The sequence below is a fragment of the Xiphophorus maculatus genome, chromosome 8, assembly GCF_002775205.1.
Source record: "Xiphophorus maculatus strain JP 163 A chromosome 8, X_maculatus-5.0-male, whole genome shotgun sequence".
In the NCBI taxonomy this organism is placed as follows: Eukaryota; Metazoa; Chordata; class Actinopteri; order Cyprinodontiformes; family Poeciliidae; genus Xiphophorus; species Xiphophorus maculatus.
This window is the reverse complement of record NC_036450.1, coordinates 1890545-2034723: the sequence shown is the minus strand read 5'-3', so window position 1 is coordinate 2034723 and position 144179 is coordinate 1890545. Positions and strand designations below refer to the sequence as shown.

At 38.7% G+C, this 144179-nt stretch overlaps 2 protein-coding genes across 9 annotated transcripts in view; both read right to left on the bottom strand.

The window, feature by feature from the left end:
• tcf4 (transcription factor 4) overlaps nt 1-10770 on the bottom strand; it is a 54219-nt gene extending 43449 nt beyond the window's left edge. The window contains exon 1 of the mRNA XM_023338674.1: nt 10653-10770. Coding sequence (XP_023194442.1) covers nt 10653-10770 — 118 coding nt within the window. The remainder of the gene's footprint in view (nt 1-10652) is intronic.
• A 19473-nt stretch (nt 10771-30243) lies between these two features.
• On the bottom strand, nt 30244-135835 carry LOC111609414 (transcription factor 4-like). 8 transcript variants are annotated; one of them, XM_023337786.1, is made up of 11 exons: nt 135136-135442; nt 134908-135042; nt 134715-134774; nt 134456-134494; nt 130478-130550; nt 93003-93058; nt 92322-92397; nt 53932-53990; nt 37967-38093; nt 36630-36679; nt 30248-30804 (listed from the first exon to the last, which is right to left on the bottom strand). In XM_023337786.1, the coding sequence occupies exons 3-11, from the start codon at nt 134766-134768 to the stop codon at nt 30682-30684; spliced, it is 657 nt and encodes a 218-aa protein (XP_023193554.1). In that variant the 5' UTR covers nt 134769-134774; nt 134908-135042; nt 135136-135442; the 3' UTR covers nt 30248-30681. The 8 variants fall into 8 exon arrangements, with proteins under 8 accessions (XP_023193553.1, XP_023193551.1, XP_023193554.1 ...); XM_023337788.1 differs by having other exon boundaries at nt 134908-135065; nt 135136-135185; XM_023337784.1 differs by having other exon boundaries at nt 134908-135829.
• Nucleotides 135836-144179: the final 8344 nt, after the last annotated feature.

The window sequence follows — 144179 nt, the reverse complement described above, 5'->3', positions numbered from 1 at the left end:
TTTGAGTCCAATTCATTCTTGATCTAAAGTTTCATAAAAGCAGAATCTATGATTTCTGTGCAGGCAGGAAACTGGGCTGCCTGGATTCCATGATGGGAAACAAAATGGCTTCATGGCAGGAAACATTCAGGGTCTGGGGGAGAAAAGCCCCTCGCAGCACAAAGAGCCTCCAGAGCTCTGCAGCCGCCGCCAGAGACGATACGGACCCGCTTCCTTTCAGAGATCCACTGCTGCTGCTGATCACTGAGACCAGAGGACCCGACTGAACCCGACAGAACCAGACTGAACCCGACTGAACCCGACAGAACCCGACTGAACCCGACAGAACCAGACTGAACCCGACTGAACCCGACAGAACCCGACTGAACCCGACTGAACCAGACAGAACCCGGCAGAACCCGACTGAACCCGACAGAATCCGGAAGAACCAGACAGAACCCGACAGAACCAGACTGAACCCGACAGAACCAGACTGAACCCGACAGAATCTGGAAGAACCAGACAGAACCCGACTGAACCCGACAGAACCAGACTGAACCCGGCAGAACCAGACTGAACCCGACAGAACCCAACAGAACCAGACTGAACCCGGCAGAACCCAACAGAACCAGACTGAACCCGGCAGAACCAGACTGAACCAGACAGAACCCGTCAGAACCGCCACACAGACCAGCTTACTTCAGGCCACCTTCATAAACTCCGTCCTCTGAATCTTTAACAGATTTAATCAACATTTCCACAAAGTGCATCTTGTATTAATCAGGACTTTTCAGTAACGTTGTTATTGCTGCTGCTCTGGTTCCTCCGACGTTTTTCTCTTTCTGCTGGTGTAGAAACACATTTTAGTTTCTTCTCTTTATTCTTCCTTCTCTTCTCTATTCTTTCCCTTTAAACTTTCTATCCCACCTCTCTTCCTTTCTATTTTCTCTGATCCTTTTTTTCTGTGTCCGTAACATTTAAAATAAACCCAAAGCCATTTCTGATAAAGCTAGCTAGCTAGCTTTTTGCACACAATGCTCCTAGCATCGTCTGGATTGGCAACAGAAGTTAATCAATGGGAAGACAAACATCATTGCATTTAACTGAAGAGACAAGAAAGTTAGCTAGCTGGCTAGATTTTTGTACAAAACACATGCAACATTATCTGAGTTTCCAACAGAATAGAGATTTAAAATAAATTATGTAATTTTGGATAAAGCTAGCTAGCTAGCAGTTTGCACCGAATGCTCGTAGCACCGCATGGTTTGGCAGCAGAAGTTATGCTGCGGCTAACTGGAAATAAATTTGTGCTTAGCTCATGGTAGCTAAACCTGGATCTGAACCTAGCTAGCAACCTAGCTATTAGTAGCTAGTTAGCGATAGCCTCAACCACCTGAAGCCACAGAACACAAAGAAAGCAACTCAAACATTTTCCTGACAGAAAAGTTTTATATTAAAAAAATTATATACAACATATGAATTAGTCCTGCCATGACTAAATACATATTTATATAAATTTAAACTTTTTATCGATATGCGTACGTCCTGAAACCTGTAGAAAAGTCAAATCATCTGGATTAGCTGAACCCAGAGAAAGGTCCACTGCTGTTCTCTGCTGTTTAATCTCCATTTCTTTAACAACAACAAACATTTACTCCATGTTTCTAGAGCTGATCGCAGCAGCAGCAGTGACTCTCGGCACACACACTCAGATTAACGGCGTGTGTGTGTGTGTGTGTGTGTGTGTGTGTGTGTGTGTGTGTGTGTGTGTGTGTGTGTGTGTGTGTGTGTGTGTGTGTGTGTGTGTGTGTGTGTGTGAGCACGTAGGTTTTCCAGGCCGGAGAACAAAAACACTTCTCCACAGGTGACGGCTCTTTACGAGTTTCCTCCACGATTGTTTTTATTAGCCGCCCGTTTTTCTTTTAACTGCCAGGATTTTTTTTTTTCCTGGCGAAGCCGACATGCAAACGCTTTTTTTCCTCCTTCTTCTTCTTCTTCTTCTCTTTCTCCCCCACCGTCTCTCTTTCAGCGGCTTCCTTTGATTTAATTACTGCCACATGCTGCCGACTGCCAGCCGTCGTTAGCGAGAGGACGGCCTCGACCGACCAACGCAGGGAGAGAGAGAGAAACACTTCAGATGGTTTAAAGAATGAAACAGCAAGAAGGAAGGAAGGAGGGATGGAAAAAGGATGGATGGAAGGAGGGAGTAACGGAAAAAGGAAAGAAGAAAGGAGAGACAAAGAAAAGACAAAGGATTGGAGGAAGAAAGGAAAGAAGGAAGGAAGGAAGGAAAGAAGGCTCAAAGGGAGGAGTGATGGATGACAAAAAGAAAGACTCCTCTTCTTCCTCCTCCTCTTCCTCTCCAGTGGTGACTGGTTGTTGGTCTGCAGCCATTTGGCCGCCTGACAGCTCATTAAGTTGTTTTATAAATAATCAATGATGAAGTAATTAACAAATCTACACACACACACACACACACACACCTGCCGTCTCACAGGCAGCCCAGTTTAAACTGGTTTCCAGTTGATGTGGAACCTCATGATGGGTTCATGTGGATCATCCATCCGTCGTCTTTACAGCAAAATAAAAAATCTGATTCCATTTCCAATGTAAAGAATAAACAAATCCAGACATTTTACCCATAATTCCCTGCTCCTGGCGTTCAGAATCTGTTTTTCTGATTCTGGTCAACAAGGACTGAAGTCTCATTTTAAATAAACTAAATTAATTAAAACACCTTGAAGCACTGACAGTAACAAACATCTGGTGATTTCATGTCTATATAAACAGGAAGTCCCTCATTGAGTCAGTTTGTCACATTTTTAAAAAACTTTAGTTTTTATGTTTTTACTTAATGTTTTATTGAACTAACCTAAATGAACAAAGAAAATATATATTTTCAGTTTTAAACCCAGCAAATTCAAAACAAACAAAAAGTATCTAAATACAGACAGCCCACCCTGCCTGACAGCCAATCAGATCGCCCGCTGCATGGCGCTCAGCCAATCAGACGTCTGCTCTGTCAGGGCGAGAACGGCAGCGGTAAACAGACCAAACGTCTCCTCCTCTAAGATGGCCGCCACAGATTCCTCTGAGAAAGTTTGGGAGCGCTACAACCGTGTCGCCGGGCAACTCCGTTGCCCAGGCAACGCACCAGCTGGCATCAAAAGAACCCCGTGCCAAAAAAACTAAGATGGCCGCCGCTGCATGTTAATTATTGAAGCTCGGAGCAGACAGGCGGGCAGAGCCGAACCTCAATCCCAACGCTAAGATGGCCGACGGAGGGCGACCTGTGACCTGCTGCTTCAGGTCAGAGGTCAACCTGAACCCCAGAAAATAGAGTAAATTAGACCCTTTAGTTCATCAGGTGAATGAAACGTTACGACAATCTGTTTTAAAGTTTTCACACCGCTTAAACTTTTCCACATTTTCTCACAATAAACCACAAACATCAGGTTTCTTCATCTGGATTTCAGTCTGATAAACCAACAAACTGCATAATAAAAGGTTTCAACATTTTCCCCCCAAAATAAATCTGAAAAGTGTGGTGTGCTTCTGTTTTCAGGACACTGTCTGCACCAGCTGTGAGCATCTAGGAAATGACGTTTGAGTCTTTACAAAACAAATCAAACTCCATCAGACTAGATGAAGATCATCTGAACACAATATGAGAAAATATCGCAATATTACCGGTAAATATCGCAATATCAGCTGTGAAATCTGTCTTTTCTCTCTTCTTCTGTGTTTCCATCACTCTGTGACCTTTAACCCTTTAGGCAATGTAATTAGTGTCCAGTGTGAGCATATGCTACACTGAAATTCTGTCCAATTAGCTAAATGTTACATTAGCATGAAAAATGCTAGCTCTGTTAGCAACAGTTACTGGAATATGGATATTGACAATATATTTGCAATATATTGTTCAGAGATATCTGTGAATCAGTGTTCACGTCTTACACACAGACTCCCATTTGGATTTGATCTTAACTTTGACTAGGCCATCTGATAGTACCTCTAGCTGTACATTTGGCCTTGTTCTCCTGCTGGAAGGTGAACAGTCTCAGGTTTTCTTCCAGGATTCTCCTGGATTTAGATCTTTGGATCAAATCAGACCTGCTTCCCCTTAGCATGATGCTGCCGACACCATGTTTCAGGGTCTGTACGGTGTGTTCTGGTGCTGGTTTCCAGACATTGATGTGTTCTGGTGCTGGTTTCCAAACATTGGTGTGTTCTGGTGCTGGTTTCCAGACATTGATGTGTTCTGGTGCTGGTTTCCAAACATTGGTGTGTTCTGGTGCTGGTTTCCAGACATTGATGTGTTCTGGTGCTGGTTTCCAGACATTGGTGTGTTCTGGTGCTGGTTTCCAGACATTGGTGTGTTCTGGTGCTGGTTTCCAGACATTGGTGTGTTCTGGTACTGGTTTCCAGACGTTGGTGTGTTCTGGTACTGGTTTCCAGACGTTGGTGTGTTCTGGTGCTGGTTTCCAGACATTTGAAGGTAGTTGGTTACAAAGGAAAATGTGCTGAAGTGTGCGGCTGTGACCAAACCGTTTAAAGGGAGTGAATACTTCTGGAGTTTAAATCAAACCAATAAACCAATAAAATTGGAAATAAAATGAAAAATAAAAGATATTGTGAAAGTACTGGTGAAAATGAAAAATAAACTTTAGGTCACATTGGATAACCAAATAAGTTAAGAAAGTTACTATTTGTCACATTACTTTAACAAGACATTTATTTATTTCTGTACTTCTTAGCAATTTCGGCAGGACCAGTCCTCCATACATTCCCTCTTCAGTAGCTTTAACCTTCACATTTCCTGCTGAGTCGCCCTTTTACTCGCCACTGAAGAAGCAGAATTAAAACTTTAGAGCCTGAAAAACATTTAAAATAAAATTTCCTTTGGATATTTTTCATTTCGCTCATTTTTATGACTTTCCAGTAAAATCAGCAGCACAGCCACATAAAACCACACTTAATCCTTCGTCTCCGTCATCCTGGGTTTGTGAGGATCTTAACCTCTGACCCCCTCCTGCTGCGCAGCCATTACGCCGGCGTTACATCACCGGATGTTTTCATACTATGAAAGGTTTTGATGGAGTCAGATCCCTGGAATCGCAGCTGATTTCATTTCAAATTAACGGGTTTCCTTTGCTTTTAGATGCGTTTTAGAGAGAATATTCGCCTATTTGTCTAAAAATAGACAAGACAGACACAAAGAGACTTCCAGATGTCCTTTTATCATCCGTCCTAGAAGTTTTAACTCAGTCCAGCTCTTCACTTCTGTCTGATCCCGGTTCAAACCCAACAAGCAGGAAATTTACGTAGCGACTTTTTGGGCGAAAGCATCAGCAGTGGATGAGCGGAGGAGCCGCGCGACGTTCCTGACGGCAGATTAAATCACCTGAAACCCAACACCTGATTCCGATCGCAGCCGGTTGGTTCCCCTGGTCCACTGAGATGTTAATGAAGATTAAAAGTCTGAGTCACGGCCCCGCGGTTCTGTTTCCACCAGACTCATCCTGTTCGTCTTCATGAGAACAAACAGTAAAATCATCATCTGGACTTTCCTGCTATCATCTTTGAAGACGCTCCGCGTCGTTCTGAGTCAGAGTCTGAGGCCAGGGGAATTCCCCCCAACCAGCTTCACAGAACCCTGCAGCTTTACCTGCAGTAAATTAGCTTGTTTTTTAGAAACTATTTCACGATATGGAGGACTGGCCCTGCCAAAAATAGGCAATAAAAACAGAAATAATAAACAAGTTCATAATTTTTCACAAAGTCTTAGTTTGAGGTACAAATGTCTTGGACCGCTTGACAAACTAACTTACAAGTAAATTTTTAGCAAGAAATTGTAGCTTGTTTTAAGATAATAATTTCTTGATATTGATGGAAAAAAATAATATTTCCACTGGCAGATTATTTGGTCGCAAATCTGCTGAATACAGAGATTCATTTTAAACTAAACACTTTCATGCACAATCTTCAGAAAAAAAACTCTACTGAACTCAAGTGTTTGAGGTTTTTCAGTGTAGGTTAGTTTTATTTTGCTGTGACTTTTTGTTCGTCAGTCAAACACGTGGAGATGAAACTGTAGTTTAATCCAAAACTTTTATAATCTAAAGAGTGACATCATCAGCCTGAAGGGACATTTTGGGTGAAAATCTTTAAGAAACTCATGAAGCGTAAACTTTAATTATGTAAAAACAACAACATGAAAACAGTTCAAGTCGATTCAGATTAAATTTTCAGTTTAAAACGTCACTTTTTCTACTGTTCAGTGTAATTTAACTCCAAAAACAGTGAATTTTTCTGACTTCTTTTACCAAAATCCAAATTTATTCAATAAAAATGTCAAATTTTTGCTTTTTTCTTTAACATTTGTCGACAAAATGCAAACAAAAGTTACAATGCACTATTCCCAGTAGCTTCATGTTTTAAATGCAATTTTTCTACAACGTGGCAAAAAAAAAAAATCATAACATAAAAAAAAATATATTTAAGATAAAACATGTTGCACTTTGATGCTAATGCTTTAGCATCTACTGGTTAATTTTATGTAATTTCCAGTCAAAGTTCGTGAATATATGAAGAAAGTTAGTAGAATAAAACTTGAGTTGATTGAAAAACATAAATTTATGTTTAAAATGGTGAGAAAACACCATGAATTCACTAATAAATCAATATAGAGAGCATGAAAACTACACATGAAAATCACTGTTTACTGCAAACAAAGCAATAAAACACAAAATCAAGTTGAGTTAAAGCAAGAAGCCATACGGAGACAAACCTTGTCAACATTTAAGGGCGGCCATTTTTAGTGATGCACCGACATGAAACACAAAAAACTGATAATTCTCTTTTCCATCTGAACTCAGAGAATTTAAATTAAAGGTCAGTTTCACAAAATAAATGCCTTACAGAACCCAGCTGACGGCATGAAGTAAAGATCTGAAAAGCAAAACATCCATCCATTTTGGATTCTGGTTCTACGTAGAGACCATGAAGGTTTGGAAGAGGCCTAGTCAAAGTCTGGACCTAACTCATGATGTAGCAGCTAGAAAACCCAAAATGTAACTCAGTTAAATTGTTAAAGACTCATTACTACTAATTATTAGAAATACATGATATATCTGCACTAATATCGGTATCGGAGGATATTAATTAACAACCAATATTTAGAATAGAATAAAATAAAATAGAACAGAAGTACTTTATTCATCCCAGCAGGGAAATTACTTCGCAGTTACAGCATAGAGACAAGACACAATAACAACTACCACTGATTTATGTCCATTTTGTTTCTGTTTTTTTTCTCAAAATCAATATTATTTAAGAAAAGCGTAATATTGATAAAGGTTGGATATGGGTTTTAATATTGATATCGGCCCAAACTGTCCGTATCATGAACCCCGGTCGGCCTGCTGAAGCAACCAGCGACCAGGTTCAGGGTGTCAATACTTTCTCACATAAACTCAGGTTGGATTGGAAGATTTTTCTCCAATAAATAAAATTATTATTATTTTGTTAACTAGCATCAGCCATCGGTTGATATTTATCTACCAACACGAAGCTCTGAAAATCAGAAAGTCTTTTGCAGAATGTTGTAAACTTAGCAACTTTTCAGACAAAAATAAAAAAATCAGTATCAGCAGATCAGTCTTTTAAATGATTGGTGATCGACTGAAAACTGCAATCGGTGCACTTCTAGTCTCGTGTTTTTCTAGGATGATTTTTAACACTTTTCCTCAGCTCTTTGTTTATGCACATGCAATCTGAGCAGCAAATGAAAGCAGATAAGCGTGGAGGAATGAGCCCTGTGACCCCTGACGAAGCACCACAGAAGAAGAAGCAGCAGCGTGGAGACAGTGAGAGCCTCTAATAGCCAACATATGGACGCGCGCTGGTTGCCAGCAAAACAATCAGGACTGCATTATTTGGCCCACGCTGGAATAATAAAGGAGTCAGATCAAAGAGCTGATTACTGCAGCGCTGCAGGATCCTTCTCTGTTTGTTCTTTCTTTATGTCGTTCTTTATTTCTCTTTGTTGTCTTTGATTCTCCTCCTTCTTTCTCTCTGCGATCAGGTACAGGGCTAACGCCGACCATATGGACGCATCTATCACCGCAACATCAATGCGGCGCTGCAGGACGCGCTTCGCCCGGCCGCATGTTTTGGGTTTTCTGAGATGGGGAGATAGAGACGGACGAAAGGAGGAGAAACGGATTTCACTCTGCTCGCTTTTACTTTCGTGCTCAGGGTTTCGTCGCCTCCCAACATGGCGGCTCTGCTTCACGCTGCTCATCAAACATGGAGGTTCTGAGTTCAGATCGGATCCAAATGTTTCAGCAGCTCCAAGTCCTTCACTTTAATATTCAAAATATAATCAACATGCAAATTAGAGTAGCTACGCTCATAACTTTGACCACTAGATGTCAGCAAAGTGCTTCCATTTGGTATGTGTGGAATTTGCATCAACCAGCATTAGAGGAAATAAAACTGGTTTTAATATAAAACGTTCTACAATACAAAATATCCATGGCTCAAATAATAAATAATTATAGTTATCAATGGTTTACTATTCTTTTTTACATTTTAAATCATCTTTTGTACTTTAGTTTAACAGATTTGTGTAAATTTACTAACAGATGGAGAAATATGTTCAAGGAATAAACAGTTTTGCTCTAAATTTTATTTGAGGTGTTAAAAATAAATAAGATGGAAGGATTCAGGAGAAAATGGAGATTAGAACAAAAAGTTTCATTTCAGAATTTTCTGACTCGAATCTTGAGATTTTTTTTGACTAACCTTAAAATTCTGACTTAAACATCAAAGAATTGTGAGATTAATCTAAAAAATTAGACTTTAATCTCAGAATAATTTCAGTCATCGTCTCCATCAGCAGAGAAACGCGAGGTTTCGGCCTCAGCAGCATTAAAACCGTGTTCAGTTAAAATCTCCACCAGGTGACATTAAACACCTGAAGGCGGCGTTTTAATGGCCGCCATCATCAGAGGCCCAAAGCCCGCTGGCGGGTCAGTTCCTGGGCCGGTGCTGAGCGGCTCTGGGTTAGCAGTTTGCTTCTCTTGTTGTTTAAAGTGTGACAGCTGTCTGGTGTTTATCAGCGAGTCCATGCTGCCTCGCTAACAGCATGACTGACCCACTAAACACACACACACACACGCCCTAAACAAAACGACAACAGCCCCATTTTCCACTGCGATAATGCAGACTGGGAGGCTTGTGTGTGTGTGTGTGTGGGGGGTGTGTGTGTGTGTGTGTGTGTGTAGGAAAGTGGAGCGCTGTGAAGCGGAGTGTTTAAAATGGTGTCTTCCACACAGAAACACACACAGCTCTGCTTTCATCTCCGGCCAAAAACCTTAACTTACTTAAGCTCGTGTTTCTGCTGTGAAGCCCGAGCTCAGCACATGTGAGAACGGGCTTTAGGTCCAAAACACACACACACACACACACACACACACACACACAGAGCGGTGTTTCCAGCCAACGTGGCTAACGGGGAAACGGCAGCAGCAGAAACCAAACGCCGACCGTCTTCAGGAACCCGGAGGAAGGAAAAGCATCGGAGTGACGAGCAGCTGGGAAGGTTTTTATCAAACTGAAAGTTTTTATCAAACTGAAGGTTTTTATCAAACTGAAGGTTTTTATCAAACTGAAGCAGCAAAAAGATCCAAAATCAGCAGAAATAATCCATAATCCACAAATCTATCACCGATACAAACCATTACTATTACCATAAAACAATAAAGGTGAAAACCAACTGGTTTCATCAGCTTACGTTTTATTTTAGCACCTGAAGAGACGCACCAATCAGGTTTGTACTGGTTTTGTTTCAGCTCTGAACTGCAGATTAAGACTAAAAATCTGCAGTTCAGATTATTCTCACCCAGGCAGGTTTAGATTGACACAGTTTTCATTCAACCAGTCAGTTTGAATCTGGCAGGAAGTGAGACAAGGAGCTCAAAAACCAGAAAAAACTGTTCTTATGATAAAACAGCACATAGAAAATCATTCATAAACGCCTTGATAATCAATTGAAATTAAATATCAGATGATTATCATCTGATTGGTTTTAGGATTTGACGGTTTTGAAATTTGTGTCTGATATTGTGATGAAAACTTTTAAAATCAAACTGGTTGATATCATGATGTAAATATCAGTAATCGTACCGTGATCACGATTCCAGCTGATCGTTACTGATGTCACAGCAATCTGATCTGAATTGATCTGATCTGATCTGAATTGATCTGATCTGAACTGATCTGATCTGAATTGATCTGAACTGATCTGATCTGAACTGATCTGATCTGAACTGATCTGATCTGAATTGATCTGATCTGAACTGAATTGATCTGATCTGAACTGATCTGAATTGATTCTTCATGACTCAAAGTCTCAGAGGGTGGATGGTCTCTGCACCACCCAAGCTGCTGAAATTAAAAAATGACCTTAAATCTAAATGATTTCAATACTTTGATTTAAACAGAAAAGCAACAATTATTTTATCTGATTAACTTCAGTGAAATTTGTTGTTTTGAAACAAATCAAAGTAATAAAATATTTTCATCAGCAGAGAAACGATCGAACACGAGGCTCTGGGCATTGCTTCCTAATCCGCCCGTCGCCACGGCGATCAGCAGATCGGACTCACCGCTGCCAAGTCTGCACATTTCCAACATGGCCGCCAGAGAGGGCGTGTTCCAGGAACATCGCTCGGCGTCGGTCCGGCCGCGCGCCCGCAGTTGGACCTGCTCCTCGCAGGTCGCCATGGAGATTCCCAGCTATCCCAGGAATGCAGATGGATTCTGCGGCCCACCTTCCCATATGGGACACACACACTGTCCAGGAGTGTGTGTGCGTGTGCATGTGACGTGCATGGTCAGTGTTTTGGCAGCTGTGACCTTGCACTCTGAAGTCAAGGGCTTAAAACCGAGTAAAACGGATCGGCCTCCGTTACAAAGAGCCTCATTCAGCAGCTGGTCGCTGCAGAGCAACAAATATTCCCCAAATCTGCATTTCTGCTGCAGATTCCTGCATCAACTGAAGTCCAGATCGCTCATTCAGAGCCGATCATGCAGCACGTTTTAATATTTCCATGTGCAGCAGCTTTAGAGGCTAATTCACCGTCATCTGATTTAACTCACATTTCCCCCAAATCTCCTTTTTCTTTTCCACCGTCGTCGTTTCCTCTGCAGGAACCAAGCGACTAAATTCAGCCTGCTTCAGCCCGACCAGTCCGTCCAACTGGGAATAAACACACCAAATATGACACCGCAGCAGTGGTCTGTAGTAAAGACACTGATGGTCCGAAAAACGATTTTAACTGGGAAAACCAACAGAAAATCAAACTGTATCTGATGTTAAAGTCTTAGTGAGGAAGTAAACCAAAAACTGTCCCAGTATTCCCAGTGCTTCCAACTGGAAACCTTTGAATTATGGAACAAATAACTTCCAAATTATTCCTTTAAACTCAGATTGAATCGGTATAATCCGCGCATCATGCCTTCTTTTCATTGACGACCAAAAATTTAAAAAAAGAAATTATTTTTGATTAAAGAAAAATATTATTATTATTCACAGAAATATTTGAACAGCTGAAACGATCCTTATGAAGCAAAGCGGAGCGACAGTTCTGCCCAACGAGTCCAGGGCCTCTGTGTGTATGTGGGTCCAGCGTTGCCATGGTTACACACACACAACAGTTTCCGAGTCACGAAAACCCGAGAAACTAAAGATGAAATTGAAATTCTGTCCCGCAGTCCGGGGTTTCTGATCCGAGAACAAAACTGAAAAACATGAAAAACAAACAAAGAGCTTTGAAAACGCAGCGAGGGAACGATCCAGGGAACGATCCAGGGAACGAACCAGGGAACGATCCAGGGAACAAACCAGGGAACAAACCAGGGAACGATCCAGGGAACGAATCAGGGAACGAACCAGGGAACGATCCAGGGAACGAATCAGGGAACGAACCAGGGAACGATCCAGGGAACGAACGATTAAAGTCTGCATCACTTCCTGGCAGCAGGTTTCCACACATCGACCCGGCAGGTGTGGGTTTGGACCCGGGCCAGCGCTCGGCCTCCTCCTTCAGCCCTGACTCACCCACAGCTTTAAAACATTAAATATTATAATCTGCAGGAAAACAAGGCCTGAAGGCTTCAAAACCAGCTTTTAAAACTGAAATATTACATTTTTATGTTAGAAAATGTCAAAAGAAAAACAGAAACTTGCATAAAAATAACTAAAATAATTAAAATTTGCCCAAAATGTAAAAACTTTGACATAATCTAATAGTATTTTTTATCATCAAGGTATTTAAAGTGAATTAAATGTATATTTTAAACATGATCATTCTTCATCTTCCTTAGATTCATTAAGAACTGATTAGAAAACATTCATATTTTTCCATTTTATTTTTAAAATGCAATAAAACGTTTATTTCTGCCTCTAAATCTCTTCTAATATCAGGACAAAACAGAAACATTTCACTGCCTCTACAAACATTAAACACAAACAATAAATAACCAGAATTAAACCTGCAGTTATTTATCGACGCCCTGCAGGATCAGATTTTTTAAATCGTTTGTTTCTGTCAGGAACTGAAGGAGGAGCAGAAAATGTTTCATGTTTCTAATGTCAATAATTTTAATGGAATCTCAAATTATTCCCACTTTTAATATTCAAGGTAAAAAACAACTGGAGTCAAAAAACCAAAACATCTCATTGGTTTAAGGTTGGAGGGCCTCCCAACCATCACCCTAATCTGTGGAGTTTCTTGAGTTTTGATGATGTAACTTTGAACTGCCTTGTTCTGAAATGAAATAAACCTGATTGATTCAAACTTGATTACACACACACACACACACACACACACACACACACACACACACACACACACACACACCCGTCTATATATGGTTGTGTGTGTGTATCTGTGTTTGGTGTATCTGTGCACATCGGCGGCATCAGTGTCAGATAATCTGATGCGGTGGGATTAAGTTTAAGCCTGAATGATGTGTAAGGCTTTAACTGGACCAGACGGAGGATGACACACACACACACACACGCCCACACACACAGATGCCTTAAAGCACCCAGAGGAAACCCGATTGACCCGGACATCCACAGACTATCATTCTGACCGTTTCTGCAAACGGACCATGGTTCTGACTGTAACCAAGATACCTTCAAAATAAAAGCATGAGAGGAGTAAAACGTGTTCATGACGCCGAGGTCGACGATTTCAGACATTAGATAATAAATGAAGAAGAAAAAAAATTTAAAAATGTTTCTGAGACTGAAGCTAATGGATGCGCTCACACACACACACACACACACACACACACACACCCCTACACACACACACAATGCATCTATTTATAAAGTTTTAATTGCATAACATGCTGTGCTCCAGTTCCAGCCTCCTGGCCCACAGGATGTCCGCTCCTACTGGACCTCGCCGCCATCGACTCGGGTTTGGCCCGGAACCAGAGGAGTCGGACCAGAACCGACACTCAGAAACATTAAAGATCTGTTTATAACTGATTATCTGTTTACTCATTTATTAATGAGCAAAAGCAGATAAAAATAAAAACGAAGACAAAATAAAAATCTTTTGGGTGAAGTTTCCTACAGCAGGAAAATTAGTTCTTGTTTTCAGAATTAGGAGTAAAAAATTCTCTTTTTAAAAGCAATTTTATGAAATTATTTCATGTAAACTGAGGGATTAGAGGCTGTTTTTTCTGTGGGTCTGAGTGGAGCTGACGACCCGATCGGGTCGGCTCCAGGATTCTCCTAATTAAATCCGTCTGAATATTCAAACGCTGCGTTAGCATCACAAAGCCGCCGCCGGCCGCCTCCACGCCGGGCCTTTTGTTTTTAGCCCGGGTTCTGCTGCCTCATTAAGCCGCGGGAGATTAAGTTAGAGAGCCGACAGCCGCTGCTCGGAGCCGAGGCCTCGGCCCTCCTCTTCCTCCTCCTCCTCCTCTTCCTCCTCGCTCCACGCCGAGCCTCGCTGCTTCTCCCCCAGCTTCTCTCTTTTTAAAAAACCTGCCCCAGTTTTCCTCCTTGCTCCGCTTCCCCTGCCTTCCAACCACAACCTGCTTTTTATCCAAGACCCCCAAAAAATCAGAAAAGGTTTCAGGGACGAGGAGGAGCGGCGGGTTTTCTGGGTTTGTCCGTCTGCCAGCAGACAGCGGGCGTAAACAGGCGGAGGGGGCGAAACCTGAAAGCAGTTTGGCACCGGATCAACACCGACGGGCACGATGTGCCATCCAGCCGCCAAACAAAGCGCCGGAGCCACGCAGGCAGGGGCCCGCCGCATCGGGCCGCTCCGGCTCCGAAGCACAAAGACGGAGCGAGAAAGACGAGAAGAATCAAAGTCCGGATCGCTTCCAGAAGAGTTCACATCAGACTCAACATGTCAGCATTTTAAACAGATTAAAAGGATTTAATTTGGTTTAAAAACATGAAAAACAATTTTAAAAAATCTAAGTTTTGTTTTTAAAAATGTATTTGAATTTTGAGAACAATTTTAAAAATAGTTTTAAAGTCTTTGGCCTTGTTTTTGTTATTTCCACCCTGCAGTGGACGGATGCTTCGCTGACAGGTGGGTGTGTAGGAAACCCCAGTGCACCTATGACTTGAAGGCACCGTTGCCCCCACGTCTCTAAACAACTTCCTGGTGTTTTACAGGTGGGGGTCACCGGGAGACAGACGGGGTCACGGGAGGTCAGACGGATCATCGAACCTGCAGGACAATTTTCTCACGTCTGCTTCAAGAGCCGCGGGAAATATTTTCACTTCCCACAAATAAAAATAACTATATTTAAATTAAACATGTTTTTAAAAAATGCAAACCAAATAATCAGGTTAAATGGTGCAAATTTAATTAATCTGGATGTGATTTGGGCCTATTTGGATGGTATGAACACACACACACACACACACACACATTTATATTTAAATAAAAGCATAAACTGAATGAAATGTTTCTCCTCATTAATCTTTTTTATTTTACATTAAATTTGTTATTTCTCCTCGTTAATTTCAGTTTGTTTTATATTATATTATTAAAGGTAAAACCCACAGAATGTAATAATCAACTTATTTATATTAAAACAGAAGAAAACAAGTTAAAATTTCAATCAAATCGTTTTTGACTCATTTTGTTTCGTTTTCCGCCCGTTTGAGAAAATTAGAAACGGAAAAACGAACCTCGGACTAAAACGTGGATGTTTTCCGTTTTCCTGCATTTTACCGCAAATGAATTTAAAACCATTTTACAAAGTGAAACTGTGAAGGAGTGTGGCAGAGATTCTCCCAGCAGGTTTTTCCTCGTTATTCCCCGCTGCGTTTTTTCACATGCAGGAGGAATTAAAGCGCACTCCTCCTCCTCCTCTTCCTCACCTTCACACCTCCTCTACCTCTCCCTCCCTCCCTCCCTCCTCCTCCTCCTCCTCCAACCTTCCAGGACGGGAAAACCAGGCGGGATGACAAGGATGAGGAAGCTTTCCTTACCGCTTTGCCGTTGTAGTAGTACATGAGGGAGCTGCCTGTCATCCCCGGGATGGTGTAGGCACAGTACATGGCTCCGGTCCTCCAGCGGGAAGCGCTTTTATCTCTATTTTTATTTGGATTTTCAAATCAATATTATAATAATTTCTTCCGGTTCTCTCGGGTCCCTGCAGTCAGTCAGTCCCCCCTCCCCGGCTCGGTTCGGTTCGTCCTCTCCAACCCGTGTCGCGCCTCGTTTCTTCTTCGTCTCCGTAATTGGGAACTTTTCGGGTTTGTTGTGATCTCAAAGTGTCGCCGCTCCGCTCGCGTGCTCCTCCTGCCTGCGCGCGGTCAATTCCTTCAGTTGCATTTTCCCATATGGCCGCGCCGAGGCACGCGGAATATGCAAAGTAGTTAGAGAGAGAGAGAGAGAGAGAGAGAGGGTGAAGCAGTCCCTCCTCTTCCTCCCCGCTCCTCTCACACGTGGAAAAAAGTCCGCGCACGCTCAGACGCTCGCGGACACTCTTTCAAGTTTCCACATTAAATCTGGAGGCCATCTTTCCTTCATCATCGTCCGTGTCTCGCGCCGAGCTGCAGTTTTGCCGCGTGCCTTTGAAGCGCGAGCTCACTTTTCTTTTTTTTTTTTTGCCAGCTGAACTGTAAAGCGCAGGGGCGGAGTTCGCGTCCCGGGGGCCCAGGGCGGGACAGAAGCAGGGGCCCCATACGGTGTTTTCACCTTGAACTGAATATTTCAATTTATGCTTTTTTTCTACAACGAACTAGATTTTTTCCTGATAATTATGAGAATAAAGTCATAATATTAGCATAATCTAGACACAAAGTTACCAGAAGAAAGACATGAAGTTACAATAAAAACCTGTTTAATGAGAAAAAGCTTGGATTTAATCTGACATAACCAGCTCATTATTATGGAAAAATGATTTCCTGATACCAGAGTATAACTTCATAAGATGTTCAACATTCCTGACTGATTTTTATTTATTTTTGTTGAGGCGTTTCCTTAAAATTATTAATTCATATTTATAAAATTACTCATTTTTATAGAAAAGTATAAAGAATGGGACAAACATTATGCTGTTTTTCTTCCTTTGTCATCTCCATCCATCCATCCGTTTTTATTAATAAGTCTAACAGTTTTTACCAAATCCATTTACTGTAGAACGATCTGGATCTCCTTGGACTTCCCCAGAGTTCTGGGTCCCGTTCGGTCCAAATGGGCTTTTTTCTCCAGCAAAGAGAACCCGTCTCTATTTCCCGTCTGTCTCCAATATTTTGATCTCCTTTTAAAAATCACATCCAGATGTAGGAAAACCGTCTTACAGGAGCAGAAGGTTCTGGCCTACAGGGGGCGCCTGACTTGTTTATTTCTCTGGTAATAAAGCCGAGTAGCTGGGATTGTTCAGCTTGGCCTTTCATCCTCTCCTAAACTCGTTCAAACACGCGCTGAGAGGAGCTGCTCTCAGAATCACGTTTCACCCAGACGTGTCAGCTGGCGTCCTGGAATGAAAGGTAAACCATAAAATACCAGGATTACTCTGACTGACACGCAGGATTCACGGGAACGTTCTGGATCTGACGCTTCATAGGAGACATGGAGGAAAATTATCCTGAAAATGTTCCTGAACTTTATGACGGATCTGGACTTTTGCTTCATGTCTTTATGGAAAAGCATACAAAGCTTGTTTCTATATTTCCACATGATGTTGGCGTTCTGAGTCTGATGGCAGCTTCAGATTAAAAATAACAAACCAGCAGGTTCCTAAAGAACATGAGCCTACATCTCCCAGAATGCAATGCTTCATCAAGAGTTTCCTGCAGCAAAGCTGATCGGCAGCGAAACACGTCACAAACTTCTTCACAGCTTTGGTCTGAGAGCAAGAAAAGCACGTAAAAATAATAAAATATGACATCAATATTAGAAATTTATTATGCAACCAACCAATCATCATCCATCGTCTTGTGTACTTCCTCCCTCTATAGATCTTTGGCTCCGCCCACCAGGAAGTGTCTTCAGCTGCTGCAGGAGGAGCCATCTTGACCAAATACCACATGTGGATCCTCTGCTTGATTTGGCGGCCATTAATAGAGTCTGACCTGAGGTAACAATGTAGATCAGGTGGAGTCCAGGTGTGGATCAGGTGGAGATCAGGTGGAGTCCAGCGTAGGAGGGCGGGGCAGTGTGTGAGGCGGGTGGAGGCAGTCCTCCAGTAAACTGTGTTCAGTCTTTCATTTTGTCGTCATTCATCGTTCAGTCCTCTCTCTCTCCCCTCATCCAGCCTGTCGCTCGCCCTCGCTGCCTCATCCTCTGTCGGCTCTAATTTGATTAAAACGCGAGCTGCAGGATGGAGGCAGGGCTGATGCACATCTAATAAGTGGACCATCTGTCTGCGGCGCTGGCTGGCTCCCAGCATTGTGGCCGACCCGGCTGCAGGCGAACCGGCACCGGGGGGGCGACCCGGCAACCAGGGATTCAACCCCAATGATGGAGGAGAAGAAAAGGAGGATGAGGTGATGAACACGGAGCGCCAAAACTTTCCTTGTTGTTTGATAACAAAACAAAAACATAAAAACCTCCTCCTGAGTTATTTTAACCAATAAGTTAAAACAATCTAAAGTCAGTTTTGCAGTGAAGAGAACACTTCTTCTATTGCGCTAATGGTGAAGCTACTTTTTAGCTTAGCGCTTTTGCTAACTTTGGAATTAATTAGCTTCCTCTAGATGAATTTTTCTAAATAAATTCTAAAGCTTAACTTACTTGGTTCTTCTGTAAACATTTAGTTGAATAAAGTTTGAATAATTTAAAAATATTATTTTGAAGTTGTTTTAACGTGGTGGCAACACTTCCACCAACGCTAAGCTAATATTCCACTAACAGTGTAGCTAATGTTTCACTAATTGTAAATTCTAAAGCGCTAATTTAATTTGAATAAAGTTCAACATCTGTGTTGATGTTTTTATTATCGACTGTTAAGGATTCTTCAAGTAGTTAAGCCTTGCTTTTATTTTGAAGTTTTTTTACGCAGTAGTTTCATTTCCTCTGGAAAATGTTAAGTATACAACAAACGAATGAATGAGGTATACAGCAGAAAACATTTAAATAACTGTAGATGAACGGTGAGTGTCAGCCTGGTCCAATTTAATGTCATAGCTTTAGCTTTTGCTAGTCTAACAGAATAACATTAATGTAACACTTTGGGGTTAGTGCAGCTAACAGTTTAGTTAGCCTAGCCCAGAGCTCCAAGTTTTGCACATTTTGTTTTGTGTTTTCAGAGCCGCTGTGACACAGACTGCTACAGGAGAGCTCTCTGACACCAACCGTTAAAACGGCTCTGCTGCTCCTCAGTTTCACAGAGTCGCTTTGTTTGTGGATGAATTTCTGGTCTCTGATGAAACGTGATTCTGGCCCCTCCCCAGCTGACTAGCAAAGGTTGCCATAGCAACCAGTGACTCAGCACTTTCCGAATTTGTTTCCCAGTCGCTGCTTCCTTTCTTCTTTTTAGTTAAAATTAGCAGAATTGGCTGATTGTTTTTTTTTAATGTTTTTCACAGTTTTATGATTTTTGAGAAAAATTTAATTTGAACTTTTTTTAATGATTTGTTTTAGTTTGTGTGTCAAAACTTTTTGATTTGATTCATTGAATCAAATGAATCGTTTCTGTCTCATTTGTTGATTGTTTTATCAGTGGTTCTCAACATGGGGGTCAGGATCCATCAGAGGGTCGCGAGACACCGAAAGTTCAGGACCGCCTGTACGGAGGTCAAAAATAGTATAAAAGCTAAATGAATAATTAAAATAAGTAAATGTCAACATATTAAGCATTTAAATATCCTATTAAATAGTTAAACACATTTTGAATGATGAAATTAAATAAAACCATGTAAATTCAAAACAAACTATAAAATTGGATGAATAAAATGTATAGAAACAGAGTGAAATAATAATAATGTATTTTATTGGTGTGTATATATATATATATATATATGAATATAATTTCATATTTTTAAGCAAGTTGTCTTGTATAAATTAAACCAATGTTTCGTCCATTTTGTGGAAATAATTCACTTCCTCTGATCCTGGCAGCGTTCTGCTCCCGTAGACGAGATTTTCCTGCTGAGTTTTAAGGATATCTGGTTTTCCTTCAGTGATATTATTTGTTTTATCTCAGTTCTGCCTGGGATGAGTAATGGCTGGACGGTGGAGTTCACGTTGTTTCCAGCAGTTCAGCATGTTGGTGTCTGTTCATCACTGTCGGTCCGGTGAGCGTGCAGCGGCATCAACACCTGGAGCCGAGTGCTGATGTTGGCACCATTAAATTATGGGACACCAGTCACACTCATCCTCCTCCACGCCTTCATCCTGCTCTTCTCCCAGTAAGCCTTCGTCCTCCTTCGTCTTCCTCGTAACTTAATCTCCCACCTGATCCCTTTGTTGCACTTCGTCCTACTTCGCCTTCATCTTGAACTTTCCATTCATTTTCTGCCTTTAAACTCCGTTTCCCCTCCGGTTTTCCTTCCTTCCTCTCCGTCTTTATCTCCTCTGTCACTCTTCCCCCCCTCCGTCTTTGCTTCTGAGATGACAGTTAATCCCTGGTTGAATTATAATCTCACATTTCATCCTGATTTCACGCCGACAGGATTTTCCTTCAAATCACTACGCCCAGTTGTCAATCTTCTCTTCTCCCGCTGTCGGCTCCTTTGTGTTCCTGCGAGTCATTCTCCCCCTGCGCCCGACGTCTCTGTTAGTCTTTCGTGTCGTTTGACTTACGATGTTCTTTATTCCCCTCGACTTCTGTCACGTCAACCGGCTTCACAAAGCATCATCAGACGGACTAAAGAGGCAGAGTTTGACAATAGAAACTCAATCCGTGGTGAGAAACTCGACGACCGATGGTTCTTCTTCTTCGTCTGAACATTTCTCTGGACTATCAAAGCTCATATTTGTCTGGGAAAGTGGTGCAGAAGGTCCTAAAACCAGAACTCACTGGACTGACCATCAGTGATAACCACTGGGAAGTCCCGGGAACCCAGTGAGGATCTAAGGAGAACTGTAGATTTACACAACCTGGGAAAGTCTTGGAGCCATTTCTAAATATGTTAATATCCCAAGATCAACCCTTCAGACAGTTTTATAAAACTTATGCCGATCAGTCACCAGATAAAAGACCCAAACGGTCAACCTGATGCCAATTCTTGACCCGATGTTCTCTTTCAGGCAATCTTAAGGACAAAACAACGGCCATGACGCACCAGAAACCTCATTGGACGTTGGAGACGTCTTTGGTCGTGTCTTCCTCCTGTTCTGGCGCTCAGATCACACAATACGGCGGAGATCTTTACTGTCATGTGTCTCTGGTTTTAAATGATGGCTGGATGGAGGTGAGGAATAGAATAGAATAGAATAGAATAGAATAGAATAGAATAGAATAGAATAGACTTTACTGTTTATTTGGTTGGTTGAGAGGATGGTTGGTTGGATGATTGGTTTTTGGTTGGTGTAATTGAAGATAAACATAAGGTTAAATTAACGGATGGATGGATTCTGACAGGTTCTTTGGTCCTAAAACAAAATAAAACTTCTTATATGAATTCAACATCAGTTTAAATCTGTCGAAAGTTGTTTGAATTTAGTTTAAATTCATCAGGAAACGGGTCAAAAGCTAATGGTTCTACTGGTTAGTTAACGGTGAACGAACCAAACTGGTGGTTCCTGGTATGAACACTGAGTTCACACCAGGACAGAACATTTATCTGGATTAAACCAACACAGGAAGATGAGAAAACGTCCAACCATAAAAGGAGCAGGCTGAGGTCTGTCCTGACTGCATGTCCGTCCCGCTGCGTTCTGCCCCGACGTTACGCCGTGGTTCAGCGGATCGCCTGCTACGTCCAGCACAGTACTGACCCGAACCGTGAGGAGGAAATCCCCGGTGGCTTTTCATGCTGCAGCATAAGTGATAATAAACAGGGATCAGGTGTAGCAGCACCTGGTTCTGCGACACGGTTCCCATTACATAAACGTGACAGCCAACGCTCCCAATGAATCACTGCTGAGTGCAACTAAGCAGAAAAACAAGAAAGGAAGCGAATCTGCACAGTTTATCTTCTCTGATTGCACACAGTAAGGATATTTTTGATACCGATGAAGGTTTGGAACAAACAGGGACTTCTGGACCCGGCGGTGCAACGTTTCACTGACTCTGGATTCAAAGCATTGCTTTTTCATTATCTTGACCTTTTCAGGTAAAACAGAAATAAAATTACTTTCAAAATTTACTTTAAAACTGGGCTGGATGGATTGGATCCATGTGTAAAAATCTATGAAATTAATAAAACTAGAGGGACATTTTTGGCAGCCAGAGTTCCTTATTTCAGTTTTTATATCCGACATCTGCATTTTAATCTGAACTTTACTTTATATGGAGCAAAATGCCAACAAAAATCACTGAAATGTTACTTTTTATGACACGTTTACCTGAGTGGCTGAGCAGGACACAGAGCCACGGATCAGGTTTTATATCGATTATATGGCAGGAAATATCAGGGCGCAAAAATCACCACAAAATTTAAAAAAACACCACAAAAAAGTTTAATTTTTGTTGATTTGCATGTTCAGTCAATGCCTAATGATGCCAACATTGGTATTTAATTAACTTCTTGTCATTCTGCACTAAATCAAATCTTATCTCAGAGTTTTTAATGATTATTAGCTATATTTAACCTTCTTTAATGCAAAATAATGTATTTATTTTAGTGGGGAACACTTCTGCTAATCCTCTACTGTGGTGAGTTAATTTTTCATTTAGATTAAAATTCACATTTTTTTCTGGAGAAAATCGAAAGCACTAATTTACTTTATTTGTAAAAATAATTTTACATTTTTTCAGCTGAAAAAGGTTTGTCAGATCCTTACAGAATGTTATTGTATATGAGAGATTCTTGATTTATGAATAACTTATTCTACTTTTTGAAACTAAAAAGAGAATTTTAAAAACTTTCTCTGCATTTGAAACAAAAACAAACTAAATAAAAAACATGTTTCTAAATTTCACAGATTAGATTTTAGCCTTTTTGTTTGGGTCATTTGTATAAAATATGTGAATGAAGAGGAAAAAAGACCTTATGTTCAAATAAAATTAACTCTTGACTCTCAGTGAGTTTAATAAACTGGATAAGGAGAAAATTTGAGACAAAAATGAATAAATTAAGTAAAATTTTTACTTTTCTTGAAGACACACTGCAGTAAATCTGCTAATAACAGTTTTCCACTGAACTCCATCAGCCCTGACTTAATTTTTAATTTTTTTTACAGTTAATAAACTGTTTAAAGACCTCAAGTCAATTATTTACTTTAAAGAAAAAAGTCTTGATTTTCTGGCGTAATCAGAAATCTGACATGGCCTCGATTCTGACGGAGGAAATCAGACGCTAATTTTTCAGACTGACAGCGATGGGGTGACAGAGATCACTGCGAGTGTTTGGAGAGGTTTTGTTCGAGTGTTTCTCATGCGAGTGTCAGGAGAAGGTGTGTCTGTGTGTTTTTGTGTGTCTGGCATCCATCAGAACCGCAGCTTGCCAAAAAAATAATAAAAAACCCGGTAAGCACAGTGCAGGCATAGAGGAGAGGAGCGCTGCTGCACGCTAATTATGTATGCGTGATTTAATCTGCAACTCAATAATATGCAAATATATTCATATGTTAGTTTCTTAATTAAAAATGCAAAGCAGCCCTTATGGTGATTTTTCTGTGATTTTCTGTTCAACCTAACAAACGGAACATTTCGAGAAAGGAAACAAATTGGAGGGAAACTCTTGGCGGGGGGTTAGCAAAAAGTTTAAAAGTGCAAAAAAAAAACTTGGAGTGTGAGAGAAGAAGAGGAGGAGGTGTTACTGCTTGGTATGAAAGCAAACTTTGTTTTTGTCTGAAGTCACTGTAACGTCACCCACTGCTTGGTGAATTACACTTTAAGGCTTTAATTTCAACAGCTAGCCTTTGATAATGTCCACTTTAAATCATGACCACTTAAATTATAAAACATTTAAATCATGTTTAAGGTGACGGCGGCTACGTTCAGCAGATCTTGATGGTCTGTGTTCTAGCTAGCTAGAATGCAGAGTAGTAAGCTAACTGCTATTAATGTAAACAATTAGTTAGCTAGCTTTAACTTGTTAGCCAGATAGCTAAAACTCAGTGCAGCGTGCTAACTTCTATTAATCTCAACAATTAACTAATTAGCTTTCAATGCTTACCCTTGTAGCTAATACGTAGTGCAGTAGGCTAACTGCTATTAATGTCAACAATTAGCTACCTAGCTAGCTTTTAGGTGTTAGTCTGCTAGCTACAAGTTAGTTCAGCAAGCTAACATCTATTAACCTCAAAATAATACAAAACAGGAAAAACAATCAGGAACATGAAGTAAATTTTCTATGTTTATAAACTAAGATTATTTTTATCTTAGTTTATAAATATAGAAAAACTCTTTTGTTGTTTTAAACAGCCAGCCAAGTAAATAATTAAGGTCCAATTCCAGCACAACATTGGTTTGAAAACAGTTTTCATAAAGCATAATGGCCTTTTTGTTTAACTTTCTTGAGATTATAACAATACTACAGGTAAAATAATGATTCATGAAAACATGTTAACAGTAACCCGGTGAGACAAAATCTGAATTATCCCTTTAACTAAATCTTCTTGCTCATAAAACATCCTAGATATAAATCAAAACCTATTTTTACTCTAAATTTACAACGTCATTTAAACATCCAACTATCCACATAACACAGTTTTAGGAAAGGGTCAGTTATGAATCCATATATCCTTCCAGTTTCAATTATCCATGATTATATCATAACTTTGGCTTTTCATCTGTTGAATAAAGGAAAAACAACACTTCCCTCTGAGGAAGTGGAACTTGGCAGCAGTGGGTACAATAAAGTTTTAACAGGAGGAAAAGTCAGTCTGCCAAGTCCAGACTTTTCATCTGGTTTTAAATATAGTTAAACATATCAGCTGTAAAGTTTGTGGAAGTGTGTTACCATGTTCTTGCTCAACTAAAGATATTTTATTTAGCTTAAGCCATCCTTTGACGTTCAGCTCAGTGGATCCTAACAGCCTACCATACAAAGGTAAAAATTATCCTGGTTCTTGTCTTTAGCCAAACAGAGGACTTTGACTTTTCCCTGTATTATTTGTGGAAAGAGTTGTGGTCATTTGGCTAGAGCGTCACCTCATTGCCTGAGGGAAAAAGGAACCACAGCCAAACTGACATGTAGCGCCAAGAAGAAGAAGGACATGAATCAGCCTTTGTTCATGAACCAGCTAATAGCCTATCCATCCATCCATCCATCCATCCATCCATCCATCCATCCATCCATCCATCAATCTATCTCCTCCAACCCAAGATGGGGTCACAGGAGCAACAGATCCAAGAGGGAAAGCCATTCCTCCCTCTCCCTAGCAACACTCTCCAGCTCATTATTGGGGATACCAAATACATTCAGACCAAGAAGGAGGGACAGTCCCTGCAATGGCTCCTTGTTTTGTCCTGAAGTCTCCTCAGATTGGGATGAGCCCTAAAAACCTCCAAACCAAGGTGCCAACAAGGAACGATGATCCTCCATGTGGATGATGGGGTTCCTCACCTCAAGGTTGAGTCCAGTCACTCAACAAAGGTGACTGGACTCAACAGTCATGATATACAAGTGGCTCATTTCAGCCATTTGTATTGTTTTTCTTCTGCTATGTCCGAGAAATATTATTCAGAAATTGCTGTATAGTGGATTTATGAGGACTTCCTAAAACTTTGTTTCTTGTGAAGTATGAAAATCTCATGGCCAGAAAGAACCTTGCCTCTTAAAGACGCCAATAGATCAAGATCATCTGCAGAGGACAAAGACGAGACCTTGAGGGTTTCAAACCGGGCACCTTCCTCTCTGATACTAGACCTTGAGATCCTGCCAGGAACTCCACAAACAGGATTGGAGACAAGAGGCAGAGTACTCAATGCTTACTTTGGTTACACAAGAACCAGACAGACCATCAAAAATACCCAGGTACCAAACACTACTGCAGCAGCACCTATAGCACTCCTCAAGGTACATAGTTAGAGTCAAAGATCTTCTAAAAGTCAATCTGCTCCTCCAGGAGCTGAGTTTTCATTGGGGCGTCCTTTCCAACCCCAAGGATTACTAATTCACAGGGAGGATGAGAAGAGTGAACCCTCGATAGTAAGAACACACCCTCTGGTTCCCCTGTTCTTACCACTGGGAGCACCAACTGGGTCTACCGCTCCACTAATGTTCCAGACAATAAACCACAACAATCTACAACACCTATGGGCAGATCTCATTCACCCTGGGCGCCATGAGGTGAAGGATTCACCTTCCCCCAAGTCTTAAGACTCCCAACAGCACAGTGAGGAAATCCTTAAACTCTGCCATCCACCACCTTAGTCCAGGTACCAATATCCTTAGTCCAGGCAAGCACAGCACAGCGTGCTTTATTTTCCAAAGGACCTTCTCTGATTTCAACTACGGACTTTTCTGTCAGAAACTCTTGAACTCACCTTGTGATGGAATGGACGTCGCCAATCCATTTCAGTCTCACCAATGACTGCTGAAGACACCGACCCTACAGGGACCGAGGGTGTTAGCCAATGGACAGATTTTTAACTGTTCCCTTTTACAGCCTGCAGGAAAGTTTAAGGTGCATCCCAACCAGCTCAGTCCGCTTTAACCCGACTTGAGTCTGTTTGTCTAGAAAGTCTGGTTCGTTTGGTGAGGTGTGAGGTCACTTCACTAATCTGGAAATGAACTGGTTCGGTTCAAATCTATATGTGAAACGGAACAGAGACCGCTGCAAAAGCAGAAAGTGGACTACCGTGCAGGGCATTCTTGGTAAATATAACAAACACTAGTGTTAGCCTAGCGTTAGCCTAGCGCTAGAGAAAATAAAAATTCTCCAACGGCTAAAATCTGACGCCTCCATTTTGTTTCCATCTGGTGCAGACGGAAGTTGCCTCAGTGTCTTCAGAGGTTTTTGTGTCGTTTCCTTCAGCGGTTCTTGGTGCAGCGCCCCCACAGGCCAGGAGGGGAACAGGTTGGTTTGACTCAGAGAACCACAGCAGCTGCAGGTGGAGCAGATGGTGAAGTTTCGGTCCCAATTGAACCAAATCTACTGGACTATCAGTTTTTTGTCAGAAACTCCTATAAAACACCAAGCAGCAGAAACAAAGTCATATTTCACCCTTATGTGGTTCAAATAACAAGAAAAGCTTGAAAAATGAAGTTAATGTAACTTTTTATTCCCATGAAGACGCTAAAAATAAATCAAAAATACCCAAAAACCCGACAAGTTCGGCATTTTGGTGCAGCTGAGGACGACAACTGAGAACTTTCCAACAAAACATCAACGGCTTGAAGCAGTTTTTTATGCCATTGATTCCTGCATGGAGTGTGTGCGCGTCAGTAAAATGTGTGTCTGACAACATGTGATTTCCATCACAGCCTTGGAGCGAATCAGAGTGCCGCTCAAAGCCGCCTGTTGGCTGCGGCCAAATAGTTGGGCTCAGGAATGCATCCGGGAGCGTTCACATCTGCAGCAGGAACTGACAATGTGTGTGCAACAGAGGTCCTTGTAAACCCGACTGTCCTCACAAGGACAAGAAGGCAGCAAGAATAACTGAGGTCATTTCATTGGGAAAAGGCGCGTAAGGCGATGTAAGGTATAAACTGTAATCGTTTTTTATTATTTAGCAGTTAAGATCAGGTGTTGGGATCAAGAACTGACAGGAAAATGTGGTGATTAGGAAGGATTGCTATAGTTAAAACATGTTAAAACATGTTACAGGAACATAATTGGAGTGACTAATGATAATAAAACACAGACATATTCAATTATAAACATAAATACATCATTCGGTTAGAGCTGTTGATCCATACAAAGCAATGGTGTCTCCAACTTAGAGCCAAAGAAATAATTAAAGCTAATCCTACAAGAAGAGGCAAGGCCTCTTTGGGATTTTGTTTATTAGTCAACATGTTGATAAAATGTTATTTTTATTTATTTTAGCAGGATGAAGATGAATTAATGTTTTTATTTTTTCTTAATGGTGATTTACAACACAATAATAACTAATTTTTTATGTGTACAATTTATGATTAGAAAATTTTGAGTGTTGAATCTTCATCTAGGATTCTTGTTAGCTTAGCAGTTTAATGCTAAGGTAACATGGCGTTAGCTTAGCATCACCTAATGTGTGGCACCAAACACACAACAACCAGGCATCTAAATTAGAGATGAACTAATACCTGAAAAACAAACTAAAATGTCATTAGGAGGTTTTTCTGTAACAGTTTGAACGATTTTCAGACAAAATACAATCTATTTAATATTCACAGGCTGAAAGTAAATCCAGACTAGCTTGGGTCTTTCTGCAAACACAAAGAACGGCATGAGCTACGCTATGCTAACTGCAGTTTCAAATCGTTTTACTGAACAAAGTGCAAAAGTTAATCGTCACTTGTTAGTCCAAAACAACATTTTAGGGGTAAAATATAACATAATTCTTTGCTAAGCTAACACAGGACATTAGCTAACATGGTAAAAAAGTTAGCCTAGAATTAGCAAAGCTAGCATAATATATCCAAACCACAGAGTTAGCACAGCACTCAGATTGTACAGATAAATTTCTATCTTATCTGTAGATATTATGTAACATAATTTGGAACAGAAATAACTGTTGTTTGAAATAGTTTCAGCTAACATAGCACAAAAGCTAACAAGACGTAACCAGAACAAAATGTTAAAATTTAGCACCATTCGGGTCATAGCTAGCTGCAGTTTGGTACATTTTTGGTAACAAGTTGTAACCATGACTACCATTACAGCATCAGACCAACACAACATTTTAGAGAGAACATTACATAACTTTGCTAAGCTAACAAACAGCTCAGATTCAGCTAGCATGGCCGAAAATTTAGCCTAACATTAGCAAAGCTAACACGATAGAGCCAAAGATGAATGCCACAAGTCAGAATTAGAGCTAGAAAACAAAACTATGACATAATAGAGCAAATTTAGCAGAAACTACATAAAATTGGAGCATAGATGTCTGTAATTACAAAATAAATTAATATTCAGAATATAACTAAAGCAATATAAGATGAATTTATGTCCAGTTTTGTGCTAAAAACAACTTTTATGAAAAGAGCCTCTGCAGAGAGAGCACACATACACAAATTATTCACTCCAACACACACAAACGGATGCCTTGTAATTCAATTAGCCAGCTTCCCATCTGACACAAAATGGCGGCTGTGGCGTAGCAGTGTGGGACATTTTGGGGATGAAGCCAAGAAAACTGCTGAGCGCCTAACGCGAGCGAACGACACGTCAATCTACGGAAACGTTTCCGACATTTCTCCATTATTTCTGCTGCTTCCTTCACGTGTTAAATGACCAACATGAATTTATACGTTTAGATGAATTTCAGGAGCTTTTTTATGAGAAATGATTCAGTGAAGCATCCAGAAAACAGAGCAGAAAACACAGCTGTCCGGCTGTGTGTGTGTGCGTGTGTGTGTGTGTGTGTGTGTGAGAAGCATGAGGTCATTCCTGGCTGAACTCTCTTTGGGGCTCTTCTGTATAAACATTAACGCGGCCGCAGCTTTCACACCAAATCCAAGTTTGTCTGAAATCAGAAATCTGCTGAAAAACATTTGATTTAAAAGCTAAAGCTGCAAAGAAATCAGCAGCAGCAGAAACCAGAGGCCCTAATTCACACGTATGAGAAGTAGAGTCAATAATTAATGCTAAATATGTGCAGTAATGTTTATTCTGTAGGGAACAGTTTTTGTGCTGTTTGCAGGCGGGTCCGCTCCTCGTTTCTCATGCCATCCCGTGCCAAGGCCGGCTGCGGCGCTGCTAATTTCAGCTGCATGCTAACACACAAACATGCGTCATTTCAGCACCACTTCACTCTGGAGGAGCCGAGGTCATTCTGCAGCGGACGGAGCAGTTCAGAGAGAAATCTGGTGCTTTTTTATTTATTTCAATATTTAAACTGGAATTTAGATTTCATTAGAAAAGGAGTCAAAATTAAAACATTTTATTTGTCATGTTTTAAGTCAAAATTATTCATTCTAATGTTTTGAACTTGTAATATGTCTGTTTTGATTGTTACAGTCAGTAATATACATGATATTTTTGATCCCTTTAACTTGTCAAAATGACCAGCTTGCAGTTTTTAATTATAAGATTTTAATCAGAATTTTGAATTGTTTTTGTTTTTAAGTCATTTATAAAAATTTATAATTTTAAAAGTTAGTATTTCAGTTGGGATTTAATTTTAATAATTTATTCATAATTAACTGTATGGATTTTTACTTTTATATTGTAATAATTATTTTATTATTAATATTTTATTTAGACAATTAAATCAAATAATTAGTTTAAATTTGAATTTGAGGAATTTATCCTAAATTAATTGTAAGCATTTTACTTCTATATTGGAATTATTTTTAATAAATAAAATATTAAAGTAAATATTTTATTTAATAATTTAATGATTATAAAATGGTTATAATTTAATTTTAACAATTAATTCAAAATAAACTGTATGTATTTTTACTTTTAGATTGCAATTATTATTTTATTAAATCAAATTAAATTACTATCTTACATTATTTTACTAAAATCATGTTATATTTTTGTCTATTAGCATCTTTCCTGCCAAACTCATATTTTAATAAATGTAACTGTGTTTTATTTTAAAGTGTTTCTTTCTGCAGCAGCATCAAACTGAACTGGAATCGTTCAGACCAACGGGCAGAAATAACAGGATGCCAGATGATTCAGGCAACAATAAGCTGCTCTAAATTCCTCTTCCTGTTTCTGCACAACAATCCGGCGCGCAGTGGAAGAACGGACCTCAGATCCAACCGGCTCCGCTGGGAGTCAGGAGGAAAACCCAAACTGCAGCTCAGACTGGAAACGTCTCTTCAGACTCAGCTGCTGTCCCAGGGGCGGCCTGCGGGGGGCAGTGTGGCTCACCGAACCGCAGCTCTGCCCCCGGTCCTGATCCGCCCACGGCCCACCGGGGACCGCCGGCTCTCCTACTGCGCCTTCTGCAAGACCCGGCTTAATTTAATTAACGCTGTCAACTTTAAACAAAACCACATCTGAGGCGCGGAGGGAGGGGGCGCCGGCGAGGCAGGAAGTAGCCGCTCAGAGACGGGCGGCGGCGGATCGCCGAGGACGGCCGCTCTGGGTCAGACGGAGACGTTTCCTCCAGAACAGAAAGGAAACAGAAACAAAAAGATTACAGAGTCCACAGTACATAACCTGCTGAAATTAAAACGCTTATTTATTTTGGTACAAAAACAAACAAAAAGATTTACTTAAGAACTATTATTGGTGAGGTGTTCAAAATGAGGCGCACGGGCCATTTGTGACCCTCAGAGTGATTTTGTTTGGCCCCCAAATGCAACTCAAGTAAACTTTTCATTTTTAACCACTTTACCTGGATTAAAGTAATAACTTTAACATCAGAAAAATGATTTTACTTGCAATAGAAAACATTAATTACATCACAAAGATTTTTATAACCAAGCTTTTAGAACAAGCAGAGACTTTTACTGAAACACCGACTTTGCTCCTCCCAATTTAACTCATTAAACTAATAAATAATAAACATAGTAAGTGTTTTAATAGAAAGTGACTCAAATCTTTTTCTTATAAACAGAATAAATTTGTTCAGTGAAGCCTGAAAGATTGTGGAAACTAAATAAAATTTATTCTAATACAGAAAATCATACAAAAATCAAGTTTAACTATTTGATTTTTATTTTAATATTTCATTGTTATTATTATTTCACATTTATTTGCCTCTAAGTACTTCTGATTTGTTGATTTTGTATTAAATGACAAAAAGTTGAATTTTGTAAAATAAGTAAAAAATAGGATAAGAAAACAAATCAGACAAAAAGCATGTGAGTCTATTTTAAATGTAATTTAATTTATTTTCCTGATTTTGGACATAATGTGGAGGAGGAATTTAATTTCTCAGTTATTCATGTGGATTTTATTTTTTCTTCTTTGTGTTTCTAACTGATTAAAAATCAACAAAAAAACAGAAATGGAATTTTATGAATTATGTTTCTGTGCATGAATGTCATATTTATATAAAAACCTGCAGTGATTTGACATTATTACTGCAACAAATGAATAAAATGAAGCTGCAATTGGAGGCCACCTGATGCCGTTAATCAGTTGATCTGTTTTCTCTTTAATGGCTTCATTTTTACGGTTCATTTTCTCTGATATATTTTCTCCATCGTTCAGACGACATTAGCAAAGCTCAGAGGAAGAGCTGCAGACTTTATCAGCGCGGACAACAAATTAACCAAAACAATGATATCTAAAGGAAAAAAAACAAAACAAAGAAACTCTGCAACCTGCTAATGTTAGCAACTGATGCCTAATTTTCTTTTGATTACAAAGACGTCCCACGCTCTCCTCTCAAGTGACGTTTAATTGTTTCTCAAAGTAAATCATCAGCTCAGCAAACTAAATTTGAGAAACAACAATAACAAACTTGCAGCGCAGGGAGACGGGGAGAAAAAGAGAGACAGAAATGAATTAATTAAAGGAAAAAGAGCCATTTTGTCTGCGGTTGATGTGAAACAGAGATGAGAGAAAACAGACAAGAGTTTTCCCCTTAAATGGAGCATATGGGAGGGCAACACAACAATGAGGAAAACAACTTAAATAACACTTGTGTGTAATCATGCAAATGGAAAAGATGTGCAGAGAAAATGTCTGTTTCTATTCTCTTAATGCGCCTGAATAACAGAGGGGGAGGGTTTCAGCACAAAGGAAACGTTACCTAACCCATAAAACAATAAAAACACGAGGCTGTAAAGTTCTGCAGCCTTCAGGATGTCAAATATCACAGAGAAACCTAAAAATCAGACGACTATTATACTCCTGTCTACAGATAAATCTGGTTCAAACCCATCAAATCTTCAACAAATACCTACAAGCCAAATATAATCGTCCAAAATACGACTAAAGCTAAAAATTTGATGAAGAAATCAACTAAATATATTTAAGTTTTTCTCATGGTAACTAGAAAATAGAGGAACAGCGCTGAAGAGTCACTAAAAACATGAGGAAGAGGCTAAAAGGAAACAGAGTTGGACCTAAAACACAACAAACAACTTAAATCATCATTTAATCAGAATATAACATTTAATTTACTTCAACTCCAACAACTGCTAACAGTTAGCACAGGTGATGCTAACAGTGAGCGTACTCTGTTGCTAACGGTAACTCTACCAGATCACGACCCGCAAGTATACAATACAAAACACAGGTCATAATGTTTGTAGCTAACAGTTAGCATATTTAGAAGAAGAAGAAGAAGAAGAAGAAGAAGAATTACTTTATTCATCCCAGCAGGGAAATTATTTCGCAGTTACAGCAAGAATTTTTTATACCCAGATTAACACACACACGACGGGAGCTGCGTCTGCAGGCAGCCAGCTGAGCCGGCGCCATTTTTTGAAGGAGGACATGCGGCAAAGGTCGTCGGGACCGGGAACCCGTGACGTCCGCGGGTCTAAGGCCTCCAAATGTGGGGCGTGCTAACCCCCTGCGCCACCACAGCACACCCCAAATTTATTAGCTAATGGCAACATATTAGATTGCTAACAGGGAGATGCTATTACTGCTATCAATTAGTATAGCTGGTAGCTAACAGTAAACATATTTATACTATGTTGTTAACAGTTAGCATGGCTAATAGCTAACAGTTAGCTTACTTGGTAGCTAAAAGTAACTGCACTAGATTGCCAATATAATGTATTGCTAGCATTTAGTTTGATTGGTAGCAAAAAGTAAGCATGCTAGGTAGCTTATGGTAACTATAGTAGATTGCTAACAGTGAGTATACCATATTGCTAACAATAAGTTGCAATACTAGATAGCAGTAAGTACATTGCCAGTTAACAGTCACTATACTTGGCTGCTAATGCTAACTATAATAGACTGCAAACCGTTAGCATACATGGTGGGTGTTGATACCTACATTAAACAGCTAACATTAAGTAGCCTAGATCGCTAATGGTAACTTTACTCAATAGCTAACGGTGAGTACAGCCGGTAGCAATCAGCAGCTAAACTCGACTGCTTAAACTAAAATAAATGTAGTAAAATTTAAAGACTTTAAAATACTTCTGTATGGATTAGCACCACAACACATTAAAGATCTGCTGCTGTTGTCATAGCAACCTCCCAGACCTCCCAGCTCTTCTGGTTCTGCTCTGCATCCCCAGAACCAGAACCCAACATGGAGAAGCAGCATTCAGCTTCTATGCTTCACAAATCTGGAACAAACTTCCAGAGAACTGAGAAACCGTCTAAACACTGAGATCTGTTAAATCAAGGCTACATTTGATTAACATCACCTGGAACATCATGAACTAGTCTGTGGTTTTTAACCTCACATCGCTGATTTTAATGATTTTTGCTTGTTTGTTGTTTTATTACAAGACAAATTTTGCATCTTTTTGGCCTTCCTGGTGTTCCATACCCAAGTAGCAGGAATGTTAAAGTGGAGAACGTGTCAAATTTAGCAACACAGAGTGAAATATAGACACTTAAAACCACAAATTATTAAAACCATAAATTACACAATGAGCTTCACTGCAGGCAAAAACACAAAGACACAGAAATGCAGCTTTTGAGCAAAACCTCCACTAAACACCATGCTAATATAGCGCTTTAGCGTTAGCTTCCACTAAAAACCATGCTAATATAGCGCTCTATCATTAGCTTCCACTAAAAAAACATGCTAATATAGGGCTTTATCATTAGCTTCCACTAAATACCATGCTAATATAGGGCTTTAGCATTAACTTCCACTAAAAACCATGTTACTATAATGCTTTAGCATTAGCTTCCACTAAAAACCATGTTACTATAATGCTTTAGCATTAGCTTCCACTAAATACCATGTTATTATATCTCTATAGCGCTAGCGTCAAATAAGTACCTTCTTGATTTAGCGTTTTAGCGTTAGTAGAATTAATATTTATGATTAGAGTTAGCGTAGCTACATTTTTAGCTCGTGGTGCCAACTGCTGGTGAATATTATGGAATAATATCAAATAAATATCAGATGTTTATTCTGTCCCTCCAGTATTTCATCAGTTTTGTAAACAGAAATAATCGGCATTTTAAAGTCGAGTTTTGATGAATTTAGTCAACAGAAAGTCACAAAGTTTTTATATTTTCTGTAATTACAGACAGAAACAACAGCAGCTCCTGGAAACAAGATGTTTCTGGAAGTTTGTGTTTTAGTGGTTTGGTGTTCAGAAAGTTAGCAGCTCTTCTTCTTCAAAAAGAAATCACAGAAAACAGAGCAGTGATTATGAAACCAGAACCGGTGGCTCTACAGAACCAACTTAAACCTGCAAAGCTTCGGCTTCATTTTCTGCTCCCCTGCACAGCAAACCGGCGCCTCCTGCCAACAAACCGGCGGGAAGCCGGGCGACGGCGGCCCGGACGGATCCAGAACGCCGTCGACAACCAAACTGTTCGCTACCAGCAACATTTAGTGGAGGAAGAAGCTGCAGAACCAGGAAGAAAAAACGCAGCGTTCCTGCAAGAGGCCACAGATCGTCCAGAGAAACTGCAGTTTGCAGGTGGAAACAGCAGAAACGCTTCCATCAGGATTTACTGACGGAAAATCCGACCTCTGACCTGGACTCTTCAGATCACACTCATCTTTCTCTTCCTGTCCTCCCTCTCCTGCCGTTCGCTCTTCTCTCCTTCCTCCGCCGAAGGAAGGAAGGACAAAACGGGCTCCCGCCGACACGCTGCATATTCAGCCATCGTTAACGAGCAAAGACCCGAGCAAAGACCCGAGCAAAGACCGATACAAAAAGAAAAACCAACTTCAACACAAACGCCGAGATATTAAAGAAATGCTTCAAATCTAAAACCAAACAGCAGCAAAAGCAGCAAACATGGAACCCGAATGCCGCAGCAGCATCGATGTTAAACGCGAACAGAGTCGCTCTGCGATCCGATAAAACCGTCTGCGATCAAACATAACGCTCCCCGAAACACAACTGGAAGAAAAATAGTTAAAAAACAGAAAATACCTGAAAGAACCGAGAAAATATGGATCAACAGTGAAAAAACAAAATCAAGTTTTAACTAATTCAAGAAGTGAAATAAACTTCTAAATAATTAAAATGTAATAAAATGCAGCAATCGCTATAATTAGAAGCTATTAAAACGGTAAAATCTGTAAAAAAAAAAAAAAAGTAAAAGAACGTTAAAAACGTTAAAACAATCAAATCTATAAAAAAACTTTAAATCATGAGAAGCGCAAAAAAAAATATCAATACAAAAGTTTAGCTTTAAATTACAGGTACAAAAATTAAATATAAATAACTAAAATCTGTGAATACTTTTCAATATTGAGCATAAAAATAAAAAATTTAACTAAAACGTTTTAAAAATTAAACTCTTCAAAAACTTTAAGAAGTTTTTAAAAAGCATAAAAGCTAAACACAAATCTGTAAAAATATTTAAGCTTAAAAATTAAAGAATTACTGCTAAAGCTGTAAAACATAAAAAAAACAACGGTAACTATACAAACTATTAATACGTTCAATGTTGGCCACAAAAATGAAGAAATTAACTAAAAATAATGTAAAGAGAAACTTCTTCAATAACTTCTAAAACGGTCTCAGAAAACTCAAAAGCTAAAAAACTAAAATATTAAAGTTAGAAAACTAAATATTTTGACTGAAAAAGGAAAAATAATTTGTGTTTAACTTGTGAAACTTGAAATTAATTGCAAAAAACAAGAAACACCCTAATAAACAAAACTATAATGAAACATTTGAAACATTAATAAACATATTACAATACAATAAACATCCTCTGTTATTTATAAACAAACTGCAGGTCATAAAACCAGAGAATCATCATCATCATCACTTTGTCCATACGGAAGCCCAGCAGGGACATCCTTCAATCCCACAAATGAAAGAAAACATCAGCACTTTTTATTCACCAAAAACCAGCATCACTTACTGAGGACGGCAAGCCGGGAGGGACCTTCCGCACTTTTTTTGTGTGGACCTCTGCAAGAGAAATAAAACAGCAAAAGGTGATTTTAAGAGGCGATTCCACTTCCTGTCAACAGGAGCGCCGCTCAGAAAGACGCTTCGGAGGAAAAACAGGCAGGATAGAGAGAGCGGCACAAAAACAGGCAGAAAATAGAGAGAGCAGCACAAAACAGGCAGAAAATAGAGAGAGCAGCACAAAAAGAGGCAGCTCCTGGAATATTTATATTAGTGTTCAGAGTTTCTCTCAAGGAGACGCTACTATTAATTCAGAAGGTGAGGCTGTGATGGGAAAATTAGCTGCGTTTTCTATTAAAGTGTGTGTGTGTGTGTGTGTGTGTGTGTGGGCGTGCGTGTGTGTGTGTGTGTGTGTGTGTGTGTGTCGTCTGAAGGCTGAAAGCCCCCAAGGTTTTCGTTATGTCCTGTTTTTAAAGCGACCAAACACGGTTCGTCTCCGTTTCAGCCAGATGTTCGCTGCTCACTGATTGGTAGAAATTTAAATCAGGACGGCAAAATATTCTAACATCAATAACCAGGGTGACACATTTCAACAAAAAATATGTTTTATATTCAGCATTCAGTGTAAAAAAATAGAAGCACAATTTAAGCTGCACTTAACAGGAGAACTCTGCTTGTGTTACTATATATTTTATTAATTAGCATGTAATTAACATTTTATTCAATTACAAATTTACATTTACTACACTGCTAGCAAATGAAATAAAACTAAGCAATTTTATGTGCAATTGTTATGGCTGTATGTGGAGATTATTCATGAATTTGCAAAAAAAAGGACAATATAATATAAAATTACTTAATTTTATTAAATTATATAAAAGTAAATGCTAAATAATGAAAATAAGAACATCCTAGCAATCTGAATATTGAAATTAGTTCTGTATTTAACATTAAATAAAGCAATAAAAAGCTGTTTTTGTCATTATGAAGCTAGTTCTAATTAGTTCTATGTATTTATTTATGAAAATAAAAATGATTACAAAAGTGTTGGCCTAATAAAACCACTGCCAGGAATTTATTTAATAAATTGCTGAATTTTTAACATAATTTTGAGATTTCTGACTGAAAAACATTTTATCCATTTATCAACCTGTTGGATTTGTGTTAATGTGTCTTTAAATTTAGAATAAAAAAATAAATAAAACAAAAACATCTCATTAATCAGAAACCTCAGGTCCCACACTGGAGCTGAGAACCTCATGTTGGAAACCTCTGTGATGTTTCAAAGAAAAATAACATAAAAAATCTTTTGATGTAGAAAAAGTTTTAGAGGAACAGGAGCCTCACCCATGGCGTCCATGTGCAGCGCTCTCCTGCGCGGGTTGGACCCGTAGTGCTGGTAGTACTGACCCGCCGGCTTGGTGGGCGACGCCGCGCTGGGGCTGCCCATCGCCAGCTCGCCGCCCAGAACCGCCTGGAGGGTCAGGAGAGGCGGGCGACCGAAAACACAACAGAACCAGAGAAACAGACTGATTAGCATCATTAGGCTAATTATGTTAGCGTTATTTAGCACCAGATAATTAAAAATTATAGCATTAGCTAAATAATTATCAATAACAAAAGGAAAAAACTGCTCAAAATGAAATAGATCTGTAAGTCAAACATTTCACTAAACCTCAACACCAAGAAGTTTTAGAAGTTTTTATTCAGAACAAACAAAAACATTCTGCATCCGCCTAGTTCTGACTTATTTATCTAAAACTGAACAAAACAAAAACTAGAGCTGGAAATTTGAATTTATCATTGCAAACATTAAAATCACAACTATATCCAAACTTCCCTCCATATTTTTCAGCTAAACGTCTCTTAGCATCACCTGGACCGCTGTGAGAATCATTTTAAGTCCTTTAAATGGCCCCCGGGCCACTTTTTGGACACCATTCTTAACGTTTTCTTTGCTGTAAAGGGAAAAGTTTGGATGTTCTTCCAGACTTTGGCAAAGCTACGTTTTCATCAAACCACCACAAAGTCATGCTGTATCCCATTAATGCCTATTGATGCATATTTTACACACAGTAATAAGTTCACTGGAAGCTCTTCGCCACCATCTAGTGGTCAGAGTTACAACTAGCTCATTGGGACATTTAATATTGGCTTCTAGGCTTTTTGTGCAATCGTTAAATACGTCTCTACACAATTTTGGCAGTAAAAAGTCAAGTATTAAATTTTTTTATGAATACAAATAGATTTAAACATTAAAGAGTTAAAACAACCACAGTATGATACTACCACCACCTTGTGCAGCAGTTCCTACACTGTTTTGCCTCTCCATACAACTACTCTATGTTTTTATGATGGAAAGCATTTAGAACTGCTTTGTAGCTGAAATGAGTTATATTATATAAGATTGATTGATTGATTGATTGATTGATTGATTGATTGACTGATTGATTGATTGAAACCTCTTTTGACAAATTGAAAAACAGCTCATTCTCTTTATTTAACTGCTGAGTCTTCAGAGTCAAAACAAAATATCTGGACAGAAAAATTTTCTCACTGACTTGGAACTAATTTTCAAATTAAATGACAAATTGGTTTGCTATACATTGCAGGACGGCCAAGTAGCTTTTAAAACCTCACATTTACAACATTTATCAACATAAATAATATTATAGGACACCAGGATCAGGACTGTAAAATGTTAGTTTTCATTATTTAATAACATAAAAATAAGAATATTTGTATGTTTCTGGTACGCCTGTAAATCTGATGCACAAACTACAGCCGCTAGCAACAGAAACGTTTTCTCTGGTCCGCTGGATTTTAATTTCTGCTTCAAAAATCGATCCGACTGGACGCTAGAAAAGACTATTGTTGTGTTCAAGTTGTGCTAAAAGAAGTTAGCCTATCAGTGAAGCTACGATAGCCTAAATTAGCATCTGAATGCTAAGCAGGAAGCAGCTAACGCTAACGCCAGCGTCCACATTTGTAAAGAAGCTCCATGAATGATCAGGGCTTCCTGAAACCTTATTCAATAATTTATCAATTCTTATTTTGTAAATAAACTGCAAAAACACAAAATATGACCAAATATTTTTATTTTAGGTTCTAAAGCAAAAATCTTAATACACTTAAAATAAGAAAAATCTAACTTGTTAGTAACTTTTCAGGACGAAATTTGAGCTTCTTTTCAGTAAATAATTTCTTAAAATTGATGTAAAAAATAAAATAAAAAAAGTGTTATTTCAAGTGCTACTAAAAATACTTCATAAGATTTCCAGAGTACATAAGTTTTTCCAATTAATTTTGATTACTTAATTACAGACTCTGAAATAAACTGTATTAAATATTTTAATTGAGTAAAAAGTTATTTGAGAACTTACTGCAGGTTAAATCTCCATTCTAGCTCCGAACTCCTGCTATAATTTCAGGTGTGAATATCTGGACCGGAGCAGAAACTAACCGAAACAAACCCAGAAACGTCACAGATGTGTGTTTTTCAGGCCGATCCTACCTGGAACCAGCAGAACCAGAACCATGACGTTCACCTCCCGACTCAAACCGACTCCGACTCTGAGCCGCGGCTCTGTTTACGCCTCACAGCGCTCCCTCTCTCTCTCTCTCTCACACACACACACACACACACACACACACATTGTCCCGCTAATTAAGTTCAGTGATTTCTGCAGCAACAAGTGGCATCTGGGCCGATTCAGGCAGAGAGAGGGTTTCTTTTTTTATTCAAAGTGGCGCAGAAAGTTTGTTGGAGGTGAAAAAGAAGCCGCCTCTCCCTCCGCCCGTAAATAGACTCCTCTGACATGTTTTTTTCCCAGCTCCTCGTTAAGTAATTAGCGTGTGGTGTGTTTTAGGCGGAGGAGTGTGTTTAGACTCCGGGCGCGGAGGAGGGAGGGTGTTTTCTCTTTCTCTCTCCTCCTGATCTGAATTCTCGTCAGCGAACCTGTTCCGTCTGAAAACAAAAAAGTTAGCGCAGACTTTTCTCATGCTAAGCAGGGCCTAAGTAGGCCAATTACAGGGCCGCCCTCGGCCCTGGGGCCCAAAAACAAAAGGGCCCTTGTCTTAAATAAAGTCAGCCAGACAGAAAGGCGCACAGTCGCGCAGTGTTCCCGCCGCCCCGGTGGGGCTCGGTGCACGCCCGCCATCGGGGCTAAAAGGAGGTTCCCACTAAAACAAAAAGGGTCTCAGTGATTGTGCTCGCCTTTCTTTCTTTTCTCCTGCAGAAAAACCCGAGCGTCAAGCCAGGTCTCCACGGCAACTAGACGGGGTCGCCGAGGCAGGAGGACGCCCGTCTGGCCCGACTGCATCTCGTTACCTGGACCGTATGCTTCTCGACGAATTAAATCGGAAATAAACGTCGCAGTAGCAGTTTGAAAACGCGCCGTCCGCACGGGGAAGCACGGTGGAGGCTGCATCATGACGTGGGGAAGCCGAGTCCAGAACAATTCTGGTGGAAAATCAGTGACTCAGAGGCCATTATCACTTCTTAAAAGGTTTTAAAATGGGAAAGACAGGAAGCACACTGCAAAAACACAAAGTCTTACAGTGTATTTTCTGTCTATTTTATGGAAATAAAACAAAAGTAACTTTTCAGCAAAACATAGACGCTAGTTTTACATCAATGACACCTTAATATCGATTTTAAAAAGTATCAGTTCCTTTTATAACAAGACACTTTACCATGTTAGAAGTGACATAATCTGTCAGTTGAACTAAGATTTTAAAAATCAATTTTAAGGACATTTTGGCTAAAATAAGATTAAATCTTTGCTGAAAAGTTTTCTAGTTTTTTCCCCCCAAATGCACTAAATATTTGCACTAGAAACATCCAAGGAAAAAAATCATCATTTTCTGTCCTACCATCACAAACATAAAAAGGAGTTCTGCTACAAGCTAACGAGGTGTTCACTGCAACGCTTCATTCATGGAAATGTTTGTTTTTAAAAAGCTTTTAACTCTTTATTTACAAGGAAACAGCGTCTAAAGGTTGGGCTGAAAATGGTTCTCATTCGTTAGCATCCTGTGCTTAGCAGTTTAGTGTCAGTTTTAAATAATTTTTTTGAACATGTTAAGTAGCTTAGCACTAGTTTCTGGTAATTTTCTAAAGTGTTCAGCGATTTAGAGTTAGCTTCTGCTATTTTAAAAAATGAATTTAGCAGTTTAGCAATGTATTAGCTATGTATTTTATGTTTTCAGCACATTAGCTGAAAATATTAGCTTCTGTTCATTTTAAATAAATGTAGCACTATAGCATGAGCTTCAGTTAAGTATTTGATGTTTTGTGTTAGTTTCTGTAAATTTTTTATGCGTTTAGCGGTTTAGCATTAGCAAAGCTAATATTCTTGTTTAACAAATTAGTGTTTAGTGAACCTAACGGTTTGGTTAGCTGTGCTCACCACTGACAACAAGTACTGCTGATTTTAGTACAAACATATATTCTCCATTTCAAAAATGGCGGCCATTTTGAAAAGTGTCCAAAAGATCAAGAAAATATGTATGATTTTTAAGGTTGAAAATATGTAAGCACATTCATCCAATTGGTGACATTAAATCTTTTTTTCATGAAAAATTAAATATTGAATATTTTTGTTGTCCATTAATAATTGTAACTTTAAGGTGTTACTTGTTGTATGTTACAGTTTTACAGTGTCCAGTTCAGTAAATATCAGGACAACAAGACACTTCCCGGTGTTTACTGGAGCGACTGTTAGCTGTTAGCTAAGCTAGCGCTACACACTGTGAGCAGAATAAAAGTATTTCTCCATTTTTCACATTTTTTTCCAAAGGTTTTCTAAATTAAAATCCTTTATTGACCAGACAACCTCCACAGCTTCTTCGTCTCGGCTGGTTTTCTCCGTGCAGCAGCAGCAGCCTCCGGGTCCGACTCCCTCAGGAGTGTGTGTGTGTGCGTGCGCGGGGGTGTGTGTGTGTCAGCTGGCGTACAGGTGCGCCGCTGCCTCGCCAGCACTTCCTGGTAATTAATGACTCCTTCCTGCCTCCTGCCTCCCTCCTTCCTCGCGTCTCTCATGCTGGAAATTGATGACACGTGAGCGCCGCGCGAGGGCGGAGGAGGCGGTCGCTGCGGTAACGCTGCTTGTGTCGGATTCAGGCAGCCATCCATCATGGAGGACGGCTTCGTTCGTATCTGCATGCGTTTATTTTTGTGCGTCAAGCGATCCGGTGGTGTGTCCGTCCGATTGGTTGTGTGCGCCGTGCGTCTCCGCCTCGCTCTCTGGTGATCCGTCTTGGTTATTATGGTCTGTATGAGCAGCTGGGACCCAGTCGGCAACGGCAACGGGTTTCAGTGGCAACGGAACGACGGATGGGAAGCTCAACAAGCCGAGGCGGGTTTATTAAGATGTCCAGTTATTTGTTACTAGAAGACTGGATTTGATTGGTTCTGGCTGAGGCTGCTTGGCCAATCAGAGAGCTCGGATTCGACAAGATCACTTCCTATCGGTCCAGAAGGTCGAATACAAACAGTTCAACCAAAATCAATAATCAATAATGAACAGAGCAGCAATATTTCTTTATCTTAGCATCAAGTAAACATCCAACCGTACATCATTCAACCATCCAGTATCCAACTATGAATCCATCCATCCATCATCCATCCATCCATCCATCCATCCATCCATCCTTCTATCATCCAACCAACCATCCATCCATCCATTCATCCATCCAACCATCCATCCATCCATTATCCATCCATCCATTCATCCTTCTATCATCCATCCATCCATCCATCCATCCATCCATCCATCCATCCATCCTCGTCTCTCTGGGTAAATGAAGACGGCAACATGTTGATCAAATGTTTTAAATGTTTTGAGCTTCAGCAACTGAAAATGCAACAAATGTTGCAACTTTGACCTCCAATCTCAGGTGAGAGATTCTGTGAGGTCTCAGTTGGACTACGAAGGTTAAAAATGGCTTCTAGTGAATCCTACAGTTGCCGGACGGTGGGACTCAATGACTGGAGCTGGGAAGGAAACCTCAACAGAAAAACAGTTTCAACTGGATCTGGGTTCAGTTCTGGTCAGTCATGTCCTACAATATCTGAAAGTTTGAGTCTGTTTCCCCGTGAAACCGTCGTAGATTCATCCCATAAAGTAAACAACCAACCAAAAACGAAGCAAACGCTTCAGAGCAGGACTGACTTCAACAAGACGTCTTCCTCTGTCTTCCATCGGCTTCACACGCTAACAGCCAATCACACACAGCGAGCAGTTCAAAGCATTTCTCCTTAATTAGCGCTCAACGCTTGGCTTGACAAATAAATAGTGATCATTTAAGAACACTTAGAGAGGAATCAGACAGCACATTACACCTCGCAGTATCTGGCAGCATCCTAAATGCAATTAAAAGGATGGAAAGCATGAGGTGGGGGAATTCAAGATGAAGGGAGGAGGAAATATTAAGGACAGGAGGGAGAAAACAATTAGCCGAGTGTTTGGTGAGATGGAAAGGTAAAAAACAGAAAAATACAAACCATGATGAATGACAGGAGAGAAAGGAAAACCAACACAAGACAGAATCATGAAAAAGCAGCTAAAGAGGCGTAGAAAACCAAATATTTTCAAAAAACAGTTGAAAATCAGATGGAAGAAGCTAAAATGGATCAAGAGATAAATACATAAATGATAACTGAGCAGTTTGTTAGCAGTTCAGTGTTAGCTTCCAAACATCTTTTTTAAACTTTTAAGTGTTTTAGCATTAGCTTCCGGTAATTTCTTAATATGTTTAATGCTTTAGTGTTAGCTTCAGCTACTTTTTAAAATGCATTTAGCATTAGCTTCAGGTAAGTATTTTATGTTTTCAGCACATTAGAGTAGCTTCCAAAAATGTTTTATGTGTTGAGCAAGTTAGCATTAGCTTCTGCTTTTATGTGTTTTAAAGTTTAGCATTAGCTTCTGCTTTTATGTGTTTGGAAGTTTAGCATTAGCTTCTGCTTTTATGTGTTTTAAAGTTTAGCATTAGCTTCTGCTTTTATGTGTTTGGAAGTTTAGCATTAGCTTCTGCTTTTATGTGTTTGGAAGTTTAGCATTAGCTTCTGCTTTTATGTGTTTGGAAGTTTAGCATTAGCTTCTGCTTTTATGTGTTTGGAAGATTGGTGTTAGCTTCTGGTAATTTTTTAAATAATTGTAGCAGTTTACCATTAGCTTCAGTTAAGTATTTTATGTTTTAAGCGGTTTGGCGTTAGATTCTTTAAATTTTTTAAATGTTTTTAACAGTTTAGTGTTAGTTTCTCCTATTTTTTAAATAAAATTTAAAGTTTAGCATTAGCTTAAGCTAAGTAATTTATGATTTCAGTAAATTTGCTTTAGCTTCTGTTTTTAAATAATTGTAGCAGTTTAGCATTAGCTTCAGTTAAGTATTTTATGTTTAATGTTATAGTTTTTTATGTGTTTGGTGGTTCAGCATTAACAATTTAGGTCTGAAAGGCATGACACACTTTTCAGATTTTTATTCTTAAAAGTATTTAATTTTTTCTTCTCGACTTCAATAAATATGTTAAAAGTGAGGAAAAAGTTGAAAGGGTGTGAATACTTTTTGAAGATAACCGGAGTGAGACGTCGTCCTTTAATAATAACAATTTTAAAACGTCCCTGGGTCGTCCCTTAATCTGTCACAGATAAGAATCCGGAGGAAGAGGAAAATATCCGCTGACTCTTCGTCGTCTGATGGAGGCTGGATGTGAGGAGTGTGTGCGATCTGCCGGTGTGTGTGTCAGCTCTGCAGTGTGGATGTGACAGCTCAGCTCTGCTCGGTGTCTGTTACCAGCTGTTGGCGCGCGGTGTGTGTGTAACGTGTGACAGCGCAGCGTTTGATGTTCGACACATCAGAGAGAGGAGAGGGTTAAAGCGGCTGACAGAGGAGCTCCCCGCGTCGCCTCGTGATGCCTGACAGAAACTTCTGGAACAAACCCAGCCGCCTGGCGCACAAAGCAACCAGATCCGCTGACCTTAAACCGGTTTTACCTCAACTTCACCAGATACTGGCCTAAACAAAACCTGTCTCGCAGCAGGAAGCAGACCAGAGATCTCAAAAAGCAACTCATCGCATCAAGATCTAAAAATATTCTAGAATATATATGGATTCAATTGGTGACATAAATCACAATATTTGTTACAGTTTCAGATGACTTCTTTTTAGATTGTCATCTTTCCATCAAGCAAATATATTTTCGTTATTCCAATTTGCATAATTTCAGTGGAAAAGCCGCTAGTGTCAAAACAACCAAACCCTTTGAGCAACCTGTTCCCCTCCTGGCCTGTGGGGGCGCTGCACCAAGAACCACTGAAGGAAACAACACAAAAACCTCCGGAGACACTGAGAGCAACTTCCTTCACCAAATGGAAACGTCAAATTTTATTGGTTGGAGGATTTCTCAAGCCATTTTTTCAGCTAGCGCTAGGCTAACGCTAGAGTTTTGGTTGTATTTACCCAGAATGCCCTGCGCTGTAGTCCACTTCCTGTCTTTTTTTTGCGGTCTCTGGTCTGCTTGACGTTCACATATGCATTCAAACCAAACCTGAGTTCATTTCATCTGAATTAAGACCGGTTTTTGGAGGACCAGAGGTCAGAGGTCGATTAGCATTCACATCAACCAAACCAGACTTTCTAGGCAGACGGACAGGAGTTGGATTAAAGCGATTTGTCTATAAACCTCCATCTGGGTTGGGTTGAAGTGAACTCTGGTTTAGTTTGAATGCATATGGAAACACCAAGCGGGCCAGAGACCGCTCCGAAAGCAAGAAGTGGACTACAGCGCAGGGCATTCTGGGTAAATACAACTAAACAAACGTGTTAGCCTAGCATTAGCAGGAGAAATGGCTTGAGAAATCTTCCAATTGCTAAAATCTGACGCCTCCATTTTTACTTCGATTTGGTGCAGAAGGAAGTTGCTCTCAACGTCTTCAGAGGTTTTCATGTCATTTCCTTCAGTGGTTCTTGGTGCAGCGCCCCCACAGGCCAGGAGGGGAACAGGTTGGTTTGACTCAGAACAGAGAGAAAGAACCACAGCAGCTGGAGATGCATTTTTGTCCGAAATCAAACCATTTCTTCCAGACTATCAGATAGGGAAACCCTCACTGAGTGGAACAAGATCTTTTCTGTAGGCCAAAGTTTTCCAGACCGAGTCCATCTGTTCAGCAGATGAAGGTGGACCAAACCCAACTCTTCCATTTTGGTTTCATCGTTAATAAATAATGATTTTTATGAGATCTGTAGATATCATAAAGGGCTGTGCTTCCTTTTCACCCTGACTGTATCTCTAACAGCTTAATAATTTCACATAACATGGAAACAGTAAACAATCCTCTGGGTGGTCCGGATACCAAAACACACACACACACACCGTCAGCTGTCACAGCTCAGGCGTCGACACACACAGACCTGCGCGCGCTCGTCTGCATTAAGGTGCGTTAGTGATTGATGGCAAAAACAAAATAAAGTCGAGTCGATCTGTGCGGTCGGCAGATGAGACTAAATGACGGCTGAGAGTCTCTGGAGAGCCCGAGCAGCTGGATCTGTGTGTTGAGCGTTCGGACCTGGAGAGCAGCTGGAGAGGAAAACGCTCCGATTTATGAATCAAAACTTTGGTTTTTACTACGCAAATAATCTCCTAGTGCTGTCTAATAACATGCATAGACAACAGTAGTTATGCTGGTGCACATACTGTATTAAAACAGCAGTTATTACTTTATTAATGCAGAGATAAATATATGGAGCTAAACTGGGGCCATAAAGTTGGGGCCATAAAATATTTATGCAAATAATTACCAAAAATAATTATTTAAATCTGAAAAAAAAAAGTTCAAAATTGATTTTGAGATCAGGTTTTAGGTTTTTCTTTTCTTTCTTTTTAGTTTCAAACTGATAAAAACCAGACAACCAAAAACAGCAGCTGTATGGAGCTAAATGGGTGCCATCAAGTTTATAAACTAAAAGGAAAAAGGAACTTAAACGTCTGACCTTGCTTGGATTGGAGGCAGAGCCTCAGATAGGGGATACATATGGGGTGTTGAGTCATGACTGACAGCTCAACACAGCGACTATACGGAGCTAAATTATGGCCATAAAGGTAGTTCCAAAAACATTTTTTGAAACTGAAAATAATTTAACTGAAAAAAAGATTTGAAACTGAAAAAACTTGACATGTTTCACTGATAAAAACTGGTTTTAACAACACAACAGAAAACCTTATTGGAAAAAATATCACACGGATCATTTTGCGTAGCATTTTCAGTGTGAATCAGACACAGGATCAATATTCCGACGTGAAATCTAAATAGAAAATTGTAAAAGTCAAACTGGGTTTGGATAAAAACCATAAAACCCAACATATAGAAGCAGCATTCAGCTTCTATGCAACACAAATCTGGGACAAACTTCCAGAAAACTGCAAAACAGCCGAAACACAGAGTGCTTCAAATGATGTCTTTAGAGCCCTGCAGCTCGGCGTAAACAGGTCAAAGTTTCCGAAATCCTTTAAGTAAAATTCCTTCACTCATAAGCTGTGTTTCCATCACAAATCTCTACAAAACTGTTAATATTCCCAAATGTAATGTAATATATACATTAAATATGAAATGCAATATGTTCAGAGTTATGATCGGCCAACTGCTTCCTGTCTGTCTTCTTCGTGGTTTCTGTCAGTAGTAACATCCGGTTGTTGATCATGTGACTCGTGAAATGCCAAAAAAAAAATGTTTCCATTACAGCTTTGTGAAATAAACCGAAACCAATGCGGCCAAAAAAAAAAACCTTTTCATGAGTTTCTCAAAATTAACGTGTTTCCATTCAGCAAATTTATTTTCAAAAATTATGAAGTCAGTGGACAAACTGCTACTGTAATTAATGTTTTTGCACTTTTTTCTTCCCAATATTTGCCGATTGTCTGCCAGAAGTAAAAGCTAATTATTCTCTTTTTCCATACTTGTGTTTTATTACCAATAACAATAAGCTGAAATAACTTCTTTGCAGGTTTTCTACTCCCCTGAATTATAAGCAATTTCATAATTATAGTAATTGTTTTTAAAAAATCAGATTTTCTGCTATGAATAAACACTGCAGAGCAAACATGACAGGAAAATCAAAGTATTTAAACGTTTAAATGTGATTATACGAGTGAAAAACGGCATGTTTGGAGCTGAACTGCAGCTTTGTGGTGAAGTTCTGTTGGAGAGCCATTACTCCGCAGTCTCTCGAACCGACAGATTAGATCTGGGGTCAAAGGTCAGCATGTTTGAAGAGCCTCTGGAGTGTTTAAAGGGCCATTTCAGCTCGTGGAGGACTGAGCGAGGAAGCTGCTGCTGCACCTGCAGAGGTCTGAGCAGGTGATGAAAACTCGGCCTGCTGCAGCTTATTGACGCAGTTTGCACCCCGTAATTCAAGTCCATCTACATACATTTCCCTCATGCGTGTTCGCATAATGTCTGAGGCAGACGCATATTTATGCAAACGGCTGATTTTATGTGCCTGGATTTAAGTGCACATGTTTGCATTTCAAGATTTAAAAAAATGAAGCCTTCAGTCATTTTTAATACTTTATTTCTTGTAGCATTAGACGCAGGCTGCGGCCCAGTCAAAGTCACATGACTACGCTCCTTCAGATAGCAGCCATGGGTGGGACGTACGACCCAGGATGATGCTTCCACCGCCGCATTACGGCTCCGCATCACCTCTGAAATACGCTAACAACAAACAAACAGATGATCTCAACTCCAGCAAAGGAATTCAATAAACTCTGGACCCGAGACAAAGCAGCAGAAGATAAAGCTACAACACATTCACTAAAACACAAAGTATTACCAAGTATTTTTAATCTAGTTTCTAGCTTAATACACTTGAATTAAAACTAAGTGCTATCATTTCACAAATGTTCATCTATAAATCATTAATAACTGTTTATTGTGAGAAGGATGCTAAAAAAATGAGAATGCCAGTGTATCAGGCATCTTTGGGGGTAAAGTTCAAAACGTTGATACAAACTGCCTCCAATCAGGAATCAGAAAAGCAAACTGCTGATATAAACATGGATCAGTGAAAACCTCTCCGCCCCGCTCTACGTTTTATTTTACTCCTGCTCTCTCTCAATCTTTCACTAACAGCCAAGGATGTTGGACCTCAGCCCAGCATGTAAATTAATCCAACAATTTCCATCAGGAGCCATTCAGACTCTGGAGCAGGATAATTTGACAGCAGCCCAGTCGGAAAATGGCCAGAGACGCAGCGATGTTTGATTCATTTAATATTTCTACTCTCTTCGGGTTGATGTCGTCTCAGACAAAAGCCGCAGCTGGAAGGAAGAGGAGGCTGGAAATGGCAGATCAGGACGGAAATGTTACGACTCAGTCAGTCAAACATTTGGTTCCTTAAACGTTCAGGTTACTTCCTGTTAGGGCCGGACAATAAATCAATAACAATATCAATATCGATAGATAATACACCCGATTCAATATTCAATATATAGAACATTCACTGAAATCCAATCCAGAACCGCAAGGCATTCTGGGAAATGTAGCTTTCTAGCTAAGCTAAGATGGTGGAATCAACTAACTCATTTGTTCTTTGGTTGCCTAGCAACAACCTGCTGGGTAACAGGCAGTTTCAAGTTCCAAACAACAGTTACAAACCCTAACCCTGGGTTTGGTCGGAGTGAACTCTGGTTCAGTTCCAATACATATGTGAACACCAAGCGAACTGGAGATCACATCAAAAGCAGGAAGCGGACTACAGCGCAGGGCATTCTGGGTAAATCAAACACAAACACATTAGCCTAGCACTAGTAGGAGAAATGGCTTGAAAAATCCTCCAACCGCTAAAATCTGATGCCACTCCATTTTTGTTTCCATTTGGTGAAGGAGGAAGTTGAGCTCAGGGTCTTCAGAGGTTTCTGGGTCGTTTCATTCAGTGGTTCTTGGTGCAGCGCCCCCATAGGCCAGGAGGGGAACAGGGTTTGTTGGTTTTAAACTATTGTGAAAATAGAATAAATGTTGCAATTTCCGTCCTGAATCAAACCGAGTCTACCAGGCTATCAGGTGGGGAAACCTTTAAATGGTTCTTTTGCAAAATGTACAGGATATTAGTGGTACTAGCCATAAATCTGACCCGATTTCCTTAATTTTGGGTGAATAAATGGTGCTAATATCTTTCACATTTCTGCAGTTAACAATAATGTTGACATCTTAGCAACTATGTGTTTATATTTAGCGACTTTTCAGAGAATAAAAAAATGGTATTGAACTATAAAGTGAAGATCAGTGATCAGCCAGAAAACTACAAACTCAAATTACTCGCCAAACCTTTAGCATAAATGTCTAAAATGACTTTCCGTTCCAGAGGTTTTTCCAAGAAAATACAAACTTTTTTTGAATTTATATATCATTTTGACTGAGAGAAAACTTTATCTCACCAAACAATCCCTGTACAAGTTATTTTCTGAAAACCGGTGTCAGATGCAGCACCAAGAGGCGTCCATAAGTGTTTTACTGAGCAGATCTAATTTTCCACAATTATCCTCCAGCTTTCATCTCGTCTGAAACTCAAACCTTTTTGATCTGCAGGAGATCTGATGAATTCATTTCACTTATTCATGAATAATCCGCAGCACCTTGTAGCATAGCATTTTCGCCATGTGTGAATCATGGCACTTTGATAAGCCTTAATTATTATATGTTGGTGACAAAAATAAACAGAAATCCACAACATCAGACCGCACATTTCCAACAGCTTGCACTGGGATAAATCTTATGCATTTTCTAAATTGGCGGTCATCAAAGTAGAGCCAACAGTTGAAGACTCTTTCTGTTTAATATTCCAGCAGCAGAATCAAAACGCAACATCTGTACGTCTTAATTATCAGCAGCACTTTAGCATGAATGCATTTGCTCCACCAGAAATGAGCAGAAAACGAGAGCAGATTCAAAACAAAGCTTTCACCAAAGTCCTAATAACACCTGCTGCTATGATCTGCAAAATATCATCTTTGCATTTAAAATTAATTACAGTTAGTTTGTAAAGTTGGAAATAAGTGGCCACGTTATGAGCCTCTGTGAGAAATATAAAAATATTCCTCAAAGATGTTGTTTATGAGGGAGATGGACACATCAATCAATGCTTTTCTGTATTTTAAATTTGAATAATCGCACATAAATACATACAGAGGTCATGCAGTTAGGAGATCAAAACTTTTCTAGGAAAAATATAAATATTTTTCTTTGTTGATTCATTTTTGTCCATCTCAGACAATCGATTCTAATATCTGAACAAACTGTATGAAACGCTTTAAAATCATCTGGAGCAGTGTTGTATAGTAACGAAGTAAAAGTACTTCACTACTGTACTTAAGTATATTTTGGAGTACTTCATACTTTCCTGGAGTATGGAAATGTTTGATGACTTTCACTTTTACTTCACTATATTTCCGAACTTAATTGCGTACTTTTACTCCGATACATTTTCAATGTGTGGTTTAGTTACTCGTTACAAAAAAGCGAGAGAGAGAAACAAAGTGTTTTGATCCCACCTACTGATTAGCAAGTAGCAAGCAGGCTACCTAACAAAGTCCGTAGCCTGCTTGCCTGGGCTTGTTCATCACCACCAATAGGATACACCTGCTTCGCTTCTCCCATTGTTGGGGAAATCAGAAATCAGAACACCTTACACCGGGTGGGTGGGGGGGACGACGACGAACAGAGAAGAGTGCTGCCCGCACTGACGCGGCTCAGGGATTACGTGACACGCAGCGCCGTGCCCTATAATGCACTGTAAGCTATGTAATGTGTTTTGAGGCAATTGACCAAAATCCCGGACAATTTTTAAATTCCCCCCGGACATCTTTTTAGGTCTGAAAAGTAGGACATGTCCGGGAAAAAGAGGACGTCTGGTCACCCTAGTTCAATGGGGGACAGAAGCCATAGCGATAGCAATTTAGACTAAATTTAACGAATATAGGAAAGGCATGCAAGTTCAAAACCACAAACCATTAACATGTGCTACTCTTTAAAACTGGAACAATTTATTAGCAGGTTTCATTTTGCCTGCACTTGGTTGGGTACATTATTTTAAGTTTATTTGACAAGTTTACCAAAATATAAGAAATGTCATTCAAACTTGCCTTGTTTTACTTTTTACTTGTACTTTTCATTACATTACTTGAGTACATCCATTTTTACAGTAATTTCCATACTTAAGTACAAGAAGTTTCAGATACTTTAAGACTTTAACTCAAGTAACATTTCAGTCAGTGACTTGGACTTTTACCAAAGTCGTATTTTGGAGAGGTACTTATACTTTTACTTGACTCTGAGATTTCAGTACTTTATACAACACTGATCTGGAGGATAAAACTGGTTTTAACTGGACGGATTTGAATCAAATGTTAATAATTTAATACATTTGGACTCTTTGTAGGACTAAAACAAACTGATTACATATTATTTAATTTTCCTTTGGGATCTATACAGTGTTTTTGAATTTGAATACATTTCAATAGAATGAATTTACAGAGTAAATTCAGGAGCAGAAAACCGTTATAACAAAATATAGAACTGATTAAACCAGAACGTTTCTCAAAACAAAACATAAAACTGGTTGTAACAAGAAACTTTATCTTTATAGTGAGATAAAGTTGTTAATATAAAAAAAAACTTGTTAAAATGCGAAACTTTTATATATTATGAATAAATATAATTATTTTCCGCTTTATAAATTGAACTGGATGAAATTTTAAATTGAATTTATTTATTTGGAATCAATTGGAAATAATGAGGTTAGAATTTGATTATATGGAGCAAATATTTTTACTTTAGCAGATTCAAATAGTAATAGAAACAAGTTTATTTCAAATTAAACATAAAAATGATTTGAACGACTGTTAGAGAAATAATTTTCGTTTATTGGGAAAGGATTAACTGGAGTGAAATCCAAGTTCAAAACAAATGATCTAAAACCGAAGAACTTTTATTCTGAATTAAATCAGGATTGGAATGAATTTGGTGATAACTTCTTCACTCTAAAGTAAATTAACTTCAGTAAATGTTGATTTTTCAGCACTTTTACATTCTTTCCCACCAGGTTTTGATGAAGAAGTGGTCTTAGAAGCTGCAGGGTGATTTTGTGGTGGTTTGTTGTCATTCAGGACGTTAAAGTGATGAACACCCAGATTGCTCTTGAGTTTTTGCTCCAGTTGAGACGTTTCCACCCACAGCGAAGCAGCAACAGAGGCCAGCGTCTTGCCGGCTGCTCGCCTGCTGGGCGCCGATAAAAGACACATTTAAAGTCTCACTGACCTGATGGCAGTGTGGGTTGGACTCCCTGCCGTACGGGTAAGAACTCCTCTCCGATTTACCTACATGAGAAAAAGACAACACAGTTTGTAGTCATTCATTTCACACTTCATTTCTTCTCTCTCTCATGTGTTGAAAGAGGTGAAACTTATGTTAGAAATCATATATTTACCAATTTATTCTTCATATAACCAAACACAGAGAAAACAACATGAACATTGGTCAGGATTAGCACAAATGTTACGTGCAAATACTTGAGACGGCCTCTAAAAAGGCTGATTCCACCTAAATACCTAAATATGCTTTAATATGCGCTGTGGAAACCGTCTCAGTGGTTCAGCCAATCAGCATCAAGGAAAACAAATGGCGCTCCTGGATTGGCTGGTTTGCAAACGCTAGCTAGTAGCGTGTCAACTAGCATGTAGCCAAGTTATCTCGGCTCCCCAAACTGTACTTTCTTTTAAATATTTAAATCTATGATGAGATCTGCGAATAAATGGATTTTCTGTAAATTATTGGATGAAAATTGTACAGATTCTGAACTGCGAATAGCCGAGATTATTCTAAACTACTTCCATGACTTGTAACAAACTTCAATGACGTTACAGAGTACATTTCTATTAAATGGTACTTTCAAGGGTTTACAGTTTACATCAACGAACAAAGAAATTCCCCAAACTTTACGATTATCTTCCTGAAACCTACAGATTACTTTCCTAAAATTTACAAATTACTTTCTAGAACTTCTATATTAATTTCAGAAACTTTCTGGTTATATTATGAGGTAACCTGGAGCCGTACTTTAAAGAACAAACACAAAACTTGCTGAAACTTACAGGAAACTCTCCAGAATATAGATACTATTTCTCATAAATTAACTCTTTCTGAAACTTAAAGATTGCTAGCAGGAACTTAGGAAGTATTTTTCTCAAACTTGTGGGTTACTTTCCAAAACTTGAAGGGTGCTTTCCTGAATTATAGGTTGTATTTCAAACACTAATTTTACAGGAACCAGAAACTAAAGTTACTTTCCTTGAACTTGCTATTTTTAGAGAACGTTCAGCGTCAGGACTTTCTGGAACCACGTTAAAACTGGGCTGCATTAACCGGTGAATAAATACTTGGTATTTTTTGGAACACACAGTTTGTCTAACAAACTTTGTGGGTTAATTTCTCAAACTTTTCAAGGTCATTTTCCAGGTATACTTACAAGTGTGAAATTTACAGACTAGTTTCTAAACGTCACTTGTCCAAACGTCGAGTGTTTTATGAAGTAACTTTCCTGGTACACTTGGTACCAGGAAAGTTCAAAATATCTATAAAATGTTTAGTTTTGACTTCCAGATATTGTTTCACCAGTTATTTTACCAATTCTGTGACTTTACACCAAACCACTTGTACTACTTTCTGAAACCTCCATTTCTAAAATTTACTAAACTTTCTACCATTTTCTAGATTGTCCCAATACATTCCAGGTTCTTTTCACCAAACTTGAAGATTTTTTTTCAGAAAATAAAAAGACATTTTCCATCCTGGAACTTGAGAAACACTTTTTTTTAGAAATACTGGCCATATTTCAAGAATTTAAAGGTTTTTTCTTGGGAATCTCTGAGCCTTTGTGAAACTTAAAGGTAATTTTTCTGGAGCACACATCATCTAAACTTTCTCCTATAAAAAGGTGTAATAATGAAGCAGTGTGTGTGTTAATGGGTCTGTTTTCCCAGCGACATGAGAACAGAGTACAGTAATCCCGTTCCACCAGCTTTCAGAAGTTATTACAGTCAAAGCCGGTTCTGATCAGAGCGTTCATGTTTTCTGTTCCCTGATCTCACAGCAAAATTAAAAACACACATCTGCTCTGCCCGGAAAGCAGAGATCCACACAAAAAGCAAAGACAGTCACAAGAACCAAACGCTTCCTTTTGGGTTTGCACCAAACATTGACGCCATGTTGGACCCTCTGAACTGATCTCCTCTGGTATATCTGTTGAATAAACTGAAGACTATAAAACGCATCTTCAACTTTGAAGCCTTCTTATTTATAATGCCATTGTTCTTTCTTCTCTGAGCCTCACTGGACAAACATTTGTCTTCAGAGACTCATTAGTGCGTCTGCTAAGCAACCGTCACAAACCAAATCCAGAAAGTAGCCAACCCTCGAAGAACACGCACATCTGAGACGTGGTTCTGTTTCCTTCACTCCACTTAGGAGCTTCAGCTTTTCCACTTGAGGTTTCACATTCCTTCAAACCTCAGCTGATAAGAAGAGTTAGAGACGCAGTAACAATAAATCAAGGATGTCAAATTTATATCGAGATTATGGATGTCCTTAAAGGGCCGGCTGTGGTAAAATGTATTGATTAAAGTCATTAAAATATGAATAAATAGTCGCCTCTGCAGTCAATGAGTACTTCTTAAAGTTAATACTGAACATTATTAATTGGTAATTTGGCAGAATATATATGAAAACTATGGAAGAAGAAAACTTTTTTTTATCAAAAGTCAAAATTCTGAGAAAAAAGTCAGAATTTCAGATTTTGTTTTCTCTAATCCTCCCATTGAAAACTGCTTTCATTTGATTGATAAAATATTATTTAAGCATACGACGGTTATTTTCCAGGTTCTGTTTCCGTGTCCCTCTGGGACATCATAAAGCTTTACGGCGGGCCGGATTTGGCCCGCGGGCCTTGAGTTTGACACATGCACTACATGATCGCTGCTGGCGGCCATTTTTGGTTCAACTTCATACGTTGTGTTCTGGACCGGTTGCAGAGGTAAACGGCCCCGAAGGGAAACGCAGAGATCCCTCACACGTGACAAACGATGCAATTTAAACGGTTGATTCACGAAGGTTTTGGTCGTCTTATTTTATCCCGACCAGAACCAAATCCCAGTGGGACTGCAGAGGACTTCACTCCTGGAAAACATCGAGTCTCGTGGGTTTTTTTGTGGCTCTAATTTTTTTTAAATTATGAAATTGGGTTGGGTTTCTGTTTTAGACTTAGACTTAGACTGACTTTATTGTCATTTTGCATGCACAGGGTGTATACAGACTCTTGCCAAGTATTTTAGTGCAAATATATTGGCATACTTGAAATAAAACAAAATTAACTTAAAAGTAATTTTTAAGCAAGATGTAAGAGCTTGTTTTAATTAATATTGATTTTTAAAAAGCACTAGTCCCTGTGGTAGATGATTTCATTTATAATAAAACATTTTCCCATAAGTTTCAATCCCAGTTGGAGGATGAACAAAGTCACTGTGAGGGCAACAAATGGCCCCCGAGCCACACTTTGGAAACACTGATTTCTCTTTTCCATATTTTTCTTTTGTTGTTTTTTCCAGCATTTCAGTTTAATCCAACTCTGTCAAGTCTCTTTTACAGGGATGAAACATAAAGACATAATTACATTGAGAAATAACCTTTGCAGAAGATGCGTTACATTCAGCTGATCCCCGTTTCATCACTGCGCCGAACATCTTTGGTGTGATTAAAATCAGACGTCCAGAGCCTGTAGAAGCAGGCCAGAGCTTGATGAGCGTGTGACGAGAGGAACTTTTATTTTTAAACCCCGAACCGAACCAACGCGTCGCTGTGAAAAAGGTGTCTGATGAATTCAGAAAACGCACCGGCTGCCGTTGTGTGTAGACAACAAAGCTAATTTCCTCTGCGGCTCCTGAACAGGCTTTCCCTCCTCTCTGAGCCGCGGGACCGCTTCGATTACTATTTTTACCACGCAGACCTTCTTTTTTGGATAAAAAAAAACCTTAAATCTGCAGCCAGTCTAAATATCAAACCGCAGTTAGTGTGTAATTACGTTCTGCTGTCGGTGCGGATGAAATGGATGAAGCGTGTTGCAGGGCTGGAATCAGGCGTGTATAGACCAGCGCTGAATGCATGCCAACATGGTAGTCGATGCAGAAGAGGTTGATAATTACAGGCGTATAGAATAGGAATGTGGTCGGCCGTATGTGTGTGTGTGTGTGTGTGTGTGTGTGTGTGTGTGTGTGTGTGTGTGTGTGTGTGTGTGTGTGTGTGTGTCCAATACACAGGCCTCGGATTCAGCTACAACCGATGCCAGCTGGACCAGTTTGGCACGTACACAAAGACACCCCCACACACACAAAGTACAGGAAATTACCGCCACAGATGTGCGCTTTCCCTCTCACACACATGTAAATATGTAGAATACACTACGTATTTATATTTATACCTTACTGGAGCTCCTCCGTTCACACACACACACACACACACACACACTACATCACGCAGCAACGTTGGAGTACGTTTACCAAAAAACCCGGAGCCAACAGTCCCCCAACGGTTGTGTCCAAGAAAATTAAACAAAGCAGCAAAAATGTAAAAAATATATTTATTTAATTGAAATAGATCATGTTAGAGTGATGTATATGTAAAATATATAGATATATATTTCTCTATATATATTTTCTGTTTCATTAAAATGTACCAAAGCAGCTAAAAGTGTAAAAAAATCTATTTAATTTAAATAAATGTTAGATTGATATATATTTATATATATATATACATACAACCAAAGTTTTGGTTCATATGAACCAAAGCCATTAAAAGTGTAAAAATATCTACATTTAGTTGTAATAAATCATGTTGGATAAAAAAAAGCAATATTTCTGGTACTGAAAATTTATATTGTCATACCTTGAAAGAGATTTTATTGTAAATGTTGCAAATAAAAAAAAAATACAACAAAAAATCAAAAAATAACTTAATACCTGACTGTGAAGACAATAAAAACCGTTTAAAACGGACGTCTGAACTGGTGTTAGAGTGGAAGTGGAGGCCTGGGTCCAGCATGGAGCTGCAAGTCGCCGGGCTGTGGGGGTTCTGGCAGCAGCTTCATCCCGTCTGGCACAGCAGCCTTAAATAAAAATACCCCATCGCCAAGCAGCGAGCAGCGCTGCGTTTATGTAAAAATACCTGGAGTACACATGTGCAGGCGGCGAAAACACCCATGGGGAAACCGCATCCATAAACACATCGTCTAAAGCAGGAGATATACTGCAGAACTGATCCGTTTGGGATCCTATAAAAATATGTTCATGTTTTTTTATTGTTTTTCTTTCATTTGAGAAGATTTTTTTTGTTTTCTTTGTGGCCTGGAAGCAGAGACAGAAAGAGCCTCTTTTACACGAAGAGTCAACGTAGCGACGCTGTCAGCTCAGGGAAATCATCTCTACTTTCATTTGTTTCTGTTTGATTCTGTCATCATCAAATAAATACATCATTTTCTAAACATTTAAAAGAAATTTACATGAAAACAAAATAAAATCCTCAGTTAAAGAGAAAATCCACTAAATCTACAAAAGGAGCTTTTAAATTTTATCAAAACATTTTTAAATCAAGATCTTTGAAATAAATTCAGCCACGGCTCTTTATTTTCACCGTCCATCGTCTCCTCGGGCCGCGCACACAAACAAAAATGCTCGGTATTTTAATTTGGCTGCTGAAGAAAGAACGGCATTAAAAAGCGGAGAGGGGGCAGGAACCGAGCGGTCAGCCACAGATCCCCCGTCCTCTGGACAGGGAACATATTTCTGGAAAATATACGTGCTTTCTACCTTCAGAGAAAAATTATTACCTCAAAAATGAATTACTTCATGGAGAGAAATCAGCAAAAAATCTATACACAGCATATCTTAATTGAATGGTTTTAAAGTGGAATATTAGTTTTTAGAGAGCCATTGAAAAAATAACAGATACTGGGTAACCTTAATTATTACTCTGTAAATTAGTTTCCGTTTCTCAGGAGATCCAAATATTTCTGTCTGCGCAAATGGAAAACCAGATTTTAAAATAAGATTTAAATTAAAATGTTTTGATTCATTCTCTCTATGTACACAACGGAAGCCATGTTGACATTAATGGAGCATTTTTCTTATTTAAGTTTCAGATTTCCCAGAGCAGATACCGGGGTCAAAGGTTACCACAACAACTTCCTGTCAGAGTTTTCACAGATTAAAGAATTTCAAATTAAAGGTCACAGAAACCATAAGTGGCCTTCCTCATCCGTATCACTGCCCCTCCCCCACCTGTTGCTGGTCGCCACACTTGTTCTCCATTACAGGAAAAACTAACTGGGTGGTTTCAATTTTCTAGTCAAGCCTGTTATGTTTGTTAGATAACACTAACAGAATAATAATATATTATATTTTTAAAAATTCTCCACTATAAAAGCCTGAAAACTGAAATTATATTTAAAGTAATGTGTCTTTTATCATATTAAATTTTACACCTTAAGGTGGATTTTGTTGGTGAAAATCAGTAAATGTTACAATTTACTCAAATTAATAATTAAAATGCACGTTTTTTCAGCAGCAGCTTGAATAATCATCAGTTTAAACAAAAGCATTTTGATGATGTTGTACATTTTTGTTTTATTGAATCTCAAACTGAACCAAAGTTAAAACTAAAATGATTATTAACCTCTCAGGATTATTCAGATTGATTCAGATGAAGGAAGTGGTTTTGTTTGGTCTGGACTCAAAGTGGACTTTTCCTTTAGTGCGGTTTGCTTTCACATTGCACTTCATGTAAGTGAACTAAACCTTGTAAATAAAACCATGACAGTGACAGACCCAGAAAGAAAACAAAGTCTTTTCTAAATTAGAAGAAACTTCCAAGTTTGTTATAAATACACGTTATAATTTTGGAACAACTTCTTTTTGTCTGGACACACAACATGCTGCCATGTTGAGCAGAAAATGGCGGATCAGGTTTGATTTCAGCACAATCAGCAACACTTAAGTCAACAAGAATCTATTCTGAGGGCAGAAACGGATTTGAAACATATAGAAATCAATTCTCACAGTCTAAATTAAGCTTTCTTTAGGAAATAGAAATCATAAATATGAAGGTCACTCTGCCTGAGGAATCACCTCAAACTGGACCATAAATTTATTCAAAACTCTGACGTTGTGTCATCAACGTCTACAATCATTCTGGTCTTTAAGGATGAGTCCAACCTGCTGCGGTTACACTAATCCTGGATTTAATGCAACGTCCTTTAAAATTACAAAAAGAGTGACGTTGTTTATTTAAAATGTGTTTAAATCTTACAAGTTGTATAGAACGCTAAGCATTAAACAAATACCAAACATTGTAATCCAATGATTTCCATTAATAGAAATGACCTGGGTGACTTTGGGAATTTAAGAGAAAGCCTCAAAATCCCAAACGGAAAACATTAGACTCCATAAATTCTCAAAAGCCAAACTTTAAAGATTGGCATTTCCCCTGCTAACCCCAAATGACATTCTCCCCAGACAGGCGGCCCAAAGAGGCTCAATGACGGGTGACTAAGAGACGAAGCGGCCCAGTCGGCCAGCGAGCGGGCCGCAGATACCCAACCAGGAGGAGGGGCTTTTTCCAAGCCACTCTGCTATATAAAGCCCATAGAGAAGTCGGTGAGCCAGGAGGACCAAATCCCTGCTAATCCACAGCGCAGAGAGACAGAGGAAACACAAATCAGCTCCATTACAAGCTGAGCGCTAACAGGAAGCAGGAAGCTCAGCTGGGCTATTAGATATCATGACACCGCTTCCTAACAGACCAAATTAACTCTGGATTGGGTCAAGTTTGGATGCTTTTCCAAATTCCAGCAATATAATCTTACATTAAAACTGGAGCTGATTTATGTCAGATTGACTGGAAACATTGTGGTCATAAGAAGATCCTGCTCACAGGATGTAGGTGGAAAAACATTTCTGAGTCCAACCAGGGTTGTTACTGTTAACTAAAACTAATAAAATAACAAAAACTGAAATGGAGAAAACATTTTTAACTGAAATAAACAAAAACTGTAATTAATGGGGGAAAACTTTAACAATCTGGAACTACAGACACATTGCAATGTGAGATCCTGCCGTCAAAAAGCTGCTAGCTAACAATGACTAGCATTGGTTTTAGCAGTCAAACTGTCAATATAACGGCCTAAATCTGACATGAATGCATGAAGCTAAAAGAAAAAGGGTTGCAGTGCTTTGTCAACACGATGATGACTAGATAAAGTCAGGAAAAAGTTTTAACTATAAATATTGTGAGGGAAAGGGAAGTAGATCAGTTATGCTAGCTTGACTTTGACAATCAAATTAACCAAATTTTAAATAAACAAGCAACATAAACTACAAAGTACGCAACAAAAAACTAAGTGTAACATGCAAAACATGCAAGTAGAGAATCACAATCAGAAATGGAACAACTTCCAAACTTGTCCAACTTGTAAAGTTGCATAAAGAACATCAGTTACTTTTCTACAACGAGGTAACTGAGTTTAGCTAGCTTGGTGTTATTAGCAAGAGTTTTCTGGGCTTTATTGATGACACTGTTGGGCTTCACTGTTTGCACTGTTGTGACAGGAACAAAACCTATCAAAAAATATATACTTTGTAATATAATATCTAAGATTACAGGATTAAAAACCTCAACTTGAACTGAAGACACAGACTGGTGATTAGTTTAACAGAAGTTGTTTTTGTTATTTTTGCCTGAAATTATGCCAAGTTTAAAAGGTCAGTGAAATTATTTAACATTTCCTTTGGAGTTTTTTAATTATCTGGTTCATTGGCAGGTGCTAAACTGACAAAAGGGCAGCAGGAACACAAAGCCGAGCGAGTAGACGGTGGATTTCTGTTGATCCAACAGCAGAAACATTTAAAACCCAGCAGGTCCGCCAGCCAGCACAGAGCCTCCTTCATTCTTTTTATATGTATTGTAATAAAACAGGTACATGTGGGTTTTGATGGCTTGATCTGTTGGATTAAATTTGACCTGGGGAAAATGAACGCCCCTTATCTTTTTATTTTCCATATAAACATTGTTTTAATTTAATTTCACTGGATTGGGCCAACAGAGAGCATCTGGATTCCTTATGGAGAATCCTTACAACGTGTCACTGCTCTGCATTCAATGATGAGTTTGTTAAAAGCATACATATGTGAAGCTATAAATATCAGTAACTCTCAGGACTGCATGTGTTTTTCTATGGGTTCAAAAACCAATAACCAACACGTCTGTGGCTCTTCCAGGAACAACAGGGTTGTTTCTATTTGCCAAACTATAAATCCAAAGGTTTATCTTTTTTAATCAATTTCTTAACTTGTGCATTTGTTCCAAGTTTTGGCACTTTGATCATGTTTCATAAACTTGTAATGAAAACAAAAGCAAAGTTACTCTACTATTGTGCTTTATCCTTTAAAAATACAATTTAATTTGAAAGTTTGTGTTAAATGTTAAAAAACGGCAGAAAAAAAGTTTGATATTTCTAGCCAGTAACATCGTTCTGCATTTATTGCATTCTGTGACTGTAGGGGGCGCCGTTTCTTCAGTACACACTATTTTTTAACATGAAAAATACAGATAATTGACTTTACGTACAGTAAACGCATCTCTGACATTCTGATAAATGTTAGTTGGATGAGGATAAACTGTTGGCTGCTGTTGTGGCCTTGGCACCAAAACAAACGTCCATATATGGTCTTTCCGGTGACAAACGTAGCCAATGAAATTTTATGGCGGCTTTCAGAATATAGCAGCATGAAAACTAAAGTAGAAAAATAAAACTACAATTTCTACTCATCCAGTTTCGACAATAAAAACAGAAAAATTCACGTTTTTGTTGTATTTAAAATGGAAAATGTAATTACTTTTTTTAATTACTGGTTTTCTAAAGAAAAAATAAAGACATGCAGACAGTTGGGGCTGCTGAGCTGAATTTTTACAGATAAAAGTTCATTTAAAACACAAGTTTTCCACATTTTAGTAACAATAAACACAAACTTTCAGTCTGTAGCTTTGTTTCTGAAGTGTCTCCTGCAATGTTTTTCATTTGTTAAATTTTCATAGTAACGCAGAATGCTCTTAACGTTGACCAGCTGTATTGTTTCAGAAGTTTCTGGATTCACTTAAATTGTTTGGTTTAAATTGAATTCTGCCTTGATTTGAATGTTCTTGTGTTTTCCTGATGCAGGTGTTTTTCCAGCCAAACCTGCCATATTCTTCTGCCTTTCTCCTCTGCGGTGATTGACTGCGTCCGTCACGTTTGCCAGCGATCGGCTTCTGGATTGGTTTCAGATTTGTCAGATGCCAAAGCAAGAAAACAACAAGATTGCTGTTCGAGTAGTAAATGCCTGAGCTCCATTTTCCCCCTGAGTTTAGATGAATCATTAAGTCTTTTCTCTGTGTGAGAGGAAGCACTCGGAAGAAATGATATTCTTTGACACCCATAAAATGAGTCCATTTTAATAAAATATATGACTAATAGTTCAATTTGATGAGGATGGCAGGGATGAGAGGAGAGGAGAAGGGTTAAACTTCCTCCTGATGCAGAGTGTTGGGGGAGGGTTAGACCGAGCCGACATGAATCATTCTGAGCGATTCAAGCGTTTCCATGACACCACCGGGCACCGGTCCAGAAGTTTCCACAAAGTCTGAGAGGTAGCCACACACACACACACACACACCAACCAACACACACCAACAGCATCGACCGCATTTCAATACGGCGGCCATGTCGTCCCGCGTTCGGCGTTTTTACGGGAGATCACCGTTAATTTAACAGAAGATACTCGATGAGGAACCGTCTTCCTGGTGACATGCCCGCCGCCGCCATCACCACCCCCCACTGCAATCCCAGCAGGCACCGACTCCTTGGCACCGGAACGACTGAATACATCAAACAACAGATGAATGTATACGAGCACCGAGAACAACTTGAGACGTGGCATCCATCTCACATCTGTCGCCTTCTACCTTCAGCAAAACGTCGCGTTCAGCCGCAGATCCCTCCGCTTCCTTTACAATCATCTGCTGTAAATTCATACTTTAACATAAATATAATGTTTGGATCTGTGTTTAAGTTTTTAATGAACCAGTGATAACGGTCAAATTCTGCTCTGTTGTCTGATCTCAGTTTATTTCGTTCTGCCTTCAGGTTCAACGTTCAGCCACATTATTTAAAAATAATATATACTTTACTATACAATAAATGATTTAATCTGCTTAAGTTTATGTGTTTAATGAACCAGTGTTTGTTTGAAGGTAACTGTGTGTTTTAATAAATGATGTGAATTCTGCTCTATTGTCTTCCACCTAAAAAAACCAGGTAAGGCGTTAAACCAGGCTTTTATTTACTCATTTATTTCTGTTTCTTTCCTTCTACCTTCAGCTCCTCCAGGTTATTCATCTGAAAATAATCTGCTCTAAATTTAAACTTTAGAGTAAATGAAATGTTTTAGTCTGTGTTTAAGTTGTCTAGTTTGAGTTTAACAATAATGTGAATTATGTTCTATTGTCTGATATCTAAATAAAAACCCAATAACTGTTCTAATTAACCAGGATGCTTTATCTTTTAATACTAATTTATTTGTCTAGTTTGTAAAAATCCTTCTTAAAAAAGTTCTTGTTTTGTCAGATCTGACCTGTTTATTATCATTTTCCACGTATCCACCTTTCATCCTGGCTGCGTTTGCTTTGTTTTGTGCTTCATTGTTCATGAAGTCGATTCTGCTTTCATTTACTGGAGCATTTGATTTACATCCCTGATATAAAACCTAACTAGTAAAGCCAACAGCACTTTATATTCACTTTCTACCAGTAAAGCTGCTGGGATCTTTCACTGCGAGTTTCTGGACTTGGTTGGAAGATCCCACTTGTTTTGTGTGATTGATTATCATTCATAAATCCACTGAATTTAACTATTTTGCATATTTTAGAACAATAAAATGATCAAACTCAACTATGCACAGCATATTTAATAGCTTTAAAGTTAAAAATATGACTCATTTATGAACTTGTGAGCCCAATATGAGTAAATAAATATTCGAACAAAGTCTTTAACCCATTTTGTTGAAGCTCTAAAATACAAGATGTTCCCATTTTTTGGATCATGGCTTAAAATGTGTTTTTTCTGGAATCTGTGTTTAATATTTAGTAGAGTAGAAAACATTAAACTGCTTTATGTTCAGTGTTTAAACTTCAACTTTTTACATTTATTTCTGTTTTGTTTAATATTTTCTACATTTTCATAGTAAATTTCTGGTCTTCCTTCGTTTCAGTCGTTTGTTCAAGGATCAAAGTTTTCTGGTGTTTTTTCTGCATTAATAAATGAGTGAATTCAACATGATTGCATATTTTATAACAATATATTGGTTACAATCTTTATTTTTCACTGTTTTCATGACATTTTTCTGAGATAGATAGAAAAATAATATTTGTAAAACATCATTAAGCTAGTTGAGAAAATATCAAAACTGTTCAAATGTTTATAATTTATCACAAAACAAAACATACAAAAATGGACAGATGTGCATGTATGAGTGAATATGAATATATTGTTGCTGAGACATGAAATACAATGAATGTTATGGTTTCTGTTCCATTTGTGGCTCTTGTTTTATTAAGAATTTTACACACACACTGATTTTGGTAGTTTTACTGAACAAATTTCAACCTAAAGAACAGCAGCAAGAAAAAAAAACTAAAGTAGAAATCAAATTTCAATGTTTCAAAAGATGCGTGTGGATGGAGGTCAGAGGGAAGGAAACGCAGTAGGAACACTGACTGCTCTGCTTAAAGACACATGGACGACTTTACAATGAAAAATAAACTACCAGTACAAGTTTTACTCATTTCCATCACCAAAATGAAGCTAAACAAAAACAAAATGAAAAGTGAAATTAGATAAAAGGTTGACATGTTGGAGAACCAACCAGAGTTCTTTGTTTGGTCGGGACGCCGCGGACAGAATGAAAATTAAGCTTCTGGCACCAAAATTTGCTCCTGGTTGATGTGAATGGGGCCCCCCTCCCCGATTTACCAAATAACCTTCATTATCTAAAGCTGCCCCCCTTTACCAACCTCACCCTCCTCCACCCTGGCATCAGCCCACAAACACAAACAACAAGGAGGCGACAAACCGGGGCCGCGCCTCAGAGCCGTCCGCGCAGCAGGACCTCCACACAACGCCGCAAACGCTTCGATGCTGCGTTCGCAACGTCAGAAACACAACATTAATGTAAAATAATAACAGGAAAAGTAAGTGAGACATCTACGTGAATTTATTTATTTATTGGAATCGAGTTTAAGACGTTCCCCCTTCACGAAGCTTCTGTTCAGCGAAAGCCGGCGACTGGCGGCGAACCGTGCGTCACGGTGTGTTTCTGTGTGTGTCGGGCTCAGACTGAATGCGGCAGCCACTGCAGATTTTTGTTGGCGTGCTGACAATGCTGCGCCGGTGCCAAGCCCCGACGGCGGAAACGACTAAAAGACGCATAAGGCTGGCATTAGAGCCCAAACCTCCCTCCCTCCGTACCCTCCTCCCAGCGCATCCCTCCTTCTTCTTCTTCTTCTTCTTCTTCTTCTCTTTTCTCGCTTCGTGGCACGGCGTTTACTTTGGTCGAGGTCAGACTCGACTTGGCAAGTTCTGACACCCGTAAATTTGTCAATCTGTCTTTACTTCCATCTGATCTGAGGAGCAGAAAACAGGGCAACCAAAATAAAATAATGTTTTTAAAAACAGGGAGTTGATGTAATTTGTTTTCGCCTCGTTTCCGTCTAACATCACAGAAAATTCACGTTTTCAGGCTTCGATCTGAGGAGCAGAAAACAGGCAACGTAACAAGAAATGCTTTCAGAAATGTTTTAAAACCTGAGTTTAATCCATCCGCTCACTAAGTCTAGCGTGAGCTGATGGAAAATTCACGTTTTCAGTTTTTGATCTGATCTGAGGAACAGGACAACAAAACAATAATAATAATAAACTTTTCATAAAAATGATTTTAAATTTGTTTTTCGCCTCATTTTCAGTCTAACATCACACAAAATTCACATTTCCAGTCTTGTGAAACAGCGTAACATAAACTTAAAAACGTTTTTAGAAACGGTGACTTCATGTCATTTGTTTCTCCTTTTGTTTTCAGTCTAGCATCAGAAAATGTAGATTTTCTGTGTTCGATCTGAGTGGAGGAGCAGAAAACAGGACAATGTAACAAAGAATTATTATAAAATGTTTTTAAAAACGGAGGCTTGATGTAATCCCACCACGAAGTCTAACGTGAGCTGATGGAGTATTAACCTTTCAGTCTTGGAAGACAGGCTACTGTAATCTAAAAATAACATTTTAAAATGTTGAGTTTGTATAATTAGTGTTTTTGTCTTTTATATCCAGTTTAACATCTTTGAAAATTCACATTTCAGTACAACCTGATCTGAGGAGCAGAAATGGCACCATAAACAAAAAAGTCATAAAAAATGTTTTTAGAGCATCGATTTGATGTCGTTTGTTTTCGCCTCTCGTTTCCAGTCTAACATCTTCTGCTCTCTCCGGGTTTATAATTTTGCCACCATATCTGCCGTCTTTGTCTTGAGGATTTCGGGCAGCACTTCCTCAAATACCTTGGACAAAAAAAGCATCTGGAGTTACATCCATGAGGCACAGCGCCCATGTTCCTCCTAAAACCTAAAACAAATGAAGGAAACACCCTAATTACGCTCCAAAGACAATAAAACAAAGCAAAATGGGAGGAAAAAATCCCTGTAAAACATTCAGGATTACCTACAAGTCAAAGCCCGATTCTGTGTTTGGAGTCCATTATTGATGGAACAATGTTTAGCTGCGCGGTAAACAAAGCGCGCTCCAGTTGTAGCTGTAAATTGTGTTATTGTTCAGCAGACAGATGACGGCTGCTAATGTTGAACTGAGAGGATCTTAGAGGTGGATTTAACACGTTTCCTCTCGTTTCGGGTTGAGACGGCAGATAAAGAAAGAGGTAGCTTCCAGAGAAAAGGTGTGAAATTCGGAATTAGCAGCACAATATGGAAGTATTAAAGTGCGGCACAAAGAGCAGTGAGAGCGGCGCGGCGGCGTGCTGCTTCCCTGACTCTACGGAGGAATAAAGACGCCGCCTTTATGCTCGCAGTGTCGGGAAGGCCAAGAAACAAACCCAACATGAAAACTGAAAATAGTTCCTCTGTACGGCGCCGACACTGACACTGCCAAGCAAACTGCAGCTCCAACTGCTGGGGCGTTTATAGCATCATATAATGTGATCTAGGATATGTTTAGAGACAGAAAACATTATTTTTTATCAATATTTGACTTTTTTATACCAGAATGTATTGACTGTTTTACAATCATCTGTAAACACTTTGAAAAATCAGGATTTTCATTTATTTATTTGTTGTTTCTCCAAAACCAAAATTCTTTGGGAATCAAGATGGAGTCTTTAACATCTACAGCAAAAATCTAAATAAAGTCTAAATTGTTCTTTTATGATTTTTAAAGGTGGCAAATTTGGTTCAAATCATTGATTGTGACTAACTGAAACTGACCTGAATCAAATAGAGAATCTCTGGAAGAAGCTAAAGATTAGGGTGATGGCAAAGTGTTCTTCCAACCAAAACACAAAACCTGGAGAAAAAACAGTTTGATTATAATAATAGATATTTTCTGATGTTTATTAGAAGGATATAAGAATTTTTTACCTGAAATTTGGGTTATTTAGCCTGTGATATGAAATAAGTCATTTATAAATGTTATAGTTCTAACTAAATAGTTTAAAGCTAAATATTTTGCTTCAAGATTAACAGTTAGCTCCATTCTAAATATTCAGTTTGCTGTTAAATATTAGCTTTAAGTTAGAATAAAGTTGAACAACAAAAAGTCATAATATCACTAGAATAAAGTAATAAAACAGCATCAAAAAAGGCACAACAATAAAAAAGTTAAATCGTAATATTAGGAGAGCGAAGCAGTCGTTTTATAACTGCATCACTAAAAATAGGAAAAAACTTAACAAGCAAATATTGAGCTTTTTGTAAAGTTATAGTTTGGTGAAATTTTATGAACAGAACTTATTTAAATCATCTTTTAACACATCAGCATCATATTATCATCAGTAGCAGGACTTAGAAACGATTGTCCAAACTCAGCGTTTCAAAGAATCATAAACTAGACAGTAAGAAATTTATATTTTCATGTCATTTTACACATTTTCTGGTGATATTTCATCTTTATTCTCTTAATATTATGACTTTATTCTGATCATTTAAACGTAAACATCTCCTTGTCCCTCACACGTCGCTGTAAAACAGACCGACTGTTTCCGTTTCTCCAAAGTGAAGTTCATGTTTTCTCCGCCTCCCTGTAGATGGAGGCAGAGGAATGACCCTGCAGGGTCAGGTGCTGTCACACTGAAGAGGTCAAAGGTGAAAGGATCCTGCGGTTCAGCATCACTTTCTGATTTCTGTCACTACGCTGGCTGGTTGAGTCTCCTCCTTTATGCTTTCCTAAACCAGTTTGTTTTTTGTTCCTCATTTTTCTAAATTATTATGAGTTTAAGGGCAGCAAAAAAATACATTTGCTTGAAAATGTTTAAAAATAAGAAGTAAAATGTTATTAAAATTCCTTTGGTTCAGGTAACGTCAAACTGGAGTCGAGTTGGTTTCTAACTAGCCTTAGCATTCATGACAGGCTATGCTAGCTGTAGCATAGCAGAACCAAAAGCTTCATAAAATCAGTTCATCGCTCAGCCGACTCTGACCTGTTGACCCTTTCCACGTGACATCACGCTATTCAGACTGTAGCTCAGGCCGCCATGACAGATGCAGAGCAGAGCAGCCAAACATATTCAAGTTAAAGTAGAAATACTTCAACATATTTTCACTCAGGTAAAAGTATCTGTCCAATACAAGGAAGAGTAAAAAAGTATTTGGTAAAACGTTACTCAAGTACTGAGTAACTGATCAAATTATCAATCATTTCATATTTAAAAATTACATCATCAGACGGACCAAAATATAAAGACAAAAATGACAATAATTCATATAAGTAACAGAAATAAAATCAGGGAGAAATTTTTTTTTTCAATAAAAAACTTCTGAAACTTTAACAGAAACTGCAGGTGTGTTTCTGTGTCTGGTGAATTTTGTGTTTGTTTTTCATTCAGGGGGAAGAAAATACAGAAATTTTACTCAAGAAAATGACTCAAGTCAAAGTAAAAAGTACAGTACATTTTAATGTACTCAAGTACATTTTAAGAAAAGTTACTCAAGTAAATGTCACCAAGTAAATGTAACAATATTGTAAAAAAGAAAAACGTCTCTAATTTACGGTAAAATATTGGCAATCACTGCTTCCCGTATTTTACCGTAAATTTGCAACTTTTTTTTTTTTTACTCCAACTCTAGGCAGACGTCAAAACTTGTCAAATAAACAGACATCTGTAACGTAACATAGTTTTATTTAGTTAAAAATGGTCGCAGGATGCTGCGCGGTCGGCTGCACAGAGACAAGGAGAGAAAATACATTTATTTTACTTTATAACTTTTAACAAGTAAAGATTCGGCAGCGATGAATCGCAGCCTTCAGTGCAACCACAGATTTACAGTCAACACTTTTTACAAGTTAAGAAGACTAACGTTTATATAAACAGGGTTAGAGAGACGCACTCAAACACTGTGCTATGGAGGAGGTAACCATGGAGACGATGCCCCACCATGATGTAGCCTCGCATGCATGGAAAAAACTGGTTAGTATCCAGACTTTTGTACGTTTTGAAGGTTTCTCCAGTTTAAGGAGAAACGCTGTTTATGAGATATTGATATGAATTATGTGGCGTCATGTCAGGATCTGATCAGACCAACACAGACGGACGGTTTGGGTCGTTTCTAAGCTGTAACCTCCAACCGTTACGTTCACAGACAAATGATCTCGACTCAAACGCCTGGAATAAACTGGAAAAAAACAACTTGGGAAAACAGTTGTGGTTTTTTAGTCTGCTTCATGTTGCCAGGTCGGTTCTGTTTAAATGATTTATTTTTTAAGAGCTGGTGAAGTTAGACCAAATAATTCTAGTAAATAAATAATATAACCAATAAGAGCAGCTTTATTTTTGGTTGGTTTCACTTTAAATCAACAAAATCTTAATTTTAAAACCGTTTTCTGCATTTTTCTCCAGTTGTAAGGTTTAACTGCTTCCCCACAGCGGTGCAGAGCATCAGTTTGGTAAAACTTTAGTTGAGTTTCTCCGCGGTCTGCAGAGGAGAACGTCTCCCCGTCGGTGACAGAGCGTAATTCCCTGTATTTAGACGAAGCGCCTGAACACCTGGACGCCTTCAGTACGAGGCTAACCTATAGCTGGAGCCGAGGGGGCCGCGTCCCGCCGCCGATGTCGCCGCGCGGCTTCAGTTCAGCCACCTGGCAGCTCAGTAATGACACATCAGCTCCCACACACGGCGCCGGAGCCGGTGATCAGCGCGGCGCCGGCGCAGCGGGGCAGACCCCACCTGACATTACACGGCGAGGGCGGAAAAAGCTGGACAGAGGGACGGCTCAGAAAGGAAATAAAAAATGACTGCACCTGTAACGAACGGGTAAACAAGTTTGTTGGGAGGTAATTCTCCATGGAAACCATCAGGAGTCACAGGTTCAGGAAGCTAAACGGCTAACGAGACAAAACATGCAAAGAAACATCAACTTTTAGAAAGTTTTTATTCACTATTCAATAAATGTTACATTCATTTAGCATGACGGTGCTGGCAGATTTAAACTACCACTGGGGGACAAAAATCACTAAATTAAAACAAAAATGTTTATTATTGTTTTGCTCAACAATAAACAACATTTTTAATTTTGACATTTTTTGGGTCACCTGTTTTTGCCATTCTGGAGTCGTGGTGAGGGGCCAAACAAAATCATTTCAAGGGACACAAATGGCCCCCGGACCACACTTTGGACACCCCTGACTTAGCTTAGCATAAATGCTAACTCATACGTCTGATTTTAGCTGGCTGGGAGTTATAATAATAATAATAAGGCTTTATTACTAGAAAATACAATTTATTATAAGGAAATGTTAAATATTTCATTTTAATCACATCAAACTTTATTTTATTCCCACAGTTCTTAGGATTTTTTAGATGCCTAATTTAGTTTTTCTTGTCAAACTTTTCCATTCCCTGCCAGCTTAATGAATTTGACCGGGAGCCAACAGTTAAATAAATTATTTCAACTAAAGTTTTATAAAAAATAATCTGACTGAATAACAGAAAAATTTAAGATAAAAACTTTATGGGATGTTTTTCAAAACGGCCCTCCCGTTGAAAACACGGCTTCACTCGCATCGTAGAAACTGCAGACATTTTTTAAATCAGAAGAATCTGGTGCACCAGCAATCTGGAACAAACTTCCAGAAAACAGCAAAACAGCCAAAACGCTGAGTTCATTTTCATCTATGTTATCGGCGCCATTATTAAACCAAGCTGCTCCGATGAGGGACGAGAATGAATCGGTCACAAAAATGTTCGACTTCTATAAAATGTTTCTTAAATTACAGCTGAGAAAATTACCAATGTTTTGAGTTAGATATAAATCTATAAACAGTTTAGTTTCTGAGCAAAGTGGAGAATTGGTTTACTTTCTTTACATAACGTATGAGACTAAATTTAAGACTTTCTGAAATGTTTTACACCTTTTAATGATTGTTATAAATATCTGGACTTTTTACGAAGGGACTATGCAGTTAGTGGAGTTTTTATCGTTTATTGAACTTTCAGAAATGACACAGCAAAGTGAAAATAACACCTAAAAACAACTGGAAACAGCTCTGCTTTTTTTCCCCCTCCACAAGCGCCTCCCGTTGCCGTGGCAACCGGCTGACGGCCGCTACGCTAGCAAACAGAATTGGAACGAAGGAAAACAAAACAACATTTTTTCCCACAAAGGAACAGAACATGCAGTCCGCTCCGCTTTTATGTTTGCAGGCGGTTATGTGCTGCAACTTATTCTGCGACGGCGAAAATGACGTTTTAAAATAAACAACTAAAAACCGCGAATCAAAGATTCTGGTTAACGACGAGCGGATGGAGATTTTTATTCATTTAAAACTGGAGAAAAGAAACGACTGGAGCTGATTAGAAAACAGGATCAGCAGCAGGAGAAAACGTTTACTGTTGCTGTTTGAGTTCATTTAGTTCAAATCAAATCGTTTTTAAGTTGCACTTTACTGAAATGTTTTGTTGGGTTTTTCTTAATGCTTTTACACTTAAAATACTGAAAGTCAAATTTCTTGTTTTTGTGCATAAACTTGCACAATAAAATGTATATTTTTAAATTCCAAACAACCCAAAAAGTATAAAATATTACCATCCAGCTGGTGTGTTTAGGAAAATTAATGGAAAAATAAATAATTTTGCATTTTAATTTTGATATTTTATTGAGAATAAGCCTCTCAAACTGATCTTTTTAAACCAAGATGTGACTGTTTTTTCCTAAAAAGTAAGACTAACAATGCCCGTGTTTATCTCGGCTACAGTTGCGATCTTTCTCCTGACCTTTTCTCAGTCTGTTTGCTGCCGGTCGCCACCTTTCCCAGTCCCACCTGCTGATAACTCGTTGATTTGTTTCACACTCTGGAAACGATCCATCGCCAAGCCGCACATGCAAAACCGCTAAAAGACGAGAAAAAAGGGAAATTTGGAATAAGAAGTGATTGTATTAGGTGATGCACGGCGGCGGTATCACACCGCTTTGTTAGAGAGGCTGGGATCCGGGCCGGTTTTAGCAGCACCAGCATGTTTCTTCCAGCTCTTTTTCAGCTCCCTTCCCATTCACAGCGTGCCAGCAGGGGTCATGACCTCTGCTTTCTCCTGGCTAAGTCGTGGAAACACGAGAAAAATAAAAGAGAAGCGACTAATTTACCCTCGTCTGCTGCCATAGGAACCAACCAACAGCAGAGTTACGCAAAGAAACTAAATCTGAGAGAGAAACTGGATTTTTTCACCCTCAGCTGCTTTGGTTTGAGTTTTTCATTCCTAAATTTGGTGAAATAATTTTGTTGCTCATTAATTTCATCAGTTTTTATTGATACTATTTTACCCTGCAACTTTTTTCACACATTTAATTAAACACTTTTGGTGCTAATAAGGGGAAAAAGGCAAAAAGAGAAAATTTTGACTTTTTACTAATTTAATAAACCCCAAATAACGCTAATAAAAAAATTAAGATAAATAATTCATTCCCATCCCAAGAGAAGATTATAACTTCCGAAGTTCAACATAATTTCATCTGAAATTTACTTTTCACTGTATAATATTTGCAAACCAAATAATCACCAAAAAGTTCGTGTCCCATTTTAAATGACGTGAAATAAAGGAAACATCCTGTAGGGGGCAGTAATGCGCCAAGTTTTAATATAAAACCAGTAGAAGAAGACAGCTGCCTTGCTCTCTAACAAAATGATATGTTTGTAAAATAGCATTATTTTCAAAAAAGTTACGTCGTTTACAACTTCTGAATTAGCGTTAGCGGCTAAGCTAAGCTACAATGTCAGCAACAATCTTATGAAATGATAGAAATAAATCTGCTCCCTGAAAAACACTTATATTTTATTAACTTCAGTACATTTTGGACCCTTTGATCCAGTGAAAAAAAATGTAATATTCTGAGTTTTTTTGTGAATTTATAATAGCGACATTAGCAACTGAGCTAAGCTAGCAAGCTGATCAAAAGCTAAAAACCTTAAAGCTTAAATTATCAATTGGTATCATCAGTTTATGCATACTTGAATTAGCAAAATAACTTTTCTTTAGTGGATTGGGCACCAAAATGTTTCCAGCCCAGGGCCCCCATTCTCGTAAATCCAGCCCTGCCTATTATTTTATAATGAAAATTATAAAATTATAGTTTTTTCAGATTTTTTGGAAGGTGATATCATCATTTATTTTGGTGGGAACCACCTGAGGAATCAGTCCAGAAAAACTGAAATCAGGATCTCCTCCTGACAGCCAATCAGATTCATCTCAGCAGTGGATCAACACCAGCGAACCTCACGTTTACCACGTGTGTGTGTGTGTCAGAGTGTGTGTTAAGTGAACGTCAGCTTCATGATCACTCATCCCACAGCCGAAAGCATCATCACCCAACACACACACACACACACACACACACACACACACGCACACACAGACAGCGAGTCGGCAAGCAGCAAGCTAGCGCTTAAAGCAAAACTGGGCTTCCATGGTCATCCATTATCACTGACAAGCTAAATGTACCATGCTACGCCATATGGTACAGAGACGGAGCGAGCCAGAGAGGAGGGCGAACGAGGCTACCGTCAGGGGGAGAGAGAGAGAGCGAGGAAGAGGAGGGAGGATGTAGAGCGTTACGACTGAGGTGTGAGTTCTTAATCTACATTCTGCTTTCTGCTTTATGTAAGTAACAACCTGAAAAGGCTCAGATGTTCCTGAGGCTGCAGCAAATCCAGACTTAAAGAAACATTCCTGCAATCAGATTTATTATTATTACTGCAAAACGCTGCAAAAAAAATAAATGGTGCAAATAATAAACAATAACCTACAGGTCACAATAACTGATTTAGCTGGACGATAAATTGTCCCAGAACTTATTACAATAAACGATAATATTTTCAGACAAAATAATGAATGAACTCATTTCCAAAGATCAATAAACTTTAAATTATAATAAATATTTTATCACTGGATCTGGAAGACATTTTAAATATCCAAAATAAATACACAAAGCAACAAATAAAATTAATCAGAGTCTCTGCAAACAAAATTGTCCTTCAAAAAAAGAAGCTAGTTGAGACCAAAACATCAAACTGAAGATTTTGATCATCCAGAAAACAGAAAAACTATAAATATTGTAAATAAAAATTATTGAGCTTCTTTTAATTTATCATATGATTCATTGATTTATTGTGACAGGCCGATATAGGAGCTTGTTTTAAGTCAATCATTCCTTAATATTGGTGAAAACACATTTTTTACCAATTATTTCACTTAAAACTAGTTATTATAAATGGAATTAGTATTTTTTTCATCAACATTAGGGAATTATTGACTTAAAACAAGCTCTTATTTCTCTCTGAAAAGTTTCCTATAAGTTAGAAACAAGACAAAATGTGAAAAGGCAACACAACTGAAGAAGTTCAGATCATTTCTGCAGTCAAACACGGTGGTGGCAGAATGGTGATGTGGGGCTGTAACAGTATCAGTGAGCCACCTTGAACTCGAGCTTAATCTGATTCTGCAACAGAGTAATAACAAAAATAAATAAATCCACATGTTGATAATTAAATTAAAAGAACGGCGCTGTGCTCTAAATGAAGGGTGTTCAAAGTGCGGCTCAGGGGCCGTTTGAGGCCCATGGAGTGATTTTGTTTGCGGCCGCCTCTCCGACCACAACTCCTGGCAAAACCTGGCAAACGCTTTAAAATAAATACTGAGCCAGATTATGCTTTTATCTCTCAGAAAAGATTAAATATTTTTTCAGTTTTCTTCAATGGAGACAGAAATAATAACCAAAATAATAATTTAACAAAGAAAAACTATTTACAGTCCTGTCCTACAAAAACAAACCTGATCATTTTTAGTTAAGACAGTTTCTGCTTGGTTTGGAAAATAAAATAAAGTAAAATTGCAACATTTATGGTGATTCCAGTTTTTAATAAATGATATTCTTTAGGCCTGCTGGTATTTTTGAGCCCAAAAACTTGGAAACCCCTAATCTAATCCAGCTAGAAACCATCTCAGATTATATGAGCAGCTCATTAAATCAGACATTATTAAAAACATTATACTACTTTTGCCAATAAAAACTTAACATGGTTCATGAGTTCAACAAATGCAGGTGTTTTTGAGTTTCTGGGTGAGATTTTATCTTTAATTTCTCCACATTTTGACAGTAAATCCAGTGAAATTCCTTCAGTGTCGACTGAAAACCATGAATTTGTTCCTCAGCCAATCAGAGAAGCGAAAGCTGCAATATTTAACAAAAACACTTTCAGCTGTACAAAGCGACAGCAGTTACAATGAAACCAAAAAATGCCTTTTCCCCTCCTGCTTGGTGTCAGCGCACACACACACACACACACACACACACACACACTCAGAGATGGTGAGTCTGTTACCTAAAAGCTTACCACAGGAAACATCTGTTCACACAATATAAACATGTTCAGTTTAGACGAAACCGCAAAGAGAGCACCTCGACTCAGACTGCTGCCAACGCTTTCACCTTTATTTTATATTTTTTAATAAAAGCTTTCATGTTTTTTTTTTAAAGTAAAAGCTTTTGTATTTCTTCATGTTGTTTTTTTTTTTTTTTACAAAAGTTTTCACATCTTATTTCTTTTTGAATAAAGCTTTGATGCTTATTTTTCATGTTTATCTGATTTTACGCAGCCGGTTCTGATGCAGGTGCAGAAAAAGCAACGTTTCCTCATTATTCACCAACTATTCACTTTATGAACAAAACAAAGAGCATTTTAAACTTTCCTCCCAGGTGAAGAAGCCAACCTAATTATCACGCTGCCATGTTTAACAGAAACCTTATTTTACATCTTTTTTCTGATAATTCATGTTTATTTACTTCCTAAAAATATTTACACTTAATTTTTGATTTTGATCCAGTGAAAACTGAAAATGATTCTTGATTTAAATAAAATGTATGTATTTGTGCCATTTAAAGTTTTTATGTTTTCCCGTAGAAACATTGTTCAAATGTTAGACAGAAAGTCGTTTTAATTAATCCCAGTTTATGTTTTGTAACTTTTTAAATGTTCAGCTGAGTGCGATGCCTTTTTAATTTTTTTATTTTTAACCGTTGTCATGTTTGTATTTTTATGAGCAGTCATGATTTATGCATCAAAACGTAGATATTTCTGTGTAGATTCATGCAGTGCTGCAGGACTCAGTTCAGCTCAGAGTGAAGAGAAATTATCCCAATCCTGTTATAATCCCACTGATTTCACCTCACAAACAGAAACTGAGCTTCCTCTTTAACTCTGACATAAATTATCTATAAAATATGTAAATATGTTTCCATCAGAGGGGTAAGGATTGTTTTTGATATACTGTATAGTTTTTACTCCAGGATTATTTGTTTGAAGCATTAATTATATCTGCTGATTATTTTTAGGTTCTTTTGTCTTATTAAACTCAAAGTTTAGTCGTTCATTATTATTATTATCAGAATAGAAAGTCTAAGATTTAAACACAATATTTATCCATTTATGTACAAAAATAAAACTGGTTGAATGGTTAAAATCCTGGACCTTAAAGTTCCTGGAAAATCTGAATTTATGAAAACAAAAAACATTTTTTGTTCCTCTTGATTTCATTTGAATGAATTGATCACTGATATTCATCAGAAGTTACATTATCTGATTATAGATGATAATCAAACATTTTCCCCCACAAAATGAGATTTAATGTTTCATTTTTTTAAAAACAAATCTGCTTTTCTACAACTTTTCTTTATAAAACAAAATTAAACCACTGTTAAAATCCAGAATATTATGTTTTTTTAAATAAATGTTGGTTGTTTTTTTGATAATATGCAGAAAAGAAAACAACCCAGAAAGAGAGAGAGAGAGCGCCAGCTTCACAACAAAGACGGAGGCTGTGCCATGCTGCTGCAGAGGGGGCAGCGCCACGTTGGCAAAGCCCAGGGGGCAACCGCTATCTGCTGCCAACACTTCACACACACACACACACACACACACACACACACACACACACACACACACACACACACACACACACACACACACACACACACACACACACACACACAGAGAACAGATCTGCTTTATGTGGCCTCATGTTCACCACTCCACTAATATAAAAAGCAACATTAAAGTCGATCCAATCAGAAGCTTTGCAGGCTGTGAAACCCTGAGTCCAACAAGATAAATATTATTATCATTACAGGTTCTCCAGGTTCTGGTTCTGGCCCGTCGGGCTGCTTTCTGACCAGCCGCTGCTTCAGGGTGATGCTGCCCCCCTCTGTTCCAGACCCGTACTGGTCCGGACCGGAGAGACGGGCCGGGGAACCGCGACCCGACAGCTGAAGGATCCGGATCGCTGAGCAGGTTCTGGATGAAAACGTTTTGTTACGGCTTTATCAGATTCTCAGTCCAGGAAAATCTGGGTTTTTTCCCACCACTGCTGCTCTCTGTGGGTTTTCAGAGCGCAGTGATGTCAGCACGCACAGGGCGGCCATCTTGTCTGACAAGCGCGTTTTACCGATTCTATTTATTTGGACTTTGAATCCAGGTCAACTCTACAGCGTACAGCAGCGTAATAGGCCACTTTACATAGAAGGAAAACAAGAAAAACAGTAATTTTTTTTTCAAAACACTCAAAAATCTTTCATTTCAGAAATTTTGAGATGAAACCAAGACATTTTCTAGAACAAGGGAATTTCTAACTTGAAACTTTCCCAAATTTTCATCTTTTGGAAATCTTCCAAGTTTGAAAAGCAAACAATTTTCAACATCTGAAAATTTCCAAATTAATCTCAAAATTTTATTTTTTTATGAAAATTTTCAGATTTTCAAACTCAGAAATTTGCTATAAAATTTCTGAGTTTGAAAATCAGAAAATTTCTGAGTTTTTCTTACGAGCAAATTTTTAACTTTTCAACTCTTTGTATTTTCTAGAAAAAACTATTTTTGTATTTTTATAGAAATTGCCATCAAAAATGCCCGAGTACAAAAAAAAATAAATATCAGTTTTGGGTTTTGTTTTTTACAAAAGTTGTTTTGCAAGAATAAATCAAAACCAACGTTTGTTAGTATTAGTTTCTTCAGCACATTTCAGCAACAACGCAGTTCAAAGTGCTTAAAATCATAAAAATATCATAAAAACATTGTGAAACAAACACGTTTTATCAAACTATCAAACTCATCAATACATATCAAATACTTTGATTAATGTTCCAGTTATGAGTCAAAAGCAGCTTTAAGGTTTTCAGCCATGATGTGACGATAAAGTTGGAATAATGTAAGAATAAACTATTAATATTATTAGAATATTAAATCTGATCAAACCAATAAAATCAGGAAGTTGAACTTAATCTTATTCAGTGCATTTTATTGATATTTTTTATTATACTTGTATTATTTTATGGGATTGTGGCATTTATGAAGCACAAATCATAATAAGTCAGAAATGTTTTGAACTTAAAAAGCTTTTCATAGTTTTATTATTAAACTAAAGTGATGAGACCATAAACATATTATATCAAAATAACAATTCTTATAAAATATTAATAATTATCACTATTAATATCAACCCAGATTCAGAAATATTTTAAGGAGGAATGCACAAAAAAATTGTAAAAAAAATAAATTTTACGCTTTTTGGAAGAATTCTGTTGTTTTTTTTGCAACAATGTAACTACAATAATAACAATAATAATAATATAATTGTAGTTACATTGTTACAAACACAGTGATTTTGTAACGTTACATCACAGTGTTTTTCTTTGGTACAGTTCCTGTCTTCCTGTCTGAGCTGTAGCGTAACTTTCTGCGTCTCTCTCTCCATTTCCTCGTCTCTTTCGCTCTCTTTGCCATCTGCCTTCCTCCACCTCCATTTTCCTCGCGCCCCCTCCTCCCTGCCGCTCGTCTCACTAAAAACTTGGCAGAGATCCCCGCCGTGGTTTTTATTTTTTTCTCCTCCACTTCTCGTTTGGGGGATTGCGAATGAATGCGATCCAATCTAGACCTCAGCTAAGAGACATGAATTTTCATTAATTACAACCTTGTCAGCAAAAGCATTATGGGAGCTGAATATGAAAATGCTAATGAGGGGAGCTCATTTGCATATTTTTCTTTGTTGGAATGTCATTAATTATTACGTTTTATGATGATGAATGCAGCTGTCGATGGCTAGCCCTCCATGCCTAATTAGCAATCTGAAAATCCTCCGATCAAAAAAATGGATACAGATCCCAAAACTTTACTTTTTATCCGGTACCCCTGCCTGTCCTGGTGAACCCGTCACTGCTGATTCCACTAAAATTTACATTTTGCTTGTCCTATACTTTCAACACATCTCTTGTTTTTTACCTTAAATTATCTATAGGTTTATTTCTTATTGATCATCTAGTTGATTGTAATTTAACCCTAAACCAGTGTGTTAGGTCTGAACCAAGTTCAGGTCTGTTTCATTCAGTTAATTAAAGTTAACTATTTGCATCCCACAGAGAACTTTATGCTAGCTCATCAAACTTCATTATAACTTCATGCTGTTTATGATTTTCTCCAACAGTTTAAAAGCCATTAAACTTCGTTAGTCTCAATATTTCCACTCTAATCTTGAATTTCTGGCTCTCTGGATCTTCTGGGTTTAAAAACGATTGATTATTAAACTTGGAATTTAAAAGTTTTTGCCTGTTGTTGGTGTGGAATCACATCTTCACCGAGCAAGTTAGCTATGAGCTGTTAGCCAAGCCCAAAACTGATATTTAAACCAAATGTACTGCATGTGTTGGGCTAGCCACTTAGATGTAATGTTTTAGCTTATTCAGATGGTAATTATGTCTTAACATAGTAAGTTAGCTTTGGTCTTTTAGTCCTGCTCCTTAGCTATAGCTAATTGAACAATTTTTAAAAAGCCAGATAGCTTTAAAATATTAGCCTAGCCAGTTAAAACCAACATCAAATTTATATTTAAAACTAAACAACTTAAAGCAACTATACTGTATTTGTTGGGCTAGCAATTTAAATGTGCAGCTTTAGCTTACTCTGGTGATAGTCATGTTTTAAGTTAGCTTTTAGCCTAAAATATTATAAACTACATTAAAATACTAATAATTTCAAAAATAGATCTAGGCTGCAGTATTAGATCTGTTAGGCTAGCCAATAAGACAGTCTAATAGTCAGTTAGCTATCATGACTTAAGCTAGTAGATTAACTATTATATGTTAGCATAACCCTTTAGCCATCGTGTGCTAGCTTACCTATTGAGCTGTAACCTATAGTTATAACCCAGTTAGCTGTAATTTGTTTGACCTAGACCTTCAGCAATCATGTGTAAGTTCATTTTTTATAATCTGTTATGTTTAAAGTGTTAGCTTAGCCTGGTAAATAAAACCTGCTAGCCTAGCTGTTTAACTATTAAACAAACTGATTAAGATGATGCGTAAATAAGGAATAATTGGGAGTTTTCTTGTATTTATGGCCCTGATAATTGTATTAGAATTACTGGCAACTAAATTTCCTGAGATTTATTTAGTAGAAGTTACTTTCTGTGTGTTAGTTGGGATTTCTTAACCCAGTAAGTTAGCGATAATCTGTTAGCCTAGCCAATTAGCTACCAATCACACATCAACCCAGTTATCCGTAGTAATCAGAGAGAATGTTAGCTAATTTTAGACTAGCTAGTGAGTCGCTACATGGCAGCTTAGCCAGTTAGCTATCATCAAATTTATGAAGATGTTTTATAACTGCAGCATCAACTCTTTAATCATAAAAAACAAATGGATCACACATTTATAGGCTGCTGTATAATCAAAGATAACTGGGTGTTTTTCTAGGAAATTCAGCCATCTTGATAGTTGTACAATTAGCCATGTGTGGCTAACGCTAGTAGCAAACTCTCAACAACTTTGTTCAGCACCGTCCCTGCCAAGTCCAAACTCTGATTCTGTTGTTTCTTCCACTTCTGGTTTTCTATTGTTTGAAAAAATAAACATATCCCCCTTTCTAAAACCTGGTAGCGTACACCCCCCAATTCACACACACACACACACACACACACACACACACACACACACACACACACACACACACACACACACACACACACACACACACACACACACACACACACACACACACACACACACACACACACACGGCTTAATGAGTGCCAGGCTTAATTAGAACACCGTGATGTCAGAGGCATTAATTATCATTTGGCTTCGTTTCAAATAAACGACTCTTTTTCCCGTCTTTCGCTCCTAATCTGTCTCCCCGTCTTAGTTTCTACCAGCATGTGCTTTTCTTTCTGTCACATTTAACGCCACATTTTAACCCAGACCTGTTCATCCACCCAAAACAAAAGTTTTTTGTATTTTTTTAGAGCTTTAGAATGAGAATTATTTGGAACCAGAATAATAAAATACACCTCAAATGTCAGATTTACTAAAACCACCTAAAATATTTGAATTTTTGCATCATCATCATCATCATCATCATCACTGCTGTCTTTATTTGTGTCACTGAACCAAAACAATGAGCTGCAACTGTGAAAAGTTCAATAAAACTTCAAATAAAGTTAAATATTTTAGATTTCCACTACTGTGTACTTTTCTCCTTTTTACAAACCAACTTTTTATGCGACAATGTGCAGGTTGAGATTGTAATATAATGAGCTGGATTACAGAACATGAAGCTGTAATAACATATAATCTGCAGGCAACATTAAAGAATCTGTCAAATTAACCCTAAACGATCATTTCTATCCAGTAAACATTCAGCTGTCAGGTTAGTTTTTGTCAGTGAAAAGAACTAAATTAAATTAAAAAATTGCTCTAAATTTGGCTTAAAAATAAAAAATATACATTAATTTAAAATCAAATAATCTAAATGTAACTATTTGAATTACAATAATTTAAATATATTTAAATATGAATTTACTATTAATAAAATTATATTCTAATTTAATTATTAAGTATAATCATTTTATTTGAATTTAATTTTTCTTTAATTTGGGAACATATATTTAGAAGAAATAACGGTGATGTCATCCCTATCACGGTGATGTCATCCCTATCACGGTGATGTCATCCCTATCACGGTGATGTCATCCCTATAACGGTGATGTCATCACTATTACAGTCATCAGTATTAGTATTCCCAACATTTCCTATAACATTCAAACATTTAGACCAGGAACTGGAACTGATTCTGTTTCCTGGGGTAAAAATAAGACACAACATTCATTTTCATCAAAAGAGGAAAGACAGGAGAACATGACATCCACGTCTTCAGTAGTTAGGAAAATAATCTAAACTAACTTGTGTTTTTTTCTAATTTTTTATAGTTAAACCAAACGTCTCATATTTCAGGTCAGTTAAAATCAATAAAATTATTAATACTTGATAAAAGCCACAAAACTGGCAGAAATAATCTGTCAGATTTATTTATTAATCCAGAAGGTTTGACCAAAGTCAGACAAATCAAACAACATTTATCCCCGATAACAAAACGTGACCAAAGAACGTCAAAATAAAATCAATAAGTAATGTTCTCATTACGTCACCCGGCATTTAGCAAAGAGAAATAACTTTGGTGATTCTAGCAAACCTAAAACATGAGAAGTTTTATCTGATTTAACTTCAGAAAGCAATAAAAATATATATAGGTAAAGTTCTGGTTTATATCCCGATGCTAATATGATTCACAGAAACATTCTGATGTGATAAAACATTAATTATTTCATCATTTTAAAACCAAGAGCAAACTCTGTTTTCTATCATGTTCTCATAAATTACTACTTTATTGTCATTATTATGACTTTCTCGTACTGATACAACTCTTATTACTTATCATTACTTCATTCTCGCAGTATTGAGACTTTATTCTCATAATATGAATGATCATGATAACTTTATTCTCATATTATAATTTTATTCTTGTAATTAAAACTATTTTTTTCTCACTCTGGCCCTAACATTTTCACAACGTAAAGCTTTTATTTTGAAAATCTGATACAAAGGTGACAGTGAATCTTCTGCCGCCTGGTTCCAGGAATCCGTCTCTATATGACATGAAGATGCAACAACACAAATAAATCCATGCATTCGTCCCTATATACATCACTAAATGAACCCATGAATGGTTCTGTATAGAACCTAAATGAATCCATGAATGGTTCATCACTAATGAATCGCTGGTTCCCAGTTCTGATTCCCAGTTCGTCTCTCAGATGATAGAATCCGGTTCATCTTTGGCCTCTGGGTGTCACAGTTACAACTGAGGAGCACTTTCTCTCTCCCTCGTTCACAATAAACACACTGCTTAATGCTGCACATCTCTATCACTCTCACCTCACACACACACACCCCAATACACGCACACACACACACACACACACACACACACACACACACACACACACACACACAGTAGCGTGGCTGGCCAGATGGGACTCTTCCACATGACCAAGCCGATCAATCAACACTGAAGGGCCCAGGTGCTACTACGCACCATTTCACAGTCTGTCACATCCACACACACACACACACACGCACACACACACACACACACACACACTGCTGTACATACACATAACAGCAGAGCCGTGAAGAGATGGGAAGATAAAGGACACACACACACACACAGAGAGAGGGAAGCATGAAGAAAACACACACAGAGCAACATGAGTGACCTGAGCTCGGTCTCTGAGGGACTCATCTGGACGGATGACAGGATGGAGAGAACGGAGGGAGAACAGAGGGATGGAGGGAGAGAACGGAGGGAGAACAGAGGAACGGAGGGATGGAGGGAGAGAACGGAGGAACAGAGGGATGGAGGGAGAGAACGGAGGGAGAACAGAGGAACGGAGGGATGGAGGGAGAGAACAGAGGAACAGAGGGAGAGAACGGAGGGAGAACGGAGGGATGGAGGGAGAACGGAGGAACGGAGGGATGGAGGGAGAGAACAGAGGAACAGAGGGAGAGAACGGAGGGAGAACGGAGGGATGGAGGGAGAACGGAGGAACGGAGGGATGGAGGGAGAACGGAGGAACGGAGGGATGGAGGGAGAGAACAGAGGAACAGAGGGAGAGAACGGAGGGATGGAGGGATGGAGGGAGAGAACGGAGGGATGGAGGGATGGAGGGAGAGAACGGAGGGATGGAGGGATGGAGGGAGAGAACGGAGGAACGGAGGGAGAGAACGGAGGAACGGAGGGATGGAGGGAGAGAACGGAGGGATGGAGGGAGAGAACGCAGGAAGAGATGGATGTATATTAACTTGATATGAGAATAAAGTCGTGACATTATCGCAGTAAAGTCATAATAATATCGGAATAAAGTTGTGATAATATCAGAACAACAAGAACAAAGTAACAATATTACCAGACTTGTAATAATGAGAAAAAATCGTAATATCTCAGTATAAAGTTGTAATACGTCCAGAATAAAGTCATAACATTAGAATAAATCCTGACCTCCCGTTACAAGAAAAAAAGACACAAAAGGAAGAAAATTAGTAAAAATATAAACATAAAGCTGCAACAGCTGCTGTGAGATTAAGCCAACAGTAACATAACTGTTTTCACAAACTCATATTAGCTTAAATACAATATAAATGGGTCAGATAACCAACACTGGACAAAAACATACCATTCAAATGTCAATATAAACCATATTTCACTAATTCTCAGCAGCAGCATCAGAATTACAGATTTTCCTAATATCCTGCAAAATAAAAGGATTAATTTTTAGAATAAAAAGAGAAAATTATCACTGAATTCAAACTTTTCTCTCTAATTCCTGTTTTCTCTGCTTTTCTCTTCACAAAACCAACATTTCTATGAAATGATTGAAAGCAGGTGTAATCTGGTTAGCTACATCCAGTAAACTTGTCAGAGTAAAACTTTCTGGGAGCAGAACGTGAAACTGTTAAAGTCGTCTCTGTTTGGCGTTTCCGCCTCTCTTCTTGACGAGAGCCATTATTACCGTGTCAGATCTAATTACAGCAGATCATTTACACGTAATGCACGGCCCCTTCAAAACAATAATACGCTAAATACTCCACAGCGGCTCGCAAAGCACGCCCTGTTAATGCAGGCAAGTCAATGCAGCGCTAATCAATTTATGACATCCACTGAAAACACAGAGAACGAGACGGAGGAGACGTCAATCAGCCGAGAAGAACCGGAAAAACGTCCAGGAAGGAAAAAATCTGCCTTCTTTAAACTCAGTTCACAATGTATCTTTAAAAGAATCTCACATATAGTCACAAGTCTATGTTTTTTTATTGGAATACAATTTTTGGTATTACTGTTGTCCCATATGTTTATATATTTTTTTGTAAATAATAATAAAAGCCCATTTTATTGTCAGAAAATGGTTCAACTTTCCTTCCAGTAAGGTAAACCTGTGTTGATTTTTATGGGAAAATAGTTTCTGGTGTAAACATACCTGCTATGGAGAGCAAAGAGTGCCAAATTAATGTAAAAAAAATAACATATGATATTTCAATGCAACATTAGCTTATTAAAACTGGATATAAACAGAAAGAATGTATTAATTATTATTAATAAAGTTATTTCTGCACAGAGTCATAGCAAAATTGAAAGAAGTTAACTTGACTTCCTGTTTGAAGCAGCCAATCAGACGACAGGGTATCGTCTAATCCTGCCCACTGAGTTTAATGAGTGAAGCTGAATAGAAACACAAATTTTAAAAATATGTTTTTCAAACAAAAAAGAAGCTTTTGCGCAAGGATGAGGTGTATTAGTGTATTTCAGTAAAATTGCAATAAAATTGTGCAAATTAGAATAATAAAATGAAAATAAATCTGTTTAATGGAAATGCCAATTTAAAAAAAAAACCACATTTTGATAGGTCAAAGTTAGTATATTTTGAAAAACTGCAATGGAAACACTTCTTCCCATCACACGAGTCACATGATCAACAACTGGATGTTACTACTGGCGGAAATGACAACGAAGACAAACAGGAAGTAGTAGAAAGATGGTGTTTTTTAACAACCTATCGCATAACCAAACTTATTTTAATTGAATTTCTTATTTATTGGATACACCGCAATTGGGAAATTGTGTTATTTTGACATTAGTGGAATATCAACAAGTTTTGCGTACTTTTGTTCATGTTTTTGGTTCAGGTTATTTATTGTCTTTGTTTAAACATTCAGAGCAGAAGCAGCTGAAAGCAGCACATTGGGACAGCGTGGTGCCAAAGGGGAAAACCGAGGCACGACACCCAGCCGCGGTGATGAGCTCCTGGGGTGGAGAAGGACACCGAGAGGAGGATACGGAAATCAGAAGAGGACAGAAACACTCAACATTAACGACTCAAAAACACAAGAAATGGAGGAAATGACGACTCAGGTTGGAAATGAAGAAAACAAGATGGAAGAGAAAAACAGAAATGTTTCAGAGTGAGAGCGACGAAAAGAGAGACAGATATATGTAGCTCTAAATAAAGTGTCCAGATGTGACCTCCTCAGAGGGGGTCCGGCCTCATGGCTCAACACTCATTAATAAGGTCGCACAGAGGTCAGACAGACGGCGTTTCAGCACCAACAGCAGGAGGAGAGCCACGTCGTCAGGTACATACGCAGCTTCTCCTTTTGTTTCCTGCCTTCGCTTTCTACTTTAAAATATGAAAAAAGAGTCAGAACAAATGAGAACGTAGGTTTCAATCAGCCTGTAGCCAGCAAAAGAAACAAAGCTGGAATTACGGAACATCATTGATATCAACAATCCACAAACTATTTTATTGACCAATTTTTTCTCAACAAAAATTGATGACAAACTGTGTAACGCTCTGACTGTTGGACGAACAAATCAGATTTCTTCTGAAACCAAACAGAGTCAAACTAGCAGCTTTTCAGACTAAAGCTAACAGAAAAACTAACAAGCTTTAAGGATGACTCAAAGTCCACCTTAAATCTGAACAGTCAAGCTAGCAGCTTACTGACTCAAACTAACAATATCTGAGAGCTAAGCTAACAGCTACCATGACCTTAAACAGTAGCTCATTATGCTAAAACCCTTTGACAACTAAGCTAACATCCACTTAGAAATGGGTAACAACTACTGAGAGTTATGCTAACAATAATCGTTAGTTGTTAAAGACAGCCAACCGTTAAACACACGCTAACAGCTACTCAGAATAATTTAACAGCTAACACCTACTGGGAGCTAAGCTATAAACGATTCAGAATCATGCTAACAGCAAATCAAAATCAAGCTAATAGCTTATTAGAGTAAAAAATACAGAAAAACAAGACAAGTTGAGCAAACATTTGATATATTTAACCATTATTTTGTGAGCTGAAACCACTGAACCTCTGTTTTGTTTTGTGACAGTCAGTGTGCGTGTTGGTGTTTATATGGGGTCATGGTCATGATGCTGGCGTTAAACACCCTAAAGTATAAGAAATGTCAACCACTTCACTGAAAACTCACAGATTTAAACCACAGAGAAGTCACCGCTGACTCAATGCCCGGCGTGGCTGAACAGAAACATCACCTCACTCACACACATCCTCTCATTGCTAGATCACCGAACGTGTGTGTAGCTGCAGATTAATCTAGTGGGGTCGCTCAGATGACACTAATCCCTCCGCTGATTATCTAGAGCATAACATCACTCTAATCTGCACGGGGGGTCGGTTTAAAGACGACACACAAGGTTACAAAGGAGGGAGGGGGGCAGAAAGACAGCTTCACACTTAACATGTTCAGGTTGGGTTTATTTAACTCTGAACTGTGGCTTCCTTTTAGGGTTTACTCTGCGTATAATCCAAACAGACAACTGTCATTTACAACTAAATGAAAGGGATTATCAAAGGCAATAGCTCAAACACAGAAATAACTCCAGAGCGATGTTCACAATAGACGATAAAACTGCAAAATCCCTTGGTTTAGTTTTACCAGAGAGCTTTCAGAGCTGTGGAACAAATGATTCATTTTATCCGCCGCAAAATTCACCAAACGATAAACTGTAAATGAGGTCAGAAATGTGTGAAATTAAAAATCAAAAACACAAACATAAATTGACCCCAATGGACTTGGGGATAATTTGTTTAGCTTTCTTAGTATTTATAGCGATTTTTAGCTAGTTTACAGTAGTTCTTTACAATTAGCATGCTACAAACAACATGTCTGTTAAGCCAGGGCTCCTAATCCAGGTTATTTGGTAGCAAAACAATAACTAACTTACAGTATTTCTTTTTTTATTATTATCTTAGTGTTTATATTGACTGGCTTCTCTCTGCCTGTGACTTTCAAGTCGCTCTTCTCGTTCACGTGAGGCGCTAAAAATAAACCCAACAAGCTAGCAAAATGAGTAAAAACAAAGTTTTTCTTTACAATAGGGAAGGAGACAGAAGAGCAGCACATTTAACAGACAAAACCAGGAGGTTACCATAGCAACCAGAGAGCGTTAGAGGGCAGAGTGGACAATACTCATGTTGCATTGCTAGCATAATGCTACAGGATGATGCTAATAAGGTTGATAATCACTATGGGTTGGCATTAATGTATCGTTTTATCTTGTTGTTTTAATATTAATAAAGGAAAGTCTGTGGAAATATTGTCTCATTTTGAACCTTTACGTTGGGAATCGCTGCATTAAGCGGGCTAGCAATGAGCGCTAACATTTTCTACATAGATAGTATGTCTCCATAGCAACAGGAAGTGGTATTACCATCATTTAGTGATCTGGTTGTGTGAGCCCAAACATCCAGAGGTAGAAGGTGAAAATGTTTCTGTGTGCCGCATTTCGCTGGCTGCCTCCGTCTCTTAGCGTTAGCATCATAAAAGTAAATTTGCGGCTCCTCGGCTGCAGATGAAGAATCTGATATTTCCCTTTCTGAGTCACAAACCGTAATCACAACGCTGTCACAACACATCCAGCTCACAATGGATCACTCCTGCTGCTCCACCAGCAGCCTTTACTGGATTAGGATTAAATTTCACAAAATAAACTAAAGAAAATATCATCTACTGTTCTCTTTGTTTAGCCAATTTACTTACAAACATTTAAATATTCACCAATTTATAGTCACAAAGGCAATTATATACCAAGAAATAGGTATGAATGACCCTGAGACCAGGTTGTTTTTAACAACTACTTTAGTTTATCATGATCATGAAAGCAGATATTGGTATTTTGGCAGCGTTTGCAGGCTTCACATCTTGCTGGAGAATAAAAATAAGAATAAAACACAAAGTGGAACAACAGCAGGAGATGACATAAAGCCCTGAGTCACCTCAACCAAACTCTTCTTCCACTAAACTTTCCATTAAAGTGCTTAGATACAGCAGAACTTAACAGAAATAAGTCCTCAAAATGTGACTTCTTAGTGGATCTATATTTGGTTTCACTTTCTGTATTGAAAATAATTATTTATAGATAACACAATTAAGATCAACAATATTCATCAATTCAATAATTAATAAAATTCCAAATAAGCAGGTGAATTTTTTCCCGCAACACACTTTTTCCTTCCACTAAACTTTCCATCAGAACATGTAAAATAAAAATGTTTGTTTGTTCGGTATGAATCAAAGCAGCGAAAAGCAGAAAGGCGGCAGGTAGAGTCAGAGAGGGTCTTCCATATTTGATGCATCCAGTCAAAGGTAATTAGGCTCTGCTGTGTGTGAGGCAGATTATCTGTGTCAGTGGCCATTTGCTCACAACTGGCGCCAGAGGCAGAGAGCATCATGGGTAAACGAGCAGACGCCGGCTGGCGTTTCTCCACTCGCAGACACAAGCAGCCAAAACAAAGCAGCCGATCCGCGGCTGTCGGACGACAAACCAAGAGACGAAGGAAGTTAGCCGACCTGTTAGCCTGGAGTTTGAGTACGGAGGCGAGAGGCTGTCATGTGACGCCATGAACTGCGATCCGTCGGCGTAACTCTGCAGAAAGAACAGAAAGTTAGCTGATCGGGACATTAGCTGAACAGGAAGTTAGCTGAACAGGAAGTTAGCTGAATGGGAGTATTTAGCTCCAAGCTAATAATTTTATTAAACTACATGTTTAGTTTATGTACAAACAAAATATTTAGTTAGCAACATAAATATTTAGTTTGAAGCTAACTAATTAATAAGCCAACTAATCACCTAGCTTCAAAACTAAGTGTTTAGGTTTTAACTAAATATTTAGTTTGTTAGCTCTGAACTTGCTCCAAACTAGTTAGTTAGCCAGCTAAATAATTAGCTTCAAACTTAATATTAAGTTCGTAGCCATATTTACTACATATAACTACATATGTAGTTTCAAACTATGACATTTATAAATGTATAACACGGTCAAAATATAACACTGAAAAATGGATCCCTGATTTTTCTGTTATGAAATAAACCAAAATATTCCTGTTAATTTTTGACAGTGTAACTTTACAAACACACCCAATCATTTCTACATGAAAACAGTTGTTTTGTTATTAAAACCAAATCAAATGCTTCTGATTAAAAGTATTTCTGATTGATAATAAAACTGGAAGAAAAGCAACAAAACAAACCTTAGAGGAGCGACTTCCACTCGCCCATGAAGCTGCATTTGTTCTTTCCTCCATACCTGGACGGAAACAAGAAAAACGTTAGCTCAAAATACAGTTCAGTACAGGAAATTATTTAATTCTTACTGAATACAGAAACCATCGGGTCTGGGAAGCTGCAACTGGAACTGATCTCTGGAAAACCAGAAACTTGATGGTCCAGATGTTCCCATCCATCCAGGCTCAGTATATCTGATATTATTCATTTATCATATCTGCAAACCCTCCTATTATTCCCGGCTGCATGTGTTCAGTAACCATGGAAACGCCATGGACGCTCCCGTTTCCCCACAGACTCCAGTTTTTACGTCCAGATGTTTTATTAAACATCTGAACCTGCAGCAGAATCGACTCTCTAACATCAACCCAAACGTCTCCAGTCCGGCTGCAGAAACGTTTTCACAAAACAAAACAGAAGTTTGACAAGTTTTGAAGACATCAGGAGAGAACGAGCAGCAATTATAAAAAGCATCGCTGGGTAATAAAAAGTGAGGATTGGGGGATGGATGAGAGGAAAATGAGAGAGAAGTCCAAGTTGGAGTTAAAGGATGGGAGGAGGAAGAGAGAAGGAGGCGTCCATGTGTCCTGCACCTGATAAGGCGTCCAATTGAGGGCTATAAATTACACTAGAGACCCACAAACAGGGAGGCACAGTCCGAAAACCACACACACACACACACACACACACACTCTGCAGGTTATCTATCATCAGTTAATGAACTTAGACTGACAGACAGCCCCATGTCTCTCACAATGATCCTATTAAGATCTGCCTGACACAAAACAGACTCCTATTAATACAGTTAGCCCATGTGTGCATGTGTGGGGATCAGAGTGGACAAAAACACCAGTGTCCAAAAACTACCACTCACACACCCAGCCTGTTGTCTGAAAATCTGCATGAATCATACATTCATGTCATAAAGTAGCTTAAATTAAAGCCATGTTTTTCTATGGCGATGTTATGGAAAAATATCAACTTATAGATAAAATATTCAGTTCTAAAATAAATCAGTTCTTCTTATATTCAACAAGTCAGTTCTACACCCTGAGCTGTTTGTGTCATAAAGGTAACATCCTGTATGGAGAACTGAAGCTGCCAAAATTAGGGAATATTTACATAAACTAATCAGTTATCAGCGGTGAGCGAAGCTAACTAAAAGGTTACCTGCTAATCCTACAGCAAAAATAATAAAAAAGTTCTGCTAATGCTAAAGCAATAGACCAATATAGTATTTAGCAGAAGCTAATGCTAGAGCCCTAATCAAAAACAGCTGTGCTGGGGCATGCTGTGGTGGCGCAGGGGGTTAGCACGCCCCACGTTTGGAGGTTCGCGGGTTCGACTCCCGGTCCCGACGACCTTTGCCGCATGTCTTCCCCCTCTCCTCACCCTCCTTCCTGTCTGCCTACTGTAGAAAAAAATACGAGCCACTAGCGCCGCAAAAACTCTTCGGAGAAAAAAATGAAAAAAAAAAAAAAAACAGCTGTGCTACATTTAAGCGCTATAAAAACATGGTATTTACTGGACGCTAATGCTAAACCGCTAATCATAAACATTAGTTCCTCCATTGCTAAAGTGCTACAAAAACATGATATTCAGTGGAGGCTATTGCTAAGCTGCTTATCATTAGCAACTGAAATGCTAAATTGCTATGCTAACATAATATTTGACGAAAGCTAATGCTAAAGTGCTAATCCTAAACAGTTCTGCTAATCTTAGGCACTATACCAACACAGTATTTAGTGGAAGCTAAACCGCTAATCATTAACATTATTTCTACTAAGACCAACATGTTTACCATAATCTAAAGCGCTAAATTCAACCATGTTGATACACATATGTTCTATACCATTAGATTTATTTTTTTATTTTGTTCCTACATGTTTGTTTTAAATAAAGTTATTAGGGAAGGAGAGGAAACAGTAAACAGCCTCCACCACTTCACAATAAGAGCATGAATATAAATGGTTACCTACTTGAAGAATTACAAAAACCAAAACTTCAACAGACTGTGAACTTTGTCTAACTGAAAGTTTACACAAAACCCAAGAAAATTAGAGTTTTGCAATTTATTCAAACAAACTGAGTTAAGGGAAGTTAAATTTTCATTCCTCCGTACTTTTATAGACATATTTTCTTTAGTAACAGCCCGAAAAAAGTGATGATCACACTAAACCGTATAAAAAAAAAGAAAGTGTAAATTCAAACTGATGTTTGAATGTTTGTAAAAACAGTTTAGGCGTTAAAACCTCAAATGAACCTGAATTCTTGTAGGTCAATAATGAAACAAACCTGTTTTACTGATTTCTGTTTTATTATTTGACATATTTTTCTGGACTCATGAATCCACGATGCGTCCGTTTGACCCACTAACCCAGAGAATCAAACTTTCCAACCTGCCGGGTCCAAACGGTGTCAGTGGGTTGGAAAGCCGCAGCCGGGGAACGCGTGATGTAAACATGGTGACGTTTGTAATCAAAGGTTTCTGACAGACAGAAATGAGGCCAGCGGTGACGATGTGGGCCAGCAACGCTGCACCTGTTTGGAGCTCCGTAAGAACAATTAAACTGACACATGTCAGTTTGTTTAATTTAATCCTGAAACCTCTGAGATCATCACATCACCTCGACACAAACCAAAGAAACAAAACCCATCAGGCTTCAAAAACAGAGAAATTAAACTACAGCAAAATGCTAAATATTTTGTTTAACTAAATAATTAGTATATTTAGCTCAGTAATAGACTAGGAGCTAATAGGGAATCAACTAAATATTTACTTTATTCCCTAAATATTTATCATCTTAATTAAATATTTAAAACAAAACTGCCAATGTAAGTAAGACAAAACTCATCTTTGGTTTCCGACATAGATTTGGATGATTTTTCTCAGTAAACCTTTTCATCTATAAACAGTATTATGTTTTTATTTGTGTCGTTTTTGGCAAATATTTAAACTGGTTTGATATTCTGAAACACTGAAGTGAGACACAAAATAAAACATGTCCCGAATGTCGTGCATGAGGCTCAAAGCTCAAACTGCAGGAACTTTAAGGGGTTAATATTTTAGAGCAGAAAAATAAATAAAGAAACAGAGAAATGAGAAGAGAAGCTGATGGACGTTAAACCAGACGGAGAAACAAACATTTAATTCAGCCGTCTTATTTAAGGCGGAGGAGGAAAAGCTTCTTGTACCTTTACTGAACTACAATCATGTTTAATCCAGAACACACACACACACACGCCCACCCCACACACACACACGCCCACCCCACACGCACACACGCCCATACACACACACACACGCCCATACACACACACACGCTGAAATAAGACAGTAAGAATTAAGAATCAGATTACATCTCTATTAAAGCTGCTTAAAATGTCTAAAACCTACAATCCCTCAGTGTGAGTGGCTGAGCAAGCAGGAAGTGATGTCATCATCCAGTACAGGAAGTCCACCTCCTTTAGTTTTATTTCCTCTTTTCTCTCTTCATTTATCTTCGTTTTCGCTTATTCTTCACTTAAATTACTGCTAATTTGTTGCTAAAAGAAAAAAAAATAAAAATCAAAAATAGATTTAAAAATTAAATTTTTAACTAGTTCCACACTAAAACTATTTTTAGTTTGGAGCTAAATATTTTATTTACAAACAAAATATTAAGCCCCAAAATAAATAAAGCATTTAGCTTCAAACTAACTAGCTATCAAACTAAAAACATAGATATTTAATGTATAAACTAAAAGTTCATTTAGAAAACTAAATGTTTAACCAGGTTCAATATTTAGTTTAACTATTCACAGCATTTTTAAACTAACATTGAATGAATAATATTGTGAAAATATGACTTTGAAAAACGAACCCCCATGTTTTTCTGTTATGACAGTCTAAACAACGCAAATTATTGCTGTTAATTTTTACAATTTCACAAACCGCGCCCCACAGATTATGGGCACTAATCCTCTTCCGTACAAATTGTATCGCTCTGCTAAAGTCGCTTTTTTTAGTGTTGCTTGTGTCTTCGCCTCCAAACATTTTCTCCAAGAGACAAACTGTGATTTCAGCCAAACGGACCAGAACCACGCCCAGATTCCCGAGCCGCGCCTCTAACAGCTGGAGGAACGAAAATAGAGCGCCTCGAATGTTTTCCTCCCCCAGCCCTCCGTATCCAGCAGGACAACACCGAAAACGGAAATCCGATTTCCAGCCTTGAGGTGGAGCTCGACGGTTTCATTCATGTTTCTGTGCTGAAACACCTCGCCCGGCGTTTCCTGTCATTAAGCAGCAGAGCCGTTCTATAATTAGAACATCTGGACTCTAATAGGTTTCTGCGGCGGCATCCACAGCAAACCGCCGCGCTGCATGGCACACAGACACTAAAACCGAGCACGCTTCATGTTTCAGGCCCTTTCTCTCTGCCGTTTTGTTCATAGAGGAACATTAAAGCGGGAAAACAAACAACAGCTTGGAGAGCTAATGGCAAGCTGAATGAAGAGGGAGAATAGTTTGTGTAGACAGAGAGAGAGGGAAAACATTAGCAAGTTCAAACATGGCTTTCTTGAATGCGCCGTTTTTAAAAGCCTACAGATGCCTTTCCAAAAAGAGAGATTAATATTGATAATAAGAAGGCCGATCCTTTTTGTTTCGTGTTTTTTCGTCTTCGTCGCTGTGATGGAGGAAGAATAAGCGGAGCGGCAATTCCTTTGACAACCCCCCCCACGCCGGCCCATGTGAAGCCCAGCCAACTGTGGCTTAGATCTCTGCACACCATCACAACCAGGAGAACAAAAGCAAAAAAACACCGGCGGAAAAAAGGAAACCAAAACAAAGATCTGGGAGCAAACTGGTCACAAGCTAGAAAGTTAGCTCAACTTTTCTGAAGCGCAAACTGGGATGGAGGCAAAATTAATGACTGAAAAATGGAAATAAATCAGATTTTTGAGGCATGAAAACTGCTTCAGAAACACTTCATACATCCACCACTAAGCTAGTCTGTCAATATAACCTAAAATGAGTCAAATTTATTTAATTTTTCCATAAACCTAGCTTACCACTACAGCGCTAGTAGGGCTAGCTCAGGCTAATAGCCTCCAACTTGTTTTTTGCCCAAATATTTCAACAAACATGGGTAGTTTGTAAATATTTAAGTACTTTTTGGGATTATGTACTTTTTAAGCAATCTAAGTGCTTAAGGCAGAACTAGCTTAGCATAGCTCAAACAGGTTCAGTCATATTATTAAGCTGAATGATCTAAAACTCTGAAGTTGAATTCATAAATAAAAACATCTCAATACAGTTTTCATATGACATAATTGTTTTGAGATTGTTTTTGCTGCTAGCAGAAACTATGAAGTCAGTAAAGCTAGCTGAGACTTAAAGCGCTACTATTTATTTTTGTTGTTGTGCCAAATATTAACATAAAGCTTTGTGATGGATAATAACAGTGAACTGCAACTATCCTAACATCCATCCAAAAAGGTGTCATATTTTCTGTAATATTACCACATAGTCTATGGCCTTCATAAACCTAGCTAAGATGTAACATTAGAGCTAGCTCACCTGGGCTAATAGTTTATAGAATAGAATAGAATTACTTTATTCATCCCAGCAGGGAAATTATTTCGCAGTTACAGCATAGAGACAAGACACACAACAACCACCACTGAGTAGCAATTGTAGACAATATAAAATAAAAATAAATAAATAAAATAAAATAATATGAGCGAAATATCTGAATAAATATGGACATTTTGTAAATGTTACAATAAATGTGGGTAGTTTATAAATATTAACTAAACCACTTTTTAAATTTTTTTTTCTTGCAAACTGTGTTTAGAACAGAACTAGATATGAAGTAGTTTAGCGTAGCCTAGCTAAACAACAGGTGCAGCTATTTCATTAACCAAATAAAAAATGAAATGAAAAATAAAAAATAAAGCTGAAAGATAAACATTTAGGATTCATAAATGAAAACACGTCAACACAGCTTCATCTTCTCATTTCATTATGTTAGATTTTTTAGCAGCAAAAAACAACAAAAATCTGAAGTTACTGAAGCTACATGGGACTTCAAGCTCTAATAGTTTGTTATGCCAACGATTAACATACAAGGCTTTGTGATTAATAATTACAAGCTGCAAAAACTAATTACTTTGTATTAGTTCAACAATTTGTTCATCTATCCATCCAAAAATGTGACACAGTTCCTGTGATATCACCGGATTTATGGCACTCAGACTCAAAGCTATAATGTTAGCAGGAATACCTCGGGCTAAATGCCTCTGACTACTGTTTAAATGTCAAATATTGAAATAAATATGGACAGTTCATAAATATGCTTTTTTTTGGGTTGCTTGTAAATATTTATATAACTATGGAATGATTTTGACCGTTTATAAGCAAATTGTTTAGAACAAAACTAGGTTACGTTAGCTCCGCTTAGCCTAGGCTAACTGAGTAACAGGTTCCGCCATTTCAGTAACCTTCAAACAATTTTAAAACGCTAAAGCTGAATACTTCACATCTTAGATTCATAAATAAACACATATAAATACATCTTCATCTTAGTATTTAATCTATATGTTATTGTTTTATGCTAAAACAAAGCTAACTCTGAATTCAGTAAAGCTAGCTAGCTAGCTAGCCGGACTTACAGTTCTAGAAGTTTCCTCTGAGCGCCGCTGCGGCCTTAAGGTGAGTCAAGATCCCCGGGACTTTAAAGGTGAACTGAAATACCTGCCTGTCCGGATCGCTGCAGCCGCTCTAATCCATCCAATAACTGCTCAGTTAGAGAAAATTTGCTCACAGTGAAGCAACAACACTTATTTTAATCTGAAGTCGATAAATTACCCAAAAACTGCACTCAAGTAAAAGTAAAAAGTTGTCACGCAAAAAAATACTCAAGTAAGAAAGTACGTAATTTTTAAAAAGGCGACTGAATTACTGAGCAACTAATCAAAACATCATAAATTACATCATCAGATGGAACATTTTGGGTTTTATGAATCAAAGTAAGAATAATTCGTGCAGGCAAAAGAAAAATAATTCCAGATCAGTCTTTCAAAATAAACTTTAACCAGAATTGCAGATGTGTATCTGGTGAATTTGTGGTTAAAACATATTTGTTGTTCCTTCAATCAAGTTACTCACAGTGGGTAAAGGAGCAATTTAACCAAATAAGAGTAGTACTTACTAAAGTAAAAGTAAAAAGTACAGCGTAGTAACTAGTTCCAGTATGGAGAACTAAAATATAGATATTATCTAGAAGCATTTTGACCAGAGAAGTTTCAGAAATCAGCATTAAAAATCAAACTTCCTTCAATTTGATGTTGGCATCCAAATCTTTCAGAAACATCCGTCTTTCATCTGCTTGATTCCTTATTTCCATTAAGTGTCACCTGGATTTCCCAGACTTAATGAACAGAACCGGAGCCCAGCAGAAAGGCAGACAGGTTGGCGCACAATGAAGCAGTGAGACGCTGTGATATTGAAACAGACAAGGTTTGTTTTGGATGAGTTTTTGTCAGACCGAGTCTCTGGGTAGATCCGTGTTTGACAATTCAATTAAGCCTCCTTCCTCTCAGCGGAGGTTTTTGTGTTTGGCTTTGTAAAACTCTATCATATAGACACCTGCCAGCTTACAGCTCACGCAATCACAGATATGAGTGAGTTTAATCACACAGGAAGAGGGGAGCGGAGAGCTTTCTGAAAGCTGGAGAAAGTCCAGTGGGCTGGATGAGGAGGAGCCGCGCGGTTTCTCAACAAGTGGAAAGATGGCCGACAGTAAATCAGGAAACAGCGGTGCTGTGTTAAACATGCTCAGAGAATTGTGCCGGGACATCTGTGTTTAATTAGCAGAGAAAATAAAAAACAGCTTTCGCTTTTTCTCCATTTTCCCCTTTTTAAATCAACAGTAGCGAAGTAGTTATTCCTGCACCAGAAAGCCGCTCCGGAGCCACAAAAGCAGGTGGATAATTCAGGTTTCTTGGCTCGCGTTTTGGAAAGCCGCCTGCGGAGGAGAAACGCTTAAACTTTCAGATGTTGAGGAATATTTCTTTCAAATTTGCCCTGCTGGAAGAATACTGTGGAAAATTGAAGCTTAATTCAAGTAAATAAAGATGCAGTATGTGCGTTAGCCTAGCCTAGCTTAGCCTAACAACAACTTTACCTTCAAAAATTAAAAATATAAAATACTTTATTCTAGCATTTACAGATTATCATTTTGTATCAAACTGAGTCACAGTTTCCATAATTTTACCTGATATTAGCTTAGCGTTTTAAAGTTTGTGCAGCCATCTCAGGCTAATATCCTCCGACTTGTTTAAGTGGCAAATATTTCAATAAATATGGTCAGTTTGTAAAATGAAAACAAGTACTTTATAAATATTTTAACAACTATGAGCTATTTTGGGCCTTTTTTAATTTTTTTTTTAACAAACTAGATATGGAGTAGCTTAGCTTAGCATAACCTAGCTCATCAACTGATTCAGCCATCTAATTAAAGTGAAAAAAATCCCATAAAAATCTAATTAAAGTCTTCGATTCATAAATAAAAACATGTCAAATATTTCACCTTGTCATGATTTTGTTGTTGCCGTTGCTCACAAAACAAATTATTAACATTTTTTAGCCTAGCTTAGCTTGACCAAAGAGTTTTGGAAATTTCAAAAGTACAATAATAACGAGATTTATTTAACAAGTTTCATTAGAAATCCACTTTCAGTTCTCCACTCTGATGCTGATATGAAGAAACGAAACTATTTTAGCATATTGAAACAAGCTAGGCTAGCTGTGGCTAAACGCCTTCAAACATGTGTTAGCTAAGTAAAAATACAAGTTTGCACTTGAGTTCTTCTGTAGTATGTTTTTGTCCTTGCATACAATAAATATGTGATATTTACTTAATGTATAAATAAAATGAATAACATAGCAGCATTAGCTCCACAGAGGGCGCTACGCACTGAACCAGGTGAGTTTCTCATTCAAGTTCAAACCTTCAAATGAAGCTAACGGCTAACTCTGCTCTAAATGAGAGGCTTGGAGAAAACAAAAATCCACTGTTTGTGTTGTTTCAGCCGTTTAGGCCCAAAGAAACTCCAGCGTTGATCTGCTAGCCTCTCAGCAGAGCTGGAGTGCAGACATGAACCTCCAGGCAGGGGGTTTACCCACACAGACATGCGTCGCTGCACACCTTGCAGCGGAGCTGCAGTCAACCGTGTTGCATCATTCACCCTCTCTGTGGAGATTACTGGAAACTTGCGCTCAAGTCTGCAGTCTTTACCTCCCACTTTGAGCTATCATATGTAATGCTAACAGCCAAACACGCATCAATTACTCCAGGTTAACTCCGGTAGAAATACCAAACATTTCAGTTTTTAAAGATCCATATTCAGCCTTCATGTTTGCTCCTGTTATAAACATATAAAAACGGAGGCTAGCCTCTATTGATTAGGACAAATCTACCAATAATCACCTTATTATAGCTGCATTTCTTGACGTTTTAGTTTAGACGCCTTCATAAATCAAAATGATGTAAACTGTGATTTTCTGATTTTGTTTTTAATAAATTCCCAAATTTAAACTGTAGCATTTAGCTTAAAAAGGTCACAGCTGCAGTTTCCACCCAACATTACACCTTTATCTGACTTTCTTACCACTAGAAAGAACCTTTCCCTCCTTTTTCCTCTTCTTTCCTTTCTTCTCCTCACCCTCCTGCCTCCTCCCTTCATCTCTCCCTCCCTCTCTACTTCCTTTCTTCTTCCCTTTTATCTCGCGCCTCTCCTCGCTCTTTCATGGCGTCCTGTCGTCAAGTGTAAACATGGCTGAGCGCCAAGCCGGAGGGGTTCGAGTCCTATCAGCTCTTCCTCTGCTCGTGTCCTCCAGTCACGCTCTTCCCGCTGATTCCTGTGAGGAAGCGACCAGGTTTTCCTACAGAATCAGAACCCGGCCGCTGGGAAATGTGACAAACATCTTTATGAACCAAACTGGGGAAATGAGGAGCAAGGGAAATTTAGAGACATAAAACGGCAATTTTGAGTTTTGAAAAGAAAATCTTAGGATTCAAAATCAGCAACAAGCTGCAGGAAATGTTGCTAAAAATAATCAAAAGTCGTGGATAAATGTTGGCTAAAGTTCAGTCAGTTAGCAAGATAAATATCAGTAGTGAGCACCGCTAAAATGCTAGCTGCGCTAACCCTACAGCGCTGCTCATACACATTAGTTCTGCTAATGCTAAAGTGCTACACCAACATGGTGTTTACTGAAAGCTAATGCTAAAGCACTTATCAATATTATTTTTAGTGGGAGCTAGTGCTAAATCTAGACACTCACATGGCGTTTAGCAGAAGCTAATGCTAAGGCACTATAATAACAGAATGCTTAGCAGAAGCTAATCTTAATGCACTATACCAACAGTGTATTTAGCAGAAGCTAATGCTATTGCGGTATACCAACTTTGTATAAGCTAATGCTAAAGCACCGTACCAACACAATATTTAGCAGAAATTAATGCTAACGTGCTATAATAACAGAAGGCTTAGCAGAAGCTAATTCTATTGCACTGTACCAACATGGTGCTTAGCAGAAGTTAATACTAAAGAGCTATACAACATTATTATTAGAGTAAGCTAATGCTAAAGCTCTAAACCACCAACACAATATTTAGCTAACATTAATGCTAAGCCACTATAATAACATAGTTCTTAGCAAAAGCTAATGCTAATTCAGTATACCAACATTATTCCTAGCGATAGAGCGCTAAACCAACATGGTGTTTGGCAGAAGTTATGGCTAAAGTTCCATATTAGCTGAAAACAATCAAAAACTGCAGAGTTTCACTTTCTGGGGGTTTTTCTCTGTCAGAAACGTCAACATTTGTTGATTATAATTGATTTGCAACATCCAAAGGGTGAATAAATGTTTAAGTATCACAATAATCGTCTCATATGTTTTATAGTTCAGGTAACAGTTCTTGAAGTAAAACCATTAAATCTGTGGTATGTTTTTAATCTGAAGCTTTATGACCAGTAGATGAGAGAAACTTGATTCCTTTGCGACAGTCACATCTAAATTTATGCGTCCTGCGTCTCTGCGGTCGGAACGGCGTATAAATAAAAGCTGCAGACTCACAGGCCGACCAGCTGCACCTGCACAGGAAAAGCCCTGCACATCTCTTATGAGCGAGTCGGCTTGCAGCGCTGCTGGGGAAGTGAAAATGGGGCTCAGGTGAATTGTGCCGGCGCCGGTCCAAAGTGCTAATAATAGCTGACCACTGAAACCATTTACTGGGAAAATCAGTGGCACTCACAGAGCCGACGAAACGACCTCAAACCTCCAGCCTGACAGCGGCTGATTTTAAACGTTTTCTCCGATTCAGTTCACCAAAAATACCAGCTGAGTCAGAATATCCAGCATCAGAGTTTATTTAGTTCATATTCAGGTGAACTCAAATTTAAAATTTAATACTCAAAAGGTTTTTTAAACATAGCTAATGGTTTAAAATCACTTTCTGACTTCATTAAATGGTAAAAGTTGCAGATATGTTCAGTTTTCTAAACCAGCATAATTTTTAATTTCTTACAAGTGAATCAAATGTTAAAGTTTCCAACAAGAAAAGTAATTTTTATTTATGATTTTAAAAGAATCTAATAATTAATTTCCATTTTATGACGGCGTGTTAGGGCCACTAAGAAAATAAAATTCTGAGAATAAAATCAAAATAAATTAAGAATAAAGTTGTAGTTTTAGTAAAATTAAAACTTTATTTTTGTATTCCTTCGACTATTTTGTACGAGTTTATTCTCGTAAAATTCTCCTAATTAATCCCTTTATTTTATGTTTTATTTTTCTTAGCCCCCCATACAGAGCTCAATATTAATTTAAAATGACTAAAATATAAGTAGAGATGCTAACCTGCTAATATTTAGCAGAATAGCATGCTAATCATTAAAATACGTATTGGACCAAAAACAAGGAATAATATTACTATATAGTCATACTGAATACATTATAATATTATTGAAAGGTTGATTTATTTCAGTAATTTAATAAAACATAATATAATATCCAGATCAGTTCTACTCAGGCCGATCGTTTCATTTTTATGATTTTCTGCTTTCAAACATTTAAAACCTTTAACGTTACAATATTACATGAGACAAATCACAAAATAATTTCCAAAGCAGAAATCTTTGCTACTAATAATTTTTATAGAACATTGTTCATTGTTCAGTCGCTCCGATTTGTTTTTTTTTTATTTTTGTGTTCAGGCGTTTTATTTTTGGACATTTTTTCCCTCCGGTTCTGGATGATGAGCAGCTACATCAGTTTTAGCTCTTATTGTTTAACCTTCATGCGATTGTTATGTGTTACCGTGGCAACAAGGTGTTACTGCTGGGAGAGGATAATTAGCATCTTAAGGAAGCTCTGCTAACACCTGACAGCAGAGAGAAGGAGGAAGTTCAAACGTCTCTTCCATTCATTTCATTTAAAAAAAACACAGGAAGGAAGGCGGCAAAAGCAAAGGAAGTGGATTAGCACGGCTAGCTAGCAGCTGATGACATCATCCAGGACATTTTACTGTGAAATATCATCTCTGGTGCCCGGATACTGGGCTGTTAGCATGTTAGCATGAAACCGTCATGCTGCTACATTCTTCAGTCAGAGGCTTCTACATATTGGCTGCGATACTGACTGCTACAGGAGATCCTTCCTGCCCACAGCACCACCTTCCACAACGACTCTGAACACACTTCAGTGATTTGATATTTAAATGAAGGAAAACTTGTTTGTTTGTTTTTACCTGACAAATAAACTTCCTTAAGAGACATTCTGATTTATTAAAATGAATATTGGTGGATAATAAACCGGAAATGAGCACAGATACAGAATCTGGACCATCTAAAATAAGTAAATAGTTTTATTTTTAATGATAAAATGAGAGTTTTTCTTAATAATTGATGATGAAAGTGACAAGTGTCAGTGATCTGAGCTCAGAAAGGAAAACTTTCGGTCTGGTTAATTTACAAACGTTTCACACAGGCTGAGTGATTATAAGCGAGAGTGAAACTAATGTGTTTGTTTCTCTTTCCCAGTAATTATTTAACAGAGAGGAAGGAACCGTCACTTCGTCTGGTCTTCTCTCCTCTCAGATCCAAATCAAAGGATAATTAATGTGACGACGTTAAACATTGATTTTAACTCATAACTTTCAGTTATTGTTCTGCAGTCTGAGCATCGACATGAACAAAAACTGGAATATGAGGGAGAAAAAATACTTCAAATAAAGAGCTAAACATTTATTTAACCAACTAAAACAGCTAAAACTTTCTGAACATCAGTCAGAACCTCTGATTAAAGGCTGGAGCAAATTTTACAACAGTTTTCATTAAGATGAAGGATGCAGTACCACAGAACTCCACAGAGCATAGGGGGCGCTGTTCGCAAAGTTAGTCAAAAATAATTAGCATTATTCACAAGAGAAAAAATGTTTTCACCAAAGGAATATTTAGTTAGAATCTGAATATTTAGCTTCAAATTAAATATTTAGTTAAACTAAACTAATTTAACTAAACGTTTAGTTAGCAAGCTAATATTTATTTTGAAGCTAAATATTTAGCTTGTTAAAAAAATCTTTAGTTGTTACAAAATATAGACCTAAGTAAATATTTAGTTTGGAGCTAAATACTTAAAGAAAACTGTCTGCTAGTAAAAATAAATATTTGGCGCTAAATATTTTAGTTATCAAGCTAAATATTTAGTTCCCTTTTCTCTTCCAATCAGTTGGTTCTGGGGTTTAGTTTCCTGGTTGCTTCCAGAAAAGGATCATCAGTTAAATAGTTTCAGATAATATCACATTTAGTCACATTTGCTACAGAAATAATTTCATGTTTATGGTTTCCTCCTTATGTTTGTTATTTATATTTTTCATGTGTTTCCTAAAATTGGAACGGAGGTTTTTATGCTTTAAATAATTTGTGTATTTTTTTAAATTAAAATTTAGGAAAATACTTAAACTGCTGCAGGTTTGAATTTAAAATTAGGCCACAGAAAAACATCAATTGGAAAATGTCAACAAAGTTGTCAGAATTTAGGCCATTAGCTCGAAGCGAATCAATATTTCATAATAAAATGCGACTAAGACGGTAAGCTGTGAGAGCTATTTGTGGCCTGCAGACTCCCTGCTGTGTCTCTTTTCTCATGACGAGGTTGTTACCAACGGCGACCGTAAACGGCGACCGGGGAGAGGTGGATCGTGAGCTGCCACCTGGATGCCACCTCCCTTTCTGGAAACAAGGAGTGAGAAGCCGCTAACAAGTTAGCATGTCTGCATGGGTGCAAAGCTGCAGGGACACACACGTAGAAAACCAACACACACACACACACAGAGAGAGAGAGTGTGTGTGCAGACAGTCTCTCTTTCTCTCTTAGCACTTGTTGTCGAGTGTTTGATGAGATCAGAAGGACGATGCGTTCAGAAACTGTCCGTCTGATTCGGTTTGTGTGTTGAAAAGTAAAAATGTTGGTTTTTGTGGAGTTCAGCTGCTGGGAGCTTCAGGATTCAGGTCCTGACAGGCTAAACAAGAACCGGGGCGAGCCTCCGCCTGTTACACGCTGTTCCTAAACACACCGCCCTGCGCAGCCATCAGCCAGTCCAAAGCATTTCTGACATTTTTTCACCCATCTCTGGTTCTGAGTCCCTCCTGAAGGACTCTGTTCAGCCTGGAGACGAGACATTTTGATTAAAATGTTTGCTGAACTTTTTAAAATCACTTCTGATCTGATGCTTCAAATCAAATCATTGAGTCTTTCTTGTAATCTGTCAATTCTTCAGACTTTGAGTTTCTAAAGCTAAAGATTTTCACTTTCTTGTTTAGTAACTTATTTTTGACTCATAAATCATTCAGGAATTTAAAAAATCATCTTATCACAAGTATTATGTCTAAACACAACAAATTACTTCATATCAAGATAAAAACAAACATCAAAGCAGCAGAGGGCAAACTTCTGCTTATCCGCTAATATGCTAACAGCGGAGCTAATTCTTTGTTTAGCAGTCTTGCTAACTTAGCTTCGCTTAACTAGTTTTTACAGATCAATTCTAAAACGCTACTCTAGTTGTTCCTCCCTTGCCATCAGTGTTTGTCTCTCTCTTTAGCATAAACCTCCAAGTTTATGTTTTATGTTAGTTGAAATGTTTCCAAGTCCAATATGTCTCGTACACGACTTGGACTTGCAGCTTTTAGCTTTCCAGCTCCCAGACTGTGGCCTTTCTAACAGCTAATGTTCATCTGAAAGTCCCCTGACCTAAAAAAAGAAAAACACCATACAGTTCTCTCCAGGAATGTGGTAAATTTATCATATTTATTTAACGACCTGCTCAGCAGGTGGTCGTTATTTTCCCAAAGCGACATCTTGCAGCTTTCATTTAAAATAGGCCACATAATGGGAGAAAAAACTAAACATAAGTTATTTCTGTTGGTAAGTGAGGCTTTATTTCAGAGCAGCACGTTTAAAAGTAACCTGTGAAAAATTATATCGGCTTGGTGTTAAAAAATCTCTCTCACATTCTTCATTTGTCCTTCCAAACCTCCCACTCACCTCAACCTCCCCTCGTTCCTCGTCAAGGTCTCCCCCCCCTGAACGCCGGACCACGACGACAGAACTGGAGAAAAACCCGTCAGTAAGACCGACCTGCACGCGTTTCTGCATTACAGAGCAATTACAGCTTAATGGCTGCAAAGATTCATTATGAACATTCATCCAACCTTTAAATATTTTAGGAGAATACCACTTTAATGAGGAAGCACTTTTCATGTTTCATTCCCACCTGAAAGCCTCATAATATCTCAGTTCCTCTTTTCTCTCTGGGATCTGCCTCCCTTTTCCTTCCTCTGTTTTTAATTCCTTCACATTGATTCTCGTTTAACTTTAACAGTTTGAAATGATCATAAAGCAGAGAGAAGAAAAACTGAAAATTAGGTGAAAATGACGAAAAATGGTCCATATCTATTCACTGTGCATAGAGAGATTTTAAATAAGAACATATTTAATATTTTCATTTGTCTGTGTTAGCTTGCAAGAGTCAAGTGAAGAGCTAAATACACTGAAACTAAGAGTTTACCTACTCAAAGATAGCTTACAGCTAATCAAAGCAAATCTGAAGCTACAGCTACTCAGTGTTAGCTTGACAGCTAAACAAAGTAAAACTAACAGCTACTCAGCGTCAAACTGACAGGTAAACTAGCTTAAGTTAACAGATAATCAGATTTAACATAACGAGTCAAAGTAATGCTAACAGTTACCAAACGTTAGCTTGACAGCTAGCAGAAATCAAGCTACCATCTACACAAAGTTAGCTCAACAACTAGTGACAGCTATCCAAAGGTAAGAAGACCCAACAGCTCTGAATGGCAGGCTGGGCTACTCAAATAGCTACTGTGAGTCAGACTAAGAGCTACTCAATGCCTAGCCAACAGCTAATGTGATCCAGGCTAACTGCTATTCAGAGCTAATACAACAGCTATTCACCAGTCAACCTAAGAGATTAACTAGGTCAAACTATCCATAGTTAGATCAACAGCTATAGAGGTAACAGCTACTGTGATAAAAGGTGAAGCTAACAGCTGTACAGAGTTAGCTAAACTGCTAGCAAAATGTAAGTAAACAACTATTCAGAGCAAAAACAAACAGCAACTCAAAGCCCAGCCAGCAACTAATCATGGCTCTGTAGAACAATAACTACAGAAAGTCCAGCCACTGTTGAGAATATCAGAGTCAACCTGAGAGGTAAACTAGCTCAAGCTAACCACTGTCTGGATTTAGATCAATAACTACAGAAAGTCAAGCTAACAGCTAATCAGAGTCAAGCTAACAGCATGAAGCTAATATTCATTTAAAGCAGTGACCATAAATCTTCAACTGAATACAGTGTTGGTATAGCGCTTTAGCATTAGCTAAAGAGATTCTAACTTCCTGTAGCAGCTAGCTGTGCTCCAGTGCTAATGCTAACCTGTATTTATCTGCTTTTACTGAATTTCTAAATGTAAAATTTCAGTTTAGTTCCCCACAAACCGTATGGCAAACCTACCAACCATCCTGCATTGTTGAAATATTAGTTCATGGTGAAGTGATGCAATGTTTAGCTATTACAAAACAGAATTTATAAAACGTTGTAAACACTCTTTGGAGTTTGAGGAATGCTTGGTTAGTACAGGAAACGGCCCGATGATTTAAAGGTCGGTGTTTTTAAACAAATAATGTCACCGCGGAGCAGCAAGCAGGCTACGCTGGCTTGGTTTACAATACGTACAAGTGTATTGGCAGAGTCTGTCACACAGACAAGGAATGGTTGGTTAAATTAAACACAGACACACACACACACACGCACACACGCACACACACACACACACACAGGAGATTCAGGGACCAGATGTCAGGAGGGCAAAGTGTGACACTTGACTGAGAACAGGCCTCGCTGGAGTTTGTGTGTATCTCTGTGTGTGCAGCACTCCATAACTGCATTGATTTTCAGAGAGAACCTACTAACAGGCTAAAACACACACACACGCACACACACACACACACACACACACACACACACACACACACACACACACACACACACACACACACACACACACACACACACACACACACACACACACACACACACACACACAGTAAAGTGAAGTGAAGGTTTCCCCTTTGAAAACCACATAAGACATGTCTGGACACGCAGGCCGGAGAGCCCTGCAGCTCGCTCTAAACGCATTAAAGGACGCCCATGTGTGCGTCTGCGTTTGTGTTGGAGCCACAGCAGCAATCATCCAAACAAAAATGATTTAAGTTACAAACAGGCGGCTCGTTTTCATTAAGTTTCTCTTTTAAGTAAAAATAGTTTTATGGCCTTTCATGGTCCAAGTCAGTTCAGAAATGTCATAAATATGATCTGGACCAAGTTAGAAAATTACATAAATCAAATCACAAATGTCACAAACCATAATGTTTTTTTTCTTAAAACCCAAAAAGCTGTATGAAAAATAAGTACACCTTTGTTTCTTCCACAGGATTAAATATGGAAAAGATCAGCAAGAGGCAAGCTAAGAGTTTAACTAAGAGCTAATCAAAGTCAACAATTGGTCTTATACAAATGGATAATCAAAGACAAGCTAACAGCTAATCAGCCAAGCTAATAGCTAGTCAAAGACAGGCTAACAGCTACCAAAAGTCAAGCTAACAGCCTATTAGAACTATGCCTACAGCTAATCAGAGTCAACATAACCTAGTTAAAGTTATGCCATCACCTAACCAGTCTCGCTAAAAGCTATGAGGAGTAATGCTAACTGCTAATCATCCACACTAACAGCTCATCAGAGTTATGCTTCTACCTATCAAGTACCATAATAGCTAATCACTGAAGCTAATAGTTTATAACAGTCAAATTAGCCCATTTATAACCAGCTGCTGCTGTTCAATTGCTTTTAAATGATTCAATATAATAATAATAATAATCAGTTAATTTTAGCATATTAACTAGAAAAACAAAATTTCTGAAGAAATTTAGCCGGGGCCTGCCAAGGCGCGCCCGTCGGGCTTGGGCCCGGCGTCGTCACGCCACAAATTGGCGTCGACGCTAAAGAACGCCGCAACGTAATCAGTGGCACGCGGAGAACCACAAGAACGTTAAGCGAGGCGGACGTGCACCATTCAGTACGATTTAAAATGTTGTCAAGGCTTTTATTTTGGAAGTTTTGTTAAACTTCATTTCAAAGGGCCAAACTAATCCCATGCGTAATAGTCCTTGGGTTAAAATAGTTATATAATGCTCAAAACACAAGTAGCTGATGTAAAAATATTCAAGGCTTTTATTTTGAAATTTTCAGTATGCTCCATTTTAAAGTTCCGAACTAATCCCATGTGTAACAGTGCTTTGGATGAAAAGGTCATATACGGCCAAAAAAAGCAATTACGTCATGTAAAATATTCAAGGCTTTTATTTTGAAATTTTCAGTATGCTTAATTTTAAAGTTCCAAACTAATCCCATGTGTAACAGTGCTTTGGATGAAAAAGTCACATAAAGCCAAAAACAGCAATTACCTGATGTAAAAATATTCAAGGCTTTTATTTTGAAATTATTATTATGCTCCATTTTAAAGTTCCGAACTAATCCCATGTGTAACATTGCTTTGGATGAAAAAGTCATATACGGCCAAAAAGAGCAATTACGTCATGTAAAATATTCAAGGCTTTTATTTTGAAATTTTCAGTATGCTTAATTTTAAAGTTCCAAAATAATCCCATGTGTAACAGTTACTGAGTTAAATCAGTTATATACAGCCCATAGCAGCGGGTAGTTCTAAAGGCCAGTTCTCAGTCCTGATCTGTTTCAACTGAGGATAGATAGAACTACAGCGATGCGTATTTGTAGTCCAAATCAGCAGCCAACAGCCTCTTGAGTTCCGTTGCCATGGTAAATAATGGTCTCAGCAGGTGTGAGCTGTGAGTCATACATGCTCAAACACACAATTGTGTGTTTGAGCCAACACGGTTTACTGAAAAAAAGCATTGGAAACAAATCCTTCTTGTTCGGGAACCGTAATACATATTCGAAAAGCGTTTCGAGCGTATGAGAGGCCTATGTGTCTTCTGCGATAGTCCCGAGATTCATATCTGTACCTCACTCAGAGCATTTACAGTGATGAGAGAAAGAAATGTTGTGCCCAGATCTGAAATTCTATTCAAATACATGGGAGAGAGCCTCAGACAGCCTCAGAAAATCCTGTCGCATGACTTTGCTCTGAAGCACCGTGACAGAAAACCGTACGGTCTAGATAAATTTCGAAAACATTTTACCGGAGCAGACAGGCGTATCAATGTCAGGACCGATTGTGATACTAATCGTGCGATATTTGTGGGCGTGATGGCGATTTCAAAAATGATTTGGGCTGAAAAAGTTGTCTTCATCTCTCACTCTAAGCAGCCAGAGACGCACTCTAACTTTAGGAAAAATGAGAAACTTTGGGTCGCTTAGAGGCAAATTGTGGACAAACCGTAACTGGTATCGACGAGCCGTCTTCACTTTCGAAGAGATCACAGACGTATCTACAAAATGAAATTTGAATGGCATTTCTAGGTGAATTTGTGACGACACAGAAAATCCTCAAAAATAGGGTATTTCTAGGATTTTTCCCATTGACTTATAATGGGGTTTTTTTCGTAGTTTTTTGCGAATTATGTCGCCACGTTAAGCCCAAATCCCACCAGAAGTAATAGCTGGAATAGCGTGAATTTTCTGCAGGTTTTGATACCTCATTTGTAGGTGTGCACCAAGCGGTATGAGCCGCATTAACGGTTACGGAAGAAAAATAAAGAATAAAGAAACACTTTCTCCGACAATAGCAATAGGTTCCTGCCATTGCTTTGCATGGCAGGCCCCAATAAGATGGAAAGACATCAGACCTTAAAACAACCAACTGGGAAAGTTAAAAATCATCTGGGTTTGTCCCAATTCATTCTTAAATGTCCAGGAGGCATCAAATATTTTATCAAACGTAAATTTAGCCAATGGTAATGCTTCATTGAGCCACTAGAGGGCACTCCAGCACCTCAGGGGTAAAAAGTAGAAAATAATTAAATAAATAAAAAAGCTTAAAAAATGTCACCAGTTTTTTTGGTTTTATTCTCAATATTAGTAAATTAATTAGCAACTTTTAGGCGCTTTACAACAGAGAGTTTGTGATCCAGTGGTTTTATGCCTAAGGTGTGAGTTTGAGTGTGACCACAGAGTGTGTGTGTGTGTGTGTGTGTCTGTCGGACCTGATTACCAGACTCATTACGCCAACAGAGACCAGAACCTGCTGTTTCACATTTCACATCATTATTATTAAGAGAAAGGCCGTCTGGTGCTCACCGCCAAAACGGCAAACAGGAACCGCATTCATGCGCCGCGCTGCACCGCTGCAGCCACCGCAGAGCCTGCAGGTACATGACCTTTGACCCACACACTGATGCGAAAAATGCCCGTGACAATCCTAGCGCCAAGAGCAACTTCCTGTTTTTATCCAAGCTAATGCGGCGCGTTAATTAGAAATTAGCAAACAGAGTCAAAGCAGACCAATCCGGCGGCAGCATCCAGCGCCAACTTAAATGAAACGTTCCTATTGGACGACTTGCTGTCTGTTATGAACATATTTATGGCCAAATGTGATTTTCATTTAATGAATTTAAGACTTTTTAAGGCTGGTAACTTGACATCAAGTCAGGCTGAGGCATCAATGATGTTTAAGAAACACTGCCCCCTGCAGGTGGGAGTTAGCATCACTTAAACCAAATGGTTTTCACAATTTCAGCAGAAAATATGTACTAAACTCACAAATACGCATTATTGCACAAAAAAACATGTTAAAAACATCATCCTGCTTCCACTTCCTGTTGTCTTCTTTGCCGTTTCTGCCAGTAGCAACATCCAGTTGTCCATCACGACTTATATGATGCAAAAAAAAAAAAAAATTCCCTGTTTCCATTAAACAAATTTATTTTCATAATTCCACTTTCAACAATTTTACTGTTAATAAAAGTGCAACTAGTATTGTTAGTAACATTCGCTCAGGTTAACATTTACTAGAAAACAGAAGAATCCAACAGCTAGCTAAACTCTGAGGAAAAGCAGTCAGTGTATCAGCAGAGCAGTGGTTTAAACTCCCCATGCATCCAGTGACTGCAGTGATAACAGCAGGTCCAGTTTGTTTCTGTTTGACCCATTTATGAACAATCACACATGGATCCGTGTGAATGTGCAGGCTGCCGGCTGCAGCGAGGCGCTGGCCTGCAGAGCCGACGCCGAGCCGGGTCTGAGCGTGGGACGGATCGGAGAACAGTCACTACTTGTTTTATTGCTTCACCATGAACACCTGCAACGCCGGAGAGGGGGGCGGCGAGGTCGAGAGCAGACAAAAGGCTTACATCTGACACACACACACAGAGAGAGAGAGAGAGAGGTATTGTGGGAATGCCTGGGTGTGTGTGTGTGTGTGTGTGTGTGTGTGTGCGTGTGTGTGTGCGTGTGTGTGTGTAGGTCTCAGGTTACATTCTCACAGATCTGCTGCAGAATGAGACATTCAGGCACAACGTGAAGCGTGCATGTTCAAGAAAGATGCAGCAGATCGTTTTAGATCCATTTGGTTACATTTCATCAGAAAAACTGATCAAATAACGATTGATAGAATATTGATCCATTTTATTGGACCAGTTGCAGACTGGATGAAAAACAGGATGTTTTTCAAAAATGTCTACAAATAAAAGTCAGAAAAAGGTCAAAGCATGTTTCAGCAGGAAAGTTTTCACTGAAACAAACAGAAATCACATGTGGGGTTCCCCAAGGCTCGATCCTGGGAACCTCTTATTCTGCATCTAGATGCTCCCATCAGCTCAGGAAATAAGATCAGCTACCATAACTATGCAGATGATGCACAGCTCTATGTTATGATGTCACCAGGTGACCTTTGAACCAATCCAATCACTGAACAGATAAATATGTGGATGTGACAAAACTTTCACCATCTGATCAGAAACAAAACTGATGTTATTATCAAAGAGGAACGATCTAGAGTTATAGATCTAGAGTTGTAGATCTAAAGTCTGCAGACAGCTTCAATTATTACAGCTGGAAACTGGAGATCAGGATGAAATCTGGGTTTGGACCTTCAGAGCCACATAAAGACGGTTAAAAAATCAGCCTTCTATCAGCTGGAGAACATTAAAGATCTGCTGCTGTTGCCATAGCAACCTTACAGACCTCTCGGGTCTTCTGGTTCTGCTCTGCATCCAGAACCAGAACCAAACATGGAGAAGCAGCATTCAGCTTCTATTCACCACAGATCTGGAACAAACTTCCAGAAAACTGCACAACAGCCGAAACACTGAGTTCCTTTGAAACAAAACTAAAAGCCCAGCTGGTCAGAGCTGATTCTGATTAAAAACAACTTTAACAAATGATTCATTCTAGACTGGATTACTACTGTTTATTATTTATCCTTATTTTGCCATTTAATGTAATTTTCTTTGGTTAATTGTCGTTTTAGAATTTAAAGAAAATTTAAAAAATGCTGTACAGATAAATGTAATTTGTCATCTTCTGATTGTTTCTGGCATCCTGATGCCATCCAAACACCGACTTCCTCTCAGGTCAGTCCAAGATGTCTGCCGTGAATAAAAACCAAGTTTTTCCAGTGAAGGAAACAAAATGGCTCAAAGATCAAAAATAAATCTTTGTTGAAAAGCTGCGGTCACTATGAGTCAGGATTACATCTTAAAATCTTTAAACAAATCAATAATTAAAATCTAAAAACACCACAAAGCCTCTACCAAACTTTGGGCTACAAGGCGTTTTGCGTGTTTGTTATTTACGGCTGCTTTAGATATTAAACCCAGATAATGACGGACATTAATGCAAATGTTTTTCTGCAGACGTGGATGTCGCCCACTTCCAAACGACGGTTGTTCCCCATAAAGCTCCGGTGTCGTAAATCTTCTGCCTTCCAAGAACAGCAGCAGGGTTGGAACTTCATAAAGCTGCATTATTGGATAATTGGTTCCTCAAATGGCTTCAAGCTGTCAGAGGACGGCAATCCAACAGGCAGCAAGCCGGAAAATAAGAGAGAAGTGGAAACTCTAAACAGCCATCTAATGTCCTCTTTAACATCCTCTTAACCAAAGGCTAAAACCGCTGAGCAGAGACGGGGTTTCAGCCTCAAGTTATTGCAAACACAAACCTGTCACACAAGACAGATAACAACTAATTCAAAACAGACAAACTCAACTTTTTAAATTAACATTCTGCAGCTTGGATAGCTTTCAAAAACAGCAGCAGATGTCATTCAGAGGCGGGTTTTAACCCGGACAGAGAAGCTTCAGGGCGAGACCTTCGGTTTGGGGCTAAAGCCGTCACGGGGTGAAAGGTCAAGTTGACACCAGGTGTGTTAAACGAACCCGACCCAAAAGAACCATTCCAGAACCAACAGGCACCTCAAAGCACCTAAACCACAGTCACCCACCTGAACAGACAGTGGGAGGCACACTTATTACCTGCTAATGCGCTAATAGCATCGCTAATTAGTCATGTAGCACTTTGCTAACTTTTAAATGCTTAACGCACTTAGTTCTTCATCAAGTGATTATTCATAATACATTTAAAAGCAACATTTTACTTAGCTGTTTGGTAAACTAATTATTGGTTTCTCGTCAAGTAGCCGTTCATGTTCATGCTTTTATTTTGAAGAGAGTGAAGCAATTTAGCATTTCTGCTCCCATGAATAACTAAAATTAGTGAGACCAAGTCTGAAACACCTATAACTACTGATTTTAATATTTCAAACACTAAATATACTTTAATATGCATTAATACAAACAATGGAAACCATTTTAGCGCTACCACAGAAGCTAACATCCACGATCTTCCTCTTCTAATATCTTGATGGTTCAGCGACTCGGCGCCAAGGAAAATAAATCTGCAGTTACGTTCCAAAGAAAAACCTATGTGAAAAACACAACCTGGGGTTTCCACTGAGTTTCACAAAGGTACCAAACCAAACTGATGTGCAGCATCAAGCAGATGTTTTCAAATGTTTGTTCACAAGAAGAAACTGGAAAAGGTGATGAGATGTTTACAGACTGAGCTACAACAAGTTTCTGATTCAGTTTTAATACAAAACAGAAAAAAATTCAGATTTTTGACCAAGTGCTGCTTCCACTGTAGAGGATACACACAATTTAAATTAACTGATTAAAATTAAAAGAATCTTCTTCCATGTTTGAGGAGAAGATGAAGGAGAGAGAAAAGAGGAAAAAAAGAGTAATGGAGAGATGGAGGAAGAGAGAAATGTTTGGAGTGAGGAGCTCCTGCTTTTCAGTCCTGACAGAGTGGAATGTGAGAGAGGAGATCAATGTGGTATCACACACACACACACACACACACACACACACACACACACACACACACACACTGCCAGATGTTCATCAGCCAATGAGGAGCCAGCAGCCTGGTCTCCTCAGGTCGACCCGCATGATCCTCACATTCATGTGAATCCGCTCCGTCTCTTTAAATTCTCCTGATCTCTGCCAACCACACCGAAAACGCAGCATGCTACGCTACGTTCCTTTGGGGTCTTCAACACAGAGACATGAGATTTACTAAATCTGCAAACAAATTCCCCTCAGAAGGAAAACTTTTCCATCGTTGGAGCTCCATACGTCTGCCATTGTTTCAGTTTTTATCCACAAACAGGAAGTTTGCCTTTGAACCACATAACTTGGTCAATTTGACCATTTTTACATAATCACAGTCAAATTTTTCTAATTTATTGACGACGTTTGATCTACCAGGGCCGGCCCAAACTCTTTTAGGGCCCTGGGCTGGATCTAATTTGGTGGCACCGCTTCCTGTTTAGACCATCAGCACCAGCACAAAATTCTAAACTCAGTTACCAAAAGAAGCTTTTATTCTCTAGATTTTTCTGTAAAAGAGTTATTGCGATAAATAAATTCTGTCTCAGCAAACTCTCCACTGTGGGTCTGCGCCTTACCAGAGGCACCAAACTCGTAAAAAGTTTGAGTAATTTTCTTTTTTGCAACACTTTAAAGGTTGACTAAAACGTGCATGACGGTTGGAAACAGCTAATGTCGTCGTCCGTTTTTCACGTCACAACAGCTGTGGGCTCTCTGACTAGGCTGAGTTTTACACCAACATCACTTCCATTCACTCCCACTAGGTTTCAGCTCCGTTTCCAGTAAAAACTGAGTGAATGGTCTGATTAATGTCCCATAATCAACAATAGTATTGATACGACTTTTAGTTCGAGCTTAAAATTTCTCTTACATTTCTGTTTGCTTTGAAACAGAGTAAAGTTAGCTTGATGTTAAAGCCAGTGAGTTTAAAAAAATACAAACTTTAAAATTGTTTCTTCTGTTTCTACAACATTTTGTCCTAATAAATCTCAGAAGATTTATTTCTCATCTTGAAGTTATTTAATCCCGTCTGGTGTTTTGCTTTTAGGGAACTTTTATCCTACTTCATGTTGTCAGGCGGTAATCGATAAGTTGGTGTGGCTGGTAAAGTTGAACATAAGCTGTGATTAATCCCAATTAATTCATGATTTAACTGGAATCAACCAGTTTTTTCTCCATTATTAAACAAAATCATCGTTTGAAAACCACTTCCTGCATTTAGATTTATTCAGGTGTTTTCTGTTTGATGTTACAGTTTAACGAATCACAGCACTGCAACAACGAATCATGAAATGAATTCCTAAAACACACAAAACTAAAGAAATAATGAAAAATATGGAGGAAAACGTTCAGATTAGCACAAATTTCAGATCCTGCTAATCTGGGTGAATGTTTATGCATGGAGAGAAAACAGGAGAAAGGTGCATTAAATTTGTGTTTCTTATGTTTTTACTCATGCATGTAAAACACACACACACACACACACACCCTCATGTAGTTTGTCTGGCCCGTCACAGGACCAGATGGCATTAGGGGTGTTCCAGACAATTTACAGACTGTGTGTGTGTGGAAAAGAGGGGGTTGGTAGTGAATTAAATCCACCACACACACACACACACACACACACAGGGAGAGAGAGAAACTTGGCAGTGCCACTGAAGCTGCAAGCGCTGCCAAAAACCGAGCCTAAAACAAAAGCTGGGTTGAACCACCGTCCGCCTCGCCCCTCGCTCTGAGCCGGATGGTTCGACCCGCCAAACGAACGAACAGTTCCAACGAGGAACGACGTCTCTGCAGAACGAGTCGGAGTGAGACGAGAGGAAGAAGAACAGGAAGTGTTGGGATGACAACGGAGGAGGAAACAGGATGTTTGGGATTCAGACTGCAGGCTTACAAAAGACTTTATTCACTGACTGATGGACTGAACTGAAGCTTCATCTTCCTGATCTGGTCCAAATTAAGACGAGTGGATAAGTAAATCCAACAGCAAAGAAAACAACAGTTTTACTCAAGTTAGTCAAGTGGCTTGATTTGCATATTGTGTCTAATACAACTGATGCTTTGCGGGCCAAAACTTTCTCCAGAAACAGAAACAAAACTGAAGTTATTATCTTTGGAGGAACGATCGAGTTTCAGTTACTACAGCTGGACACCAGAGATCAGGCTGAAATCAGGGTTTGGACCTTCAGAACCACATAAAGATGGTTACAAAGTCGGCCTTCTGTCTCCTGAGGAACATTTACAGGATTTAAAAACTCTATTTTCAAAATAAGATCCATTAATTTATCTTTAGTTGCCTTGATTTCTGCAACAATGTCTGAAAAAATAAAATATAAATGAGACAGACCTATGCTCCACTGACCAGGAACCAACTGAAAATCTGAACACTTTGCTGATCAAACACAATATAGAAATGCATTAGATTTCACAATGTCAATGGAGAACAACACAAGATAAATGAAACAAGCTGAAAATAAAACCATAAAGCATTTTTCTGTTTAATAATCCATGTCTTCTCTTTTACACAGTGTACATATGAAAAAGAAAAATCTTCAGGTTCTGTAACACAGTTTGTTCCATAAAATGTGAAAATGATTAAAAGTTGTAGCTAGCTTAAAGACAAAATGTTGTCAGCATCTTTGTCGTTTCTCATGTAGAAAAGTCTTCAATAATTCCTTCAATATATATTTATATAAGAAATGTAAAAATAATGTGACAAATACAGCAGAAATGGCTGAAAAACACTTTCATTTTCAGTGTTTTGGCTAATTAGCCACGAGCTAACACTAAACGCTGCGTAGCTGAAATCAGGCATTGGGAGGATTTCAAAGGATCTAATCAATTAAAAGTAGTTTCACAAGAAGAATTTTACTTTTATTTGATTTTTGCAATCCAAACAAAAAGAAAACTTAAATTTTGAATGAAAAATATCTGAAGCATGAATGCTAACAGTTAGCATTTAGCTTTACATTCTTTCTGCCTGGACGTCCAGGTTTAAACGCAGACAGACGATGATTCGAGTTTGAAGTGTGATTTTAGTTCATTTCTGTTGTTTGGTCTTCCTGAGATCACAGAGGAGGAACCGGAACAGGAAGTGAGGAAACTCAGCAGGAAGACGCATCAAACGCTGAAGGTCAGGAGTAAAACTGGACCACAGCAGAACAACCAAACATCAGAGCAGGACAGGATGTTTGAGTAAAAATACCCCAAAGAGTCACGGCAGAAATCTCAAACCATCTGATGAAAAATCTAAATTCAGTTTCTTTGGAAAGTTGGAATAATAAAAAATAAGACAAATAAAACAGAATTTTAATCCTGAGGCATGAGGGTTCGGCCATGTTGTAACTGCTGACTTTACAGTCAAACTGCCTCCATAAGAAGAACAATCCACACAAAAATCATCAGTAAAGATGCTGCCTGCTCACAAAGTTTATTATTGGAATGTTTAGTGGAAGGAAAAAGTGTGAACACCAAAATAAATAATGTAGTTGAAATTTTTCCAAACTCCTGAGCAGATTGAAGCTGATGACCTCCATGCCACGCCGCACTGATGCAGTTATTCACACAGCTATTATCTTTTCAGTAGGTCCAGATTTCTCTTTTAAAATATATTTTATTGGTTTTATGGATAATATGTTCTCTGTAACCAGTTTACTGGGTGAATGAAGAGGTCAGGCTGTGATTTTCTGCAGTGGAGCACCTCTCCCAAACCCAAAACACACAAGTTTTGACGCTCCCAAAACAAGTTAGCATGTCACCGTCTTTCACCCACTAGCATAAACACGGGCCGCCGCCGCCTCCCAGAATAATCCTGTGCCTGTAATTGGAGTGGTGTTTGTTGCCGAGAGGTGTTGAGCGTCGCTGTAATTGCCAAGCAGGCGGGTTTGACGTTCCCTGTCTCTTTATTTTTTAAGGACCGGGTAATTAGCCGCCGGAGCCACCATCACAAGCGAACAGGTGTGGGAACCAGCAGCCGCTAACGCGCGCGCTGCGGCGCCGCCGGCACCTCGCCGACGTCACGGACCGACCGCGGCGGCGGCGAGGAGAGCCGGCGGCTTCACCAAAAGGCTGGGAGCTGAAGATCAGCGCGATGCGTGGAGGTGAGGCTGAGTGCGGCGAGGAAACGAGCAGATTGTGAGGCAGCAGCGACAGAAAAGACACCTGTGAATGCAGCTAATAGCTCAACAAGAGCCGCCGCCGCCGCCGCCGTGGAAACCGACATGTTTGCCTTCTTCTAATCAGCTCCAAACAGCAAAGTACAGGGTGATGTCATTAGGTTTTCAGGTATTTCAGATAATAAATCAGTTCTAATGAATGAACAGAAATGTGATTATGGAGCAGAAGAAGAAGAATTCAGGAAATAAGTTAATCATCTGTGTTTGTCTCCTGAAATCTGTCATGAGGTGCAAAGAGGAAAAACCTGCTTCAGAAAAAGTTTTCTAATTACAGGTAGGATGACAAAGAAAGAAAATAAGTACACCCTCACTGCAGCAACGGCGAGGCGGGAAGGCCTCAGCAGTGACCTTAGAAACTGAGGAAACTTCACTGAAACAAGGCGACAAACGCACCAAACTTCAGATTATTATTAATTATTAGAAAATAATCATCCAACTTGAAAACAAAACTGGAACGGACTCAATGTTCTGCTCTTTACGTGTTTTTTGGTGTCCATCCCTGATACACCTGAATGAGTGATTTCCACTCTGTGGGTTAGTGGGGCTGTTGTCAGTCGGTTGCTATGGCAACAGGTGTGCTTGAACAGTAAAGTCCACAAAGTGAATGAGAAAGAAAAGCAGAATACGAGTGTCTTCATCTGTTTTTCTGTTATTTTCCCCTTTGCTGTGGCGAACCACAGCCGCTTTCATTTCTTAAAGTTCAACAAACAACAAAAACTGGACCATTCATATCAATATAACATATATATAACAAATTATCGATCCTACAGCTGCAATTATGAACCTCCCTCACACATTAATAAAGTCTCATTCATTAATTCAATTATGTAAAATGAAATTGTCCAGTTTAAAGGAGAAAATGTGTTTTACATAGCAAAACATTGGCGATTCTCTAAGCTTTAATTTAAGCCATATTGTTTAGAAATCGGTTTAAGAAATAATGAAGTTACAAGCATTTTTGTGACAGACGGTCCATGACTCAGCGCCTCGCTATAGCGGCTAACAGGCTAGCCGCTAGTTAGCTGTTTGGCTAACCGTTAGCTCTAACACACAGGGCGACATTATTCACGTAAAAGTCCGACTCCACACCGATATCCGTAAACCTCTAACCTCCGTTTTCCTTGGTCTGTAACCGGAGGTTTAATTAATCCAAAAAAAAGAAAAACTTACAAAAAACAGCGTCGATGCCACCCGGAAATAAACACGCAGCCACGAACCGGAACCGGAAGTCCGTCCTGGTCCGGTATTTTTATAAACTTTATTTTCTACCAGAGAAGCGCGTGGGTTTTGGGTGATTAATTGTACAATTAATCACAATGTATGCCATAAAATAAACTTCTCATTTAGTAGTACTAATATCGCTGCTGCTTTATTTAATATATAAAAATAAATAAAACTGAAGTGATTTTATGTGGTTTTTGTTCCTCCTGCTCCCTTGTGGAAGTTAAATCGGATAAAACTTTCCCTTTTTCACGTGGAAACAGTGATTTATGAATAAATATTTAGAAACACTTTCCAGTCAGTGTTCAGTTTGTTTTGTTTTTCAATCTGAAGGTATTAAATTTAACTTGAGGATAAATATATTCCCTCTGCAGGTATCCATGCTAAAGTAGTGAATGCATAGGAATGAGAAACCTTACAAAACCCAAAAATGAAAAACAAAACAGATTTAAAATGTTAAATTTGACTTGATTTTAAATGACTGTTGAGCCTGAAGTGGGAACTAAAGTTAGGAATAGAAAAAACAGAAACATTAAATTTGACTTTATGAGTTTAGAGCCTGAAGTGGGAAGTGAGAACAACAACAAAAAAAAGATAAAAAAAACTAAAAATAGGTTTAAGATATTAAGTTTGACTTGATTTTGGAGCCTGAAGTGGGAAGCAAAGAGCACAAAGAACATAAAAAACAGTTAAAATAGATGTAAAATTTTAAATTTGGCTTGAAGTAAAACAATTTGAAAGCCTAACTAAAGCTAGAAGCCCAGAAAACAAACATAAAAACCAAGTAAAAGACATTTAAAGTGTAAAGTTTGGCTTGTTTTGAAATTATTCTCGAGCCCAAAGTGGAGCTAAAGCTAGCAGCTCAGCACCTCTGGGCCTCATCTTGGGGGAAAACATCTGGCTGCCGACTCGGCGGCGCGCCGGCCCGGCGGAGCGCCGCTCTCCTGAGCTTAAGGAAGAAAACCGTCGGCTGCGATCGGTGCTCACAGGCGCTAACCTTGAAATCACTGCCTTTATTAGTAAAGTCATTATTAGCATTAGAAAAGCAAATGGGGCTAATAATATTTGCCATTATAGCTAAAAACGCCTATTAATCCCTAATCCAGGCACAATTAGGAGCATGGCTGGGTGTTTTTGTGAGCCGTTCTGCACCGCCATGCCGGGGAAAACGAGACAATTTAGCAGCGAGCGGCGGCGGGGGGCGAGGACTGCTCTATTCTGAACGCCGTGAGCCGCGGCGGCGTTGAGTGACGGGCGGAACGGAGCCACATTTCACCGGATAAAGACAGGAGGGCGGCGGCGGGGGCGGCGTTATCGGCCTCCGAACAAGTGCATCAAATCAAACGGAGAGGGGATGTTATTAGAGCAACCCCCTTTCTGCCCCGCTGCCAACTGTGACTTAATAAGCTATGCCAATTAGGGGAACAAAAATCAGGCGCGCCATCGGGCCGCGTGCGCCCAGATTCCCCCGCTAACGCGTGACGCTCGCTGGCAGGCGACGCGTTCCCGCGTTTGTCTTTAAGGTTTCGACGAGGAAAAGAGAAATGAATGGAGTGAAATCCACTGAAAGGAGCGGATATTTATAAGCATTAATACATTCAGAGCAAATAATACAAACTCCAACGCTGAGACTGACGGAGAAAGAGCATTGTTGGTGCTGTCAGGGTGGAAGCGCAGCAGTTTAATCCGCTTTACTGCAGCATGGCGACGGTCTCTGGCCTCGGTTACCGACTCCGTCAGAATGAGCTGCCACCAGTTTTACGACTAAAAACAGGAAAAGTTTCATCAGAAACAGGAATCGGTAAAAATAAACTCCACTGTGACGCATGGCGGTGGCAGTATCATGCTGCGGGACAGAGTTTACGGAAAAGGAGGAAAACCTGAAGAAAACCTAAGCTGGAGGTTCAACTTCCTGAACAGGAAGCCACAGATATTATGGGATGGATCAAGTAAAAGCTGATTCATGGGGTAGAACGGCCTAGTCAAAGTCCAGACCTGAATCCTAAAGAGAATCAGTAGGAGACTGATGTTCTCAGATGTTCCCCAATCTGTCTGAGTTGAAGATGATCAGCAGAAATAGGAGAAACCAGTGAAAACCTGCAGAGGAAGAATGAGACAGAGGCACTCCGCACTAAACAGATTCACATAGAAAACTATGAAGAAGCAACTTCAACATTCTGGTGGACGGACGGATGGATGGACGGATGGATGGACAGTGGTTCTGATCCGGTCCATCCCCATCAGAACTTTGTCTCGTCTCTTTCGTTTCTTCTCTTCCATAAACCAGTGGATCGTTTCCTTCTGTTTCCATGGTTTCCGCTCCGCTTGGTTTGACCTCTGACCTCTGCAGCTCTTCCTGACCTGGACTCCCAGCAGATCTAGAACATTCTGCCGTTTCCCGGTGAAACCAGGAAGGACGAGCGGCGGCGGTTCTGATGGACGGCGTGAAGCCGAACGACGTCATCCAGGAGATTACACACACACACACACACACACACACACACACACACACACACACGCACACGCACACGCACACACACGCACACACGCCAACACACACACACACTACAACACACACATAAAGAAACACTCTGTGTCTTTATCTTTCCAGGGATGATCCCAAAATAAACAACAACGCTGAAATCTCTCAATAATTAAAGCTCCTAATCCACTTCCTGGTTGGCGGTGAACGTGGGCGCCGCCGCCGTGGGCCGCACCGCTCGCTCGCCCCTCGCTCGCCCGTGTTTGGAGGCCTTTGTGCGGCGGGGAGTTTCTGGCCCGGAATGAAGGCGTTAATTCAGAGGGAAGCTGTCATTTGGGAATCCAATCTCATCAGGAAACAAGTCGCTCTTTGTGGTTTATTCATTAGCCTGGGCCTGATTTAGCTTAGCATCCGACATGTTTTCACCTCCGCTTCACGGCTTTCATTTAAACGCTTCAGCAACAATGTGCAGATTTTCAGACAGAAATGACAGCAGAGGAAATGAAAGGAGGAATGAAGGCTGGGAACGTTTGTGGCTAAAACTGGAATAAAATGATAAATTAATAGAAAACGTCAGAAATTAATTATATTTTCTCCTTTAGTCGAACAAATCAGAGTAAAACCTCCATACACATTTACTAGAAATGATTTTTAGCTGCAAAAACAGAAACTGGAGCATTTTTTAAAGTGCAAAAGCCAAACTATTAATAAAGAGCTTAATTTAAAAAATAAGAAAAACATCCTAATCCTGGAAAAATAGAAATACATAATAAATACATATTTTAAAAATGTAAATAAAAAATCTTTAAAAATGCCACTTTGGACCACAAACTCAAGTTAACAATGCTAAGGTGGAAAGATAAGTAAATAAAAACTATAAAAATATTTTTGCAATCATATTTATACAAAATGTCAATTAATAAAAAAAATAAAAGGTAAATACATTTTAAAATTCCCACTTTGCGTCAAACAGACGTGTTAACAACGTTAGGGTGGAAAAACATCAGCAAGAAGCCCAGAGCTGCAGCCGCCCATCAACCTGGGAAGGGTCAAAGGTCATCTCCAGGCTACCTGCAGTTCATCATTCCCCAGAGGAAAACATCTCAGACCTCAAAGCTGTTCTTTCATTATTTTAATTAAATATTTTGACTTGCTGTACGACATATTCTTGTATTATTATGACTATTTTTCCTTCCACTCAACTTTCCACCACCTACACTTGGCTACATCCCCCTGCAGTTTGTCAATAACTGATCATTTTCATTGATCTAATTAATCAGAGAAACTGACTTGGATTACTCAAATAAATTCCCTTTTTGCTCCAATAAAGATATTTCTCAAATTAAGTGAAAATCGTAACCAAGGCAGATTTTTAATTCAGATGTTTCTTCATGCATTTAACTACGGATAAAAAGCCAATGTCATGTCTGAAAGGTGTGAAGGACCCCGATTGTTCTGGGCCCGTCCCAGCCTCTGGCCGCGCCCCGGCGGTTGGGAACCCCAGCCTGGTGGTTGTGTGAGCCTACAGGGCTCTAATTAGCTGCATTCACTAACAGCAGCCGGCTCATCAAAATGCCGAGGCCTGCAGAAAGCCACAGCGGGGGTGGCAGGCCGCGTGTGTGTGTGTGAGAACCAGGGCGTGATTTGTCCAAGGAGAGCGGTGCACGTATGTTTGTCTTATACAACCATGTGAATCAAAATTAAAGGAACATTCCGGTTATGAGTTAGAGAACCTCGGGCCCAACAGAACAGAGAGAGAGAGAGAGAGAGAGAGAGAGAGAGAGAGAGAGAGAGAGAGAGAGAGAGAGAGAGAGAGAGAAGGGGCGAGCGAGCTGCCAGATCCGTAAATTTGTCGTCTTCCCTCCGATCTGCATTCACGGCATGGGAGCAGACAACCTCTCCGAAAACAACAACCAGGCACATCGGCGCGGTAAACAAAGGCGACACCTCGCCGTCCCTCTGCTTCCCAGCCAAGAAACAAAATGGCTTCCGAGCTTCGCTTGGAGGCAGAGCGCCAACAAGACGACCCGATTCGCTGCTGATGGGACGTTAGAACAGGAAGTGTCGAGTTGGACCGACGGGCTGCAGAGGAAGAATTTAATGATTTCTGATCACAGAGAAATCCAGTTATTAATTCTGTAGCCATGACAGAATATTTCAGATTTAATGCTAACATGTTGCAGCAAAAATTACAAATATTTCACTGAAAGCTCGGTGATGGAGCGGTGATGATACGGGCTGTGTTCGTCTGTAATCTAGGGCAAAACAAAACAAACATCAAACACAGCTAACACCTTAGCTAATGCTAGCTCCATTAGCTACAGGCCTCATCTGAACCCATTAGCTTAGCCTCACGCCAACTGATGCTAAACCTCAACCATTTCCTACATCATCTGATGAGTTTTACTTTTCAGTAAAACTTTAAAGATATCTGTTTATCTCTGCTCCTCTAGCTGTTAGCTACATTAGCTAGAGCTAACAATTAGCCAAAGCTATGTTCTTTAGCTGGAATAGAGTCTGACTCCATGAACAAAGTTTCTAATAAATGAATGTCGAGTGTAAAGGTTGGGGTGTTTGGATTGAGTTTAAAATACTTTAGATTTTATTAATGGCTAAAAAATGAATTAACTTTATGTCTGAGCTGAGAATGAGTTAGCTAGTGAGCGCTAATATGTGGAAAAACTGTTTTGATAACAGAAACAAGCTTTAAATCTAATCACACTTTGTTTAACACATGAAGGGAACATAAAATTATTTATAGGTTTTTAAAGGAAAATAAATTCTGATTAAATAAGAAAACCAGCAAACAGAAGTAAATATAAATAAATATGACAATTTTATAAAGATTGGTCAACACTGGAAGCAAGGATGGAGCCAAATCATTGTAAAGAAAGAAAACAAAGCTGTATTGTTTTATCTAAATGAAAATTTCCTTTCACTTAAAACAACTTAATTACTAAATTAGGTTTATGGTAACTTCTACTGGTTCTACTGGTAGGATTTACCAAACACGTCCCATAACTGCAAACCAGTTAGACACCATGTAGATCTGATCTTGGTTCCCAACAGGTACTAAAGAAATTCATTCAAGTTAGAAAAACATGTTTAAGATCCATATGGGTCCCATTTTTACCCACAGTCCTGTATCAAACCAGTTGCCTACAGACTGAACCAACATCTCATCTGGGTCCCAGTTCCTACCGGTATGGGGTTCAAATCTGCAGAAAGTTTGGCAACTTTTCTCATCCACATTTCCTAAAATATTGGCCATTTCAGATCAATAATTCTCAGAATGGAAGCCATTTTGTTCTCCCAGTATTTTCTACCCATATGGGTCCCATATATAATGGTTCCCACAGCAGATCTTGGTAATAAACTCCGATTGTTTTCTGCTACTAATGAAATGCGACTACAGATTTCTGTGTGAACGGTTTACGACCCCAAAGCTTCCCGCTGACGTCACGCAGCAGCGCTCCGTTTTTACCGAGTCATCATGGCCGCCGCCGACCGATCCATTTCTAACTCATTCAGAGACAAAAAAAAACACCACAAAACTTTCAATCTTTAAAAATCATCATTTACGATTCAGTTCCACATGTGGAACTGGTTCAAATTAGATGTTTTGGGGAGTGAAAAGATCAGAACCGAGCCGTGAAAAAGTCGTATTTGGGTCGCATTAGGCTGTTGTTTTCACCTAAATGCTGCCTGGATGCCGTCCCACAAATACAGCAAGCTGGCATGGTGTGGATTTTATAAATCAGCAAACAATTTATCTTCAAACTGCATGAAAATAATCCTAAAAGTTCAGGTTTTTGATTCCTTAACGCCATCAGCTCCTGCTGCCGTCAACAGTCTGAACAACAACAAACTGCGTTTCATGGCTTCTTCTGTCACATTTTCCAGCTTTAGACCTTAAAAGCATCAACACACAAACATTCACAAAAAAACAAACGGCACCAACCACCATCAAAAACAGCAGAAAGTGGCAACAGAAGAATAAAATGAGTGAAAAAGCTGCGATATGAGAAACTTTACACTGCATGTTGAAAATCCACAGCTTGTTTCTTTGCTTTTGAACCCAAACAATGAATGTAATCACCAGTTATGTTCCGATCTCAGCAACACACAGCGGCAGGAAAGGATAAGAGCAGCAAATCAGAAAAACAGGAAGTCTCCATGAGGAGCGAACATGAGCAACAGCGTTTACGCATCACAGCAAAATTAAAGACAATATAAACACCTTGGGGTTTTGGTCAGCCTTGGACATAACACTGAAAATGTGCTGCAAACACAGTCTGAGCAAAAACACAAACCTCCAGTCAAAAACTAACCAACAAGTTCTAATAGTTACTCTGTACAACTACGCTAAAGACTTCTTCAGCATAAAGAAGCAGCTCATTTCTCAGCAATGCCTACAAGACGCTCCAGTAGAAAACCCAAACATTGCAGGAATATTCAAACAGCCATCAGCGAGCAGGTGTAGGGAAGGAGAGAGGATGGAGGAAAAGGAAAGGATTAGGAGGAAGTAGAAGAAGAGAGGAAGGGGGGTGATGGTGACGTACTTGAGCCGGAGAAATGTCCGCTCCCCAGGGAGGTGGGTCCGTTCTTTCCACTGCTAACAGGAGGGGAAAACATCTACAAGACAAACAGAGAACAGATTACCTCTGAGAGCACTGAAACACTGCAAACAGCAAGAAACATCTCTACAGTCACATCACTGCACTGTGGCATGAAACGCTTCACTCCAAAACATCCCAACTGCAGCTGGACGTCAGCACATCTGCTGCCTTTTCTCAGGTCATCTTCATGTTTTAAATAGTTTTGTCTTCATATAATGACTTGGACTGGGTTTGATCATCAGGCAGCGTCACTTAATGTCCTAATTAATGCATGATTGGGGTTAGTTTTATAAACCTTAGTCTTCATGTCACAGGGATGTTTCACATCAAGTCAAAAAGGCTCAGTTAAAGTCTAGGATCGGCTCTCAAGTCCAATCTAACAACTCAAAAGTTATAAGTAAGTATAAGGTAGGAGATCTGACACGTTGTCAAATGTCAACTGGAAGGTCCACCACTGACTGCGAGTCAAATCTTACACCAAGAGGGTCAAAGTCTTGAACCAGGTCTTGATTCTGGCCAATTAAGTCCAAAGATACTGTGGGTATGTGAATCATGAGGAACAGTTAATGTTTAAGACGTCAGAAATCTCAACTCAAGACCAACCAGTACAGTAGTTTGAGGGTCCAACAACTGTTTATGTCCATTATTCACTCAAGATTGACAACATCTGCCTCACAGCCAACATCTGGTACAATCAAGTGCCATAACAAGCAACTCCAGGGCCTTGAAACTGCAGAGAGCAAGTCCAATGTCAAGATGTTGCTTGGAGGATCTTTAGTCAAGACCAGCAACTCTGTTGGACCCTGAAACTAAGGTTAGCTCAAGATAAGGTCGGATAAATTAAAGTTAAAGTCCTAAATCAATAGGAACAGGAAGGTCTATGGCACAGAAACTACAAGTCAGTCTAACAGGTACAACACCAAGAGTGATTCATCCAGAGTCAAACTATTGAGACCTCAGCTTTGGTTCAATACGTCCACAGTTACGGTTGACAAGTCCATGGTAGAGAAAGAGAAATGTCAAGACAAAGACAACATGTCCAGAGTCCAATCCTCGCTAAAGGAAGGTAGCTTCCAGGTCCAACAAGCATAAAGTTATAAGCAAGTCCAAGGTAAGTCACAGCAGCAGCCTGACAAACCAAACCAAGACTAGCATGCGAGTCTCAGGCCCTGAAACTGGATTTCCACAGCGTCACATCAAAAACCATGATCTTATCTGGAATGAAATGCTTAGTCAACATTAGCTACATCGTGGTTAGGGCTGTTTAGTCCAATATGAATATAAATACAGTGAGTGAGTCCAAGACAAGGTACAACAGTTCAACAAGTCAATGAGTTTTAAACCCAGACAAAGAATCCAGACGATTTCAAGATCTGGTTAGAAAGTCTAAAGAACACAGAGACTCACAATACGACCAGCATTTAGTTTCTGACCTAAGACTTGGTACACATCAATGCCAGGTCATCCAGATTCAAGTCTTAAGTCAAGATGAGCAACATCCAAGTCAGGCCCCACGTAGCAAGTCCCAAATAAAGACCAACAGGTGCATCCTGAGAGCCAATCCTGCCCCAAGTCCAAGTCCTGTCCGGAGACAAACGGTATGGTGAGTAAACCCAAAGCAAAGAACAGATCATGTATAAAAATGGCAGGATCAGTCGAGTCCACCTCAAGACTAATGGATCCAGAGTCAAATCCCAACTGAGTCAGGTTCCAAGTCCAATCCAACGAGTCCAAAGTTACGGTGAAACCAAGACTCAAGATCTGAATCTCGGTCTATACAGAGTAACGCCACGGCCGATTAATGCAGACACACATTCTTAATCAAGACAGTTACAGGGTACAAGTCACCTAGTCCAAGTCCAGCAGCAGCAGTACCGCCTCATTTACAGACAAACCCGAAATGGTGACTTTATGTTTACGGAAAATGGGTCCAAAGTTCTTCATGCATCCAAAGTTCAACATCAACACTTCCTTATCCAGAGGCAAATCCAAACACCAGGTCCCAGAATTATCCAGCCAGGTCCCAACTCCTAAATCTAGTCAGGTCAAAGGTTTAGTACACCAAATCAAAGACTAGATGAAACTAAAAGAGCGACCAGTAAATCCACGATGGAAAACCTCCAAACCCAACATGAAGTCTGATTTATACAAGTTTCAATCCCCGAGTCAGGAACATGTCAAGGCTACAAGGGTTAAGACTTGTCTTATGCCTACAAGTCTCTTTATTCAGTTAAATTCAAGGTAAACAGTCAGGAAACCCGATTAGCTTTTACTACGAGACGGGTCACCTAGTCAAAGATCAAGTCCACAAAGTTCAATCAGTTCATTTTGTCTAAAGAAGCCAAAAATCTAAGAGGTTAGAAAGTTGGGATTGTCACGAGTTTGTTGGTTTGAAGCCGGAAAGTTTGGGAACAAGTCGTCTCAAACTCAAGGATTTCCACATCAAGGTCTCGTCTGAATGTTTGTCTCGTCTGAAGACTTTTTAAAACAAAAACACGTGGAGCAGGTCGTCCATCCGACGACTTTGAGCCGAGTCTCTGGTCCAACAGCCGAACCAATGACCTCTGAAATAATTCACTCAGGTGTTTCAGGACGAGGACAGACTCGACTCTCTGACTCGTTTCGATCAACGCCCAGTCATCATAAAGAGACAAAAACACAGGAGGAGTAAAACTAGTTTTCAGGAGTCACTTTGGACGAACGTGCCGGTTTATTCTGGAGTGAAGCGATCCATTTCAGACTGAACGTTGCAGAAAACCATCACACCTAGTCACCACCTGCTCTAGACATGTACAGCAGAAACACGAGCCGAGTTAAAGCGGCGACACGGCTGGCGCCCTGACCCTGACGGAAAACTCCACGATTTTCAGGAGAAATGCGGGAACGCGACTGTTTTAGTCGTTTTTCTGGTGGGGATGAAAAGATGATAATCTGGATTATCAGCGTCTCCATCGATAAACGGCTGTGAGGCGCCATGAAGGCAGATCATCGCATAAATTAGAGAGGAGGCTGGTTTTAGCTGCTGCTGCTGCCCTCCTTTGTTTCAACGCGCTGACGAAGGATGCTGATCCAATTCAACAAAAACAGAAAATAAAAACTACGCCACCAGAAATCCTCTAATTCACATGTTAGATATGAAGTTTGTCATTAATCTGACAGGTTTTTGTGACGCAGGAGGATGTTGCAGAAATACGAGGATAACAGGAAAAAAGTGGGAGAATTAGAGGAATAAACGGTGATGTTTAGATTACAGTGATTTTATTACTTTTATAAGCAGATTTATTGGGACCTGCTGCAGACGGAAACAAGAACATTCAGTTTTTAACTCTTTATAATTAACATGAAAAAACTCTTTCATTTCTTTACGGTTTTTAAGAATTAATTAGTCAATTTGTGGTGAATTTGAAAAATGTAAAATAATTTGTGTATATTTCTCTACATATTTTCCTGCAGGCCTCATTCTATTTTAAAGGTGTAATTTTAAACATTATTTATTAAATCTCTTAAATTGCTTTTTCTTTCCGATTTGCATCCGGACGTTTCATAATCTGAGCTTTTCCCTGCGAGCTGCGGCGCATTTCTGGGTGTTTCAGTTTCTCTTTTCCCTCCTCCTCACTAAAGTTGCTCCCAGAGGGGGAGAGGCGCAAAAAAAAAACAAAAAAAAAAACATGGCAGAGAGCTGGGGGACTCTATTTCCTGTCCGTCAAGTTCAAAACACAAGCTGTTCATCACAAACAGAGAGGAAGAAATTAAAAGTTTGGAGAGATAAAATCCTGCTGGGTTGTTTTTTTTTTCATGCATTTTGCAAATCCAGCATCGATCATTTCTATCCTGCTGCAGAAACTAAGTAAAAATCAGAATAAATCATCAGGCGACACATGAACAGGGAGAAAGAAAAGGACTTAAAATGAGATATACTACCATGGATGTTGGGAACATTTTCAAATCGCTGTTTGGCATCTACAAGACAACAAAATTACTGATGCAGCATCACAATTGTCTGCACACACACACACACACACACAGGCAAAAAATCAAATTCAAACAACAATATATGCACAGAGTTTGTTTCTGTAAGAGCAAGTTACTCCAAACAACAGAAGCATCAGAAGTTAAAGTCAGAGCTCCGCAGCGGCGCCGAGCCGCGGCAGCCGGCGGCCGGGGAGGCGCGTCTCCTTACCGCGCTGAAATCCAGCAGGTCGCTCAGCTCCTTGTCCGTCCCCAACGCGGCCATCCGCTGCTGATGATGGTGCATTTTAGCTAAATCACCTACAAACATGGACACAGCAGACGGACAGAGAGATGGAGAGGAGACAGGAGGGGGGAAGAGGAGAGGAAGAGGAAGAGGAAGAGTAGAGGGGCTCTGTGCGCACCGGGTCGCTTCTTCTGCTTTTTTTTCCCTCCACAGCGGAATAAATCCAGAAAAACGAGCGCGGAGCCGCGACCAGCGGGGCTAGTTCGGCTTCATCCTCCGAGCTGCGGCTCGCTTCAGTCCCGGTTCCTGGTTTCTGGCAGCAGGAAATAAAACAAACTGACAGGAAATAAAAAGAAGAGAAGAGGGGAGTGTTTTCGCGTGTTTCCCCCCCTCACTCCGCACTCACTCGCTCTTCTTTTCCAGCCGCAAAAAAACCCACCAAAAAAAGAAAAGAAAAAAGAAAAGAAAAGAAAAAGCTGAGTGTTTCAGAGGGAGAGTCCAGGCGGGATGCGCGCTGCTCCCAAGCCGGATGGCAGTGCGCTCCTGTCGGCTGCGGCTGCTGGAGATCCCCCGGTGCGCAGGACGGAGCCCATGCGCGGCGCTGCCTGCCTGGATGCGTGGCTGGCTGCGTGATAAATGCGGGAGTGCGGCCACCTAGCTCACAGCTGCTGCGGCTGCAGGAGCGAGCAGAAACTCTGAGCGCACAACTAAAGCTGGAAGAAGCAGAAAACAGACGAGACGCTTTGATTGACTGGCGGTTTGATGCGGTGATTGGCTGCTTTCATCCGCGATAATTAGGAAACAAACACAGGTGCGTCTCCACGAATCACCCAAACCCGCATTTATTTCATTAATTCCCATCAAAAACCCCACGCAGGCCACGCAGGGGGACATGTTTCAAGTTGCGTTAATTTGAGCGGAAAGTTTCCTCACAAAACAATAAAAATATCCAGGAAACAAGAACGTGACTGTGTTTTTAAAGAAGAAATGTCCCGTTATGGGAGGGAGAGCTGCAAAAAGGTCACTACTGAAGAAACCGCTTGGATATGTTCAGTGGAAAGTTTAGTGGAAGGAAAAAATCTGTGAGAAAAATTTGCAAAACAGTGAAAAAACAACAAACGTGTCCAAAAATACTTAATTTATGTAACTGGTTTAGTCACAAAAATTAACTTAAAATAAAAAAGTGAAATAAATTCTAAAAATACTTTATTTCCTTGATACACAATTTTGATGACTGAAAATTATTGAGAATGGAAACCAAAAAATTAATCGACATCCTTCACAGGAATGTCGAACCACAAACATGTAACGGCTGAAGAAGCTGGATGGATCTATTCAGGCATATATCAGTGGAAAGTTCAGTAGAAGGAAAAAATGCAGGAGAAAAAGGTGCAAAAAAGAACAAACTTATCCATAAATAGTTCATTTATTAACGTGATTTAGTTGCAAGAAATACAAAAATTTTAAAAAGTCAATTTAATTTTATGGATTCATGAACCACAACAACGTTTTGGGGTTTGAGGTTGAACTGGCTGGACATATTAGTAGAAAGTTGAGTGGAAGGAAAAACTGGGGAAGAAAAAAGTGCAAAACAGGGAAAACATAATTCCAATAAAGATTTCTCCACAAATAGTTCATTTATTGAAGTGATTCAGTTACAAAGTAAAAACTACATGATGATGTAGCAGGACAAGAAATGGAGCCTCATTTCTGAAGAAGCTCTCAGTTCGTAGTGGTGGAATGTTAGGTGGAAGGAAAAACTGTGGTAGAAAAATAGAAACAACTAGAATAACTGCAGCTTTCAGAGGATTATGAAAGAGTGTCTGAAGTTCTGATTTTAGTCTATATGTAGATGTTTGCTTTGCTCTAAAACTATTTGATCAGATCAGATCATCATCATCCGCCCCCTGATGGAAGACCAGAGTATTGCACGTTGGCTTCACAAACCCAGAGCATTTCCTTGGAGTTTTCCTGCTGTAAATATTCCAGTTTTATGAATGTGGCTCAAAACAAATTATAAACATAACGTTATTTTTTAGAACTTTAGAAATTATTCAGTAAATCACTTTAAATTCATTAAAAGTTTCTCTTAAAGCCGTTTTCTTTCATGACTTTTTTCTCATTTGAGCTTTATTCTCAATTTTCTGATTTTATTGTAGCAATATTAAGACTTTTTTCTTGTACAACTTTATTCTTGTAATATTTAAAATGTATTTCTCGTGACTTTATTTTAAATTTTATGACTTTACTCTCACATAAAGCCAATTTCATTCTCGTCCTTTTAGAACTTTAATTTCATAATTTTAAGGGCCACAATCAGCCCACGGGCCTCACTTTGGACCCCCCTGATCTAAACCATTCCATAAGGTCTCTGAGTACTTCAGGGCTTTTCTCTGACCCACAGCATGATGCTGCCACCACCAGGTTCACCAGGTTTGTTGGTCTGAACGCCTGAAAGTCCCAAATATGAGCAGAAGCTAACGGGGCTAGCCAGCTAGCTGGTAGCAGCATGTGGGTAATAATAAGATATACAGAAGTTATATGGAACTACACACATGGTAAAAATAAAGTTAGCAAATATTAGGTATAAGAGAATAAAATCTTAAGATTACAGATTTATCCTTAAAATATTGACTTTATTCACATTATTTCAACTTTATTCTTGTACAAGTTCATTATTAAAATATTCTAACTATTCTCATATTTTTACAACTATTTTTGTACAAATTTATAATCAAAACATTGACTTCATTCTCATAATCCTACGGCTTTATTTTGTATTATTATGAATCTATTTTCATATTATACTATTAAAGAAATATTAGCAGATAAATAGACCTAGTAAGTATTAAAGTTTACTGTTTTCTGAAAGATAATCCCATCAAATAAACTATAAATAGATTTTTTTATGCAGATTATGTTTGAATATTTCAACCAAAAAAATGCAAATAAAAAAAACACACAAATGACAGCTACAGTTAAAACTTCAGAAGTATTTAAAATTATCACAAAAACCTAAAAAAAAGATACTACTGCTGATTTAAATGTGTAATTTGTTGCATTTCCTGCGTTTTTATGGGGTTTATTTTGTATTTTTTCTCTGCCTGAGCTGCAGAATAAACCGGTTTTATCAGCGTGTGAAAGGAGGGAAGAAGATTTAGAGCAACAGTTTAGTCTGAGTTTCATCCTTGAGTCGCAGCAGAACGAACAGTTACAGCCTGACGCCGAATCTCCGTCTCAGCGGGTCAAACAACAACCAGCTTCACCTGGCGTGACGTCCAGAACCGGACCGGTTCCGCTCAGACGCTCCAAACTTCAACTCTGAGAAAATATCCTGAAATTAAGACCATTTGTTTCCAGCCGTATGATTTTATAAAATCAGATAAATTTTAACAGAAGTGTAGAAAAGTATTTCTCTTGTCTTTATGTTTCCACGTTTCTCTTCATGTTGTTCAGAAAGAGTTAAATTCCTCGTTTGTTGGTTTTAAAAACTTTTTAAGCCTTAATTACATTTTTGTTTTGATTGTTTTTGTTGTCTAAATGCAGAAAGGTTGAATTTAGCCTCTCCTGCTGCTCCTGTTTATCTCATTTTTTCAATCTGTTTTATTTCTTTGCTTCTATTATGTTTCTCAACTTCCAGGTGCGTCTCTAGGCTTTAAGGACCGGGGGGGCTTAGCCCACAGGATGTTAGCAAACGTAGCAAGAAACCACAAAATCTTTCAAACATCAACAAAAAGAACAAATTCCACCTATAAAATAGAAATAACCTCCACTGCAGAATAACTAAACAGTTAATGAACAACATCACCTTCCTAAAATAAAATACTATTTAGGCAAAAAAATAAAAAATAAAATCATGATAAGACAAACAATGACCAGCTGAGCTAAAATATGGTTAATTTAATTAATTTCAATAAAATTAATTAAATAAACCTGCTAAACTAAACTTAGGCTAAGATAGTTAATATAATCTATGATTAGAGAAGCTAAGGTATATTAAAACGACTGAAGCTAACTATAAGACAAATTATAGCTAAGCTAAGGTATGCACAACTAAAGCAGAATGAGCTATTTGTGATTTGCTAAACTAAAATACATTTAGATAAGTTGAGGCAAACTGTGATTAGCTAAGCTAGTTTAGGTTCATGCAAAATCTAGAAAAGCTGCATATGATAAAACAAACTATGACTTAAATAGGCTAAATACAATAATGCAAACTATAACTAACTAAGCTAATTTATGCATCACTTTAATAAAATGAGAAAATCACGATTAGCTAAATTATTTTATGAAAATGATGATATAATGAAAAGATTTCCCAGCAAACATGATTATAATTTTCTTTGACTTTCCACTTTGTGTAAAGTTTCATGTTTGTATCATTTTCTGAGTAATTCCAGTCATATTTCACAAAATCACATAGAATATTATATAAAATAAAGATAAACTGACAGATTTATAATATTTTAATTAAAAAATAATAGTTTATATGATTTATAAAAAAAGAACTTGAGTGTTGATGTGACATCCTAGCTGTTGTTTTTCTAGCAGTAGCATCGTGCTTTCTGCTAATGTTAGCGCTGTGTGCTAACTGCTAGCTCCTTGAATATATAATCATTCTGCATATTTTCAATACTATTGATACATAAACAGCTTGGTATTGTTTAATAATTTTTATCTTTGGGAACAAATTAACCAAATACATTCAGAGACATTCTTAGTGCTAGCGTTAGCTAACTTGCTAACAGCATTGAGGCTTTTTTTTACAAGACATGTTTGTGTTTTGGTAGCATTTTCTGCCTCCAACATGAAAAAAACATTTTTAATCAATTTGGGAATAAAAAGTTTAGATGACTGAAATGTGAAAAGAAAAAATGTAAAAGCAAGACAAGTCAACTTTAATCGAAGCTAACGAGCTAATTTAAAGGTGATGAGAAGCTAGGAAAGCTAAATAACAAGACAGGCTAGTATAAGACAGTCCAGGTTAGGACAAAGCTTCTAAAGTCTCATTTTGTTTTGCTAGACGGCGCAGGAACCCGAACCACGCTGGTTTGTTTTGAAGCGTTACAAGCTTGACCACAACTGAGACGTAGCTGGAAACTCAGAACGTGTGGTGAAAGTTTTTAGCACCGATTCAGACCAGCTTTCTTCCTGCTCTGAATCAGTGCTAATAAAAACACACACATTTAAACACAAAAGCCCTGCAGGAAAGCTGTGCAAGCAAACACACACACTCACACGCACACACACACACACACACACACACACACACACACACACACACACACACACACACACACACACACACACACACACACACATCCCCTCTGTGCTCCAAACAGCGTGTTTTTGCCAAACACCTGTGTAATCGTCCAGCTGTGGGGAATGGTGGGAAGTGAGGAGGGAGAACTGGATACCACACAGCTAACAGCTAACAGCTAACGGTTATTAGCTGCATGTACACAGCAAAGCTTTTGTTGTCAATATTTGGTTCTCAAATGTGACTTTAATGGATTAAACTGTTCAACCAACGTCTTAGTGGGTTTTTATTAGCAGAAACTTGAAACAAACCAACAAAACATCAGTAAAACGGTGAAGGTGCCATTTTAAGATTTCACTGTTAGTTCCAGATTTAATTTTAAAATAATAAAAACATTTAAAGCTTTAGACAAACCACAGCTAGCTAAGCTAAAATATGCTTAATTTAAATAAAATACATAATAAACTAAACTTAGATAGGCTAAGATATATGATATAAACTATGATTAGCTAAATTAAGGTATGCTAAACCTACAGAAGATATTTATGATAAGACAAACTATAACTAAAGTAATGTATGCTTCATGTGAAGAGAATGAGCTAACTATGATTAGCTAACTAAGCCAGCTAAGATAGCTAAGGGAAGCTAAGCTAAGATTATCTAAAGAAATGATTAGCTAGGCTAAGCTAAGCTAATACATGACTATAAACTGATGTTTACCTGAAAATGTAAAGGTGTGTTTATGTTTTCTCACTTTTAGACCAAATTTCTATTATATTAAAAGTTTTAAATAAACTGAAATTGTCAGTTTAAATGTTTTCTGTGGAAAATATTCTGTTTTATTGGTGTAAAATTTGAAAATGATTATTTCTAATTTCTCACTTCACATTATTTCGGCTAATTGTGAGGTACATATTAGATTTTTTTCCATGATTTTGTCCTCTTTGAGGCTGATGTGTTAGCATGCAGCTAGCTGAACCTCCACCTGATGGCTCAGGTGGACGTGACGATAACTAGCAGCTAAAAACACAGAGCTTCTCTCCATGAGGTGCTTTAACTCGTCCTCTCTGGGCGTTTCTTGGTTTTTCCTGACAGCAGAAGCAGGCAGATGGAGGGCGGCAGCAGTTTACACAGGTGTCTCCAGTTTGTATTTACTGTAAATGTGTTCGCCAGAAGGTGACGAGTTTGAAGGAGGGAGCTGAGGTTAAGTTCAGGTCAGTTTCTGTAAAACTCTCCAAACATCTCACATTTATACAGAAACAGAAAACATTAAAGAGAAAAACATTTCTCTGACTACATTTTATACATTTCTACAGTAAATTCATGATTGACGTTATTAAACTATGTCGTTCTTTCTTCATAAATGTTTAATTAGGTGTCTGGCAGAACTTGGAAATAGATTCAAGAGCGAAATCGTTTTATAACGAGATGCAAATCGTGTGAAAATGAGAAATTTATTAAAATGAGAAACCTCAGTTAGTGAGACAAGTTTTCATCTTGTAATAAAGTTTCTCATTAAAACGAGAAAACTTTCATTTAATGTGAAACACAAAATAAGCTACAATGAGAACTTTCTCATTAAAATGTCTCATTATAATGAGAAACAATAAAAAACTCATAAAATAAAAGGTTTCTCATTAAAACAAGAACATTTCATGAAACTTTCTCGTTTTGTGAAGAGAAAGTTTCTCATTAACCCGAGAAAATAACAAGAATTTTCTCTTTTTAATGAGAAACTCATTTAACTAGATGAGTTTAATATCCTGCAGATATGAAAGTTATTAAAAAATGTAAAATTACGATTCATTAAAGACGCATAAAGCAGATCAAAATGAAGCAAATTTTCTCTCCGTTTCTTCCAGACGACGTCTAAAAAGCTGTTTTACAATTTTTCTTATTCATTTGGTTCAATTTAAAACAATTTCATTTTAACCTTTAATCTGGCACTGAAAGACTTCCGTACACCAGAAACAGTCCAGAGCCCCAAAAACTTCCTAAAAATACAAACAAAACAAAACATGTTTATTTTCACCAGCAGCTGATTTATGGATTCAGACGGAGATTCTGCTGACGGAGGAGCGACTGAGCGCCGCCGAGCTAACGCAACGCCGCCGAGCTAACTCAACGCCGCCGAGCTAACGCAACGCCGCCGAGCTAACTCAACGCCGCCGAGCTAACTCAATGCCGCCGAGCTAACGCAACGCCGCCGAGCTAACTCAATGCCGCCGAGCTAACGCAACGCCGCCGAGCTAACTCAACGCCGCCGAGCTAACGCAACGCCGCCGAGCTAACTCAATGCGCCGAGCTAACGCAACGCCGCCGAGCTAACGCAACGCCGCCAAGCTAACTCAACGTGCCGAGCTAACGCATCGCCGCCGAGCTAACTCAACGTGCCGAGCTAACGCAACGCCGCCAAGCTAACTCAACGTGCCGAGCTAACGCAACGCGCCGAGCTAACACAACGCCGCCGAGCTAACGCAACGCCGCCAAGTTAACGCAACACGGCAAGCTAATGCAACGCCGCCGAGCTAACGCAACGCCCCGAGCTAACGCAACGCCGCCGAGCTAACTCAACGCCGCCGAGCTAACACAACGCCGTGTGTCGAAGTCTGTGTCATCGTGTGTGTCGCCGTGTGTGTTGTTGTGTGTGTCGCCGTGTGTCGTTGTGTGTGTCGTGTGTGTCGCCTTGTGTGTTTGGAGGCTTAAAGCAACGCTGCGGAGTCAGCAAACAGAAAGCAGGAAGAGAGGTGAACGCCGCTGCAAGGCATTCTGGGAGGATAAGAAGCGGTCGATGCTGAATCCTCCTAAAATGGAGGCGGCAGTGTGTGGTTTAGTTTGGTTTCGCCGGCCTTCGTGGTTCCTCAGTGTTTATTTGGAGCTGCGGCGGCTCAGATGCCACTTAAAACGATCAGAACCACTTCAGAGGAAACGCTGAGCTGCAGCCGGGACAAAACGTCATGGCAACGCAGGTCAAAACCAAAACCTGGAACAGAATCAGGAGCCAATTTACTGAGAATCACCAGAGATTTACAAACATGAAGTTTTCATGATTTACTAGTTATGATGCTTGTTTGGTATAATTCACTGCTTCAGAACATCAAATAGTAAAAATAGATTTATTTACTAAAAGCATCGACTGATGGACTAAAATAAAAAGTTATGTGGAAATTTTGGCATTTTAAGGATCAAAATGAAAATAATTTATATAAAAGATAATTCCAAATCTGTTTCTTTCAGTATAAACTAACAAAAACTACAAGTGTGTCTAAATTTGGTAAATATTTGGTTAAAATAAGTTTTTATTCATCTAAGTTACTAAGAAAATATGGAAACTTTACTCAAGAGTAAAATAGTATTTGGTAAAAAGAAATACTAAAGTACTGATGACAACATGAATTATTAAGGTAAAAATGACATCATGTAAAATGTCTGACTGCAGAAAACATTTAGAAAAAGTTATTTTAGGTCAGTTCTTATTTTCTGTAAATATAAACGCGGTTTTGAACAGTTGTATTAAATATATTCCAGTTTTGTTTTTAGGTTTATTGTTTTCATTTTTTCCTTTTTTCTTACATTTTTTGCATCAGAGGTTTTGCAGGGTTTGTTTGTTGCTCCAGTTTAATCAATGAAAACAGAAACATTGTTAATACAATAAAATACTTTGTCTTGTATCTAAATATATAAATGTCTATTTTGTTTGTAAAAATTTCCATTCTTAAACTATGGACAAAGGGGCCAAACAAAATGGTCCAGAGGGCCACAAATGGCCCCCGGGCCACACGTTGGGCATCCCTGCCTTACTACATAATCAAAATGTTTAGATTAATATTTAAATTGACTGTTTTCACTGTCCTTATGATTTAAATAAATCTTGTTCTGCATATTAATTGTAATTTTTTTACTGTTTTCTATCAACCTGCTAGAAAATTAGCTGCAAATCAGCATATTTACCTGGTACCTGATTAATAAACATTTTCCTCTTTATGAAAAATAAAATCTTTAAATCTGAATTTGCGTTGGAGAGTCGTCTGAGGGGCGAGGAGCCTCCAGGTGAGTCGGAGGTTCTGCTCTGATGCTCTCAGTGTTTCAGGTTTTTTAAGATCCGTTGCTGAGCAGATTTATTTTTAGCTCCTTCCTCCAGTAAAAGCCCAGACTCAGAGTTTTGGCTGCTGCGCGACGGAGCGCCATCT

Bases quoted from the DNA above. Each gene is read 5' to 3' on its own strand.
- LOC111609414 (XM_023337780.1), bottom strand. From the start codon at position 134,813: ATGTTTGTAGGTGATTTAGCTAAAATGCACCATCATCAGCAGCGGATG. The intron at 92,398-93,002 runs GTTTGTTTTGTT...TTCTTTCTGCAG, and splicing joins GTGGAAGTCGCTCCTCTAAG to AGTTACGCCGACGGATCGCA. The intron at 53,991-92,321 runs GTCGGCTAACTT...TTTCTCATGTAG, and splicing joins CTCAAACTCCAGGCTAACAG to GTAAATCGGAGAGGAGTTCT.